The sequence below is a fragment of the Acanthochromis polyacanthus genome, chromosome 7 (assembly GCF_021347895.1).
Source record: "Acanthochromis polyacanthus isolate Apoly-LR-REF ecotype Palm Island chromosome 7, KAUST_Apoly_ChrSc, whole genome shotgun sequence".
NCBI lineage: Eukaryota > Metazoa > Chordata > Actinopteri > Pomacentridae > Acanthochromis > Acanthochromis polyacanthus.
This window is the reverse complement of record NC_067119.1, coordinates 14458423-14601430: the sequence shown is the minus strand read 5'-3', so window position 1 is coordinate 14601430 and position 143008 is coordinate 14458423. Positions and strand designations below refer to the sequence as shown.

At 39.6% G+C, this 143008-nt stretch overlaps 9 protein-coding genes across 17 annotated transcripts in view; 3 read left to right on the top strand and 6 right to left on the bottom strand.

Moving 5' to 3' along the window:
• loxhd1b (lipoxygenase homology PLAT domains 1b) overlaps window positions 1-15122 on the top strand; it is a 37233-nt gene extending 22111 nt beyond the window's left edge. The window contains exons 27-42 of the mRNA XM_051951208.1: window positions 1-166; window positions 251-367; window positions 562-724; window positions 2262-2416; window positions 2498-2707; window positions 2800-2926; window positions 9561-9769; window positions 10019-10204; window positions 10316-10443; window positions 11031-11148; window positions 11744-11921; window positions 12348-12533; window positions 13067-13237; window positions 13364-13496; window positions 13790-13945; window positions 14034-15122. The exon at window positions 1-166 is cut by the window's left edge and continues 16 nt beyond it. Of these exons, the coding sequence (XP_051807168.1) occupies window positions 1-166; window positions 251-367; window positions 562-724; window positions 2262-2416; window positions 2498-2707; window positions 2800-2926; window positions 9561-9769; window positions 10019-10204; window positions 10316-10443; window positions 11031-11148; window positions 11744-11921; window positions 12348-12533; window positions 13067-13237; window positions 13364-13496; window positions 13790-13945; window positions 14034-14514 (2884 nt within the window). The 3' untranslated portion in view covers window positions 14515-15122. The remainder of the gene's footprint in view (window positions 167-250; window positions 368-561; window positions 725-2261; window positions 2417-2497; window positions 2708-2799; window positions 2927-9560; window positions 9770-10018; window positions 10205-10315; window positions 10444-11030; window positions 11149-11743; window positions 11922-12347; window positions 12534-13066; window positions 13238-13363; window positions 13497-13789; window positions 13946-14033) is intronic.
• A 3356-nt stretch (window positions 15123-18478) lies between these two features.
• rnf165b (ring finger protein 165b) lies at window positions 18479-31850 on the bottom strand. Of its 4 annotated transcripts, none has more exons than XM_022209130.2 (8): window positions 31589-31850; window positions 27629-30683; window positions 27345-27473; window positions 26010-26139; window positions 25723-25827; window positions 25249-25344; window positions 24602-24705; window positions 18479-22155 (listed from the first exon to the last, which is right to left on the bottom strand). In XM_022209130.2, exons 2-8 carry the CDS (start codon window positions 28057-28059, stop codon window positions 22038-22040), a joined length of 1113 nt encoding a protein of 370 aa, XP_022064822.2. In that variant the 5' UTR covers window positions 28060-30683; window positions 31589-31850; the 3' UTR covers window positions 18479-22037. The 4 variants fall into 4 exon arrangements, with proteins under 4 accessions (XP_022064822.2, XP_022064823.2, XP_051806588.1 ...); XM_022209131.2 differs by having other exon boundaries at window positions 27345-27476; window positions 27629-27959; window positions 31589-31847; XM_051950628.1 differs by having other exon boundaries at window positions 27629-27959; window positions 31589-31847.
• A 2035-nt stretch (window positions 31851-33885) lies between these two features.
• On the top strand, window positions 33886-38585 carry LOC110961487 (ATP synthase subunit alpha, mitochondrial-like). The gene is made up of 11 exons (XM_022209128.2): window positions 33886-34041; window positions 34512-34587; window positions 35218-35387; window positions 35663-35836; window positions 36250-36416; window positions 36541-36841; window positions 36983-37207; window positions 37294-37401; window positions 37490-37634; window positions 37732-37882; window positions 37979-38585. The coding sequence occupies exons 1-11, from the start codon at window positions 33982-33984 to the stop codon at window positions 38055-38057; spliced, it is 1656 nt and encodes a 551-aa protein (XP_022064820.1). The 5' UTR covers window positions 33886-33981; the 3' UTR covers window positions 38058-38585.
• A 7159-nt stretch (window positions 38586-45744) lies between these two features.
• On the bottom strand, window positions 45745-52300 carry LOC110961486 (phospholipid phosphatase 1-like). Of its 2 annotated transcripts, none has more exons than XM_022209126.2 (7): window positions 52177-52300; window positions 51828-52008; window positions 49174-49325; window positions 48769-49049; window positions 48021-48078; window positions 47556-47732; window positions 45745-46652 (listed from the first exon to the last, which is right to left on the bottom strand). In XM_022209126.2, exons 2-7 carry the CDS (start codon window positions 51883-51885, stop codon window positions 46530-46532), a joined length of 849 nt encoding a protein of 282 aa, XP_022064818.2. In that variant the 5' UTR covers window positions 51886-52008; window positions 52177-52300; the 3' UTR covers window positions 45745-46529. The 2 variants fall into 2 exon arrangements, with proteins under 2 accessions (XP_022064818.2, XP_022064819.1); XM_022209127.2 differs by having other exon boundaries at window positions 51828-52072; window positions 52177-52296.
• A 3794-nt stretch (window positions 52301-56094) lies between these two features.
• On the bottom strand, window positions 56095-70827 carry LOC110961495 (chondroitin sulfate N-acetylgalactosaminyltransferase 1-like). 2 transcript variants are annotated; one of them, XM_022209138.2, is made up of 11 exons: window positions 70363-70827; window positions 69585-69687; window positions 68273-68894; window positions 68060-68160; window positions 67767-67945; window positions 65759-65975; window positions 65354-65455; window positions 63544-63725; window positions 57669-57763; window positions 57498-57579; window positions 56095-56590 (listed from the first exon to the last, which is right to left on the bottom strand). In XM_022209138.2, exons 3-11 carry the CDS (start codon window positions 68633-68635, stop codon window positions 56313-56315), a joined length of 1599 nt encoding a protein of 532 aa, XP_022064830.1. In that variant the 5' UTR covers window positions 68636-68894; window positions 69585-69687; window positions 70363-70827; the 3' UTR covers window positions 56095-56312. The 2 variants fall into 2 exon arrangements, with proteins under 2 accessions (XP_022064830.1, XP_051807174.1); XM_051951214.1 differs by lacking the exon at window positions 70363-70827 and having other exon boundaries at window positions 69585-69869.
• A 3200-nt stretch (window positions 70828-74027) lies between these two features.
• rnf122 (ring finger protein 122) lies at window positions 74028-95279 on the bottom strand. Of its 2 annotated transcripts, none has more exons than XM_022209124.2 (6): window positions 94783-95279; window positions 86596-86752; window positions 77037-77082; window positions 76906-76947; window positions 76723-76802; window positions 74028-75738 (listed from the first exon to the last, which is right to left on the bottom strand). In XM_022209124.2, exons 1-6 carry the CDS (start codon window positions 94805-94807, stop codon window positions 75624-75626), a joined length of 465 nt encoding a protein of 154 aa, XP_022064816.1. In that variant the 5' UTR covers window positions 94808-95279; the 3' UTR covers window positions 74028-75623. The 2 variants fall into 2 exon arrangements, with proteins under 2 accessions (XP_022064816.1, XP_022064815.1); XM_022209123.2 differs by having other exon boundaries at window positions 76723-76805; window positions 94783-95278.
• A 2846-nt stretch (window positions 95280-98125) lies between these two features.
• LOC110961484 (gamma-glutamyl hydrolase) lies at window positions 98126-111738 on the bottom strand. 3 transcript variants are annotated; one of them, XM_051951215.1, is made up of 15 exons: window positions 111555-111738; window positions 109731-109821; window positions 109574-109622; window positions 108646-108808; window positions 108013-108084; window positions 107740-107846; window positions 107469-107552; window positions 102830-102944; window positions 102454-102504; window positions 102272-102356; window positions 101564-101702; window positions 100771-100877; window positions 100146-100239; window positions 99902-100039; window positions 98126-98784 (listed from the first exon to the last, which is right to left on the bottom strand). In XM_051951215.1, the coding sequence occupies exons 1-15, from the start codon at window positions 111581-111583 to the stop codon at window positions 98666-98668; spliced, it is 1443 nt and encodes a 480-aa protein (XP_051807175.1). In that variant the 5' UTR covers window positions 111584-111738; the 3' UTR covers window positions 98126-98665. The 3 variants fall into 3 exon arrangements, with proteins under 3 accessions (XP_051807175.1, XP_051807176.1, XP_051807177.1); XM_051951216.1 differs by lacking the exon at window positions 107469-107552; XM_051951217.1 differs by lacking the exon at window positions 111555-111738 and having other exon boundaries at window positions 108646-108823; window positions 109731-109790.
• A 1762-nt stretch (window positions 111739-113500) lies between these two features.
• Window positions 113501-123818, top strand: ostf1 (osteoclast stimulating factor 1). Its single transcript, XM_022209121.2, has 10 exons — window positions 113501-113640; window positions 117453-117499; window positions 118835-118885; window positions 119201-119264; window positions 119680-119733; window positions 119980-120087; window positions 120417-120466; window positions 121361-121439; window positions 121668-121766; window positions 122647-123818. The coding sequence occupies exons 1-10, from the start codon at window positions 113607-113609 to the stop codon at window positions 122703-122705; spliced, it is 645 nt and encodes a 214-aa protein (XP_022064813.1). The 5' UTR covers window positions 113501-113606; the 3' UTR covers window positions 122706-123818.
• Window positions 123626-141254, bottom strand: mapkapk5 (MAPK activated protein kinase 5). The gene is made up of 14 exons (XM_022209120.2): window positions 140283-141254; window positions 138408-138481; window positions 134828-134903; window positions 133811-133908; window positions 133561-133669; window positions 133070-133159; window positions 132563-132658; window positions 131855-131935; window positions 131570-131757; window positions 131045-131165; window positions 130470-130600; window positions 130131-130246; window positions 129531-129635; window positions 123626-128021 (listed from the first exon to the last, which is right to left on the bottom strand). Exons 1-14 carry the CDS (start codon window positions 140316-140318, stop codon window positions 127927-127929), a joined length of 1416 nt encoding a protein of 471 aa, XP_022064812.1. The 5' UTR covers window positions 140319-141254; the 3' UTR covers window positions 123626-127926.
• Between the last annotated feature and the right edge of the window lie 1754 nt (window positions 141255-143008).

Genomic DNA, 143008 nt, shown 5'->3' with positions numbered 1-143008 from the left:
AAAGATATACACCAGTGATGTGTTTGGAGCGGGAACAGACGCTGATGTGTTTATAGTTCTGTACGGACAGAAGGGGGTTTGCACGCAGCAGAAACATCTTTGTGTCAACAAGAGAGAGCGACGTCTATACTTTGAGAGGGGAGCTGAGGACATGTTTATTGTGGAGGTGAGAGTGTGGATTTAGACTATAAAGCCTTTAAAACACTAACTGCTGCTCTGTAAATTGTAATTGTAAGTTCTGCTTTCACAGCTGGAGGATATCGGTGATGTTATAGAGAAAATCAGGATAGGACATGACAACAGGGGAACCAACCCAGGATGGCACCTCGACAGAGTGGAGATCAGGCGACAGCTCAGGAAAGGAAAGGTAGAAAAAATCCACTTGAAATGCTCGGATAAGTGCATCATTAAGAGTTTCCTTATAAGTGCCCGCAATTAAATTATTCACAAATCAATAAATTAGCAACGTCCGGCCTGCAAATCTCTTAGAGTCAGCTCCACTTTTCTTCCATGTTAGAGAGACACAGCTGAGCCTGGCTTGGGGATTTGTTTGTGTGGCAGGGTTCAGAGACGACTATTTTCCCATGTGAGTGCTGGCTCGCCAAGTCTGAGGATGACGGGGAGACGGTGAGGGAGCTGGTCTCCTCGGACATCATCACAGAGAAACTCCTCAGGGATGGGACGCTGAAGAGGACTGAAACAGAGGTGGAGGATGCTTTGGAAAGTAGGTTTGACCTGTTTTCAGCGTTGGAATGTAATGAAGTACATATTCTCAAGTACTGTACTTATGGACAAATCCGGAATAAGTATTTCCATTAAACCACTACCCTGCAGATTAAAATAGTTAAGAGTACTTCAAAGTAACCCAGGCGAGAGCCCCCATCCCAGTAAAATACCACTACACATAATATAGTACTCACAGGTGCTGATTTTCTGCATAATGACTACTTAAACTAGTGATATCTGTACTTTGAAGGATGCTTTGCAAATAATACAGCAGTCACATACTTGATTATAATCCAGATCTTTCTAATAATAATGTACAAAATGAGAAAACTGTGTGAAAGGGGTTATTCATAGTGATGAACCTGCCTTAATCTGCAGCCCCCTTCTGCTTTATGGAGCTTTATGCTGAGTTTTCATGCTTTATCTGTCCGGCCTGCAGCTTCACTGTTTGGTTCATTCTCACGGTGCTCATGGCACAGTTTCTGGCCACGGCAGGCAGCTGTTTTCTCTGAATAATCTCTGAAAGCCCACTACTGCTCTGCACTAAATGGCAGACAGACAGTTGGAGACTAGAGGGTGAACATAAAGGAGAATTTAGGAGATAAAGATGCACATGTTTCCCTCACAAGTTGAAACCAAGTGTGCAGGAACAAAGCTTCAAATGAATGATTCTGGATGTGTTAACAGTCAACTTCTTTAAACAATAAGATAAGATCAACTTTTTTGATTCATCACCAGGGAAACTTACATGCTAGTGTTGCCAGCTACTAATGAGGCATGGAAGAAACAGGACATGAAACACAGAAGTACAATATAGGCTAAAAGTAAAGATATAATGAAGATACTTTTACATGTACAGATGAGGCATGATGAATTTCAGTATTAGCTGATGGATATACGGGTATGTGTCAGTGTGGTTGGATGGATAATTCACCCACTTAAACGACACCTAAATTATTTTTATTGATCAACTGACTTCTTGCAAAATACAATAAACAGAAAAAAACTGAGTCAAATCAGTGTTTGGTGTGACCAACCCTTGCTTTTATAACAGCAACAGTTCTCCAAGGTACCTATACCTCTCATTTAAAGCCATACAAGGCATTTTTAAAATAGCACAAGCAGCAATAGTTCCCTATTTTATAAAAAAAATAGAGTATACACAGCAAAATGGTAGTTTTAAACCTCTTCTTTGTTGTCATCTATAGAGGCACATACTCAGTGAAGGGTTCAAATATGCTGCCCGCTATTTTCACAGTCTAAGAAACAATCTGTTTGCAAGCTTTTACTGACAAGCTTTAATTTAAAAAAGGGTCTGAGGTAAAGGATTTAATAGGGAGGACAATATAAGTCAAACTTTGAGATATTATACCAGATGAACACACATAATGCTGGACTGAAAGCCACACAATTCATTAAAGAGGGAAAATTCCAAATCTGAATATTCTTAATTTTGCGGCCCTATAGTTTTAAAAACCTGTGGACAAACAAGGTGTGCATCTGCTTAATTCACAGCATTTTTTCTTCCATCACAGCCCACACGTACACGGTGTCAGTGCGGACAGGTGACATGTACGGAGCAGGAACCGATGCCAACGCTTTTCTCACCATTTACGGAGACCTGGGAGACACAGGAGAACGCAAACTCGCCAAATCTGAAAACAACAAGAACAAGTTTGAGAGAGGAGAGGTATGTGGGGGAAAGTACGGTCACATTACTGTTGGTGTGTAAAACTCATCAAAATCTGTTCAATTCTGTTTGGTGTCTTAGGTGGACAAGTTCACTATCGAGGCTGTGGATCTGGGGCAAGTGTTCAAGATTCGCATTCGTCATGATAACTCCATGGTAGGGGCTGACTGGTACCTGGACCAGGTGGAGGTGCTGGATGTTGAAACAGAAGAGGTGTACATGTTCCTGTGTGAGCGCTGGCTGTCAAAGAAGAAGGAGGACAAACGAATAGAGAGGACCTTCTTTGTCAAGGTTTGTTGAACTTTGGTTAATATGAATGCCATATTGTTCCTTGTGTATGATTGCTGCTGCAGTCCAATCTGTCTGTTCTGTGTCTGGTTTAGGGGTATGAGGGTGAAAGAAGCACTGATCCATATTCTAAGAAGATGGCTCAGGCCAAACTAGGACTAGACAGAAATGCCAACAAGAAGAAAAAGAAGAAAAAGGTGGCAGCGGTGGAAGAGGGTCCAAGTAAGTAAGGATGGGATTTGAATATGATGAAATGTGCTTTCTTGAAGCAAAAGACAAACATAAGAGAACCTTTTGAAAATTCTGTCAAACACCAGCCATAACAGAACAAAATACAATTTTTTGGTACGATTTATCAGATCAGTTATTTTTACAGTTTGTACTTAATTATTTAAAGTTAAAGAAATGATTCAACATTGGTGGAAATATATTTATTTGTGTTTGTGCTAATAGTTATATGATAACTTGATTCTGAATTTTAGAGGGGCCGCAGCCCATGTGGCTCCCCTTCACCAGGTCAGGCACTACCGTCGGCACAAGGACTCTCCTCCCACTGAACAGCCCGCCTCGACAATACGGCGGATGGACAGACGACCAGCTACAGCTCCGGCTCCTCTCCCTGCCCGTCGCCCGAATATGCCATCGAAGCACTCCCCAGCTCCAGATGGAGGCGTTGCTGGTCACCTCGTCCTCTGTTCAATCCCACGACACTCATCGTCGGCAACAGTATTGTCAGAAACATCCGTTTCTTCAACACCATCACTCGGTCTTTTCGTGGCGCCACTGTTGCCGTAATCCTGGACAAACTTCCGGAGCTGTTACAGTCCATCCCATCCTCCATATGCCGTGTGATTATTCACGTCGACACAAACGGCAGGCCCCGGCGGCAGAGCTGACTAAAAGGGATTTTATGGACCTCTTCACCTCTCTGAAAAGCTGTGATAAGTCGGTGTTTATCAGCGGGTCCATACTGACTCTGTCTGGTAGTGCCCAGCGTTTTTCTAGACTCCTCAGTTTGAGCACCTGGCTCTGGCACACCTGAATTTTACTGACAATTTTAATCTCTTCTAGAACCGTCCTGGGTTTATCGTTGTGAGGGACTGCATCTGAGCACACTGGGCAGCTCAGTTTTAACAGCAAACATTCACCATGTGGTCTAATCTACACCTGCTGACTGACAGCGCATAGGCCACGCCCCCTCACCTCACACCTCACATGCTTCCCCTCTGTCCACAGAAACACTGGACTACATCCCAGCTGTTGTTTTTAACAGACCAAACAAAACCCGGACTGTTTTTAGACCAAGAACCCTGCTTCCAGTAAAATGCTGCAAAGTCTCATACTGAGACTTTGAAATATGTAGCATATTGCTGTACAGCACTTAAGAGGGACAGGTAATTCAAATAAATAAAAAAAAACATTCTTAAATAGAATAAATAAATAAAAGAAACAGAAGAAAATGCCATGTGATTTCAGCTGGATTATTTCTTTGTTGGAAAGAGGATCAACCACTGTGAGGTCTGCGGATTATCCTGAGTAACCACAACATTATTTACATTTCTGAATATTTTAACCCTTACGTCGTCCTGCGGGTCAAAACTGACCCGGTTTACAGTTTGAAGATGTGGAAAAAGTATATATTTTCATAGCGAAACTTCTGATATCCACATTTTAAACATTTTTGGGAAATCTTTGAACACTTTTTGGTGGAAAAAAATAAATACTTAAAATGTTTCTTTAAGAACATTCATATAAAAATCAACCAAACTCCAGCAGAATTCGCTGGATTTTGTTTGATTTTTATGTGAATGTTCTTAAAGAAAATATGACAAGTTTTACTGATATATATGTAATCACTCTAGATATTTTTACTAATTTTTTTAAGATTTTTGCCCATTTTTTGAAAGCATTTCAAGAATTTCTTGGCAAATTTGGGGATTTTTTTAAAATAAAAATTTTAAGGCACACTTGAAGGAATTATTGAAATTTTCTTCATGAATGTTTTGCAAATGTTCAAAAATTTGCGGAATTTTTTGCTGAATTTGTGGATATTTTTTTAGACAAGGAAACAATATTTTTTGGTGCCCGTAAATGAGGACAGCAGGAGGGTTAAACAGCATAAGCTATATTCCATTCACCTCCATTACTTCTATACTCAGTTTAGAGAAAGCAGGTGTCTTTGAAAGCTGCAACTAAGAGGTAATTCTTGAATTATCATTCGATAATGACTGATAAGTGCAAGAGACTTTTTATGCATTCTTTTAAAATGTATATCTCTACATCTTGCCTCTATTCTGTTTAAAGTTTGCACAGAACTTTAAATTTAGTCTCTCAGACATCAGAAACCACCACACAATCCATGTTTTATTAAGCAGCATTTTCAACATGTGATCAAGCAACAACATAACTTATTCTCTTACATTTAACAACAGTACATTCATCAAACAGCTCTTGCAGGACAAAAAAAAGTTCAGTTAGCATGTAGCCCTATAGGTTTGGTGTGATGCTGGTCCAGCAGCAGCTGAGGCCACATGACAGCTTTTCCTTTGACAGATAGAGCATTGGCTGAATGGTGCTGCTGAAGTCCATCAAGCCGAAGGCGACGTAGTGAATGTAGCAGCGAAACACGTCAGGAGAGAAGTATTCTTGGAAGGGGAACAGTGCAACAGGTGGGAAGTAGTTGAACACTATGATGGCCAGGATAACGAGCACCATCTTGAAGGCTCTCTTTTTCACGGGGTGCATCTCGGCACTGCCGGGCCCTGACTGCCTCAATGCCCAGAGAATCATGATGTTGCAGAACACCACGAAGGCAAACGCTGCCAGGATCATCGCCGTGAAGACCTTCTCAAAGTTGTAAATGTTGCCCACGCATTTATCGGTGGCATAGGCCATAACGAGGGAGGGCTGTGGTTCAGGTGGTAGAGCGGGTCGTCCAATGATCGAAGGGTCGACGGTTCGATTCCCGCTCTCGCCTAGTCATGTGCTGCATGCTGAAGTTTCCTTGGGCAAGATTCTGAACCCCGAATTGCCTACCAGTGACTGTTCCATGTATGAATGTATACTGACTGATGTTGCAGGTTGATTAGCAACATGCACATTAGTGTGTATGTCTCGGTGAATGGGAGCAATTGTTGTAAAAGCGCTATATAAGAGCAAGTCTATTTACCATTTACCAAACCACGATGGCCAGGACCGCCATATGCTGACGGTCCTTCAGCTCAGTGAAGGTGATGGGGTGGACCACAGCCGGATCGCTCCAAAACGTGGACCGGATCAGACCAAAAAATGGACCAGACTGCAGTTGAGGAAAACGTGGACCGGATCAGACCAAAAAGTGGACCGGACTGGAGTTGAGGAAAACGTGGACCGGATCGCTCCAAAAAGTGGACCGGACTGCAGTTGAGGAAAACGTGGACGGGATCAGACCAAAAAGTGGACCGGACTGGAGTTGAGGAAAATGTGGACCGGATCAGACCAAAAAGTGGACTGGACTGGAGTTGAGGAAAACGTGGACGGGATCGCTCCAAAAAGTGGACCGGATCGCTCCAAAAAGTGGACCGGACTGTAGTTGAGGAAAACGTGGACCGGATCGCTCCATAAAGTGGACCGGACTGGAGTTGAGGAAAATGTGGACCGGATCGCTCCAAAAAGTGGACCGGACTGCAGTTGAGGAAAACGTGGACCGGATCAGACCAAAAAGTGGACCGGACTGCAGTTGAGGAAAACGTGGACCGGATCGCTCCAAAAAGTGGACCGGACTGGATTTGAGGAAAATGTGGACCGGATCAGACCAAAAAGTGGACCGGACTGGAATTGAGGAACACGTGGACCGGATCAGACCAAAAAGTGGACCGGACTGCAGTTGAGGAAAACGTGGACCGGATCGCTCCAAAAAGTGGACCGGACTGGAGTTGAGGAAAACGTGGACCGGATCGCTCCAAAAAGTGGACCGGACTGGAGTTGAGGAAAACGTGGACCGGATCGCTCCAAAAAGTGGACCGGACCGGAGTTGAGGAAAACATGCACCGTATCAGACCAAAAAGTGGACCGGACTGGAGTTGAGGAAAACATGGACCGGATCAGACCAAAAAGTGGACCGGACTGGAGTTGAGGAAAACATGGACCGGATCGCTCCAAAAAGTGGACCGGACTGCAGTTGAGGAAAACGTGGACGGGATCAGACCAAAAAGTGGACCGGACTGGAGTTGAGGAAAATGTGGACCGGATCAGACCAAAAAGTGGACCGGACTGGAGTTGAGGAAAACGTGGACCGGATCGCTCCAAAAAGTGGACCGGATCGCTCCAAAAAGTGGACCGGACTGTAGTTGAGGAAAACGTGGACCGGATCGCTCCAAAAAGTGGACCGGACTGTAGTTGAGGAAAACGTGGACCGGATCGCTCCATAAAGTGGACCGGACTGGAGTTGAGGAAAAAGTGGACCGGATCGCTCCAAAAAGTGGACCGGACTGCAGTTGAGGAAAACGTGGACCGGATCAGACCAAAAAGTGGACCGGACTGCAGTTGAGGAAAACGTGGACCGGATTGCTCCAAAAAGTGGACCGGACTGGATTTGAGGAAAACGTGGACCGGATCAGACCAAAAAGTGGACCGGACTGGAATTGAGGAAAACGTGGACCGGATCAGACCAAAAAGTGGACCGGACTGCAGTTGAGGAAAACGTGGACCAGATCGCTCCAAAAAGTGGACCGGACTGGAGTTGGGGAAAACGTGGACCGGATCGCTCCAAAAAGTGGACCGGACTGGAGTTGAGGAAAACGTGGACCGGATCGCTCCAAAAAGTGGACCGGACCGGAGTTGAGGAAAACATGCACCGTATCAGACCAAAAAGTGGACCGGACTGGAGTTGAGGAAAACATGGACCGGATCAGACCAAAAAGTGGACCGGACAGGAATTGAGGAAAACGTGGACCGGATCGCTCCAAAAAGTGGACCGGACTGGAGTTGAGGAAAACGTGGACCGGATCAGACCAAAAAGTGGACCGGACTGGAATTGAGGAAAACGTGGACCGGATCGCTCCAAAAAAGTGGACCGGACTGCAGTTGAGGAAAACGTGGACCAGATCGCTCCAAAAAGTGGACCGGACTGGAGTTGAGGAAAACGTGGACCGGATCGCTCCAAAAAGTGGACCGGACTGGAGTTGAGGAAAACGTGGACCGGATCAGACCAAAAAGTGGACCGGACTGGAGTTGAGGAAAACGTGGACCGGATCGCTCCAAAAAGTGGACCGGACTGGAGTTGAGGAAAACGTGGACCGGATCAGACCAAAAAGTGGACCGGACTGCAGTTGAGGAAAACGTGGACCGGATCGCTCCAAAAAGTGGACTGGACTGGAGTTGAGGAAAACGGGCACTGGAGCAGTCAAGAGACCAGACAGAAGAGAGCAGAGAGCAGAGACGAGACAGAAAACAGAGCAGAAACGAGACAGAAAAGACAGCAGAGACAAGACGACAGATGACAAAAGACGACACCTTGAAGGACAGTTGGACAAGGACAAGGCTTCCCTCCATAAAAACAGTGCCTTGATCTCAGAAAAGGGCCAGCAGGTGGAAAACCTAAAGAGTCAGCCAACTGTGCTGGGTGGGGAAAGTACCTCAGTTAAGACACTGCAGGGTACAATTCAGTCCTTGGAGTAAGACAGAGCTAATCTTGCAAATACAACCAAATTCTCTTTTGAAGTTGGCAACACTTTGAAAGAAAAACCTAAACTTTCATTTAACAAGATAAAGACACTTGAATATTCCAAGACCTGAAACAGCTGAAAGGAAATTTATCTTGAATTAGCTTTCAACAGGAGGATGCAGCTCTGTGTGTGCTTGGATGTCTACAGTGATAAAATCAGTGTCAGCTCCACTCTTTCCAAAAAAAATCAAATATTACAGCTTAAAAATTTACCATCAATCAATCAAAACCTGTTGTTGCTGTGATGGAGAAAACTGAAAGAGTTGTTATGGACAAAATCTTAAATGTTTCATCAGTGCTTTCCTTGTTTCGTTTCCACGTTTGTTTACAATTGAATTTATTGTAGTTATTGTTATTTCCTGAAGGTTTTGATTTGTACTTCTTGTTTTATTTTTTGTTTTATGCTGTGGCTGTCTAATTTGAATTGCAGTTGTTGCTGTAGCCTGGCTTTGTTAGGAGGATTTATATTTTCTTTGATCCTCTAATAAATTGTTACTGCACTTTATGCTCTACATGTTGACTTGAGATTTGACAATTGTGAGAGTGTGACTTTTGTTCATATATATCAGCAGTTCATATACCTCAAGATATGATGAGACAGCCTTTATTGTGAGCTCCTATTGGTAGTTAATCTCTACAAGTTTGACCTCTTTACTAGCAGTTTTTATTTGTACCAGAAGTTTTTATTTGTAGATCTATAGTTATTTTGTTACAGTCGTATATATTATATGTTACTGAACAGTTGGCAAGCTGTGCCATATGCAGTTTTGGTGTCCGCCGCGAGTGTCCGCTACGTCCCACATTGTACCCCACAAGTATACTCCTTGTCCCACATCCTGTGAGTTTCGATCTGGTCACCCTAAGGTGCTGTTAGGGGATTAGCTTCCCTCAGACAAACCAGGCCACGTTTTCACTTATTTCCAGTGTTTCTGCTAAGTTAACTGGCTGGTGGCAAAATTTCAAATAATTTTTTAAAGATATATCCCTGATATCAGTTCCATCTAAGTTTGAGAAAGGTCAAGGAGATGTATTTAGCCTGGAGACAGATGATATTACTCATCTGAAGAAGTCAAAACAGTCCGAAGAAACTCAGAGTTGGTACTAAATTTTAAATGAAAAAACATTTTTAACCAATTCTTCTCTCTCACCCAGTCATCCCCTATCACTTCACTCTGTCCACGGGGATGGACCGAGATGCCAGCACTACAGCCAGAGTATATGTCATCATCATCGGTCCCGGCGAGATCGAAACAGACCGACTGTGGCTGGACCTGCCGGAGGGAAAGACGTCCTTCATGGCTGGCACCATGGAGCACTTTGTTAGCTATGGAACGGATGTAGGAGAGATCAAGCGAGTGGAAGTGAGAATCTGGGACCAACTCTGTGGCTCAATCTGTGAAACTGTCTCCTTTCTGCTGCCTCCTCAGATGTGCTGATGTTAAAAATTTAAATAAAGCCATTCTAGCTCAGCAATAATTAATCCTAACTGTGCCTTCTGGTACCTAGATCAAACAAAATCAAATGATACATCAATTCCCACTTCTACCTTACCCCTCCCCACCTCTCTCTCTATCCTTTCCCTTCTCTTTCCTCTCGTGTCTCTTCCTCAGCTTGGCCATAACGGTGTCACACCAGAGAGCTGCTGGTTGGTGGATGAGGTGTCGGTTGCCGTGCCAACCAAAGGTATCAAGTACATCTTTCCATGCAAGTGCTGGCTGGCTAAAGACAGGGGAGATGGTCTGACTGCCAGACTGTTCAATGTGTTGGACTCCAGCACGATCAACATTATCCGCAAAGTGAGTCACTGCACCTAAAATATGATGTCTTGGAAAACATTCAGTTACCGTGTTACATAAAAAAACTGAAATTGTCTCTTCTACATCGGTATTATCTACTGTATGTTTCAGGTTGTTTATTCAGCCACAGTTGTCACAGGGGACACTCAGTATGCAGGGACTGATACCAACATTTTCCTGACTGTGTACGGAGCCAACGGGAGCACGGAGGAAATGCTGCTGCCTAAAAATGAGGATAGGTCAGTCGCCTAGTAACCAGCCTTCAATAAAGGAAAACCAGTTGGAGTAGCTATGTTCAAATGTAACAAAATCTAGCAGCACCTCAAAAGCTCACTGATTTGCATGTCATTTGTTTGATCCACAGTAAAGCCAAAGTGTTCAGTCATCAAATCTCTGTTTATGTGCTGGACTTTGTTTTTGGCCCAAAGCAGTAATTTCATTGGCCTGCACTGGTTGCTTGATGACAAGTCTCCTGAAAATCACTGCTTGCAGCCAGCAAATAGTCTGCCACATAAACCCCCACAAAATGTTTTTACACTTTGGTTTTTGTACAGATTAAATAAACAAGATGTAATGTGTTAATCAGTGCTGTTACCTTTGGGCCGAGCTAGCATAGCTGCTTCATTGTTTTCACACTGTAAGCTGAGCTGAGCTAACCAGCTGCTGACTCGAGCTACATATTTAATGTGAAGGCATGAAAGCAGCACTGATGTAACTCTCAGTTGGACAGCCGTCAAGCGCATTTTTAAGATGCAACTATTTTATTGGAATAACCACCCCACGTTCCTTTAAAATGCAAATTGATACATACATGTTGTTCCATCAGGTTTGAAAGAGGCCAAGAAGACACGTTCAGCCTGGAGATAGATGACATCGCTCCTTTGAAGAAGATCAGAGTTCGGATTGATGGCAGCGGGAGCCGCCCTGACTGGTTTCTTGACAGGGTAACATTAAGACTGCAAGGGTTTCTGTCTATGGGGGTAACATTTCTGGTATCGGAATATAGTATGCAATAAAGAATGATGAATATTGCTTGTGGTGGCACGAAGCAGAAATCAGGTCACAGAATTTGGTGCAACTGACGCATCATGTCTTATAACAGCATCATCATGTGCATCATTACAGTATAGCAGTGAACTATAATTCTTCTTCATCTGACAGAATCTGCTACAGCATCAAACATTTTCATTGTAAAGTTCACCAGCATATTTTCAATTATAGGTTCAATTTACTTTTGCAACATCCAAAAAAGCTGCATTGCTTTATCTGACTCCTTTCAAGGTCAGACAATTTGTGATCTTGCTGTACATTTGTATCTTGTTTAAAATTATGTAGTACACAAGTATAAACTTGTTAAATTTACTTAAAATTGCTATTTGAAGAAATATGCAATTGCATATTTTTCTCAATTTGCTCATCCCTCATGACTCATGAGGGTTGGATTCTGTTAAGTCCTATGACTAAACAGCACGAAGGTTTGCAATTCAAGCCTTTGTCTCATCATGATGGTGGAGTAAAAGCCTCAGTAAATCTTCTTAGATCCTGATGCGGAACCTGACCACCGACGAAGTGTATCTGTTCACCTATGAGGACTGGCTGTCCAAGACCAAAGGGCCGAAAAGGACGAAGGTGTGTGAGCTGGCGGCGGTGGTGGACGAGGAGGAGATGGTGGAAAAAACAACCTACATCATCCAGGTCCAGACCAGCGACGTCGGAGGTGGGTATCATGAGTTTTCTACAGTATATTCAAGGGGTGAATTAGATTCATGCTTAGTTGTTTTAAGCCATTTTAAATCAAATATATTGGGGTAAAATTTAAGCTGTTAATTCCAAAGTCTTGACTAAGTTGAGAATAACGTTCCAGTCAACACTTACAGCTTGTAGCTCCTTAAAATGAATACGTAGTTCACAAAAAATCCTGCAACAATTAGACAAATTTCTTGCTAATCATTTGTTGACCCCTCAGACTTGTCTTGCAACCTCTTAAAGGAGGATACATTTTGTTTGTTGAGTCGCTTTGAGCATTTAACAAACACTAAATCAGATATAGGGCATTTAATTTGAGCAAGTAAAATGCTACTAATGGATTTATTTGTGTCAAACTGTGGTGGAGTCCATGCTGCTAATCTATGTGATTTTCCAGGTGCTGGTACTGATGCCAACGTGTTTCTGATGGTGTTTGGGGAGTATGGAGACACTGGGACGTTGCCTCTCAAGGAGAGCACTAACAGGAACAAGTTTGAGCGAAAAATGAAGGACGTGTTCAGATTTCCTGACATGCTCAGTCTGGGCGAACTGTCCAAAGTCAGAGTGTGGCATGACAACAAAGGTGAGGAGCAGAGGAGCGCTGGGTGTCGGATCAACGTAACAAACAGCACAAAAAACCCCCCAAAAAAACTATTTTTAGTTTTTCACTTATTGAAGATATTTGTGGTTTGTTTGGTTTAAACATGTCTGAGTTCAACTAGTCAAATTTTATGTTCTATATGATGCATTCTGTGTTGCATTCATTATTAATATTGATTCAGAATGAGACAAATTGTTTCTCATGATTTTGATGTTGGACAAAGTCAATTTTTATGATCTTCTTAACTTGACTTTTAAGAAAACCTGTTAACCACTTAAAATTTGTAAAGATTTTAGCTCATGTGTAACCTGAAATGGTGACACAACAGAAGATATGTATCTTTGCTGTAAAAATGTTCACTACTCTGACTTTTAAGGAAAATGTCCTTCAGACAGAGAGGAATACAGTGTATTTCCTTCATTCAGCTGTTTAATGGTGAAAATATGATCATTACTTTAGAAAGCTTTTATGCAGAAAAAGAATAAATCTATCATGGTCTTTGTCGCTGAAAACAGGCCCTGTTCCTGGCTGGCACCTGGAGTACATTGATGTCAAAGATGAGACCATGGATCAGACCTTCAGGTTCCCCTGCGACCGCTGGTTGGCTAAAAATGAAGACGATGGGCAAATTATGAGGGAGCTGGCTTGTGCCAACAATGACTCTCTAGACCTCAGTGACAAAACCAGTTAGTAAAAATGGAAGACATAATTACAAGCTCTGTAAATGTCAGAGATGAACAGCTAATTACAACCATTTGCCAGATGTGAAATGATTATTGTGCCACAATTTCTCTCTCTTTGCATTCCCACAGAATATGAAATTGCCACAACTACTGCGAACACAGACGATGCCTCTACCGTGGAAAACGCCTGGATCGTGTTGGAAGGAAGGAAAGCCCGATCCAAAGAGTTTGTTCTGGAGAATAAGAAAAAGAAGTTCTTATGGTAGGTCTTCAAAGAGAGTCCAGGGTCCTCAGCTCTTGGTAAAACCCTGTTATATGGCCTTACATAATCTCCCCTCTTTCACATGTTTTGTTTTTCTACCGTCTTTTATCTTGTAGCTTCACTTTCTGTTCTCAAAGTCTCTGTTCTCGGGAGAGATAATCCCATGAGACGCGCTAAAGTAAAAGTCTCAGGCAGACCACTGAATTTAACTGTTCAGAATCAAACCTCTGCACAAACTCTGCTAGCAGCTAAAACCTTTCTTTCTTTCTTTTTGGGTTTGCACCCTTTCACAGCGGTGCCACTGACACATTTGAGTTCTCGTCCAAGCATGTGGGGGAAATCGCTGGCATCTGTCTTGGCCATATCACCAAAGATGGCAAGAAGGTGAAGAATGAAGCATTCTGGCATGTTATGGAGGTGGTGGTGACAGAAAAGGAGCTGGGAAACAAGTAAGTGGGGTCTCACCCAACCTACATCGTGTTATATGAAACGTCACGTTGATGATAATGTTGACTCTAAACCTTTGCTTGTGTTCAGGTATTTCTTCCGCTGTGATGCACAAATCCCCCTGGCAGCCAAAAAGGACCAGTTCCTGACATTCGAATGCTACAAGTCCATCGAGAGCTTTGCCAGCAAAGTCCGCAGCCTGGTTCCCGTCAAGTACGAAATCATCATCATTACCGGGGACGTCAAAGGGGGAGGTACAGACGCAAATGTTTTCATCACCATCTACGGCGTCAACGGTGACTCGGGCAAACGTCACCTGCGGCAGAAGTTTCGCAACCTTTTTGAGAGAGCGCAGACGGATCGCTTTGTCGTGGAGATGCTGGACCTTGGGGAGCTGCTGAGGGTCAAAGTGGAGCACGACGGCAGCAGCACCAGCTGTGGGTGGTATTTGGAGTGTGTGGAGGTGACCAACACAGCCAACTCAGTCACAACCATCTTCCAGTGTGGAAAATGGCTGGACACACGGAAGGCTGACGGACAGATTCAGCGAGTGCTCTACCCCAAATACTAAGAGGAAAGTGTCAGAAACTAGTTGTTAAGTGTTTTTGTTTGTTTGTTTTTTACCACATTGGACAATCTTTGTGAGGAAAAAGTTAGATTTAACAAACTTGGATGTAACTTTTATTGGATAAAGCCAGTATTCTTTTTTAAAGTTTGTGCCAACTCATTCCAATTCCTCTCCTCAAGCCTCAGAAAAAGCCATTTGATACTATCTTTTCTTATGCGATTTGACAAATAAACAGATCTGATTATTACCCAAAGCTGATACTACAGCACGGTAAACATTCAGTTTTTGGTTCTTCATTTTGACTTATTAATCATGACTCAAAGTCAAGGTAATTTCTTTTACAACCAAGTGCCAATCGTTTGACACTTACAGTTGGAAAGAATGAGAAGTAGTCCCTCTAAAGCTGAATCACCTTGTTCGAATTACAGTAGATCCAACCTGGACTCTTACTCAAAAGAGGCTTTGGGCATTTAGAGTTGGAAAAACAACAAATAAACAAGACTCACAACAATCATACTAAAAACAGGATTTTTGAGTGGGCTGCTGATGAACTGTGTTCTCCCACAATGCACAGGAGAAATGACGGCAACAATAAAAGAAAACTAATTGTGGACGGTGTTGAACCGTGTTCCCTCTAATTTTTCATGAGTCTGAGCAAACACACAAACTCCCTGACCGGTCCCTTGGACCACTGTGAGCAACATCAGATGTGTGTACTGTGGTCACGCCAGCATCGCATCCATCCAAGTTACATGGTTTATTAAAAGAATCAAATTACAGCATTTACATTTCTGTTAAAACACTTTGTCAACAGGAGCTAGTTGAAGGCTGCAGTGATTTTGGTGTCACTACAATGTATAAGAGTGAAGTTATTGAATATTTGTGTCTCTCCTTGCTGTTGCCGCAGTGTTGCAATTTGCAGACGATCCCTGTGCACTCCATAGACACCAATGTTATTTCTGCCGCTTGAAAGACAGCTACTTTTGATAAAACTGGGCTTGTAGCACATTGTCTTTCTTACAACAATGGGAAAGAGGCAATGTTTATGTTTTGACAACCTATATCTAATGAGTTATTGATGCCGGAAATCTGAATCTGTGAATATCTTTCCAACTTTACCAAACTTGGGGCCACTACCACACAATGAGTGGTATATTTAATTATGAAAAAAACATTTAGATGTTAAATTTTCACTCAAAGCCGCCAGGAGCTGGGTCTTTAAAATAACCGTCGTCTCGTTACAGAGTGAAAGTAGCAGTTCCTTTTTAAGGTCAGAGATTGCAGCATCTGAGAGCCTCTTCAAAAGAAGACGTAGTTGATGAAGGCGTTCTGGAGCAGAAAGACCACAACCAAGCAGCCTTGAGATCTTAGACAGCACCTCCCTCAGGTGGGTGTCAACAGTGTTCACGGTCAGGTCTGTGGTAATCCCATCAAAAAACAAAACAGAAAAAAATCAAGATGAAGGCTGAATCCCAAACCGCCCCCTACACACTATCCCTACACACTACCCCTCCGTTTGCGCGTTCCCGCGGAGGGTCCTCCATTTTAAGGGCCGTCCCAAACCGCGTAGTGCGGAGGGGGAGTGGACTGTTCAGCCCTTAAATAGCGAGTCTCCATCGATGCTCACTCTCGACAACTTTTTCAGGAAGTGCAACGTCGAAATGGAGGAGGAAACAACATATCGATGTGAGTTCCACATGCGTCCATTATTTCTCCCACGCCTTTCTCACACTGAAAGAATATCACAAAAAGAGTGGTGAAAAAAGATAAAACAAAAGAAACAAATCCTCTTCTCTGCTGACGTTTGATTTAATTGTGCACCCCGTGACACCTTAAAATTTGAACACAACTGACAGAATTCATTTATTCATTCATTTGTTGGATTTGAAATGCCAGACAATAGGATTGGAAAACATGTGGGATGACTTCAAATTATTTGAAGCAGAATGTAGCCCCTACATCATTGCCTGCAACCTGTGCCACAGCGCTACAGCCATGCACAGTAGGCGTCTTTGTGTTACCATGGCGATGACGTCTTCCGTTTTCCGGTGAGGCGACAGGGTGTCCCATTCCTGACGATCGTATTTATACCCTCCCCCTTCAATTAAAGTGCCCTCCACAGCTGCGAGTGTGACTTCTTTTGGAGTGACACTCGGTAGTGGAGGGGGAGTGTGTAGGGGGTGGTTTGGGATTCAGCCGTAATGTTTGAATGCAGCTCAATAAAGGAGGAAGACACTGAGCTGCTCAGGTGTTCCTGATAACACCAAGCAGCCACATGGACAGCCAATAGGAACACATCTTACTGGAAGTCCAGAGGGCTGGGATAGTGAAGTAAATTTATTTTAAAGTTGAAGCAGAAAGTTAACAAAGAAAGTTGAAAATCACCTTCTGATACCTGAAATCAGAAATCTCTGAGTTTTCACACAAAGAACTCCTGAACATGTCAAACTGGTTTCATAGTAGAACCTTCACTGTAAAGACATCATAGTATGGTATGTTGCTCAAAAAACATTACAACCCGGCTCTCTAGGGTCGCCGAGGAGCAACACAGAAACAGAACAAACGCTGGTTTCCAGGGGGTTAGGCAGGTATTTATTTCAAAGAATAAGTTTACAACAACACAACATGTGAGCAGAAAAATCTCACAATCTATCTTTAGTTCAGCTGAAAATATTAGTTTTTGTCTTTTTACTGTCATTTAGTCTGGACTAAACAAATAACAGCAGCATAAATCTCAAATGTCATTATGAGGAGTCTGGATTGAGGTTTCTCACTTGATAATGATCAAAACATGAAATTTAGGTTGGTTTAAAGGAATATTCCACCTTAAATGTTTGACTGTTGACCTAAAAGGTTAGTTTCAGGAAGTATTCCACCTACAAGGTCCTCACACATCCACCTTAAAGGAACATTCCACCAAAAATCATTGGACATGCACCTAAAATGTTGGTTTAACTGAGTATTCTATCCAAAATCCTCAGAGACCTGAGGGGCTGGTTAAAAGGAATATTCCACCTAAAAAATCAACTAGGGCTGTATGTGTAGGTCCTCTCTGGGTGGAAGAACCGTGTCCGAGTGGCAGCTCCCTATATTATACATCCCATGTCGTACAGACTATGAAATAATTATGTAGTGTGGATGCAGCTTATCTCATTCAGGTCTTTTGCTTTATTTTTTATGCTATATTTGAGCGGTAAATTTGTCTATTTTAATTGTCTGAAAGAAATGTAAACTGGCTGAAAATGGGCTTTAATGAAACTCGAGCAGAAAGCAAAAGTATTGATGCAAACGTTACAATCTACACATTATCTGAACATTAAATTGTGACTCGTTTTAGTCTTAGTTTGAACACGTATACAGTTTTTAGTTAGTTGTGAGTAGCCTTTTAGTGATTCATTTTAATTCTAAAATATGGTATTAATAATTAAGTCTGTCTTGTATTTACAGGATCTTTTGTAGGCAAAACATTTTTGATTAAAGATCCCTGAAATTAAGTTTTTAAAGGATATTGACCAAAATATGTACTGCGTAGGGGCTGCACAGTGACTTAGTGGTTAGCACCGTTGCCTTACAACTAGAAGATCCTGGCCTGGGATCTTTCTGCATGGGGTTTGCAGTGTTAGGTTCTAAATTGTCCGTACGTGTGAATGTGATTGTCTCTATGTGCAGCACTACGATAGACTGGCAGCCTGTCCAGAATGTCCCCTGCTTTTGCCCTGAGTCAGACCCCATGGGGATTAAGCGGTGTATAGATAATGGATATACTGAGTAGGAAAACTATTTTAAAAATGAAAATGGCTTTTGTGCAATTTCTTATGGCTTACTAACGAGCCATGTAAGCAGATTTATATTTGATAACAGGCTAATGAAGGACAACACATGCAATTTAAATCATTTGTAATTTTAGAATTTGTTGCGTCAGGAGGGGTTTGAAGTAACAAGACAGCAAATAACACAACAAATCAGATTAGTTGTCAGCATTTTAGGCAGTTTATTTGAAAAACACATACAAAAAGATCATATACAAGACAATAAATAAAAAAGAGACAGAACAGTTTGGGTTAAGCTATGCAACTTTTTGCATCATCATTAGTAATAAATACAGTACAAAATCCACCCAGAGTGAATCTAAAGATTTTCCACAATATTCACTGATCATGTTATTCTTCATTATGATTTAGCTATTGCTTTCATATTATTGATACATACTTCTACTTTTCTATAAAATACTCAAGATCATAAAACATTGCGCGGTTACAGCAAAACAGCAGTGTGTTGTACAAAGATGGCCACTTCCCTTTTTCACTGGCAGGTTAATAATCAACATTTTTTCAGCAGCAAAGAAACATCTGAAATATTCAAGAAGGTACAGCATCATATTAAACACATCTACAGAGCTACTCCCACATACACATAGGAAAACCTGAGAAGGACATGCATTAAAAAGCTTGTGCTTTAAGTTCTACTGTTCATTCCGGTTCATCAGCTTGAGTTAATACTATGGCTACTGTCCAGTTCGCTCTGGAGTTATGGGGTACACTGTGGAGGGCATGGGGTAAGGCCAGTGAGAGCACGAAATGAAATAATAATAGTAAGACCAGCCAGCTTCATTCCAATCCAATACATGTTATAATAATTTGCAGGATTAGTAGAGTATTAATAAGAAATGCACACCGAAAACGTAGTTAGCTTATTATACCCAGGTGTAAAACATCTATATTGTATAACCACAGTACACCAGAAGTTTGCTCAATAAGATCAATGGCTCAAGTTAGCATGTTAGATACGTCCCAAAATCCCACACAAAGCAACTGCCAGCAATACATAGGAACGAATAATACAGCTTGTTATGTGGGTCCTAAAATAATAAGCATTAAATTGAGATCCAGATATGATGGATAATGGTCAAAATAAAACAAAAAAAATGTTAAAAATTAAATCAAATATTACTGATTATGACAAAAACGGCAGTATCGTATAACAAAAGCAAGCTAAGACAAAACGGGGGTCGTTCCCCGACATCTGCTTTACATCAAAGCAGGGATGATATTTGAAAAGTAAAACATTTCAAAGTGAAATCAAGAGATGACATGAATGGAATGTAATCCAGATCAACAGCACCATGCTGGCTAGAAAATATGTTGGGAAACACCCCCAGTCAATTTTTCGACAAGTTTCTTTTTTTCTCCTCTGAAAAAGAAAACACAGACGGCATGCAAAAGCATCCCCACCGACCAATGCATAATGAGGTATTCTTTTTTTTAATATTTTGTGTTATTTTAAATAAATATATTGATTAAATTGCAAAGTTATGAGATAGAGACATTAAATATTCCACCACAATAGCTAGCTAGCTACAGTTAGTAATAAATAATGATTGTTAAATACTTAAGGCATCTTTAATCACAGCATTCTATGTGAACTAGCAAACCTCCATTTTCATCCATCTGTAGTTTTTTGGATGGAGGTTTCATACAAAAAGAAAAATAAAAACGCAACACAAACAGTCAAGTTACCCTCCAATAATACACAAGGAAGCATGAAAATACTTGTAACTGAATAAGAACACAAAATCTAGGACAAGAAGAACCCACACCACCAAACCAAAAATCAGGCAACTCCATATTATAGTGCATTTACAAAACACAAGCTACATTATAACAACAATAAATATGTTTTTGCAGCATTGCAGCTTTTTCTTCACTATGGTTAAAATGGACAAGGACTCGGCATATTAGTACCATGTCCAGATTGGCATGTGAGCAAAAAAGACCAAAAAAAAAATACAGGTAATTAAAAAAAAAAAAGAGAAAGAAAACAAATGGCAGAAAAAGACAGTTGGAAAAAAAAAGTTAAGAACAATTGTTTGGTATTTTTCAAATGGATGGCTTTTTCTCCCTTTCACCCTCCTTCAAGTGAACTACGCCAACATGGTTCATGCATGATATAGAGAAAACAGCTTCTATCACTGAACATATCACAGTTGTTCTAGCAATACCATACACTACTACCATGGGGGAGAGGGGGTGGGGACAGTCATACACATTCTAGCACATATCACAGGCAAACTAGTTTGTATTTTCCCTGTAACACCAGACACAGTCTTTTTATCAAACAGTGGGAGCAACTTAGATTGAAATGAAAGGAGCCGACACACAACAGAGGCGATTCACTGTATATAGAAATCACATGTGCTTGTTCGATAGGCAATAAGGTTCTGGTAATAGGTAATACAAATGTCAGGTATTATTCACTCTGATGGCAAGACTCAGGCACTGCATCCTCAAGCCCATGCCGGCCTCTCATGATCATGCCATGAGCGAGGCCACAGAGAGGAGTTGCTGTTAGACACGGATCCGCTAGCAGCTCTTTGAATCCTAAACCGTTAGGAGAGAAATGCTACACTGGTCTGAGATCGGTGTCTAAGGGCAACTTTGGTCTGAGTGTGGAGGTGGGGGGTGTGGGGAGGCGGGTGAGGGGGTGGTAATTAGGTGCATTCTTGTCCTCCTCTATGAATGAGTGGGATCATCAGAGTCATAATATACGGTTCACATGCACAGACACAGTCCCTGTTTCTACTGCTCCACAATATTACGACACAGCCCAAGCCTGCCATACAGCATGCACATCTGAGGCCTCTGCTCTAGATTATAGAGGCCCGACTACGACACTACACAGATCACTGGAAGCCATGCCTGCAGTTAGCGGGTTTAGCATCAACTCTGATGGCATCTACTAACTGTAAATCCAAAACCATGTTAGACGACAAAGAGGGATTTTTGGCCTTTTTACACAACTAGCTCTGTCTCTCGTCGCCTATGATTTAACACACTGAATTTTCTCACTGTTAGAGCTGTATTCACCCTCTCTGTAGGTTTATTTTTCACACGACATATTTCTCAAAAGGCTTTTGCTTGCTACACAACACTGTTACTCTGTAAATACTTATTCAGTACTATACTCCATTACACCACAAGCGTTCAGCTACAAGAGTTTCACACCAAACAACCTCATGCTAATCATTTGATAATGTTCTGTACAGATGTGCTGAGGGCTTGGGCAGAGTGCAGCTTAAAGGATTTTTCACAGGCCTGGCGGGGGAGAAGGGGTCGGATATAGTGGCAGAGAAATGGCCTTAATACACCACACTGAGCTGGGGAGGTTGGTAGTCAGAGTGTCCTCTCTCTGGGTGGCTGTATGGAGAAAAGTACGCGAGGTACACAATCTGACAGAATCGTGTGAAGCCTCAGCACATCTGTCCATACTTGTCCGCGCCTACCTTTTACATCCAGCTAAGTCCGTTCAACCGACCTTCAGTCCAGCCACCTATCTGTGCATCAACCCCCGTCCCTCGTTGTGTTGTAGGTGAGTGTGCTTTGTTGATCCCTCTGTCACAGCTGTCTCAGAAGGCAGGCTTGTTGAGTGATGCAGAGGGGAAGAGGGGTGTTTGGCAGAGCTTCCCCCAGAGGGAGGCAATGGAGAATTAACAAGACCAGATCCAAAGCTGCAGGCGTCGACAGGAGCTATCAACTGTCGGGGGTCAGTTGGGTCTCAATGTCCACTCTGCAGATGGGGCATTTCCTGCTGGTGGCCAGCCACTGGTCCACGCACGCCTGGTGAAAGAGGTGCATGCAGGGTAATCTCCTAAACAGACAGAAGAGACACGGACAGGATTTAAAGCAAACGTTCATTCGCGTGTCAAAGCTACATTGAGGAAACCATTTATCTTCAAAATGTCAAGTGTCAGCTCTTTTTTTTTTTACAGCTCTATCTCATTGTAGTTTTCAGATAACCCAGGAGGCTTTAGATGGCTGATTTCAGATAACTGAAGCTAGAGATACATCATTTTCACCAGAGAGTCATGATTTAGCAAAAGATGGCAATCTGTTAGATTAAAGCAAGGTCAGATTTTGCTGGATAATATGCAGTGAGAGAAAGTACATTTCTTTTTCAATGTTAATTTTGATCTGTGTCTGTTGTTATGCTGTTATGAATGTTGCTTGTGTGTCTAAAATATTTTTTCTACTTTAATCAATGAACAAATGAACAAAAAAACAAACACAAAGTATTTTGCCAATTTCAGGCAAAAATACTAAACAATCTTAGGAAACAGCTTATTCAGTGTGAGAATGTATTGCTATTCTTTTTCATAAAATGAATGAACTAATCTGAATTTCTCATTGTCATTTTGACTCTGGAAAGTTGGCATTTTTCACAACTTTCTGAAATGTCATAGATGAAACTATTACTGGATGTTCTTTTAATTCAGCTTTCTATCATTTTATTACCACAAAATAATAATGTCATTAATTCAGACGCTTGTCTCAATTTTGATATCATTGTCCCTGGTGGACTGTAAACACTGGGAACAATGATGGAAATGAGTCTAGCATCATTCTGCCTTTGACAAAGTCTGACATGTATTTTATAAACACAATATTTTCCAAAAAATTTGGTTTTAAACAGCTGGAAAAAACAAGTGTCATTACGCAGTTCAGTTGCACCAAGTTACTGGAGACTTTAAATGTTCGATATGCATGTGATTCACTGCTCCTGTCATAGCCAGTATCCAGACTGAGTCTAGAATCGGTCCAGCTGTCAGACGGTGGTTTAACATTGACATCAGAATGCGTCTCAAATGATCTCTTGAGATCAAATTTCGCTTTGTAACTCACATTTGCTTTTAGCAGAGGGAAAACTGTAACTGCTGCTAAAAAATGCATGTTTGTGGTTCAGAAGAAGGTTTCTGTTAGTTTCTGTTCAGGTGTATTAACGCTATTTAGTGCTGCTACATCGAAGTACCGAAAAAGTGTTTAAATGCCAACTGTGAACAGAGCCAAAGGTTTGCTTTTCTCACAGTTGTCTTCCTAAACTTTAACCTTGTGAACAAAACAGAGCCAAACAGATGGATTCTCATCGCATAAGCAACACAATGAAGACTTTCTGTGTAGTCGGTTAAAAACCAGACTCCATCTCCGCATCCCTACTCCGTCTTCTTCTTTTAATCACAACCCCACACACCCTGACTCAAGAAAACCGCAAGTTTTCACCAACCGTCTATTCATACCTCCTTTTTCTTTCAGAGTAAAATAACTTGCTCTGTCACTTTGCCAGTTAGACAGATCACAGCACTGGACACACATCATAAGATTTAGTGAAATGCTAATGTTGCCTTCAGGCAGTATTTTCAAGATGAGGTGCTGGAAGAAATCCTGTGATAGGATTTTCAGACCTGAGGCTTTGAACTTAGGTGGCAGAACCAATTTAGGGTTAAAAACCGCTTAGACGCTGTGACTGTTTATCCACTTTAGGAGAAAGCATTGTGAATATATTGTGTATAAATTAGGAAATGCATCAACGTTTTCTCTGAAGCCTAATCAGCAGGGAGAGAGTTGTCTAAGAAAAAGACGTTGAACCAGCTTTACCAAGACAAATTTCAGAGTAAATCGTGGTCTCAGCTTTGTGTCCACAGCCTTCTAGAGGCTGGATGTAAAAAACAAAAAATATTGACAAATGAGAAAGTCAGTGTAAAACCTCGTTTAATGCTAACGTCAGCAGACATGCTGATGTTAAGCAGGAATAATATTTTTGGAGTGGTAACATTTAGTGCTGCTGAGGCTGGTGGGAGCATCATTACTTTCGCAGGTATTTAATCATAAACGAAAGTAATGAACAAATTAACATTTGGACTTGATGATGGTGCAAGATAAAAGTCAGGAGATGAGCAAAGCAATTACGTTTCACCCTGAGGGGACCATAAGTGTCTGTACCAAATATCATGGCAATGCATCCAAATGTTGTCATGACACCTCTCGAAAAACCACAAATGTCAGCCTCATTTGGGTGCTAAAGGACAAGTCAGGGGATCATCAAAGTCAAGATTCATCCTTTCAATAGATGCGGAGATGTGTCAGTCTCAGCTAAAGTGGTAGACTTGACTGACAAACTCATCAACAGACCTGCTGTACATGGCCACACAAGTAAAACAAATCACCCAGGAAACAAGATACAGTATACACAGCCTTTGCTCACATCTGCATACCAAGCACTTCCCTCTTTGAACAAGCACGAGATGAGCTAATAGCTGTACCTGACATCCTCTCCGTCCTCAAGCATCGACAGACAGATGGTGCACTTTTCATCGGTGTCCAGCTCCTCGTCATCCAGACACATCTTCAGGTCCTGGGGTATTCTCTGCAGAGACATTCCCACAACAGCAAACAGACTTTAATCATTAAAGCATGTTGTGTTTATGCCATGGGTGTCTGTGAATCAGTGGAATAAACACCCAAGTCACTTAATCCTACTTCACATGGGGAAAAAAATTAGACATTGGATGGAAAGGATGTAATTCCTTCTCATCATTCACAACGTACCAAATATTCTTTCCAGAGTGTCAAGTCATTTTCAGGGTAGACGTTTCTCTAAATTCATTCCACACACATATCTGCAGACAGCTGGATGAGTCATCCCACGCCTTGAACTGTGCTCACTGCAGCCCCGTCTCACTAATCTGCTAACGGAAATTAGTTTGACCTTTGAACTGTCAGGAGAGTCGTGACCTTCTTTCCACTCTCGTCCTGGCTCTTTGATCCCTTTGACCCACCGCTGCCTCTCTCTATTCCCTTCTTTCACATCTCGCTCAACTTATTTCTCGCCCAGTGCTTCATCCGTGGCAGACCACATCAGAAGGATCTTTAACACAGCGGGCAGCAGATACAGAGCCTCCAGTCTCACCTTTTTGTACTTATGGGGGAAGGTGAATCTCTCTATGGTGGTTTGGACCGCTCCACGGTTTACACTGCCCAGTCTGTCCTCCAGCTGCAGAAGCTCCTATTCAGGAAACAACATACATCTTACAATTATTATTACTCTAAAAAAAAATCCCAATTTGCCCAAAGATATAAACACAAAACAATGTCAACGCTCATTAAAGTGTGGAATATCTGGATGTAAAGTAATGAAATTGGCACTTAAAGGAACGGGAAAAAGGCTCTGAGAAAACAACGGCATCTTTCACAAATGAATACAAATGTCCTGAGATTAAAGGCAGCTGGACCATTTGAAGCATCTGGACCCAGGAGTAATTGTAAATAAGAAAATCAGCTCTACACTCGAGCCTGTCCAGAGCATTGGTCACAGGGGAAACGATGACAGATTAGTGTCGACTGGTGTGTCTGCTGAGGAGAGGGAGGAAGTAGCCGAACAAACCTCGTAGCTCTCTCTAACCGCAGATGCGTGGCGGGAGGGGTTGAGACTCTGCAGAGCCAGCAAGTGCAACTGGGGATATGGGTAGTTTCTGATCTCATGGACAACCTAGGAGATGACACATAAAAGAGGCTAGCGTCAGCTCTGCAGCAGAAGTCGGACAGAACAACAGGGACACGGGCCATCTCCAGTTGCTAGGTATCAAGATTAATCTCACAAACCCAGAGGAGGGATGCGAGGAGTTCGTCAGGATGAACATGATTGATTGTGAGGAGGCAGAGGGGACTCACCACTTGTGTTGAGGCATTGTTTCTAGGGAAGTGGTGCATCCTAGGAGAGGTCAAGTAGTGCTGATAGTGCTGCGGCAGCGGATGGATGTGATACTGGTGGGGGGGCAGCCCAGCATCTACGCTTAGATCCCTGGGCAGAGACCGAAAAAACACATCAGCCAGCGGCACACAAGTCGGTGTTTCACTTGTTTCTGGGACATTGTGTTTTGATATCAGTGGGTCTGTGGTGCTTCTGCAGATGCTCGGAGGCGCACGGCAAGATTGTATAAAAGCAAAACAATTTTGAAAAAGCTGACGCTGCAATTGCAAAATGTATCACATATTGAGTTGACTGCAACACCTGAATATCAAATGCTGAGCGTCTGAAACCTTGTTATCAAGCATCTAAACAGATTTTCATTGTATTTTTCATTGCATTTTTGTACAATGGCATAAATCTGCCTATCTATGGTAAGCAAAGATGTCTAAAATGTAAATGTAGATGGTTGATGCACTGAGGATAGAAACAGTCAGCTACAGATTAACAGGAAACTGTGAATTAGTTAGTAAAAAGTAAATTATTGCATATTTTCAAAAGCTACTCAAAAATAGCGATTAAATTTTTGTACTATAAATCGCAAAATATAATGGATTAGAACTTAAAACAGCTTAAAGTAATGTGGAAACCTTTCAGTTAGCTGAAGGTTCTGGACAAATGGTTAATACAAATAGCAAAGAGGGAAAAACTACTTAGAAAGTAAAGAATAAATGGTTAAAACATGCGATTAAAAGAATGGACAAACAGCTAAATTGTTAAAAGTAACTTATAATTGAAATTGCTGACGGTAATTGGTAACCTGGCAGAACAGATTGCCATAATTAATGGAGAACTGATTCAAAAACAGTGGGATTGTTGGTATAGTTGAGTTTCTGAGAGGACTGTGGGAGAAACCCTGTTTTTTAAGCTTTCTGTGAAATGGAGTTGCAGTTCTTGAGTCCAGTCTTGGTCTTTGTGCTCGTTTTGTCTACATAGCCTGTTCCCTAGCTGCTTTATGCTCTGATTTTCAACATCAGTTTATGTGCTTTGGGCTCGCTCTTGGTAGTTCTAACTTGGTCTTACACCTATTCACTCATGTCTTAAATTTGACTGTACCCGATGTCTATCTGGGATGGAATAAGAAGATATGGCGCAGAAAAGTAAAGCAAAACACAACACAACTTGTCCAAATTAAATTAGTGACTATTACATCATATCACATAACTGAACATGACTGCTGTTGGGATAAAACCTTTGAAGCTAATAGTTCGGACTGTTTTCGTCTTTGTGGCACTGCATGAAGTGTAATAGTAGCTCACCAGTCTGTGCCCTCGGCCAGATAGCGAGGCTGCTGCACCACAGGCTGAGGAGGGACATGGAGAGGGGGAGCAAAGTCGTAGCCGGGCCGCAGTCTGTGAGGCTGGTGAGGAACTCTCTCTGGGGTGCGTCTACTAAGACAAACAACCAAGCATTTGAAAATGTCGTGGATAAAACAGAGCTTGTAAGTGATATGGCCTTAAATTTGACTGCGAAAGCCCTGCAAATCGCCAGCAATGTGCTTGAACCGCTTGGCTTTTCTTGAGCCGTAAACCTGCGCTGGTACCTGGACGGTGGCAGGATGTGTCGGTGCTGGGCCTCGAGGATCTGCTGCTGGAGGAGGTATTGCTGGTGTAATGCCTGAGGTAGGAAGGGAGGGGCAGGGATGTCCTGGAACTGGGGGGCGGGCAGGGGGTTGAGGGGCGGGTGGAGTGGAGGGCCATGCTGGTGGCCGGGAGGGGCCAGGTGGGGGTTAATGCCTGACTGTGGCTGCCCTGGGTGGGGCATGGGGAAGTCCATGGGCAGCGGGGCCTGAGGACCTAACTGGAAGTGCCGGCAAGAGGTAGCATGGCTGTGCTGCTGCTGCTGCTGTTGCTGTTGCCGGTTGAAATGGGATCCTGTGGAGGATAAGGAGAAGTTGTCAGGCACCTGAGGGGAGAGATTAGCTGGAATTAATTGTGGGTGAAATGTGGTGTCACTGTATGTGTGATATAGCATGTTAATGAAGCCCTACCTCTTACCTAGGGTGAAAAATACTTCTGTGGGGGTGGGAAAATGATGGTTACCAAAAGTACCATGAAAATGAAAACAGTTTTTTTTGTTTGTTTGTTTTGTTCTGTTTTTTTTATGCTGCACTCAAAATGTGAGCTTTCATTTCTGTATTTCCGACCCGTGGATCGACTCCCGGTCTTCTGATTCACAGACTGGATCAGAACAGATGAACTCTATCAGTATACGGGTATCAGGTCTTCAACGCAGCTCAGTTCGTGTAAATTCTGCAGCTGACAGCAGGTCAGTGCACCTTTATTACCTGGCTGTCAGTAAGAAATACATGGAACTGTTTCAGCGCCAACTCTCTATCCACACAACCTTAAAGAACCATTCCTTCACATTATGTATCTGTGCTTCCCTGGGTTCTACCATCTCACTGTGTCTCACACTTCCAGTATAGCTGTACTATTCTTCTCCCATATGAACATTCAGGAGTTGAGAGGAAATAGCTCAAATGCTTTTTTTAACTCTCTCCAACCACAGGTATTTGGCATCTGCAGTGAACAGTCTGCTGTCGAGACCGAACAGAGAGGAAAAAGACGGGCGAGCTTGTGCTGTGGTGCAATATGGTTTTAATACTGTGCTTAAGCTTGAAAAGACCTTTAGGTTTATGGAAGAGCTGAGAAACTGCAATAACAAATTTAGCTTTGATTAAAAACTTTTCAGGAAACCTCAGCCAAAGGGCACCACAGTCGTCCTGGTACAATATACTATGCTCTGCAATGCCTGCATTTTAAAGAGACCTGCCAGTTTAAAAATTACAATTGTGCAGTTTTTAACGAGGATACAGAATTCCTGCTTTGACAGTGTAAATGACAAGACGGCTTCTGATGCAAACAGTGGATTTTTCCTTGTAAAAATCATGAGGAAATAGGCAAAGTCTACATTGCATTTACTAGGAGTACGCTTGAAAAACGCAGTACGGTTTTTAAACACAGCCAGGGAAGATGAGCATTATGGTTTTACTGAAATATTTCCAGCTTGACAGTTCGTCAGCGTAGCCGGGCAGACAAGAGATGACCTTGCTGCTGTGGGTCAAAGGCTCGAGTCTAGACTGTAAGTAGCACACTGCGTTTTCAAGCATCTCAGTGAGAACGATCACCATGAATGACAGCAGATAGACTCATTCAGGCCCTGTGATGGAGGAAGCGTGGAAATCGTCTATCTTTGTCACAGCGGGAGAGGAGGTGGGTGGGTGGGTGGGGAGGGGTGGAGGGCAGGGGGAGGGGGGGCAGGTAGGGACAAGGGAGAGGGAGGACAATAAATGGAAATCAGCAAGAAGCACACTGAAGGTTAGGAAAAACACTATATTCTTTATTGAAAAATATTAGTATATGTGGAATTTGTGTTTTCTTTCTCGTTTGTTTGTAATAATAGTATAAATCCATGCAACAAAAATAAACAACATAGACTGAAGGCAAGGCCCACCATGCTCCATATAGGGTTAAAAAGAACAAAAGCGGCATCCAATGAGCAGACGTGTTGGCTACAGCACATGATTTCAGTACAGCAGGGTACATCTTTTCTACAGAAAGATTACATTGGATTTTCACTAGTCAATGTAGAAAAACATAAACAAAAATTATGAATCATAAATGTGACCATGCATTGAAAGTACTATTACCAGAACAAAAGGTAAAGAGAGACCACAACCAAACAATAAAGACGTTATTACTAATAGAGGATCTCTTTAGCAGTGCAGGAAAATAGGCATCCCTGTGAAATGGATAGCATTTTGGTCTTATGTTAGTGGGGTAAATTGGGAAGTGATGAACCACCAGTGAGCATGTTTTCCTACTTTCAAAGTTTAGAATTTCAATTGCCCATAAAGGGCAAACAGTCCCGACAATTCAGTGTGATTCAAAGCCTTGAAATTTGCAAAGGGAACAAAAGGATTACACAAAAATGGAGACAGTTATGGCAGGTTGTTGTGTGCAGGTGCAGTGTACCTTCAGTCATTTCAAGTGATCACATGACAGCATTTGCTGAAATGTTGAATTTAACAACACAAATGGCATGCATGTGGGTCCAATTTGCATGCTTACTTTATCCTCAATCGTAGGTCACTCTAATCATGTACATTGCACCTCGTGTGAAGAGAAGGAAGATGAGCCAAATTCTGGTGTTCAACAATGCAGTGCAGTATTTGAGATCATGCAAAATGTATCCACTTTACAGGAATTTACAGCATGTTGTCTATCAAGACTGGATGGGAGGTACACAATGACATTCAACTGATATCTAGAAAGGAGCTAAAATGTTTACTCAGTGCTACAGCAATTTGACAGAAAAAAAGACAAAAAAATGTGCTCTGTTCTACGTGTTAGCTATTGTTTTAGTCTGCTTAACATGGAAAGTCTATGGCTGAATACATCTTGGGAGGGGGTGCTTTTTAATACCAATGTCGTCTTCTGATGGAAAGAGGAAATGAAGAAGGGATTCACAATACAGCTAAATGCAGAGAACAGGCAGAGGCCACGCCACACCACACAGCAGCAGATGATCATTAGCTACACAATGGGGGGACGACAAAGATCTGATAAATGCAGAATGTAGAGCCAGCCTCCATACTATGAAACAGGGAAATAAGAACAGAAATAAAAGCACAATGAAATCACTGATGCCACTGTTATGAAATTAATGTTACACTGTAGCTTTATCATTGTTTAACTGTGACCGCATACTCTGATCTTTTTTTTGCAATTCGGCAGCTTCAAACAACCAGCTGCTGAATTGCCAATTAGCAAATAAAAGAAAAGGCGACAGACACGCTGATGGCTCGGATATCCGCGCTCTCCGTGCGATTGGCCGTGTATCGATTAGTGCACCGGCCAACTGACACGGATTTTAATTAGTGAAATCACGGTGTAAAAACGGAGAGCGCTCGCAGAAGCAGATGATCTTCAAATGACATCATCCAGGCTCAGATAAGCTGACTGGCTGGAGAGGCTACGTCTATTTTGCGGTATTTTACAGTGCAAATACTCGGTAGCCTTGGTGGAAACAACAAAGCTTTGAAATGTCGCCGAATTTAAAAAAAACTCATACAAGCAAAAACAGATTATTATCGTCTGACACAATTTCCTATGCAGGAATGTGTGTTTGACATCAGGCATTTTTGACTGCACGCCCCGTGCATGTGGAAGCCTTTGTGAGAAATGTTTCCGTTCCAAGACATAGCCTGAGCCAACGAGCCAGTTAGCTTATCTGTAGCGGCAGCTTTTGCCTTTTTAGTTCGCCGTAATTACACCTGGCAAACTACACCACTCGGTCGGTTAAATTAATCTGCGACGAGTGCAAATTAAAACATTAAAACGTTGCGGCCAGTATCGCGAGTAATTTGCCCGTTAATTTTTAAGCTAGCTAACGGGAGCTAACCCAACGGCTAAGCTCAAGCTAGCTAGCCAACAGCTGCAGTGAATATTAAGATAAACAGGGCACATGTTTTGGATCGATATGAATATTAATACCGTACCTCTGTTTCTTACTGAGCCGAATACAGGAAGAACCAGATATCCGACATGCACTAACACCATCCTGGGATCCTTATTTTATGATTCCGCTGGGTTTTTTGGAGAGATAGAGTAGTAGTAGCCCATGCGGATCTACATTCAGGCGGCTGGTTGTTGCTGGCTGGCTTGGCTAACACTACAGGCAAACCAAACGACTGTCTGACTCGCCTGGTTGTCGTTGACAAAAGCAGACATGTCATTTGTTGTCCGGAGCAAAAGAGGGCGATATTGCAGCGCTGCATACCAAAGCTGGAAGTATCTCTACAGTTAACCTACCCGGCCTTGTAATACATTCATTTTTAGAGAAAGAAGTTTAACACATTAACAGGCTGTCGTTCTGAGTTTAAGGCGAAACCATAAGGCACGTTGAAAACACACCTAAAGTGCTACTGAAGTAATTAATTATTGCACATTTATAAGATCGGAGGACTCACAAGAGACTTAAAAAAGATTCATCAAATTTAGATAATCAGAGGCTTGTATTTCCTTACTTTTGTTTGAGTCAATGCCAAATATGCTGAATCCTACATTTCCCACAATTCATAGTTTTTCCCACTATGTGGCCAGTGAACATTTTGCAGTTGTTTTTTTTAAATGAATAGCATCAGACCATTCTGGAAATTATGATAGATGGATAGATAGATAGATAGATCATTCCCTTGGGGAAATTGAAGAATGTCAGAAATTATATGGAATATTTGTAAATCCCACTTAAATTGTCTATCGATCTTTTCTAGTTGAGCTTCAATATAAAATGCTTGTTTGCATCAAAAAGAGCATAGGGTGCAGTTTTCCAACACAGACTGTGCAAGGTGTATAATCTCGTTTTTTTCTATTACAATAATGCTACACCAATAGGAGAGTGTGCACACACATCTAAATCAGATTAAAATCCATTATTTTCTCAATACAATTCAATACATAATATAATTCGGTCAGCTAATTTTATAGAAGCCAAACATTGTTTTCTAGGTTGGATTTGGTTTCGCTCATATTGACCTTCTACAAATATGCAACAGAACAATAATAGTTAATTTAGGGGCTGCACAGTGAGGTAGTGGTTAGCACTTTTGCCTTGCAGCAAGAAGATCCCTGGTTCAAATCCCGGGGTTGGCCTGGATGACCTGGCACAGTCCAAAAATATGCTGAGGTTAATTGGTTACTCTAAATTGTCCATAGGTGTGAATGTGAGAGTGATTGTGTGTCTGTACATGTAGCCCTGCGACAGACTGGGGACCTGTCCAGGGTGTCCCCTGCCTTCGCCCAAGTCAGCTGGGATAGGCTCCAGCACCCCCCACCCCCACCCCCACCCCCACCCCCGACCCTAGTGAGGATAAAGCGGTGTATAGAGAATGGATGGATAGTTAATTTATGCTCTTTATCTGGCAACATGGTTAGCACCAGGCATGGTCACATTGGAATAATATGTGAACACTCATACAGAATATGGGATGTGTTTGCTATTCTGCTTTCAGCTTGTCAAGGGCCTTTTGTCACAAAATGACAAATATTCATCACATTTCAGAAAACCCACAATCATCCTCATCAAAAAAGTGTCTGCAAAATAATACATAGTATTATGTATTATAATAATACAAGAGAATAAAGTTACTTTCATGAAGTTACCTGAACTTTAGTTTAATTTTAAATCAAGTAACACAGGAATTTCAGTTTTAATTACACATTATACACAACATTAAGCTCATGCAGTAACCAACATTATTATAACAACCCTACCCATCAAGGTTTATCTGATTAAGTAAATTCTAATTTTTTCTTTAGTTTGCAACCATGCATTCATTTAAGTGGTGGGGATATGTATGGCTAATAAAATAAGACTAAGAATTCTAAATTTTCCTTTTTTTAAAAAATCAAAGAATATGTAAAGTCTTAGTATATGAAATATTTAAACATTCAGGCTGCATATGTAGATGAACCTGTAACTGCAATGGAGAAATTCCATAAAATATACAAATCAAGCTGATAACCATAAACATAACAAAGAAGAGATATACCATCAATATATGGATAATACATGTACATATATGAACACAATATATGAATGCAGCCAATACATGAATATAATATAATATATGAATAGAGTCATCATCTTAAGTCTCCAGAATCCGTGCATTTTGAAAGGCTTTTATTCTACAGATGTAAAATAATGAGGTCAGGTTTGTTTTTGGTGTAAATATCCTCTCCGTGACGGCAGGGGGCAAAGCTGAGTGTTAACGCAGGAAATGTAACACGAGAGTCCCATAAAAAGAAGAAGAGTTCATTCAGCCATTACATTCACTTACAGGCAGGTCGGAGCCGCTAGTGGTGGAGGACAGGTCATTAGCAACCCGAGAAAATGCTATCCGTAAGAGTTGCAGCAGCTTTGGCCAGAAGCCTGCCCAGGAGGGCTGGATTTGTAAGTATTTTACTTAAACTATCTCCATCTAATGAGGACATCGCAGTAGGATTCTTTAATAGGTCTATGAACCTTGCGGGCGTGAAGGGTAACGTTAACGCCACAGGCCGCTAGCTAACTAGTCATTACGAACGCGGATTTAAACGCAACTAATCTGTTCTGATTCATAATTCGTGTCAGTTGTATCGAAATAGTTAAAATGCACTTGCTTGGCGAAGTTGCCCTTGTGAAATGACAGCCGTCGTCCTGCAGCGCTAAAGTTAGCACGCAAGCTAATGCTAGCGCCGAGCTAAAGGCTCATTCAGCCACGCTTTGAAGGTCAGAAAGCCTGACAGCGCATGTCGTCCCAGCTGCACAGCGGTGCAACGGCTTAGATTATAAAGTGCGCACTTTTATTTGTCGCAGCAGTATCTACAGTGAAACATTTGATTTGGAGTCAATGTTTAATTCAGTCCTGTCATTGAATTCAGGTGTCCAAGACTTTACCGGCCGCCTGCGTTGGGGTCAACCACCTCCACACACACAGACCATGGCTGCAGAAGACGGGTAAGGAAGCTAAAAACAACATGACAGAAGCCTTATCCTTCACACTGTAGATCAGCTCATTAAGGCTATTGATCAAGGTCACTGATTATATTGTGTTTCCAGAGTTTGCCTTTTATTTAAAATGCAAAACTGACAATTGCACATCTTGATCCGAAGTCACTGCAAGTTGCAGCTCCTTAAGTGTCCATGCATATAATTGCAAAGTCTAAATAAAAGTTTTCTTTGAACAGACAAAAAATATGACCTTTTGCATATACCCAACATTGCAATATTACAATGTCTATCTTTAGTTTGGTAAGAGTGTCACATTTGTGTTAGCTTTAACAATGCTTATCCTAAGTAGGTGGTGAATAATTTGCTCTAATGTGACTCCTATGACCTTTAGTATTCTTAAAATGTTTAGCAGCAGCAGCTTAGCCCAGGTAGAATCACTGAGGATGCTTGCAGTGTCATGTGTTCTATTTAAATATCACAATGTTTACATGGGGATCTTTTTTTCCTTAGTTTGACACTTTTTAGTTCATGAATTGGAGAATTTTCCTGTATCATTTGTAAATGAACATGAATGAATGAGGTGCTTGCACTGTGGTTAAACCAGCTTTTGTAACGTGCATTCCTTTTCTTTCATAGGCACAGCCGAGGTGTCCTCTATCCTGGAGGAGAAGATCATGGGAGCTGACACCTCTGCAGACCTGGAGGAGACTGGACGTGTGCTGTCCATTGGTGACGGTATTGCCAGAGTATATGGCTTGAGGAATGTCCAGGCAGAAGAGATGGTGGAATTTTCCTCTGGTCTCAAAGTATGTCCAAACGGATGCTATTGAACATAGAAGTTTGCTGTCCAGTCTTAGTTATGAAGACACTGATGTAAAACTGCACTGAATACAAATGTATTCTAATTATGTAAATGTTTCACATGTATAGTGCATTCAGGATTAGGTTATGTCATCTTAAATCCACTCCAAACTGTTGAACTTCCAACACATTCAGCTTCATATTTTTTTATACCTGCTTGTGCCAAAACAACCAGAATATTACAATCATTCGGCTAACAAGGTGTCATTTTGTCCTCCAGGGCATGTCTCTGAACTTGGAGCCCGACAACGTTGGTGTTGTGGTGTTCGGTAACGACAAGCTGATCAAGGAGGGTGACATCGTGAAGAGGACCGGGGCTATTGTGGATGTCCCTGTGGGTGAGGAGCTGCTCGGCCGTGTGGTGGACGCTCTGGGAAATGCCATCGATGGAAAGGTTATTTGAAACATTGTGATTTTAGTTGTATTATTTCAATCTAGGCAAAACTTGACTGTTTTGAGAGTTTTTCATTTTTCAGCAAATTGGTCAGCTTTGGAATTTTTTGAGTAGTTGAGTGTCTGTTAATCAGCATACAAGTACTGGTTTAAATTTGATCTAGTACCATCACAAAGAACATATGCCCTGCATCCACTCAGTAAGCATCTACTTCTATTATAGAATAGAGAACCTAAAAATTTACCTAATCTTACACATGCTATCTGATGTCTAGTTATCTGAATAGTTATAAAATAAAGCTTCAGCTGTTGATTTCTAAACTTATTTTATTTTTTATCATTATTCATCAGAATAGCATATTATATGAACCCCTTTTAACACATTTGCATCTAAATATTGTACTTCTTTCTTAGGGCCCCCTGGGCTCCAAGATCCGTAGGCGTGTGGGTCTGAAGGCCCCTGGTATCATCCCCCGTATCTCTGTGAGGGAGCCCATGCAGACTGGAATCAAGGCTGTGGACAGTCTGGTGCCCATTGGCAGAGGCCAGCGTGAGCTGATCATTGGTGACAGGCAGACTGGGTAATTATTGTTCCACAATAGAGAAATAGGGGTGTTCTGGTGGTTTGTGCTTCATTAAATTGAGGGGAATGTTGGATTCAGGGCACATTGTCGCGGTCCTTAATGTTCTAACATTTCTCTGCAGCAAAACTGCCATTGCCATTGACACAATCATCAACCAGAAGCGCTTCAACGATGGAACTGATGAGAAGAAGAAGCTCTACTGCATCTATGTCGCCATCGGTCAGAAGAGATCCACCGTGGCTCAGCTGGTGAAGAGGCTGACTGACGCTGATGCCATGAAGTACACCATCGTGGTCTCTGCCACTGCCTCTGATGCTGCTCCCCTGCAGTACCTGGCCCCCTACTCTGGCTGCTCCATGGGAGAGTACTTCAGAGACAACGGCAAGCACGCCCTGATCATCTATGATGATCTGTCCAAGCAGGTGAGGGATTTAGATGACCATTAAAACCAAAAACTGCCTCAAAATGTTGAAAAATCAATGCCATGCACTGATCTTGGTAAACAAATTGTAACAGTATTTTTAAATGGCACCTGATAAGCTTTTTATTTTCTCTCCCGTCAGGCTGTTGCCTACCGTCAGATGTCTCTGCTGCTGCGTCGTCCTCCTGGTCGTGAGGCCTACCCTGGTGATGTGTTCTACCTGCACTCCCGTCTGCTGGAGAGAGCTGCCAAGATGAACGACAACTTCGGTGGCGGTTCTCTCACTGCCCTCCCCGTCATTGAGACTCAGGCCGGTGACGTGTCTGCCTACATCCCCACCAACGTCATCTCCATCACTGACGGACAGGTTTGACTTCAGCCATTTGAAGTAATCAGCATCATCTTTACACAGCATTCTGTGTTACATTGACGACCTCCATCTGTCTGCTGCAGATCTTCTTGGAGACCGAGCTGTTCTACAAGGGTATCCGCCCAGCCATCAACGTGGGTCTGTCTGTGTCCAGAGTAGGTTCTGCTGCCCAGACCAAGGCCATGAAGCAGGTAACATCTGGCTTGGAGACGTGTTTTTAATTCAATAGGAGGCTACGTTTTTAGATGCATCTAACCTTTTCTTTTATCTACCTCATAGGTGGCCGGTACCATGAAGCTGGAGCTGGCTCAGTACCGTGAGGTGGCTGCTTTCGCCCAGTTTGGTTCTGACCTGGACGCTGCCACTCAGCAGCTCCTGAACAGAGGTGTCAGGCTCACTGAACTGCTGAAGCAGGGACAGTACTGTGAGTGTCAATTTCATTTCCAGTTTTTCTGTAGAAGGACCATAGAAACGCAAAGATGGTATTCTATGTCCTAAACTACCTGTCACTCCTCGTGCAGCTCCTATGGCCATTGAGGAGCAGGTAGCAGTCATCTACGCAGGTGTCAGAGGTCACTTGGACAAGATGGAGCCCAGCAAGATCACAAAGTTCGAGAACGCTTTCCTGCAACACGTCCTCAGCCAGCAGCAGGACCTGCTTGCTGCAATCAAGTAAGGGGAAAAAAAAAAAACAATGTCTGAATAAGTAATCATGGGTATTTACAGTTTTAAAAGGCTCAGTTTAATTTGACCTGTTTTCTGTTTCAGGGCTGACGGCATGATCTCAGAGGCATCAGATGCTAAACTGAAGCAGATTGTACTGAACTTCCTGTCCAGTTTCGAGTAAATGGATAGCACTTCTCATGATCTTCAGTGAGCTACCTGTCTGTGTCCCCGATACGCTTATATATGTGAACACACTGAAGGCCAAAACCTCCATGTACAGATTTCTCCAAATAAAATTTTACAGCCCTACTGTGTTGTAAAACTCTTCTGATTGTGCACATCTGTAAGTTTATTGTTCAGGTTGGTTCACCAGTGGCAGAAGAGTTAAAACCGAAAGCAAGAACAAAAACAATACTTCTTTGAACACATCACGTGTGTTTTTGAGTTCCTGTCTAACGTATAAAGATGTGACATCGCGCATACCACATTCATGAATTCTACCGTTTACTGTAATTAGTTGTTCATAGGAGCATTATATTAAACAGGGCAGACGAAAAAGTTTAGGACGACTTGGCAGTTCTGTTTTGCTCTTCACCGGTTCAGTGTGCAAAAGTCAAGTGTGAGCCCAGTTTCTCAGCTGTGGTTGGAATGATGGATTTAATGTTTGATACTACAGTAATAAATTAAGTGACACTGTCACAAACCAAAACCATTTTGTCCTGTCTTATGTCTGAGACCACAAAATATTATTATCCTTAAAAGTATCTAAATTCTATAATTCAAAGCATGTCTATGCACTTTATACATTTGAATAGATGAGTTATTTTTGTAAAAGATAATGCAACATTTTTCAGGTTGCAATTATTTACTTATCAATGACATACTTTAGTTATTAATAATTTTGTATTTGAAATGGAGGTAAAACAAAAGAGTGAATAGAAGCTCATCAAAATTTCCTAAATGTAAAACGGCAATTGCTTTTTTATTTCTTAAACTTTGACTTAATTATGTATTTATATACACTACCAGCCAAAGTTTGGACACAACTTCTCATTAAATACCATTTATTTGTATTTTCTACATTAAAGATTAACACTTTTTTGTTCACAACAATGTGTGTTCTTTTATAGTTCTGATGTCTTCAGTATTAATCTATGTACAAAATAAAAGCATTGAATGAGAAGGTTCGTATATTTTATACAAACGAAGCAAACCTTCACATTTAACAAACTGGGAAAAATAATTTTATTTTTACTTAAACACTGAAACTGATCTGATTTTTAAAAAAATGACCAAAGAAAAGAATTATTTTTTCACAACTGTTTCAGTGCTATTTCTCAACATGTAACTTTTAAACTGTAACTGATTGCCTGTTCTGTGCCGTTAGTGTATCATTCATGTCCAGTAGGTGGCCACAGATGCCTTAAATTAGACCGAGATAATAAATCTAGCTGAAGGTTCAACAGTAGCTCTGAGGTACTGACCCATTAACCTACAAAAGCTTGTTTTGACCTTTGGGCCCAGTTACAAGAAGAGCCAACAGCAGTAAGGTGTGTGCTGCTTTGACAACGTTTTCAATTTTGTCGATTTAAATGCACAAATGTTTTTCCATCACAGCATAGGAGGAGACTTAACTAAGCCCTTCTCTCCTGTTTTACTAAAGGTTTCCCTACTTTTATTTTCTCTTATTTGCAAAGTCACTGTAATAATTGAAACTGCCGAAATTATAAGACTGTCAAAATTGACGATTATTTCCACATTTACAGAGACAAATACAGTATAAATAAATAAAATAGTTTACATTTTGTTACATTAAAGAGTGATCTGATAATAAAAATGTACCAAACAATGATTATTGTATAAGAAATTTGAAGTTGTGTTAAAATAATAAACAATGGCTGCTAATGTGAACAGGAACATTTTCATTGCCTCCAGGCACCACCACGTACCACCAGTTATTATTGTCTCATCCAGGAGGGACGACGTGCACCATCCTTATCTGCCATATCACTGCCAAGTCCACTCTGCTTCACCTCCCCCTCATTTCTTATCTCCGATAGCCTATATTTTCTCTCCCTTTCTCTCGTGGTCTGTTATTTTGTTCCCCTTCCCTCTTTGTTTGTCTCCTCTCAAACAGGAACAAGACGAGACGGGTAAAGTTGTTGCAGTGGAGCACATTGTTCTCCCTGGATTTCTTCATCTGAGGTTTTAGTGTCTCATAGGTGGAGTTCCAAACCACTAAGGGTCTAATTTGCATAGAGTATTTCCCCATTTTCTGTTTGTTTGGTTAATAATGGGTTTTGTTCCTTTTGTATTTAGGTTCTCTTCACAGAAACCACACAGATCCCAGCATGAGGTTATTTGAGAAGCTGCAATATTATTAAAAATAAATGTATCAAACAAGATAATTATTTCTGTGACTATTTGTTGCAAGTTGTCATTACACACTGCGTTCTGAGTCTCTTGTTTCTCCAGCAGCATCAGCGCCTGGCAAGATAAAGTGAGGCATGTGACTGAGAGTGAATGGAGCTGCTTTCAATAAGGACTATTGTAGAGGTCAGCGTGACAACAAGAGAGAGCTCTGTGGAGCTACGGACAACATGATCGGTGAGAAGTGATGCCTTGACAAGACGAGCATTTTTTTAATGGCCAAATACACTTGAAATCGCCAATAATTTAGTGATTATTCTTTGTATTATATAGCAAAAAATAGTCTTTCTCTTGGGTTGTTGTTTTCATATGTGCTGCAATCTATCCAGAACATTTCAGCATTTAAAAACAACTACACCCTACACAGTATCACATGCATACTTCTGGTTTATTTACAGGGAAGCACCTATTCATGTGACTCTGAGATAAAAACTGTGACCTACATGTGAACAAAAAAGTGCTTCGGGATCAAATTTGTTCAGCCGGGTAGTCAATTCAATTCAATTCAATTCAATTTTATTTATATAGCATCAATTACAGTCAAATCGTCTCAAGACGCTTTACAGAACCCATATGCCTGATCCCCAGAGCAAGCCCAAAGGCGACAGTGGCAAGGAAAACACCCTTTTAACAGGGAAAAAACCTCGAGCAGAACCCGGCTCTATATAGTCAATAGAGAAACAATGGTAAGTTTCTCCAAAGGAATTTTAAAAAAGTATCAAATCAACACATTCCTAAAAATTCCCAGCTGAGGCATGAGGGACATAATTGTGAATACTGAGCGTGACAAATGAGAAGGAACTGAAAGTGGGAGTTTTACTGAGGACAGCAGACTGAAACTAAAGGATGTACGTAAAACAAAGCTCACAGATACTCAGGCAGCAGTCTGGAGCCTTTCTGTGATTCATAGACCCGATATAAAGTATGGCACAAGTGAGCACACCACTATGAAATCCATCCATGCATTATCTATACACCGCTCAATCCTCTTTAGGGTCATGGGTCGGCTGGAGTCTATCCCAGCTGACTTAGTTTGAAGGCAGGAGACACCCTGGACAGGTCGCCACTTTATCACAGGGTTCCATATACAGACAAATAAGCACACTCACATTCATTCCTACAGACAACTTAGTCATCAGTTAACCTCAGCATGTTTTTGACTGTGGGAGGAAGCTGAAGAACCCAGAGAAAACCTACAAATACACAGAGAGAACATGCAGAACCGGGGATCTTTTAGCTACAAAGTGAAAATGCTAACCACCAAGCCACTGGGGAACCTTCCCTGTGAAATCAGATTACTTAAATGTGAGCTTGTCTTTACAGAAAATGCATTATTTGTAAGCGCAACAGTGGATATTTGCTCATATATAAAAATTAAACCTATCAGTTTGCGATCATTGTATTGAAATTAAAAAGTCCCACAGTAGGAATGCAACAACAACAAAAAATTTAATACAGTTTTCATTGCTTTTTTATGACAGGCTCAATCCTCATTTGCATGGAGCAGTTAAGTGTTGAAATTTATGGAGGGATGTTCTGCCATTCATCAAGGAATATTTTTTTCAACTGCTCTTTGCTTTAAGGGTTGTGGTGCTCTACTTTACTCTTTAAGATACTCCTAAGATGTTCTACTGGACTCAAGCCAAGCAACGTACTTGGTCAGAACATACACACGTGGACAAAATTGTTGGTACCCCTCAGTTAAAGAAGGAAAAACCCACAATTCTCACTGAAATCACTTGAAACTCACAAAAGTAACAATAAATAAAAATTTATTGAAAATTAAATAATCAAAATCAGCCATCACTTTTGAATTGTTGATTAACATCATTATTTAAAAAACAAACTAATGAAATAGGGCTGGACAAAAATGATGGTACCCATAACTTAATATTTTGTTGCACAACCTTTTGAGGCAATCACTGCAATTAAACGATTTCTGTATTTGTCAATGAGCGTTCTGCAGCTGTCAACAGGTATTTTGGCCCACTCCTCATGAGCAAACAGCTCCAGTTGTCTCAGGTTTGATGGGTGTCTTCTCCAAATGGCATGTTTCAGCTCCTTCCACATATGTTCAATGGGATTCAGATCTGGGCTCATAGAAGGCCACTTTAGAATAGTCCAACGCTTTTCTCTCAGCCATTCTTGGGTGTTTTTGGCTGTGTGTTTTGGATCGTTGTCCTGTTGGAAGACCCATGACCTGCGACTGAGACCAAGCTTTCTGACACTAGGCAGCACATTTCTCTCCAGAATGCCTTGATAGTCTTCAGATTTCATCGTACCTTGCACACTTTCAAGACACCCTGTGCCAGATGCAGCAAAGCAGCCCCAAAACATTACTGAGCCTCCTCCATGTTTCACCGTAGGGACAGTGTTCTTTTCTTCGTATGCTTGGTTTTTGAGTCTATGAACATAGAGTTGATGTGCCTTACCAAAAAGCTCCAGTTTGGTCTCATCTGTCCAAAGGACATTCTCCCAGAAGCTTTGTGGCTTGTCAACATGCATTTTTGCAAATTCCAGTCTCGCTTTTTTATGAGTTTTTTCAGCAGTGGTGTCCTCCTTGGTCGTCTCGCATGAAGTCCACTTTGGCTCAAACAACGACGAATGGTGCGATCTGACACTGATGTACCTTGGCCTTGGAGTTCACCTTTAATTTCTTTGGAGGTTGCTCTGGGCTCTTTGGATACAATTCCAACGATCCGTCTCTTCAATTTGTCATCAATTTTCCTCTTGCGGCCACGTCCAGGGAGGTTGGCTACTGTCCCGTGGGTCTTGAACTTCTGAATAATATGAGCCACTGTTGTCACAGGAACTTCAAGCTGTTTAGAGATGGTCTTATAGCCTTTACCTTTAAGATGTTTGTCTATAATTTTTTTTTCCGAATGTCCTGGGACAATTCTCTCCTTCGCTTTCTGTTGTCCATGTTCAGTGTGGTACACACCTTTTCACCAAACAGCAGGGTGACTACTTGTCTCCCTTTAAATAGGCAGACTGACTGATTATGAGTTTGGAAACACCTGTGATGTCAATTAAATGACACACCTGAGTTAATCATGTCACTCTGGTCAAATAGTTTTCAATCTTTTATAGAGGTACCATCATTTTTGTCCAGGCCTGTTTCATTAGTTTGTTTTTTTAAATAATTATGTTAATCAACAATTCTAAAGTAATGGCTGTTTTTGATTATTTAATTTTCAATAAATTTTTATTTATTGTTACTTTTGTGAGTTTCAAGTGATTTCAGTGAGAATTGTGGGTTTTTCCTTCTTTAACTGAGGGGTACCAACAATTTTGTCCACGTGTGTAGTTTTGACTTTTTTCTGCTTCAGAAACTCTTGTGGGATTTTGTCAGTTTGGATTGTTATTATCCTGGAATGCTGTTCTTCTACTGAGCTGCTGCAGACTGGGAGTCACCTCACCAGCCAGTGTTTGGTATGTCTACTGGCAATCTATGAATGTGATCTCCCAAACACTTTGCACAGTCATGCAGTCCCAAATCATCGCACTCTCCCTGCTGTGTGTCACTGTCAGGACGATGCGTTCACCGTAGCCCTAATTTTCTTGACCTAATCTGACCAAAGAATGTGCTCTCAATATGTCAGGTGCCTTTTCATTTTCTTCAGGAAAGTTTTATCTTGGAATTTTGTACCTAACAGTAACAAAGCATGTATTTTTCTTGGACTGTGTTCATAGAGTTTGACATTATGCACTCTCCTTTATATCTGAGCTGTCACAGACACTGTCACTGATCACCCCTGTGCTAAGTCCTAAGTACTTGCCATCTCTCTGTTTTTCAGAGTTAGATAGTCCAAACAAGATGATCTATGCTGCCATTTTAGGATGACGGCTAATGCAGCTCTGATTACAGCTGCAACTGTGTTTTGACTGATTTTTGGTTGTTTTTCTTCCTCTATCCTTTTCCCTCGTTGTACAAAGTTTCACAATCAGATCTTTCAGTTCCTCTTGCAACTCTTCATCGTGTGGAGCCATGATGCAGACATACAGTTAAACAAAGCCCATCAGTCTAAAGCTGAAAACGTTCTAGTGTTCACACGTCATTTTAGAACTGTGTCTGTGCAGTTCAGCTGAATGAAAATTACAGATGTACTCACATTAGTTTAATTTTTATTGCCCTGAGTTTCTACTTTGGGACCTTTATTTTCAATATACCTTTCCTAAAGTGTTATGTTTTTGAACACTATATCTGTCAACTCAGAAATAATACAGCTGTTGAGAGAATATCAAATTCTGAATCATGTGACATTAGTTATATTATACCAGGCTCTGCTTACGTCTGTTGCACATGCTAAGTGCCAAGATTTAATAAGATGTCAAAATAATCTGGGTTTCCCTCTTGTAACTATTTTTTTAAAAATCGGAACAATATGACATGAACACAGCTTTATTGTTGACCTTTCATTTATCTAATTTTACTACAAACTCGTCTGAACTGTTCCAGGAATCCACTGTCTTTTTTTTGGATTCTATTATTGAATTTGTTGTCCAACATGTTTTTACAGTTACACAGTAAACAGGAGCAGCACAGCAGGAAGACGATTCTGGGTTCAAACCTGCCCCTGAGAATTTTCACTGCAAAGATAAGCTGGGTAGGTTCATTTGTGATTGTAAATTGACTGTAATTGTAAGCGTGCATGGTTGTTTGTCTCTTTCTGTTGGGATGTGTGACGGGCTGAAGAGCTGTCCAGGGCGTGGATCCAAACCCCACAGCCTTCAACAGGATTAAGTAGTTATAACTAATGGATGTAAAGTATACTTTTCCTGTCATTAGCCTTTGTTGGGATGCATTTAATTTATTGCAGAACTCTGCGTAATGAGTGAAGCAGGATCATAATTGCCCTGAAAGCACAACTAACGGCTTAATGTTCATATTCATGCCATAATTCAACTCCAAACATTCAGGGCCACAAACCAAACAACTACAGTTATACATTTAAGATGATATTAGCGTGGTCTTTTGCTGCTACTGAGTACTAAACCACTCCTCAGCGTACAGATAATTCTCTTAGTGTAACAGGATTTCAACTCTAATGCACATCCTCTATCTTCAACAATCTGCAGCCAAGAGTGAAGAACATGTGACTGTCTGAATGTAAGCATACTCAGTGCTGTCTTTATCCATGATACCACTTTGAAAGCAAACATGGTCAGTGATAAAAGAAGTGGTTTCTGTGGTCGGCCCACACAGAGAGCGAATCTCTGCCCAAAGCCACGTTTTATTTGCAAGAACCTTTGTTTCAGTGCCGCGTTTCTGAGACTTTCTGAGTTACAGTCTGTCAGATTTCTCTTATTTGATGCCTAAGATTACTCTGCAGTCTATTTACTGAAAAAAGAGTTATGTCTTTCTATAAAATCGGCAACATTCAGTTTCATTATATCGGCCTTGTGTATTTTCCACATAAAAAAACACACATGAATCATTTCCTTCTTCGTATCAAAGTAGCAAAATGGCATTCTCTTTATTTGTCTCTTTTCACTGTTCAAAGCGTCTGTATGGACAAAAACATGAGGAACTTTATACAAACTATTTAAAAAAAAACAAAAGAAAAACCAATTATTTCTCTTTCCAAAATTATATCAGGGAGGTGAAACAACAGCAGGTAGCAGCACAAATCTAAGGCAAAAATGAACATAAAATATATTATTTCTGAGTCCAGTCTCCATTTTAAGGACAGCCCCGGTTTTCTTATTCACAGGTACCCGGCCTCTATAAGCCTGCTTGCAGTACGCACACAGACGCTCATTATATTCTGGGCAAAAAGAATTTCATTCATTCATGATGGCAGCAACAGACCAATATACACTAGTAACCACATTTCCAACAAGCCAACACTGTAAAAAAAAAGAAAAAAAAAAAAAGGCGCAACTTTTCCAAACCCAACATGCTGTATTTTGTTTTTTCCCTCCAGAATAAACTGTATTATATTGGACTTGACCAAAACTCGGCAGAAACCTCTTCTTCTGCTTCTCTATATCTCAGTGAAGTGCAAGTAATGTCTTGTGTAGTGCACTTTTCTTCTTGTAATCGAGTTCACTGACCACACCAGGTAGCAGCTAAAACGTGCAGGCTGCAGTGACGACCGTGTTGCATACAAACAGCCAGCAGTTAATGTAAGAGTCGCACTTCACTGATGTGTTTTAGGCCCTCTGTGACTATTTTTAAGGGATAGAGGCGATGCTCAGCATAGTCTGTGAAGCCTCAGGTTCATTCAGTGCTGCCATAGTGATTCCCATTGGAAGGGTTTTCCTGTAAACTGGTGTGTGACTCTTCTTCCTGTGACACCACCGGCTCCACCGGTTGTGCAAAGAAGTTGGAGACACAGAACGCCTGCAGAAAACAGAAACAAAATGTAAAAGACATGCTGCTGCAATGAAGATGGATAAAAACATTATGAGAACGTGCAGTTCTGTGCAAAATTCCTTGTTTATATCTACATTTAGAATAGAATAGAATAGAATAGAATAGAATAGAATAGAATAGAATAGAATAGAATAGAATAGATTATTTGTCATTGTAGTAAAGAACAGTGAAGTGCACCAAGTCAGAGGTATAAGGGTAAATAAATAAACCTCCTTACCTAACTATAAAAAGATTATTGACAAAGAGAAGGAAGGATTGTAAAAATGAAAATAAAAACACAACACACCACGCCTACATGACATTTGATACTTCACATTTCAGGTGTTGGCAATATTAAGCACAGTTATGGCTTAACATTTATCTGATTTGACTTTACTGATTTTCTGGTGTCTGTCATTAGAAACTGTTTTGAAATTCTTGCAGTGACCCAAAGTTTTCCACAGATACCAATGCGTCTGATTTAGGGGACACCAACAAGCAGGATATCTGATGTATTTGCATTTGATTTAAGGTGAAGCCACTAAAATATGAAATTTTGGTTTGAATATTTCACTGTATAAATACACAGATGAGCTACAACATCATGATTAATGACAGGTGAACTTAATAATATTGATCATTTTGTTATCATGCAATGTTCTGCTGGGAAACCTTGAGTCCTGACATTCATGTGGATATTTGACATGTACCATCCACCTAAACATTGCAGGTCGAACTGTTTCATCCATCAGAAATGCTACAACTACTGAGCAGCCTTTGTGGAGTACTGCGTTCTCTGAGGGCTTTTCTTGTTTGCATATTGTGACAATAGCGCTTTTAAAAATGCATGATGTCTTGCATAGTCATGACACTCCTTTAGATGAAACTTACTGTGAGAACAGCCACTAAGCCCCCCTGCAGGAGGCCAGCCAGCACATCACTCCAGTGGTGTTTGTAGTCAGACACTCTGGACAGACCAACATACACTGCAGTCGCAATCAGGAAGAACTGGATGGTGGGGCGCAGAAGCCTCGACCACTCAGACTTTAGTCTCGCTTGAATGTACAGCTGCAGAAGTCAGACGGAGAAAATGAATAAATACTAGGAACAAAAAATGCTGTAGGATCACACCAAAGCATACAGATTACATTATCAGGGCCAATATTTACAGTACAGATGTTGCTGAAAGGATTTATGTCGTTTATATTATGTAAACTTTTTGACAATAATGTGAAAAAGTTACACGTAAAGTTGGACGCACTAAAATATAACACTAGCTACATGAGGTAAAGCAGAAAAAGCAAAGATATGAACTCAAATGAAAGCATAAACAGTTTTTGAAGCATTTGTACTTACGGCAAGGAACAGCATGCAGTACATAGAGAAAGATGAATGACCAGACAAAAAGGAGAGTCTACGAAAGACAAACAAGATACTGAGTTACATTCAGCCTAATCAAGTTACTTTTATCATAAACAACAGCACATTTTTGATATATAAAGAAGGAAGCATGGTGTATAGTTAGAGGTAAATTAAAGAGGGATTACACTAATTTAAAAAAAATAAAACTTGTCCTCAGATTCATCTTTGTTTGAGCTTTTTGACAGAAACCCTAAACTGGGGGCCTCTACTACATATTCTATTAACATTTTATAGTTAATTTAGGTTTATATAGTATTTGGTAAGCTTTTTTTTTATTTATTTTTCTTGACTCATTTATAAAACAGATGTGGAGTACATGGTTACTCATTTACAGGGCTGAGTAATGATCAATAAAGGGTATGCTGTCATGTGCAGGATTTCCCAGCTTGAGCAATGCTACAGAATATAGAAACCTGGATATGTCAGCATACAGCACTGACTTTAGTCTGTTTCACCCAAATGCCTAAATTTAACGAAGCTTCACTACTAAGACTCATTATAATATCACTTTAAAGATTGCCAGCTTGAAAGTAAAAGATTGTTTTGCTGCATTAGATTCTGATTTCTTATAATCAAACACGTTGCCACTGCAGCTGTTACACAACACTTCTAACATCATGATTTAGTCAAAGGAAGTGAAATAAGTTGGGAATCTTAGGAGCAACTCATGTATTGCATTTACCTTGACTCATCTATGTCAAACTTGTCTCCAGTGCAGGTGAAATTCGTGATGTATCCACCAGCTTTGCAGTTGATTCGATCCCACACTGGTTTGCATACAGCCAGGAAGTTTGGCCGCAGGCGACCGATGGAGTACTTGGCTATGTCGGTCAGAGACTGATTAGCAGCCATTCCAAATAAGTAACTCCCCAGTGCTTTGTAGATGCATGAAACATACTTGGTCCCCAAAGACTGGTTCTTGATGCGGGACATGTAAACAGAAAGGCACTCGCCACAGACGATCTGAGACAGAAAAGGTCAAACAAGATGTGAGAAAACAATGACAAATCCAGGTTGGCAGACAAAGCAGTTATACTTCTTCCTGTGGTGACATTTAAATGCCAGGAGGAGAGGACTGTTGACTTACTACGATCACTGTGAAGGGGATCATGACTCCTCCCAGCAGCTCGTGGGATATGGTGTCCTCTTTGGAGGGGTATCTGATGGAGTCATCATTACAGAAGAAACCCCGTTTGAAAGGGTTATGTAGAGAGGTGAGGGTGACAAATGGAAGTCCGACTGTGAAAATGCAGCAAAAAAAACAGATGAAGACAATTATAGATTCCACCTTTTTCCCAGATTGCAGCTTCTGATGTCCTAAAATAATTGTACAAGCAGCTAAATACTCAGACTGATGAGCCACTGCTACTGTTGTAAAATGCCTGAAATGTCAGTCACAGGAAACATCAGATGTATTGGCATGACGCAGGTTTTTTCCCTCCTAAAGAAGAAGTTTTCTAAATTTTCAAGTGTGGGTTTCCCCCTCTGTGCTGCCACAAGGGCGTTGCGTAGCACAATGATGAAGTTAAATGCTTGAGGCCTTCAATTACGGCGTAACAATAACTGCAAAAACAAGTATGATGACCTAGAGAGATGTGGAGTCGTTGTACAATCATGCATCTGGTATTTAGATCCAGCTCTAGATAATAGGACAGTGAAGGTAGGACTGGGCGAGGAGATTCATCATGAGGTTAATATGTAACAGAGACATAACCAGAACACATAAAACATGCTCCGGCTTGCTTTTTTTTCCATGTTTTTTCTTCCTCTCGCCTCTCACTCTGTTTTATTTGCATCTGAATGAAAAAAGGCTGTTGGCTAAACTGGAGACGGTAATGCAACACCAGGCAGTCTTCCAAATCCCATCACTGATATCGATGCCTTTAGGATAAATGAGTTATCATACAGTCACTGCAGGGCGGATTACAATAATGGGTACGGTTTGAAACTGATTAAAATGAAACTAGGTATTCATGACATCAGTGGATTATTCTGGACTATTCATGTAGCAAAGCTTTAAAGTCACTTCCAGATTTAACGGAGTCTGTCTCGCACCTTAAGAGGAGACATCAAGAAAAAGAGAAGCACAACAAGAGCAGCTTTATTTACTCTTTCTTTCCTCTTTGAAGTCATCAGGCTGATAAGCTGCCACAATTTCCATATGTTACTGATCTATAATATTTACTTTCTGATGACGTTAAGTGCAGATGTTTAGTTGCTGAGTTTGCATTGTCTGTATTGGTGTCGTCAGATCCTCTTTATATTTCAGTTGTGTCGCTCGCTATAAGTGTTGTGCAATATATGGTCGTAATACAAACCACTGTTTGACCAAAAGCTGAAGAAATTCAACCGAAACGTGACAATGTCGGTTTACGCAACCAGGCAGAGACAAATTTAGGCAGATAACACAATGGAATGATTATATGTAAAAGCCTGTCTCCAAAAAATATCACCCAAAAAGTTGAAAGCTGATTTGAAAAGGCGAGTAACGTGACACCTTAGTGCAGAACAGAAGAAAACTTTCATATAACTTCATTCAAGCAGCATTTTTTGGCTTGAATCGGTCAGTTCCTAAAACATATCAGACTTTGTCAGTGACATCATGCTTCAAACAACCTTTACCAAAACTGAGACGAGTAAACAAACGGCTGATAATATTCCCAGAGAGCAAACTAGATGCAAACGTCATTGAACAAATATGTAAACAAGCGGGAAAAACCAGTCATAAGCAAATGTGATATGCATATAATGAGGTGCAACAAGGAAAAGGCCTCACTGAGATTATTAAGCACATTTACTCCCCTACTATCCTCCTACTGTAACACTTTTTCTTTTTACTTGTACCTCACTTGAGTATTACTTTTGATATTTCAGGATACTTCACACTCCTGCATGCAATTTTATTCCCAACAGTTATTTGAAGGGTGTAATTATATACTTTGCACATTAATATAAATGTAAACACACAGGTAAATCCACTTCAACAAAACACAGCAGTAAAATGTTCCTTAAGCACTCATCTCTCAGCAATAAAGACCCAATAGTAGGACATAGAATAAGATAAGTTTGTAAAAAATACTTTTCTTTTGTGATTTTTTAAAGAAAGCAGCACTTTAACTTGCATTAGAGTGTTTTTGCACAGTGATATTTCTTCTGAAATAGGAAATCAGGAAGTTGATGCCAGCTTCAGAAAAACATGTCTGGTGTGTCAACAGCACAGACAGCCACAAAACTCTGATTAAGCAACAAGGTCAGATTAACCACAGGACTTCAGAGATTTCTGGACTTGTCCTTATCTAACAACAGGACAAAAATCCAACTGCACAGTTTACTTCAAAGTTTACTTCTTTAAAGATGGGGTTTTTTTAATGTCAAAAAAGCTCTTTTCCAGCAGGATCACTGCAGTATTGTCAGATAGACTGGGCAGAGCTGCTGCGTGCCTCTGTGCTGTGATTACATTCCAAACAGTGAGCTAAAAATACAGCTTTGCTTGGGGAAAAAAAACGCACAGGGTGTGACTGTGTTGCTCCCTTTTCCATTTTCCTGCCAGGTTCCCCTAAAATCCTTCAACCTTCCTATGAGTATTTACATGCAGATCATTTGAATGGATTTGCTTTAAGTTTGCACAACACGGTGTTTTTTCTTTTTACTGCCTTTAAATCCTGTTTCATGCCAAAGAAACCTACAGAGCTGTGATACACAAACGGATTAGAAAGTCCGGTGAGGTGAGGATTTACATACCGAGGATAACGCAGGTAGCGTCCAGCAGGATGAGTGGGATCCCGGAGACTTCAAACATGTTGCGTCTCCTTTTCTTCTCTGTCTGGCGTCTGTTTTTGTTAAAAATCCCCCGTTCTGATTGTTCCAGCTGCTCTGACTTTTAGAAGAGACGAGACGCAGCTTTTCTGCCGCACATATCTCTCTATTCCAGTAAACAACCAAAACACACCAGTGTCATTCTCCTGGGACTGTCATAGCACCTAAACCTAAGAAAAAGGTAAAAACAACAAAGCTATTCTAGGTGAAAAACACTCCACTAAAGGCTAAATCTAATCTAAAAACACCACCACACACGTAGACAGCGTCTCACCCGGTCGACTGCTCACAAACCATCATAACTCAGCGGGATTTCTTCAGCTCATAATACCGTCCTGTCCTCACATGAGACATGACCGGTGACACCAGCTCCTCTCCCGTTGTGATTAATGCTGCCTTCAGGGCGGCCCGGAAAAAAGAGATGCACGAACATACGTGACGCTCAGAGGGTCAATATGAAACTGGATCTTTTAACTGCGTCACTTCAAAAGTCTATTATTAATTATATTGTAGGGTCATAACCTTAATATTACATTTAGTCAGATAAATTTGTATCATGTAATACTGCAAGACTTTAACCTTACCATTTCATTTTGCATTGCAAATTTGTACTCTATTGTAGGCTTTTAATCATATGTCATTTCAGTCAGGTAAATTTGCAATATTCGAGAGGCTAAACTTCTATTTTTTTTAAAATTCAGTAAGGTAAAGTTGTGTTTTGTTTTACACTATCACAGGTTTTCATTTTATTATTTATATTAGTAATTAATATTTTTATGTCAAAGTCCACTGTAAAAAGCTTTTTTAGAAGTGAATACACAAGTAATAATAATTACAGTATTTTATTTACTCTCAGGAGAAAATGTATGGATGCATTCATGGTTTGAACAAAACAAACAGTCAAACAAACAAACAAGCAAAAATATTTAAAATGACCAAAACCCAGTGAAAATTGTCTCATAATTTATATAATTAAATTGCCTGACTTTTTCAGGGTTCTGGGGTCAGTTTAAGAGCTTCTTAGGATGTAAAACTTCCATCCAAGGCTTTCATTCGACTACATTATGAATAATATAATAGGATTTGTTTAGGTTGATTTGTTTGTTCATTTTTTTTTGCCAACTTGCACCAAAGTAAAAATATTTTTGAAAATTAACCACAGGTCTCTTCATTTGTTGTTGCAATCGTGTTAAAAGCTCTTGAAAGTAGACATTCTTTTACTGTTTGTAAAAGTAAAAACATTGCTCTTCTATGTAAGGTCTTTTATTCCAGAACATTAGATATATTAGATAGGCCTAGTAGATATTAAAAACGCTTTTTCTTTTTCCACAGCCTCATAGTGGGATGTCTATGAACTCTTTTCTGATCAGTAAAGTAGCTTACCAAGTAACAAGCAAAGCATATTTTATTCATTTATTGTAAGCTGCTGTAGTTAGATAAGCTATCATTAGGAAATTGATGACGTTCTCAGTGCTTTTTGCCAACAGATTTGGTGTGATCATTATTAGTTATTTATTCTGGTTGTTATGAGTGTCTGAAATTCTCTTTGTCTCGGCTATAAGTTGAATTTCCGAGGGGCATTGGAAGGCATCACGGGACAGGGAAGTGGTAGTGGGAGCTTCGGGCCTATCGCGAGGCTGCAGTGACGCTACGACAGCCGTCTGCCGATGCGGAGCTGCTCCTCCCTCCTCTGAGTGCTACCGCAGAGGTAATGAGGTTTCAGCATCTCTATTAATAGAAAGAGTCTCCTGATCAGAGCAAACATTGATTAGATGTGCAGGATTCACCAGAAGGTTTCTTTAAGGTGTTCAACTGGTTAAATCAGGCAAAACTTTGAAATGTCACACTGCTACTCATCCAAGGGACTGATGCTACATTTGATCTAATAATTCTAGATTTAATAGTATGTTATTATTCTGATTATTATTTGATGATATAATATTATGTTATTGTTAGGCATTATAGTTTAAGAACTATTCCATAATGGAAGTTAATGCTAAAATCTTCAATTGAAAATGCTCCATTACAAGTCCTGCATTCAAACTTCAACCTCAAAAAAGTGCAGAAGTTGGGTAGCTTAAGTATTGTGTTATTGTGATGCGTATAAGCAGTACTTTAAAGATCCCACATGGTAAAAATAGCTTTCTGTGCCATAAGAATGTGGAAGTATAAAATAAAAGCTGTAAAAATATCCCTGAGTCACACAACAGGGCTACATGGAGACTCTTAACACTGAGGGATTTTCAGAGACAGTGGAAACTTTAAGACCTAATTACAAGCAATGATAAGGTCTGGGCAGGTTACTGTGTTTTAACTTAGTCAGTGTTAAATCTGCTTCTCTCCTGCTCTCTGAGCTTACATATACCAGATTTTAATACAGCCAAATTCCCAATGAAGTTGTTCTCATTCACATATTTTCTGTCTCTGTTGTCAGACCACAGAATGAATATGAAATAGAGGCTGATACGCAGCCCATCGAGATCACATGTTAACTAGCAGTCCCCTATAACCATCTCCAAGCTCCTGCTCTGAACGGCTTAAATACTGATTTCATAGCCATAATATTGTCTGACAATCTCACCATACACAACTTAAAAACAACTGCTGTGCCATATAAGAGAACTGCTGAGGAAGAAAGTTAAAAAGCAATAAAAAAGTCGTGGTCCGACACATTTATTGACATCTGCCAATCCATCACAGAGAGAGTCTTCTTCCTGAAGGAGGCAGTAACAAAACTTAAACAGACACTGAAAACAGCCCTTTAGAGCAGCACTAAAAAATGGTAAAATTTGCTATTTTTGCAGTGTTTCGACATGTTATTTGTAGCTATATGTAAGTTTTTCATGAATTTATTTTAAAGGGGCACAACATGAGATCATTAATTATGTGACGGTTGTCGAGCTCACAGTTTTTTGCATCTTGCCAGATTGTCTTTCCTTGTGAAAGTACTACATATTTCATATTTTATAATAACATTTTAAGTATCTTAATAAGAACTGCAACTTCCAGAACGTTCAGTGACGTGCTGAAGTGAAAAGCAGCAAAAAACAAAAGTACAGTGAGGGATTTTAATCAGTACAATTAAAATAAAATCATAAATAAGTAAATCTATGCACATATTTTGCTCTTGAGTACAACTTTGAGGTGCTTGTTTTTTTACGTAACAGTTACCATGCTACTGCAACACATTGTAATATTGTGCTTAACGGATTAAAATTTCACAAACGAAACCTAAATAATCTAGTGCAATATGATGTGTTGCTATAGATGAAACCACATATTTACCCCCACCCTGACTAACTACAGCAGTAAAATTCTGTTTATACACTGATGCATCGGGAATATTACTCTTATAATTTAATGTATAATAAGCTAGCACACATTAGCTTGACTCACAAAGTCTATTATACTAATAATGTTCACATCACTGAGCTGAAGTTAAGTTGTTCTAATGACATATTTTCATACTGTGCAGTACCCAATGTTATGAAAGGATAAGAATATTTTACTTCTGATTGTCTCAAAACTGTGCAGCACAGTACTTGACCACCTCTTGTAAATTCAAAAGAATATATAAATGAGTTTACAGGAACATCAAAATTATAGAGTTATTTCCTCTGCACTCCCTAATTTCATTTTCCTTAAAATGATAACAAAACAAAACAAATGGACTTTTTAAAATCTTTTTTTTTTTTTTTTTTTTGCAAATTCTTGTTGCTCTTTGTGACATGAGGGAGCCTGTAATACACTAACTGACTGGTGAAATCCAAACTCCATCTATTTTGACTTTTCAAACAACTCAAAACATCTTTAACTGGTGCACAGTGCCATAGTAAATTGCCAAAATTTGTCAATAATGTCAGTAATTCTGCACTGCAAAACATCGGTGATCCCAGTTTATTTGGTAAAAATAAATAAAAAAGGAACTTAGAGTTACTCATCATATCACAATAAGCTCATGTTGCCATCCTTGACTGACTTTAGAGGTGAAATTTTTGTCTATTTTGCCCTATAACTGTCATTTTGGAAGAAATTCAACTTGCAGTTTTTATTTACAGTAAGGAGACACACAAAAGGAACATGCACTTCATGTTCTTGATGCCATTTCAGGAAATCCTCCTTCTCCTTTTATTACACTATGAAAACCTACAGAAACTATTAAATAAAATGCACACAACAGAGAAACGGATCATCTCTTTCACAGCTTTATTAACACAAAAGATCAAACACAATTTGTTACTGATGACTGTTCCTGCAAGTTTTTGTGCCCATGGAGGAAAATAATTAAACAGAATCATCTTTTTGTCTTCGATGTCGACATAACCTGAATGCCACAAAATAACTAACCATAAATTATTATTTAAAAAAAAAAACATAGCAGTGAATAACAATATCACAGTCAGCTCTTTATTAGGTTTCTCTTAGTTTGTGGGAGTTTAAGTGCAGCTCGATCTCCCGTCTGAAGAAGAGCTCCCCCAGCTGGCCGTGCGAGGCTTCGCTCATGGCCTTGGTCTGCATGCACATCTTGTATTTGTCTGGAGGAAGCTCGTCTGCACAGCTCTTCTCGTGCCACAAGTGGAAAAGGCCTCGAGATGGAGAGCGAATCACCATCAGCTTACTGTGAAGGTATTTCCTGTACAGGTGCACATCCTCCAACCCCCAGCCTTTAATGCTCCGGTCAAAACCACCTGACGGGAAACAAGAAATCACGGCTACATTAAATAAGGAGTTTGGTTCTTGGCATTCACTATACATCCCCGAAAACCACCCAACCAGCAGGCCACTTTAGAGGTGAAACAATTAGTTGAATAATTGATTAGTTCAGGGACAGAAAATTAACTGACTCCAGTTTTGATCTTTTTTTTTTTGTATTAATTCAAGCAATTAACTGTCAGCAGTTTTTCAAATATAGTAACTATACAGATTATTTTTGACCAGTTCTGCCAAGTTTCTGTGATCATCATTTAAAACTACAGCACATGTGGCCTTCAAGTAATAACAATCACCATTTTCTTACATTTTAATCACAAAAAAATCAATCAGTTATTTAAAAATGTATCGATAACGTGAATAATTGTGAGTTGCAACCTTATTATTGCCTGTTGATTTCTGTGTTATTGTGTTCATTCTTTTGACACTGAAAAAGTAAAGACTAGTTGATATATATACATTAAAAAAATACAATTAATGAGCTATAAAACATGAAGGTTTTAATTCAGTTTTTACATGGAAAACTTCTTCATGATAATTCTGTAGCATGGAAGACCTGTGGTAGTTGAATTTACACACAATTTAATGTCAGTCATAGCTCTGGTTAAAAGTGTCTTCCTTGTTTTCCAAATTTGATTGTGTTCATGTTTAAAACAGGAGAAACACACACAGAGAGGGATCATTCAAATATGCAAAATATCACTCAGTAAAAGGGTAAAAATGGTAGAAAAATATACTTTAACACTGTATTCACAGCTACTTAAAAGATCTAGGAAGAGAAAATACACATTTGCATTAAGAAATGAACAGTTAGCAGTTACCATTTTATTGATTTTGTGATCAGCTGTTGCAGCACAGCAAATCACAAAGAAGCTCTGGCATTACCTATGTTGATGAAATCAGACCTGTACTGGCACGTCATGCCAAACCCAAAGTCTCGCCAGAATCCGCTCTCCTTCCTGATCACCTGAGACGACAGTAGCACCTGCAAATCAGTCTCTTACATCAAGATGACTTGTGATAATCGATCAGTTTGCATGCGATTTGTTTACCCACCAGTTGTTGTTGCAGGGAGGGCAGGAGAGTCTGATTGCCGTAGATGATGGTCGGGTTGTACTGGCTGAAGAGCACTGGGTAGAACACCTTCTTACCTAAAAGAAAAGACATTCTCAGAGGCACTTTTACATGAATACACAAATGTGACATGTGTCCTTGTAGCACAGCCTGTAAAAAAAAAAAAAAAAGATAGAGACTTAGACAGAGGCTGTGTAAAACAAAACAAAATAACTTATTTTAAAATGTTAAAGCAGAAGTGATTCCAGCTGTACAATACACAGTTTCTGTTTTAAGCTCCTGCTGTTGGGTGATGCATTTTTCACTGCTGGCAGCTGCAGCACATTTAATTGGAGTGAAAAGAATAAGAGTCGGATAGTTTGTATGGGCAGCAGTACCCACCTGAACAAAGAAGTAACAGACCACCTCCTCCAGAGACTCAGTAACGAGTGACAGGCAGCCAGCTTCTGATGACTTACTGATGAAGTCAGGGACAGAATCAAAACAGTCTGCCAGGTCATTATTTCTGTTCTGCGATTAGTGCAAGTTCTCATACTAGCAGAACTACAGGTGTCCCTAATGCTGCCCCGGTAATGACAGCATCTTCTGTGAAGTAGACTGTGATCTCCAAAGTCAGCGTTCTTGATCTATGCGTCGCCTACACCTTTAAAATTCTTATACCTTGTGTGGGCAATTAGTAGTTCGTTACACTGACCCTGTGTCTGTAAGAATTGACAATATACTGCAGATGCTTTCTCTTCTCATCAGGATTTCTTGAAAAAACGAATTGGAAAGAAACCCTTTCATACCCACACAGAGTCTATAGTCACACATTAAAAGGATAAAATGTAATCTTCTTTCTACTACAAAGGTATCTGAGGATGATCTGAAGTGGCCTGAAATAACACGCAGCAGCATAATTAGCTCCTTTGTGGATTTCTTTGCTACAGACTAAACAATCTGCAAAGCTCTGAGTCTTAACTGTACTTGCAGAGGTGCAGCAGTAGATTATTTGACAACAATAAAAGACTTTGTATCTGTTTTGTCCTCTACAGACATCTCTAGCTACAGAGCATCTGATCCGCAGTTTCTGATTTTACCAGCTGCCCAAATGCTAAATGTTGTCCTATGCATTGTTTGCGTTTTTCTCTTCGTTATTATTTTGTCTCACCCTAACTGGTTGAGGCAGACAGCCACCCTCCCTGAGCCTGGTTCTGATGAGGGTTTCTTCCTGTTAAAAGGGAGCTTTTTCATCCCAATTTCAACAAACAGATCCTCAAAGATAAGTATAAACTCTGTATTACATATCTAGAAGGTCTTCACCTCATTGTGTAAAATGTGCTGAGATGGCTTATGGTGGTAATTCTGTCTATTCATTATCTCTGACTGCTTTATCCTGTGGAAGTTTGCAGGCAGCTGGAGCTCATGCCACCTGATGCTGGGTGAAAGGCTGAGAACACTCTGGACAGGTCTCCAGTTCTTCAAAGGGACTTGTTGTGAATTAGCAATCCATAAATATAAATATAACTGAACTGATATTGAAGTGATAAGACTGAATTAGCCTAATGGTTAAATAAAGTAGCAGAATGTTTAACAGTTTTAAGGCCTGAAATGTTTAATTGATAAAGGTCAGAACCTTGTCCAGCTCAAAGCACACAAACATCTTAATGTCCATCATTTTCACATTTCTCAGATAATCAAACCAACCCAGTTAATTACTACGATCTAGGGACACTTTGTCAGGTTTTGCGCTTAGGTTCCTGCAAAGGTTCCACTGTAGGAACTCAGAGCAGCAAACATTTGCAGAAATGGCCCTGTAATGAACCATTTCAGCCTCTGTTTCCATTGTGGTGTAGGATCCTACAGCTTATACCATGACAATAAACCCAAGTACTGTATACTAAAACAACAATAAGTAGTAGTTAGTGGATGTAACTCCAGTCTTATGAGCACAAAGGAACTAGAACAATGGAGGAGTTGTTGTTTGTTCATGTTAGCCTATATAGTCAACGAAGAGGAGACGATGGCTACTTGATTGTTGTCCTCTCTGACTTTAAACAATCAGTGTCAAGACACTCAGAAGTAGCTACCCTGAAATAGTTCTTCATTCTTCCTCCTAAAGGAGGTTCTACAGGGGCAGTTTTTGCAGACAGAACACATACAAAGACCCTAAAACAGCCTGCAGTGGAAAATTGCTTACTGTCTCCATAAAGGTGAGAGAAAACGTGTTCTTCCTATATTTGTCCCCCTCAGTATTCACACTTGATGCCAGAAATAAGGTGGATTGTTTTTGCTCCTTTTGGCCATGCTGGCATGCTGTTTGTTGCGTAGCAGCAAGGGCAGGTGTGACACTGAATGCCTATCCGTTGATAATAAAACAACAGGAGGTGTTGGAGACGCTGAGGTGTTAGTCATCTTCAGGTTTGTTCATATCTCGTTGGCACAGAAGTATGTGCTTACCTGTCTGCATTGTTTATTAACTTGTCGGAACATGCAGGTTGTTTTTTGATCTGCTGTACAGAGTCAATTAAAGACAGCAAAAATCACACACTGTGCCAAACTGAATTGGCTCAAATCTCAGCATATCCAGGGGTTTGTTTTCGTTATCTAGGTGCATTACGCCTTGTTAAGGAAAAAATGTAGGTCATTTCGAACCAACATACAGAAGGTCATCCCTTGACTCCAATTGGAGACACACAGAAGCACACCAACTGCTCAGACAGACAACTATTTGCTGATATAGCAACAACAACAAGGTTAGATCCTTTTCCCTTTCAGACAGTATAAACCCTGCAAGGACAGAGAGACTCCTCAGAGTTGATACTGACAATGCACTTGTTATGTCAATTCTCCTGAATTCAGTAAAGCATTCTTCTCTACTTCAGTCATCTAAGTGTTGCTGAGTTCGCCTCTTGTGTTTCCTCACCCTGACATCGCAGAAATTCCCTAACACGCCTCAAAACCACAGTCATGTCAAGGGATTAAACAAAGCTTGTAATCCACTCATTAAGTCAAAGCATAGTTTCTGAACCTGGCTATAAGCATGTTCACAGAAATCAATGGCGTTGGCACCAGATGAATAAGTATGGATAGATCTAGAGCTGGATATTTCTCACAATAAGTAAAAGTTTTAATTCCAAACAAATATGAAACATTTAAAAATACAATACAGGCTAAAAGCAACACAGTGAGAAGGAAAGCTGGCAAAAAAAAAAAAAAATCAACAACTAGTGACTGTCTAAATGCATAAGTATATGACTTATTATTGTCTCTGCATCACCAGATATTACTATATTTGCAAACGTGCATTCTTTTACATGCAGACTATTTTTATGGCGTGTAAGACATTTTTCACCTTTCAGCTGCATCCCTGGTGGTGTTAAACAGTCTTAGAAGCAAGTAAAGAGCAAATATTAAAACATAATTTAAATCAGTCAGTAGGCAAATCTTTTACATCAACATGCAGGCTGCAAGGCTTTAAGATTATATCACTATGAAAAGGCATATAGAGTGATGAAATGGCTTTGAAAATCTAAAAACCCTTCTTAATTCTCTATTTACACACTGAGCTCCAAGGGATCCTCTACAAATGGTGATGGCATTATTCAAAAGAACTGACTCATTAATGGGTTTTGCTTCTACAGGCACTGATCTCTTATCTTGAAGACAAACTGCTCCAAAGCAGGTCAAGTGTGCAGCATAAGTTATCTTGTTAAAGTGAACCCCCGTCATAGACCTGATAACTGAGGGTTAAACATCATATTACCTCACTAACCCTAAACCTTCCTTCGTACTACAGGCCTTGGGTCAGCATTGGAGCAACAGACAGTACAGATGATTAAGCTCCATTAAGTGTCCTAGAAACAAATATTTAGACCCTGAAACCAGCTCAGTATCATGAAATGCAATTAGTAACCCTCGCACTGGGGATGTGGTTTCATTCTGTAGCTCCCAGCAGAGGGCTAATTGAAACCCCTGGGTGGGTATCAGGGTTTTGATTTAATGAAAAAATATCCAATTTTCACCAAAGAGATGGTCAAAGATAAAGATATTCTCAAGAAAATGATATTTTAAGGTCTTCAGTTCATTATGTAAAATACCCTGAGATAGCTTATGTTGAGAATTTTGTCCATTCATTATCTCTGATTGCTTTTTCCTGTGGAAGGTTGCAAGGCCGAGAACATTCTGGGCAGGTCTCCAGTCTGTTACATGGACTTGTTGTGAATTAGCACTAAATAAACAGAAATATAACTGAACCGAACTGATCTTCCTCTTTTCCTTTCGGCTTTTCCATTCAGGGGTCGCCACAGCGAATCAATTGCCTCCGTCTAACCCTGTCTGCTGCATCCTCTTCTCTCACACCAACTACCTTCATGTCCTCTTTAACCACATCCATAAACCTCCTCTTTGGTCTTCCTCTAGGCCTCCTGCCTGGCAGTGGGAAACTCAGCATCCTTCTACCAATATATTCACTCTCTCTCCTCTGGACATCTCCGAACCATCTCAGTCTGGCCTCTCTGACTTTATCTCCAAAGCCTCTAACATGTGCTGTCCCTCTGATGTACTCATTCCTGATCCTATCCATCCTGGTCACTCCCAAAGAGAACCTCACCATCTTCAGTTCTGCTACCTCCAGCTCTGCCTCCTGTCTTTTCCTCAGAGACACTGTCTCCAGACCAAACAACATGGCTGGTCTCACCACAGTTTTGTAAACCTTTCCTTTCATTTTAGCTGAAACTCTTCTATCACACATCACACCTGACACTTTTCTCCAGCCGTTCCAGCCTGCCTGTACACGCTTCTTCACCTCTTTTCCACACTCTCCATTGCTCTGTACTGTTGACCCTAAGTACTTAAAATCCTCCACCTTCTTGAGCTCTTCTCCCTGTAACCTCACTCTTCCACTTGGGTCCCTCTCATTCACACACAGATACTCTCTCTTACTGTGGCTAACCTTCATTCCTCTCCTTTCCAGGGCAAACCTCCACGCCTCTAGCTTCTCCTCCACCTGTTCTCTGCTCTCACTACAGATCACAATGTCATCTGCAAACATCATAGTCCATGGAGACTCCTGTCTAACCTCGTCTGTCATCCTGTCCATCACCATAGCAAACAAGAAGAGGCTCAGAGCTGATCCCTGATGTAGTCCCACCTCCACCTTGAACTCCTCTGTTACTCCTACAGCACACCTCACCACTGTCTTACAGTCCTCATACATGTCCTGCACCACTCTAACATACTTCTCTGCCACTCCAAATTTCCTCATACAAAACCACAGTTCCTCTCTGGGCACCCTGTCATAAGCTTTCTCCAGATCTACAAAGACACAATGCAGCTCCTTCTGACCTTCTCTGTACTTCTCTATCAACATCCTCAAAGCAAATATTGCATCTGTTGTACTCTTTCTTGGCATGAAACCATACTGCAGCTCACAGATGTTCACCTCTGCCCTTAGTCTAGCTTCAACTACTCGTTCCCATAGCTTCATTGTGTGGCTCATCAGCTTTATTCCTCTGTAGTTGCCACAACTCTGCACATCTCCCGAACTGATATTGAAGTCATAAGACTTAATAGTTTGTCTAACGGTTAAAGTCTGAAATGTTTTATTAAAAGAGGTCAGAACCTTGTCCAGCTCAAAGCACACAAACATCTTAATGTTCATCATTTTCACATTTCTTAGAAAATCAAACCAACCTAGTTAATTACTACGATCTTGGACAGCTGTATTTTTATAACAAATGGTAGAGACATTGTCACCACCTTCAACTAGCTTCAACCTAAGTTGTTTTATTCTAGCAGAAACAGGTTGCAGTAGGATTTGATTAACATCTTTGGAACAGTTGGTAAAAATTATGCTGAAAAATCTCCTGTCTCTCACCAGGTTCTGCGTTGAGTCGACAGGAAGTTAAGAAGTCGGCGGTAAAGTGGATGTCGACATCACAGAAGAAGAGGAGGACGTTTTGGCTTCGCCTCCAAGCCCTGGCGCCCACGTCTAAGCCACGGCCACGAGAAAAGTCCTCATTCAGCTGGATCAGTGTGAAACTCCTGAACCGAGTCTCTCTGAGGGAAAGGCATGAGGGTTGTCATCCGTGTTTAATTATAACAGGTACTCTGATGCTCTTGGTTCAGTTTGAAATTAAAGCAGCTCCAACCAGCCTGCAGACAAAAAGGCTCATCAGGCTGTTGCAGTATTACATAGTTAACAAGTCACTGAGGATCTGCTGTATTTTGATCACTGAAGCCTGAGGAGAAAAAGATTCTGCATTATGATTTTTTCATCCGAGCCTGCTCACTACAGAGGGGTATATGTATGTGGGTGTGAGTGTTGGTCTCTGGAGGTGCAGAGGCTTCACAGGACTTACTTTTTAATAGCCTGCAGCTGTAAAACACTGATACTCTCCAACTTATACATTGTTTTTATCTTTTGGCCAAAATATCTGCAGTGCAGCACAGGCACATCTAAGAGTTGAGGAGAAGAAGTAAATGTCATCTTTCTCTTACATTTACTTGCTGGTTTTATGTGGAGCAGAATTAAGTCGCATAGTTTCAGCTGCTGTCATGACAACAATTTAAAGACTTTGCAACTCAGCTTTGACTCTAGCACCAATTTTATTTTGGCTTCAGCTGATTTTACTCAGAGATTATTTGAAACGTGGAATATGTTTACGGTGAATCATTCCAACAATCAGTTAACCATCTCGCATCAACTGTAAGGAAACGTGTATTTAATTGTGCAGATCACACTCTAAAGAAATTAATGTCTTAAGAGATTTTAACTGTAACTTTCTGTCATTTTAAATAATTTCTTTGTTAAATTATAGATAATAACCAGTAAGATTCCATAAAAAGTATAGATTTATATTAAAACTGTAAAAGCAAAAGAATTAAAAAAAAACAACAATAAGCCAATGCAGACATCCACAACAAAACAAATCTGTAGTCTCACAGATGCTAATATCTTCTTTTGCTGCATTTGACTGTAAAATTATTATATTTTTACTGCATTTACTCAGCAAAAATATAAATCATTTTTGCAAATATTTGTAGTTATTTGAGAGAAAAAGTATGTTAAATATTCATAAGTAGTAAATATTGTTTAACTGTTATTTTACAGTCAGATTTCTCAGTTTTGTTAAATTACAGATAATGTCTAGTAAAATCTCAGAAATAAATTATTAATTTAAATGTTGACCAAAAAAAATTAAATAATGTAAGCATTAAAAATCTGTGTTTTTACATAATTTATAATATCAGAGTTGCAGATTTATGAGATAATATTAAACATAAATTGACCCTAAAACTAATAATAACCTGGAAATCTACGTTCACTTTATTAGAAACACCAACCGCAATCTAATGCAATCCAGTACCTCAGCACTGCCATAAATTCTGTTTTAAAAAAGCTTAGATGTTTTCAGTTTGTATTAGCAACATCAAAAAGGGTCTGACAGTTCTTCATTATGTTTATTACTGAGGTGACATTAGTGATGGTGCTACTCTGAACTGCATCATATTGAAAAGTGGATGGGAGAGGTGCTCTTAAAGCGCTGAGTGGCCTCTAATCTGCCGTAGCTGAACAAGACAAAATCAGTGATTAAACTGACCTGTACCTGCACATCTGGACAGATCAGAGGGAGACACAGTCGACCATTGTGACATTAGATGATGAGTGAAGTCGATTGCAGTACCTGGTGGTTTGATCCAGCACAGCTTTCACCCGGTCGATCTGATCTCGACCAAAATAGACGACGGTGAGATGAACCCTGCCGTCCTGCTGGATGCACACCTCTCTGAGCCAAAAACACACACATATAAGCAAACAAACCAACATATCTCTGTACTACTTTATCCACAGATAGCCCCAGGTTAACCTTTTTTCGATAAGGGTGAATACACTGGTGGAGCCTTTAAAATCTACATCTACTCATTTGTGAGAGACGAGGAGTCTTTAGTTTTCTGTCAAGCTCCTTTCTTAAGATTCACTGAGCTCCTCCACACTTATTACTCCAGTCTGAGATCAATAATTTCACGATACAATCACAGTAGTTGTGTGTGAGCAGGGGCCAGTGTGTTCATGTCCTTCCAAGTGATACCTGAAGTTGCTCATGAACTGTCTGAATGCATCTGCCCTCTTGGAGAGAGGCACGATGATGTTGATGATCATCCCCCGAGTGTTCACCGTCTCACTCTTCACCTTCAGCACCGGACCGAACGGCCTGAAGAGGACGAGCTGCGTGAAGTCCTGCTGGCTGCTGCCTCTGAACATCAGCTCGTAAATGCTTCCTCTGTCCCGCTCTGTGCGAGTTAAACCTGTGACAAGGAGGAGAACATTATTGGGCCCATGTTTCCAAATAATTTAGAAAAAAATAACTGATTTGTAAAAGATTTTTTTTATAATTTATTATTTTTTTGTTACAGAGAAACTCCTTCTACCCTTCATGGACTGTTTGTTTCCCTCCCAAATTTATGAGAGAAACGTCATTTCGTTTAGCTGTGTACATTACTAAATGACAGTAAAGTTGAAGTTGAAACTGTGATAAATTAGTGCCTTTCCAGATATTTCCAAAGAATTGATAGTGCCAGGGAAGTAAATGTGACATGTGAAAAGCTACAATAATCAATAAATACACTGTAAAAATAAAACTTTACCAGAAGATACTGTTAAATAACAAGAAAAAACCATCAATGGGGCCCTCATTTTACTTTACACCATGTGTATTTTTATGGCTTTTAAAAGGTTTAAGGACTGATATTTAACTGTGTAATAACAATGAAGTTCTCAATAAAATGTGATAATAAAAATATATTTTAAATGAGATAGAGACTATGTAAGAAGGATTTTAAACAGCTTTTTTCAGCTTTAAAAATGCATATATGTTTGACGCACCAACCTATAAAGTCACCCTAATCTTTGAGAATAATTAATTCTTTCCAAATTAAATAAATAAATATATTAGAAAAATTATTAAAAATACTACAAATAATCAATAATATCTGTATTTGTATATAAAAATTAATTACATTTACACATAAAAATTAAGCACATAAAAATGATTAAAAATAAATATATTTGTTCATCTCATGAAAATTAAATTGCTGGGTTTTTTTTTTCAGGTTTGCGAGATATATTGTAGAAAAACTAAATATCACAATGTTAGTTTCTTCCAGCGTCGTGCAGCTGTTTCTAGGATGCCAACTTCTACATTAAAAGGCAGGTGGTGAAACTGAACTAAGAGAAGAAGAATATGATGGGAAATCATGATCAAACAGACTAAAATTTCTCTGCTTTGTCATCTTTCAAACACCTTCTCTTCTTAAGATGGACACAGTTCATTAATCCTCATTTACATTTCTAGTTGAAAGAATCAGCTGTCTGGCTATTAGAGTACAAAATGACAAGAGTGAGAGGAGTTGACAGGTGACATTGTTTGGGTGAAAGATCAAATAGTGTAATAAATAGACACGGGCTGATGACTGAACCTTGTCTCAAAGACATTTGTGAAAGTTAAACAGAGATGGAAAAAGCTGACACATATGCAGTAAAGTAGGTTTGGCTCATTTATATCGACCACTTGTAGGGTCCATATTGAGTTTAATCTTACCCAGTTTGACTTTAGTCTTATATATATGGCTTGTAAAGAAGTTTTTTTTTAGACTGTGAACATAGATTAAGAAGGAATAAATTCTGCTTGAAACTTCATCCAGCTCTTTATTTTCTAAGTCTAAAGCATTTTATTGAAGTTGTAACATTTCTATTCCCTCTCATCAGCTTTATTTGTCTTTTATTGATTTTGCTTAATTTTATTCTGTTGGACATGGAACTATTATTTGTTTTATTATTATTTTCTACTATTCTTGTGTGCATTGGTCAAACTGCTTTACTGTTAAAGGTCAAACTGGTCCATGAGCTGATCCTTTTGCTACCTGACAGTGATCGTAAAATCCACTCTTAAACCCAAAAAGACAATAACATATGAACTGAATAATCAGATACAGGTATCAACGTGTCCAGTTGTGTTTGTCCAGCAAATGACAACTGTCCAGCAAAGGAACATATAAAGAAGATGAATGTGTGAGTGAATGAACGGAGCTCTTTCTCACCCTGTATGAAGTCTGAAGGGGAGTATGTGTGCTTCCTCCTGACGTTGTCAGCGTGTTGCTGAGGTCCGTTCAGGACATGTAGAGCCGTCTCCACTGTGCCAATCAGCTCGTCTCGGCGATCTTTCCTTACAGGCCTCTCGGCTGGGTGCCTTGTCAGCCCCGTCTCCAGCTGATAGACCCTGAGTGACAAAAATCCCACTCGTGTGGAGCAGCAGCATTGCATGGGCTCAGAGTGAACAGCAGAAGATTACACGGCCCTCCTGGAGGCATCAACAGCTCTGCCCCCCACTTACCTCTGCAGGGTGAAAGTGTCAAAAGGAATCAGTGCATATTCGCTGGGAAGCTTCACACCTGAGTTCACCTCTGCCTGGTTCAGCTGGGAGCGGAAGAACTCCTGCAGGACACGATGTAGCATTTACTACTACATATATCATGTCACTCTTCATTTATTTCATCAGCTCTGTATCTTTTCTGCATCTGCATTGTCGTGTATCGTGTTTTCCTACCTTCAGGTCAGACTGTACTGGGGTTTTGCGTAGACTCTCCAGACCCTGAGGCAGAATCCCTTTAGTTTTAGCTTTATCCAGCGACTCCTGCAGCTGCTGCGTCCTCTCCTGGAGAGCATCCTTCAGCTGGGCAATCTGCTTCATCAGGCTGTTAATGTAATGTTTGTGAGAGTCCTCCCTCTCCTGCAACAAGGCCATGTATCCCTCCTTACTGGTGGCTCCTCCAGACCACATTACAGGCTGCTGGCTACTGATGGATGCAGGTTTACAGGCCAGGAGGTAGAAGATCGACAGGCAGCAGCAGAGGCCCAGAACAATGAGGCCGACACGGGCCACCAGGGCCAGCAGCCACCGCTTGAACATGGTGGATTGTCTTTTAAGCAGTCCTAAACATCTGAGGTATGTAAAATAGCTGTCATGTGGAGATGTGCAGCCAAAAAGTTGAGCAGCCCATCATTGTTAAATTATAGATTAAAAGATCTAGCTTTAAAAGACCTCCTGATTTCTCCTGCTGTCCTTGTCCGTCACATCCACAGGCAGCATCTTCAAACAGTGTCTGAACATTCATTGGCTTTGGACAAACGTATTTATGTTGAGATCGCTTCCAGAGTGCAGAAATTCTCTACAAGGACAAAAATATACATTTTAAAGCAGTGATTCACAATCTTTGGGCTACTTAAGACTATAGGTGAGGATTTATTTTTCATGCTCTGGTCAAAGTGTCAAGCATTTCACAAGTGAACAGCTGTACCAGCATCGCTTTGAACTAAATGCTAATATCAGAGTACTGCATGCTGGTTTACAGGCAAAATGCACTAAACACAAAGTTACACCTACAGCTAGAAAAATGTCATCAGTTTTAAGACAACACTGACTATTCAAACCTTATTTTTTCTTGAATTACATTCTCCAACAACCAGATAATAAAATACATAGGAGTATCTTGCACAGCCTTGTGCAACGACTCACATACACCATTTATGTGAGACAGTAACATCAGCCCCTGCACCAAAATATAACAAGTAGCAGATCTACTGACTTTCGTGGAGCTGATCTGCCAGAAAGCACAGGAAAAAAATTCTATTTTGTGTGTCCGGCTTACATGGATCCCTCCTGGGGCATCTCAGATTTGTTGATACTACTTTAAACGATTGTTCAATAATCAAATCAAAAACAGATCTAATGAGATTGAGACTGTGCATCTGCTTTGAACATACATGTAACAGCAAAACCCCAAACCATCTCAGAAGACTTCACAGAGAAGGAACCTGACTATAACAAACCAAATGACAGCAGGAAAAAGCAAACCGACCTGATGTTGCCTCAGTGTCTTGTGAGCAACTTATTTCGTTGCCACGGCACACGCCCTCGTCGTCCCGTTGTTGCTGGACTGCTGGTCAGGTTTAGTTTGGCTGCTGTAAAATGCAGAGAAAGAGAAATAACCTGACCTCACATTCAATGTGAGTGCCACGACGCTGCTGAAGGTGGGAAGTGACAGAAACAAGCATTTCTCTGTGCGTCTCTCTCCACCCCGTGTGTGTGTGTGTGTGTGTGTGTGTGTGTGTGTGTGTGTGTGTGTGTTGCGTTGCCATAATCAGTTTATTCACAGCACAGTTGGCTCTTTATAGCTCAGGTAGAGGCTGATTTCATGAAAGACTTGCTTATGTTTCCATGTCCACCCAAGCAGTGTGTGTGTGTGTGTGTGTGTGTGTGTGTGTGAGACGATGCACGTATGCATGAGTTCATACCATGCTGACCCATAAAACAGTGTACAATTAATATCAGGGACTCTAATTTTTAAATTCTGCATGTTTTTGACCTTGCACACTAATAAAATCCTTCCAGAGCATTAAAATTTTATACTCCCGGACCGGTTGTAACTTTCTCATCTCTTGTGGCTCATATTAATGTGTCATCTGTTTAAAATGACTACAGGCAGTAAACTACAGAGGGTGATCAGCTTTATGAGCTCTCTAACATACTGGCGTGACTTAAATATGCAAACATGGCCACAAAATATGCAGTTTACACTCTCTAAAGCTGTAAATAAAGACATTCAGATTAAAAAAAATAAAATAAATCACACTCACCGGCAGATGTACATCTTAAACGAGAAACAACAATTGGATGTCCATGTTCCTAAACTGCTCATTTCCCAGTCTGTCACTAGAAAAGTGAGAGGAGGACTTGTGAAGAAATGATGAAACAGCTCTCCGGCTTGTCAAAATTGCAGTGGCCTCAGAGAACAGGAGTAAACTGAACCACTGAGGACCTCCTTTTCTCCCATCGTCAGTCCCCACCTTTTCCCAGCACCTCCCCCTGTCCGCTCTTCTCCCTTTTTCCATCCCTCACTCCCACCATCCCTCTAAGATCTCACATCATTTGCTTTCATTCTTAATTTCCCCTTCAGGTCCTCAGAGGCTCCACTTTGCCCTTAAGTCTAATTAGAAGGCAACCGGAGTAAGGAATGCCCTTCAGACTTCGACGCTCTGCCACCTGCAATCTGTTGTGGGGAAATGGCTAGGTACCCATTGGATCCCACCAATAGGACGGGGTCTTGCACATTTAATGAGGCACAGTACAGATGGTCCTTGTTTTCTTTCGGATGTCGACTCCTGAGCTCCAACTCCTTTAAGGCTTGAAGTTTGCTGCTCCGTTTCTCCCGTTACTCCCTTATATACGAGCTTTTCTTAAAAACTGAGATCTTGTTTCAATTTAGCTGCATTTACTGTAGAATTTAATTATTCATTGCCAATATTAATTTTTTAATCAGTGCTTCTGAAAGTTTTGCTGTTATAGAAAAACTAAAAATCTAAAAAGGGCGCTGAGAAAATAGTGTCATGTTCATTACAGCATTTTTGTATAATTCATTGCTAAATGTAGGTGTCTCAAGAAAGGATAAAGGACAATTTCAATCCACTGAATTCGGGCTACTGGAACTATCTTTCCACCTGCTTAAGTAGAACATCTTCAGACTTTGGATTCCTTAAAAACAAAACTCTTTTGTCTGTTATTGTGAAGCAGTCCTGCTGCTGTGTATTCAATTAATAGCAAGCAAATAATTGGATATACACTACCAGCCAGAAGTTTGGACACACCTTCTCAGTCAAGCCTTTTTATTTAAATTATTTTCTACACTGCGGATTAATAATGATGATTAACACATTTTTATTTGCAGCATAATTCCATATGTATTATTTCATAGTTTTGGTGTCTTCAATATCCTATGATGCATAAAATAATTAAATAAAAACCATTGAATGAGAGGGTGTGTCCAAATTTTTTGAGTGGTAGTGTAGCTGCACAGATTTCTTACCTTAGTCCAGACTTTTTGGAATAAACTAAACATCTGAGTCGCATTTATTGCAGCAGTAGTGGTTATAGTTGATCATTCTCAGGGACAAATAGTGGTATGCAAAAATTTGGGACCCCTGATAATTTTCAAGAGTTTCCTTTATAAATCACTGGATGTTCGGATCAGCAATTTCAGTTAAATATGTCATATAGCAGATGAACACAGTGATATTTGAGAAGTGAAATGAAGTTTATAGGATTTACAGAAAGTGTGCAATAATTATTTCAACAAAAGTAGGCAGGTGCGGAAATTTGAGCACCCCAACAGAAAAATTACATCAATATTTAGTAGATCCTCCTTTTGCAGAAATAACAGCCTCTAAATGCTTCCTATAGCTTCCAGTGAGGGTTTGGATTCTGGTTGAAGGTATTTTTGACCATTCTTCTTTACAAAACATCTCCAGTTCAGTCAGGTTTGATGGTTTCCGAGCATGGACAGCCCGCTTTAAATCGCACCACAGATTTTCAATAATATTCAGGTCTGGGGACTGAGATGGCCGTTCTACAATGTTGTACTTGTTCCTCTGCATGAATGCCTTAGTAGGATTTGAGCAGTGTTCAGGGTCGTTGTCTTGTTAAAGTATCCAGCCCCGGCGCAACTTCATCTTTGTCACTGATTCTTGAACATTGTTGGCAATAATCTGCTGATACTGACTGGAATCCATGCAACCTTCAACTTTAACAAGATTACCAGTACCTGCACTGGGCACACAGCCCCACAGCAGGATGGAACCACCAGCAAATGTTACTGTGAGTAGAAAGTGTTTGTCTTGGAATCCTGTGTTCTTCCTCCTCCATGCATACCGCCCCTTGTTATCTTCAAATAACTCAATTTTAGGTTCATCAGTCCACAGCACCTTATTCCAAAATGAAGCTGGCTTGTCCAGATGTGCTTTAGCATACCTCAAGTGACTCTGTTTGTGGCGTGTGCGCAGAAAAGGCTTCTTCCGCATTACTCTCCCACACAGCATCCCCTTGTGCAAAGTGCACTGAATAGATGAACAATGCACAGTGGCACCAGCAGCAAGATCATGTTGTAAGTCTTTGGAGCTGGTCTGTGGGTTGAGTTTGACTGTTCTCACCATCCTTTGCCTCTGCTTATCTGAGATTTTTCTTGGCCTGCCACTCCGGGCCTTAACTAGAACTGTACCTGTGGTCTTCCATTTCCTCACCATGTTCCTCACGGTGGAAACCGACAGCTGAAATCTCTGAGCTACCTTTTGGTGTCCTTCCTCTAAACCATGATGTTGAACAATCTTTGCTTTCAGGTCATTTGACAGTTGTTTTGAGGCTCCCATGTTGCCACTCTTCAGAGAAGATGCAAAGAGGAGAACAACTTGCAATTGGTCACCTTAAATACCCCTTCTCATGATTGGCTCCACCTGTGTATGTAGGTCATGGGTCAATGAGCTTACCAAACAAATTTTGTGTTCCAATAATTATGCTAAAGATATTCAAATCAATAAAACAACAAGGGTGCCCAAATTTATGCACCTGCCTATTTTTGTTTAAATAATTATTGCACACTTTCTGTAAATCCTATAAACTCCATTTCACTTCTCATATATCACTGTGTTCGTCTGCTATATGACATATTTAACTGAAATTGCTGATCCGAACAACCAGTGATTTATAAAGGAAACTCTTGAAAATCATCAGGGGTGCATACCACTGTATATGTTAAACCCTGGACAAATAAAAGGAAAATCATTTGCATGGGTAGATACCACTGAGAGCAAATCAGAAATATGTTTGTTGTTCTTGTTGCTAAGGCTACCTGACCTTTTGAAGACAAAAACTCCTCCTGAATTACCAGTCACTGGGCAATCAGTGCTTACAATGTTTTTTCATGACATGTAAGGCTAGACAAACAGATTCATCAACGAGGAAAATAATCAGTAGTGGCAGTTTTTCTTGCAAGACAGGAAAGGAGACAAAACTACTGCTTAAGATGTGCTTTTTTTCTCTGAAAGTGGTTATTTTTCTATTGAAATACAGGAGTTTTATCTTGCCAGGACTCCTAAAGATACTCATATTAAACAATCAGAGATGGAAATGTCACTTCTTGGTTTGATAATCAATCACAGGTCTGTGAAATCGGTTGCAAATAGGAACTGTTTGGTTTTCAAGTTTAATGGGCCAAAAAATAGGTCGGGAGCCTGTAAATAGACGAATGCAAAATAATCTAATCTAATAATCTATTAAAGTGGAAGTTTTATTACTTTGCTTTTACATTAATTACCTTTAATTTAATTCTTTCCCAAAAGTTTCATTCACTCCACTAAGCTGTCTTGCAGGTTGACACATTTTTGTAGCACCTATATAGCACATCTTAATGCATTATTTCACCTGATGGTGGCGCCACATACATGACTGTCAAGAAATGATCAAGAGGCTGAGCAAACAGACAACTGTTTTTATTATTGTTCCAAGGTATTTACATCTGTTGAATTACAAAATGTGGAATGTGGCCAGAATCAGAGTGAATGTTTCCCTTTCATGTGTACTGAAAACGCAACAGGATCAGCTTTCTTTTTTCTTTTTTTTCTTTTCTTGGCACATAGACATTTAAATTACAGTGCAGGTGTCTGCTGGATCTGGACAATGTGCTTTGTGAGTTTTGTGCTCAATTTAGGCAGTGCTTTGCTTTCGGAATCACTGTAACTGGAAAAAAAGACTACGAGCGAAGAATGTAAAACAGGATCACCAGCAATGATGTCACAAAAATGTTGAGTATAAAAAAAAGGGAGATTTAGTTCCTTTCCTGATTCATTCACTGCTGTTGCTTCGTTCAGCTTCAAAACTTCACAGACATAGATTCTTTACAAGCAACCTGCCGCGCTGCATCCACACCTTAGTCTACTATTTTAGGAGGATGGATGCCTGAATACTGCCTTTTTGTCTGTGGGGGTGTGTGTGTGAATTCAAAGTGCAATATCTAAAAAAACAAAAAACAAAACAAACAACATATTTCTTAAAACAGTTACAGTGAGAGGCAGAATGTGTCAGTTCCTTCCATCTATATTAACACACACAAAAAGTCATCCCAGTGGAAAAACTGGAGCATGTACAGTCTGTAGAACGTCCCGGTATCAGTGCACCGGTGGGCAGCAGGATGGATTATAGGCATCATATCAAGAAAAACTGTGCTGACTTGATGAAGACATTTCTGCATGTGGATGAGAGCCTGAGCTGCACCCCGTCAGTAATGTGAATAATTTAAATCCTACTGATGAGGCATGAACTTATGTGACTTCAATTAAATCTTTAAAATTCAGTTTACAGTAGTGTACCCCGTGTACGATATGTCTTTGCTATTTATTCTCTTCAGCTTCAGATATTTTTTCTCATTCCTCTTCTGCCTGTTCTTTTTTCTAAAGACAAAAGCCCCATGTGCTACTACCAGCAGGAAATATAAATGCGTGTATCTGAGGATTTGACTCAAATCTTCATGTCTGTAAGAGCTTAGGAGGTCATTATTTTAACACAGGAGCTTCACTAATCTCCTCCAGAGTGGATATTATTTCTTGCCTGTGCCCACCGTCACACTCGTACACACTCAGAGGGGATCTGTGCTGCCCACAGAGCTCTGTCATCACTCGACACTCATTTGTCCACGTCGCTGTGAAAAAATCGTCTCCTCCACTTCAGTGCTGCCATTAACCTCACTCTAGGCAGCAAGAGAAGATGTGAAGGAACGGGTGGAGAGGGGGGATCTTGAAAGAAGAGTGGCGGAGTGATGTGTGGGTGGCTGAAGATAATCTCTCAGACACTACAAGGTGTCATGTTGCCATCACGGAGATTGTTGCTAAGCAACAGCATCCTTCAGAGTCTTCCTCCGGGTGGTAACTAGGTTACCCCAACTTATCATCATCGTGTTGTTGATTTGCTGATGGGTTTCAACTGCAAAAACAGTGTCCTTCCTCCTGTTGGTCACTAACTTGCTAGTTTTTGCCGGGCACCGGCATCCCCACCAGGGCTGGCGGGGGTCCGGAGGTTACACCAGTTCATCTAACAGAGTCCCTATGCTGTGTTGCTGCTCCGGGGGGCCGGCTATGGGTTTGTTACACATGGGGCAGACGCAGCGCACCTCCAGCCACTTCACCAGACACCTGAGTAGAAGAATACAGGAAGGAAAGACATGAGATGAAAAGCCACCAAAACTGGGGTCACAGGATCGCGACACATCCCGCTCATTTTCTCGCAGTGACGCACTTGTGACCCATGCATGAGTATGTTAGAGCCCTGCAGGAGTCGCAAATTCATCTGCAAAATTACAAGCAGCAATCACTGCTGAAATGTGACGCTGCCACCATTTGCTATTTTTGTGTCAGCAGCGTTTTTACAGGAACTATTTCTTGGCTGGGTGCAGCTGTTTCCTGGAGTCTGTGCTGGTTGCCTCACAGTTATGACAAGACCAAGAAAAGTTGATGCATTCTGGTCGAGAATTAGTCTCCTCCACACAATCCTCCATAAAACCCCAATGTGCCAGTTCACTGTTTGACATTAAACTAAGCAGATGTGTTCATTTTTGGGCAACGGAGCTGCTGGTAATGAGATTCGGTTTGCTTTGGATGGAATCAGGCTACTTACTTTCTACAGTTTCTCCAGTCCTTATCCTAAAAAGCAGGTTTCGGTGTTTAGCAGACACTCCTTCAGTTCTGGAAGAGATTCTTCAAGGATATCTGCTTTTAACTGAGCCTCTCCAGATACAAGACGACCTGGCTGCTGGCACATGCATTTCCCAAAATGTCAAACTGTTCTTTTAAATAGGCCTCCTACTTTTCAAATTCCTCTCACACATGTTCAGAGACACAATACACCGATTTTAGACACCTTAAAAAAATCACAAAACTGCTGTGCAAGTTCTGTCTGCTGTGCATGCTGGGATGAAGTGCAGCCCTGACCCCTCCTCTCTGATCCCAAACACAAATACACCACAAGGAGACATGAATGAATGACGAACACGCGGCTGTCTGGAGCCTCGACGCCTCGTCTAACTTTTGATCACCGAACTTCAGATCGAACATTTCCATTTTCATTTTAACGAGCCCAGGCAGGTGCAAAATGGCAAACAAGCGTGAAGCCCTACTCACTTCCTGTGGAAAGCGTGTTGGCATGGCAACACTCCCAGCTCGTCTTTCACTTTGAAGTCCTCCAGACACACAGCGCACGTCTGCTGCGTGAGTGATAGACAGTTGGTCATTAGGTGAATTTAGCATGACTTAGCAGTCTGAAGCAGAAAACTGTGCAAATGTGCACGTATATCTCATTCTTACCCCATGAAGACTCAGCTTCTTTGGATCCCCTTTTAAGACTACCTGTAGGAGTAAAAAAAATATGAGACATAAGAGAAATTTCTTAATATTGAAATCTTAAAAATGCTCCTAAATATGAACCCTAATCTTACCTCTCTGTATCCAAACCGCTCGCTCTGGGCTTGGTGTCGCAGTTTGCTGTGGACGAGTAAAGACACAAATTAATAAATAGCTTGTATAATTTCTATCACACTCAACAAATCACACTGTGCGAGTACTTTTTGTCTAAAGAGACAAAAGAAGCATTCAGATCCTTCACGTCACGAGTAGCAGCACAAGTGCACTTATGTAAAAATGCTCTGTTTAAAGTAAAAGTTCTGCATTCAAGGTTTTACTTCAGTGAAGGTCAGTGATGGAAAATGCATTTAGTCAAGTGCCGAACTTAAATACAGTTTTGAGGTACTTTTCTCAATCATTTTCTTTTTCTTTCTGTCTGATAGTTTTATATTTGTGCCATTTACTTCACTACATTTAACTGACAGCTATAGTAATTAATTAATTAATGTGCAAATTCTGAATTTACACACAAAATAGGATTTTCTTTGTTATGAAGTACACAACATAGGTAAGAATTAGCCCCCCCTCAACCAAATGCAACATTAAAATCATATTTATACATGATAGCATCATTATTAATAAACCAAACATATAATGTGTGATAATATAGTATTTATAAGAGTCTTTTTCTCGCAGAGAGAGAACTTTACCTGTGAGCTTAAGTACCATTTCCTACTAATGCTTCTGACCTTGCATGAAATTATAAATAAAGCAAAGGCAGTACTATTTGCAACTGAGCATTTTTATATTCTAGTTTTGCTCCTTTGATATTTGGTTAAAAAATGTAAATGCCAAAATGCACTTAAATCTGCAGTGAGTGATTTGCGGTCACATGGAGGCGGCAGAAACAAGAAGTAAAAATACAATACCAACACATTTCCGAACTTTTTAGCAAAAAGTGGCTTATCTACACAACAAGGAATCACACAGCAGCATTAGCAATCATTGAGGTTATGGCCACCTGACAAATTTCATTAGAAAACTATCTTACAAGGAATCATCTGCCTGTTTATCTGTTAGATGCTGAGTTTTGTTCACGAACCGCTTGGTAAATGTATCTTTTGTTTTGAGCTGGGCAAGTAAAGAGCAGATTTTTCAACTACTCATTGTAACTAAAGCTATTTTTCATTCAATAAACCAAGCAACATGAACTGAGAGATGCTAAAAGCTCCAAGCACAACTGAAAAAAGCTGAAGCATTGGGTGATAATTCTCTGTAAGTTTGTCACTACAACTTCCACAAAACAACCACAAGCGATGCCACAGAAGCATTCAGCAAAGTATTCTTAGAACATGACAAGCAAAACCACTCACTCTGCAGAACGTGGCCAGTTTGAGGGTGTAATAGTCTATATTATCATTATTATTAGTGATGCACCAACATCCAATCAGCATTTTAATGTTTGAAATGGACCTAAGCTCACTATTTAATATACTTCTGTGTAGTTTAACTGCACTAATTACATTGTATTAGATTTGGACAGTGACACAGTTATTTTTGAGCCTGTGAAAATGGAGCAACTATTGAGACAACATTTTGTCAAAATCCTTGAATTAAAGCTTGAAGTTTGCATTTTAATTGCACCTTGATGCTTCATTTTAAATCCATTGCGGCGCAAAGTCAAGAAAATTGTCCCACTGTTGAAATACTTTTTGCATTTACATCGATCATACGACAACTGATTGATAAATTTTGTGAATAAAAAGCTACAATAATTACCTCTAATTCGCAGAAAAGGTAGATAATATTGAATCGCTGTAGGTTCCACTATTTTCCACTTGATTATTAAGAAGAATCTGACTCCAGCAGCCGGTTGTTGGACACACACCACAGTTTCAATTAGTGTGGCTTAATTATGGGACAGCGTGTAACTGAAGGTTGTACTTTGATAATTTACTGTCACAAATCCATGGAGAAATACATGTTCCCCTGCAAGCGCACACAGGCTTTGTTCACAAGCTTAAGCAATCATGTAACTACACATAAAATGCTAACACACGCTGATGCACACACACACACACACACACACACACACACACACACACACACACACACACACACACACACACACACAGCTAATGAGTACGCTGCCTCTTTGAATCCCTGCACCGCCTCCAAAACCAACAATGGAGAGGAGATCTTTATCACTTGGCGAGCCTCGTCTGTGCGGGCGGTTATTTTTGGCCTCTTGTTTTTACATAACTAAACTTAGAACGTCTATCGCTGTCTATAATTCGGAGCCTGAAACTAAATGCAGCGTCTGAGATGAAAGGTGAATGTTTGTTTGTGATCAGATCCTCCTCAAAAATAATAGTAAAATGTGTCTCCGTGAGTGAGTGCTTAAAAGTGAGGAAACCACAGTTATTCGCTGTTTTCGTCGTTTGGTTTATTGTTTACGCTGATTGCTGCTAACAGTCTTCCATGTGAACAATGTGAGGATACAGGTCGTACATGTGTCGAGGCTTCCTATGCCTGGAGAATGATGTGAAGTAGGTGAAAGGGGGGAGCATGACGGAGATTTTTGGTGCTTAACTTCAGCTATTGTGCAAGAAGTGGTCGGCAAGAACAGAAAATCCCCCCGGCAAACCTCGAGTAACTTCCTAAATACTGTAGATTCCACTTTATTCTATGTTTGAGCATGAGACCTGTGGTTAATGGCGTTATCAAAGCCGGTATTTTCCTGCAAATTAGCATTCTACATCTTGGAAAACATCTGTGCTCTTCATTAGTGCCTTTGAAATCTGGCACTAAACAGCCTTTGTGTCTGTCTCTGTGAAGTCTCTTCTAAAAACTGGAGCACTAACAAGTGCTTGATTAATTAAATGATGAGTGTAAATGTATTCAGAGCACTGTTTGGATAAGAAACACATGTTTGAATGATTTTATAAGCACAAATTGACAAAAATTGTAAGTTCTTGCTTCTCAGCTGTGAGGATTTGCTGCTTTACTTTGTCTTATATGCTGACTGATACAAGCGAGCTGCTACAAGGAGCATTACAGGAGGTCATTCCTCTCCACAGCGATACGACTTTTCAATACGTCTGCATCTGGCCGATCACAAAAGGATGTTATCACTTTGCCTACTGATGAAACCACTTTACATAATGGACACTTTACATTCCTAACGTCATTCATTACATTATATTATCCACTACTTATCTCGTTTGCACATTTCTGTGTCACTCTTGTACATTTGGTTGATTATTTCTATATTATAATTTCAATATTTCCAAAAATATGCTGGAGTTAATTGATTATTCTAAATTTGCCCGTAAATGTGAGTGCGAGTGTGATGGTTTGTCCTGTTTTCAGTTACTGTATTGTTTTTAAGTTATTTTCTTGTGTTTTTTTTTTAGTTTTTTTTTTTTTTACTGCGAAACACTTTGGTCACCCTTTGGGCTGTTGTAAAGGGATATACAAATAAACTTTGAGTGACTGATATTTTTATCCTATTTTATTGTATTTTATTTTACCTTCAAACTTTATACCCCATCCTAATATTCTTTGTTGTTTTATTGTTTGTACCAATACTCATGCTGCTGTAACAACTGAATTTCCTTACGGGGATTAATAAAATCAGTCTCAGTCGAAATTTTAGGATTTGGAGTATATGTGCAACTATAGTATGAATTCTTTACAATTAACAGACATGTTTTAAACAAAATAATGGATTAAATGACCAAGAAAAAAAAGTAACTGGCAGAATAACCACTGCAAAAGTAGTTACAAATAAATATTTATCGCTCTTTTCCACTACAGGAACTTAATGACCCGAAGCTTCCTCAACCCTTTTGAGAGCTTCTGCTTTGCCTCCTACTACAGGAGGGATAGGATTTATCGTAAGTCATAGAAAAGGAGACAGCGGAGATGATCTCTTAATGTGGAAATTCCTAATTTCTGTATAAACAGAAGTAAAATACTGTAGTTATGTTGTCATGCTTTTTTGCTTCGCGGGGCTGCCTCCTGCAGGGTAACAAGCCCACAATTTGCCTCCAAAGCAAGTGGCGAGCAGCGGAAGAAAAAGCAGAACCCAGGACAAGAAAAATGATTTAAAAAAAAACCTATTAGTCTGGTGATGGTTCTAGTTTCCAGAGGTTGAAACTCTGTCAGTGAAAGTCTCAGTGCCGGCCGACTTGTGCTCTTTACTTTACAATGAACAGTCTGATGTTCCTGCATTTCTCCAGCTGTGCTTTTCTCACAAAATGAAACATTTTTTTTAATCATTTGTAGGTCTAGATTGTCAGCCAAACACATCCATGATCCACACATTTTTGCTCTTTGAGTAATTTGTCTATATGATTGTTTTTTTGTGTTTTCTTGAGTTATATGATATGAATTCAATTTACAGAAAAGTTATTTAGTACCTCTCTTTTAGAGCTCTGCTTGTTGGGCAATTTTCTTAATTTTTAACACACTGTTCTTACATTTTTAATTCGAATTACAAAACCAAACCCTTCATTCATCCCTTGATTGTCGAATCAATCACCTTGTACTGTTTTTAATACAACACCAACCATTTATATGGAGCCTGAGTGGCCACTTGAATAATCAGAGGCCCCTTGTCCTTATTCTGTCTGTTATTATAATTAAGGGTTAAATTGATTAATGAAAAAAGAATCAACTTTAATAAATGAAACTTGCAGTAGACAGATAATCAAATATGCCAATCAAGTATTCCATTTCCTTATTCTGCATTCAAATAGCAAGTAATAAAAATGATAAAGTAATTAACCCCTTGACGCCTGAATTTATGTACAATTAAATTTTAAAAAAGTGTGTTTTTGCTTTCCATCTGATGCTAAAATAAGTGGAGATTGTTAATTTTATAGAACACATAGTCATGTAGAACAGATAAATAATAATAATAACAGATATATAATAATTAGGTCCCACTCTGACCGGTTCTACGAGAAACCAGCGCTTTCAGAAGGTTCTGAGGTACGTATTGAATATACACAAACTGGCATTTGGGGAACGGATGCGCTATCTCAGCTGCAGTCTGAATGAAAGTGACATGAAGTGAATGCGGCATCAAGAGGTTAAAAATGAAACTGCTAAATTAGGTTTAAAGGGTTTTTACTTTAGCTTTTTGTTATTCCATCTGCAAATTTGCTATCATGCTGCCTCTTGCACATGGTTTGTGCATTTATGGTTTATGTGCCACCTAAAAATAAAAAATAAGACTTAGAAATGTCCTTCTTTTTGGAGGAAAAGCAGTTTTTTTCAATGAAGATGATGTTTAATTAATCAGAAATACAGTTTAGACATTGCTAATGTGTTAAATGACTGTTCTAGCTGGAAACATCTGATTTTTAATGGAATATCTCCATAGGGGTAGAGAGGAACATTTCCAGCAACCATCACTCCTGTGTTCTGATGCTACATTGTGTTAGCTAATGGTGTTGAAAGGATAACTGATGATTAGAAAATCTTTGTGCAATTCTGTTAGCACATGAATAAAAGTGCAAGTTTTCATAGAAAGCATGACATTGCCTGACTGACCCCAAACTTTTGAATGGTATAAAAAAATGGTTTCAGCAGTCCCATTGTTGCTTTTGAATAAACAGTCTTTTCATTCAGCCTTCCAGGGTTTGCAGAGGCAGTTTTTAAAAGTTCTGTGGCTTTATTGAGAAAGACAACATTTTTATTTCGCAGATTTAACCGACTTAAAAGGGTGTCTCTCTCCTGATAAACTGCTGACTGTGTTTCTCTGTTCACATGCGTCTGACCTCCAGCCTGCCCTTTCTGCTGCTGTTCTGAATGAACTGTCACTTTTTCTAAACTCTGCCAGCCCTCCAGTTTTCTGCAGTTCAGATAACGTGTTTCCAGCCTCCCAGTGCTCCAGGAGATTTAGAAAAGAACAATTTGTCATCTTATAAACTGCTGTTAAATTCACGGTTCAGATGTAAAGCTTTGCTGTGTCCAAAAACCCACTCGGCTGTACTATAATGAACAACAGTGTTAGGCTTTTGAAGGTTGCCTGCAGCAGTTTCCTCCTTTGAATTTTGGACCGTTTTGGGATTTCTTAGTGAATTGAATAAGTCAGTAATTTAATACAGGGGAAGTCACTTTGATTGCTTCATATCCCTGCTTGCCCCTACACTTTCTGGACTCTCAAAATATCCCTCAGACAAGCTGCTACAGAACATAAAGCCCTTCACTGTTGGAGCAGATCGGGGCGTAATTAATGATGGGATATTTTTAGCGTGTCCTGGTGGCACCTTCTATGTATTTTCACTCTTTGCAGGTGCTGCTGCGTACATCCCGGCTTCGTGCCAAGAGCAGCATCTGTTAGAATGTGGAATAGCTGTAAGACATTAGTGTGTTTTAGCAGGAATAATTAAAGGAGGAATCCAAACATAGGCAAACAGAGTCAGACACCAACACTGAGAGACTGAGCCTCCCTGAGAGACATAACATGAAGCCTGTCCCCAACACAGAATGGCATTCATCACTCAGTATTCATCTGGTGAATCACCCGGTCTATAAATGAATTCACAATCACACTCCTACCCAAGACTACCTTCGGCATGTTAATGGAGCCAAAGGAAGTGACTCACTGGTTATGATTCACAGGCGAGCACTTTAAGGGAAACAGGAACGACCTGAGCTTTTTCTGACAAAACTGATGGTCGATTTTGTGGCAACCGCCGTCCGAAGCACACACTTAAGATTACATGTGTGTGATTTCAACACTAGAAAATGCTGTCTGACAATCAAAGATACATGCTGATAGTTGCTTTTGTCAGTAGTTCATACTAACAGCTCTAATTTTCCTCATGGCAATGTTAAAAATATCACTCAAAATTGTCAACGGATGCTTGAACATTCAGGTTTCTTGGAGAGCTGAAACACAGCAGTCTATGCTTTCTTAAAATAAGCATTATCACCAAATATTGTCCACTTTTAATTCATTAAAAACAGTTGTCATCTGACGTCCATCACCAGATGGAGTTTGCATAGTTGTCACATCATCGTACATGTTCAAGAATTCATGTTTTTGTCCATTAAGTTCACCACAAGTCCATTTAGAGACTGTTTTTAAACTTTTTCTTTTCCATCAGTCAGTTTGACTTTGTGTTTTTTTCTTAAGCCAACATGACCATCATCCAAAATAAGTTCTTTATTTACTCATTCATTACTCTGTGTATCTTGGACATTCAGTTGTTTACTGTATATTAAGCAGAAAATTGAGATTTCTGGCAGCAATCAGCATCACTTTGCATCATAAGTGACTCCTTTGCAAAACAAATTACAGATGCGGGCACTGCTATCTTGCACTTTGGACGTCATTTACAACCAAAGCCTACACAGTTGCGACTATAAATCTCTATTTTTATGTTTTAATTGAAGTAAGAAGTTTATTAAGTCAATGACACTGCCATGTTTTTTGCTAGAATTCTGTTTTATCCAAATTATAGAAACAAAAGGAGCTACACAGGAGAAATTTGCACAAACGTGAGCCAAAAAGTGTTTCATACCATGACATCCACATGCATACGTAGTCTGACATTTCCCTTTGTGCTTTCTATTTTCCAGACAGCACGCTGACCCAGTGCGGTTCCAACAGACAGACGCTCGTTTCTAAAACTGTTTGGCATTTTGATTACATGTTGGACAGTGATTCAAAATCATATGAGTCCAAAAATGGCACGACACATTATGAGATGTCGGGTAATTTCCCAAATTCAGATGCTGAGTCAAAGAAAGCTCAAGATCAAAAACAAAGCCTCCCACAGGTGTTGTCGTTTCCTGATGAGGTTTTGTATGCCGCAGACCTTCATGTGCCATGATTGTGTTCACTCCCACTGTGTGCTATTCAGGCCGTGGTTATTCTGAGCAGAGGTTCTCTGCAGTTTTCCTCACTGCTGTCCTCACACATTGTGGTGGGTAGTTTCCTGTTGCCTCATATTCCTTCCTTCGGACACAAACGTCCCCTCGGCTCATCAGGGAGTTCACAGTCAACAGCAGGAGAGGTCACCCTGTTCCTCTTTTTTTCCTACCTCCGTCCCTCCCTCACTGTGTTTATGTCCTGCACACAAACACAGAGTCCCTCTGTGGAGAGTGTTTTGAAATGTCAATGTCAAAGTCAGTGCACTAGCAAAATTTGTTGCAGACGTTCGTGGACCACAGAGGATGAACTGCAGGCTTTGTCGATCCCCTGACTTTTCCTGCAGCTTAATAATGCAGTCCACATACGTGTGCACAAAATATCTTAGCAGCCACTGAATGGATCAGCATGAAATATCTAAAAGATGATTATGGTCCCCAGAGGATGAATACAACTGACTGCAATTATTCATTATCTCTTCCTCTACTGTCATGTCTAAAATTTTCACTTTATAGCGAACAGCTGAACATTACAGCTGTTAATCGGCTTGTTAAGATTGTCAGTGGAAGGGGTTTAATCATATGCAGATTACATAGTTGCAGGACTACTGAACAGCCAGAATAGAAAGTAGGTAACACCTGCCCACTGACTCCAAAAACAGGTTGAAACATAATTCAAATTTGATGGACCATTGTCAGGTCATAATATTGTTGAAGTGCCATCTTTTCCCTTCTACTGTTTGAGATGTACGTTTTTAGAATAAGTGTGTTGAATAATTGTTGTTTAATCTGAGATTTTTTACCACCAAAGGCAGGTTCAGTAATTACCCCCATCTGCCAGCCTACTATATTAAATTTTGTATCGTGGCTTTGTGTGTTTGTGTAATTCTCTTGAGATTGTCTTTATGAGTCTGTTAGCATGCTGGAGTAAATATAAAAGTCTGTCTCCAGTTGATTGAACCCATAAAAACTCATCTCTGTGTACTTATTTAATTTCTTTTTTCCAGGCAAATAACCTCTTCCTGCCGTAAAATAGCTAGATGAAACTCTACACCGTTGCTTTCTTTAGAATGTGCAGATCTATGAAGTCCCTGCCTCTCTACACCCAACCCTCCACTACTTACTGCAGCTCAAGCACACCAGCTCACCTACTGCTCTGCTGAACACTGTAAAACTGCTCAGCACTACACAATGGCAAGTTCTAAGATTGGAATAATGCAGCCATAAATGCTCATAGCAGAAGAACAATGATAAAGAAAGTCCCAACCTGCAAGTTCACAGGATTGGTTCCTTTAATTTGCTACATAACAAACTGTGAAAGTCTGTGTCTGTGTTTTTTGTCATGGTAAATTACAGTTTCAAAAGGGAAATGCCCAGCCGTGACTGCTTATTTCCCTCATGATATGTCTTTTAGGATACAAAAAAAACTGAATGGAGTCTTTTAACTTTCTAGAACGAAAACAACCACACTGAAACCTTTTAGAGGAATCCAGCCACAGACAAACTTCAGTTACAGACGTGATGCAACCTCAGTCTAACCCAACTGCAAGTCATTTTCCGCAAGCTTATGCTTATCTGCTTCTGTAGCCGAGCGCACTTTGCAGACTGCAATAAGGTGGAGGAAACCCGGCAGATGCTAACTGCTAGCCTGGAAAATGAACTGAAACCTGTTTAGCAGCAAAGTGCATGATCTATATGTGATGTTCTCACATTGCCTTTTCACACCTTCCTTGTGTTATCTACATGTTTCCTGTTGCCTCTCACCTGATGAAGTAACAGCAGAAGATGAGGCTCAGGATGAAGACGAAGATGCCTGTCCCGAAGATGACCATGTAGATGTTGAGGGGCAGGTCCTGGAAGGTGATGGGCGGCATGGTGCACGACTTGTTGGAGTAAACCAGTCCCAGACCACAGAAGCACCCTGAACACAGACAGATAAAAGGTTCAAAGGTACACTTACAGGATAAGTACAGCAGGAGATTCAAGGTTCAAGAGTAGCCAGAAAAGCCAAAAAATAATGAAGGCTTGACAGTGCCACACACACAAATATGCCTCAAAACACAACTGAATGTACACACATTTCTTTTTAAAAGTACTCGACTATTCATGGGCAGCTGAGAGTCAGACCTGCAGCTGTGTCTGCCTCTAATGGAAGCCAGAAACTGAGGCTTTAAGTACAATATGCACAGACACAAAAGGCTAAGGGGAAGGGTTAGAGCAAGACAGCCACTGCATTTCACTGTGATGGAAAATGAGTCCTTTTTAGTGTACTTAAAAATGTAAAACAGTCTTAATGCGGTATCCAAGCAACATGGCTGATTCTCTTAACGCACTTCTTTGTCTGATATTAATGTGAGTGACTGAAGTCGACAGCTTAGAACGTAACAGTCACACATGAAAGGATTATATTTTGTCAAGCCGTCTTATGTGGAATGGAAATTAAATATTTTTAACAACACTGTTGAAATCTGGTTGGTGAGTTTTAAGTCTTAAAGTACTCACACTCTGAGAACCAGTGAGTATAGTTTAATGAAAATGGCAACATAAAATCTCAAACTGATGCTTTTTTTAAAATTATGATATCTGTATTCTTGTACTGGGAGGGGAATCGCCCACAAGCAATTCCTCTGGTTATAGAATTAGAGCAAAGATGCTCCCCTCACATGTTCCATTGTCTTGAACTGAATACTTTTGAAAGAACACTGCAGCACGGTCCAATCAAAACAGATGATATTCCCATTAGAGGTGCCCTCCTTTGTCCAGCCGTCTAGTTTTTATGCTACACTCCTGTGCGAGTTTGCTTTCCCATGAAATAGATCATCGCTGCTTTCTGCAGGCCAGAGGTGGAGGAACAAATATGGCATGACATTGGACAGGTTTTTGAAAGCGTGTGGTTTACAGTATATAATGGGGTGTGTCTATTATCATTTATTTCATGGCTGGCGATTCTTGTTTGTGATTAGTTGGAAGGAGTGGATAATTTATTTATTTGTCAACCCTGAAACCCGTCAGCAGATTTGAAAGTCATGTTATCTTTAAAAAATTCCCTAAATGGCAACATTTATCAGATCTGTCATCTGTGATGTGCAGCCGTTTTGGAAGACGTGACCAAAATGAAGCTTAAAATGGCAGAATTTTTTTTCAAATATTTATCCCCTATTATCCTTCATTCTACATGTCTCATTTAACAATTTGCCTAAAGCAAATCGCTGGTATTTACCATATGCTGTACAAAACAAAAAATTACACACTTCACAAACAAGAAGTCATGAGTGGCTCAGCTGTGACCAACAATCCTGGGAAAAAGTCAGGGACTTCCCAGCTGAACTGCGTAAAAAAAAATTCCTTTACAAGTTTTGCTGCCCTGTACCTGTTTAGCTAGAGGCAGCAGAGAACTGTATTTTACATGTAAACCACACAACACAATCAAAAATACTGGAGTTCAACTGATAATTTCAGTACTTTAGACAGATGGTAAATAACGTCGTCATCCAATCCTGCAGAAGTAACCTGAAATTCCCAGACTGTGAAGCAAACCAAAGTAGACAAAGAGAGTCGAATCAGACAGAAAGAGACAAAGAGAGCACACTTGTGTTTTGCGTCTGTGTGAGTAATGACAAGTCAGTATCTGCATGTGAGAGAGGACTTTGTGAGACTGGGGTCACGCTAACCCTGTGAGTGATAGTGAATCAGAGCTAGCACAGCTGACACAAGCTTCTATATATCAGAATGGCAACAAGACAGAAGGCAGGTTTTTATTTTTGAAAAACTACATACACACTGTGACAGTTAATGAAATCAGCTTGTGTATTGTTTTGCAGAGTTCCAGACTCTTGGCCTTCTAGAGACACAGCAGCAAACGTATCGTAGAAACAAACTGTACCAAACTGCACAGATAAGAGCTTCACCTGAAATGAATTCACCACCCACTCGTTTCTTCTCTAGGCTGCCTGGACTAGTAGGAGTGAATGTGCTGGCTGTCTATGTTTACTAGTTCTGAGATGGACCTGCAAAGTGAGCAACATGCGGAGGACGAATGGCAAATGAGATGGATAGTAAATGGACATAATAAAGAATGGAGGGCTAAAGAAACAAAACCATTGGATGGATGGTAGGGCAAACAGATTGGTAGCTGGACAGAGAGATGGATGCATAGATGATAGATAGATGGATGGATGTGGATTAATAGATGACGGCTGGATGGATTAATGAATGCAAAAATGACGGGATGAATAGATGGACAGATGTATGGATGTCAGGATGACGGAGAGATGGATGGATGGACATAAACTGACATAAATGATGGACTGAAGATGGATGAATGGCTGATTAAATGGTTGGTCAGATGGACGGAGTGAAGGATGAATGATTGCCTAGATAAGTGGAAAGACATAAATGGACTGTTGGATGGACAAGCAGACAGATGTATGGATTGAACAGACAGCTGGGTGAAGACCTTTACCAGTCTCATTCCACTGCGATGGGTATTGTTTTCTTGAGGGTTCTTTGTTGTTTTTTTCTTATAAATCGATGCTGGTATTTCTAGTCCCTGCTGTAGCCAAGGTGACACGTTGACATTTCTATCTGCCACTTCTCCCGCCTCGGAGTGGAAACTGCAATATGAGAAGATCGATAATTCCCGCCTTTTGATTCCATGAGTGCAGATTCTCCATTAGTCAAGGCTCGTCGATGGCTGAACGTTCAAGTTCCACCACTTTAGAGAGGGGCGATCATTACCAGAGGCGACAAAGTCTAAGCCTCAATCAACAACGTCCACATGATGATGTAAATAAGACACCAATAGGCAGAGCTGCAGCCGGGACTTCATTAACAATGAATCAAATTTGAACCACCAGTTAAAATTTGTAAAATTGCACACAATATTTAGAGAAGAACAACAATTATTCAATTACGTCTTCTGTGAAAACCTGTAAAAATAGCCCTACAATGTGGTCTAAATATCATGTCAAAGCCCTTTCCGCACAGTCTGAACAGCCTAAAGAGGTCAAAACTCCAACAACACTAAGCATAGCATAAATTCAGTGGTGGAAAGGAACCAAGTATTTAAAATTAGTTGCTCTACTCCGGTATTTAAACTTACAAGGTTATAAAACACACTGGTTTGGGTTTGATCTTTTGCAATAAACCAATTTCTAGTTGAGGCCCTTTGTCACATTTCCAATATCTGAACAGATGAGAAACAGTGATTTTGTAGTTTAAATGTGTTGAATCTCTTAAGTCAAATAACAAACAGGTAACATTACCCAACATTTTGAAAAAATGCACAAGTGGACAAAATTAATAGAAATGTTAGTAACAGAGCTTTCTTTTCCTTCTCTTCCTTTTCATGTATCATCTAATGACCAGTCTGTTTGGGTTTGTGACCCTTTGGAGGGGCCCGACCTCTAGGTTGAAAGCTACAGCCCAACTGATAATGGATTTTTTTTTAAGCTAATAGCAGCAATTATAGTTGATTGTGTAAAAACATCTACACAACCCTTACCCGTACAAAGGCATCTTTTTTGCCTTCAAATTGTTCAATTCCTGTCTTTTTAAAATAGTTTTGGCCAAGAAATGTGGTCAGAAGCACATTTTACAGTGGACAAGACACTTGTAATTTGATTCCCTGATACAAAAAAAACTGTAATGAACCAGTATCTATTGGACTCAACCAACTGTAAGGATTCTTCTCACCTCCTCCACTACTTCCTCCTACTGAGCAGCCACCATAAGGTGCCACCTCTATTGTGTCCTTCATCACTTTTGCCATTATTGCCTGAAATAAATAACACAGGGCCCACACAGATCCTTGCATCTATAAATTAGTCCTTGACAAGTACTGACTCTATCTAGAATATATGTAAAATACAATAATGTTTATATCATCTTGCAATTGAGTAATTAAAACTCACTTCACCGCCAACACCTAAATGTCAGTTACACGCAGAAGGAAAAGCACTAAAAAATCTAATGATGTCATATCATAATGTGAGTCTCAGCGACCAATTTTCTGCAGAATGACTTTGATGCTGTAAGTGCAGCTTTTTGATTATACTCCTGCACTTCTGTTCAAGCAGATTTTAAAATGAAAGGCTTTTACTCTCACATGTTTTTAATAATCTAAGTGCTGCTGGAGTTTAGGCTTCTTCAGACTATTTCTCTTCCTCATAAGGAATATGGAAGTAGGTGATACCGTGCCAGATAATCCATCGCCTTACCTGAAACAGTCAAATGATTAGATATTTTGTCAAAATCAGCCAAATACATGTGGCATGTGCATTTTCACATCGTATAAATTCCTTTTTGTGTCATTAGATCCTCTGTATTCCCAGAATATCACTGAGGATGTGATCTAAGTGTCCGCACTCGCAGTTGAATATGCGTGAGGATGTTAACATGCAAACAAACAGTCAAGATGACCTAATTTTCTCCATCATCTCTTGCATGTGTCAAACAATCTGCTTCTCAAAGATCATCCGCAGACAAAGAGGCGCATACAGCGACAAAAGGAGGGAGTTTATGTCTGTTCCTGTATTCATGTCACTGCACAGCTGATGGCACAAATCACCTGTGAAGCCGCTGCAGACTCCAGATCTGGGTCATTTGTATTCAAGTCATTGTGTACGTTTGTCATGTCTGTATGGATGAGCACTCGCATTTTCCTCCTTCTCATTCATATGCACAGAAACCAGATGGCTATATGTGATATTTTGCTTTGGGTGGAGCCTCGCATGACCACTGACCTATATATTGGCGCTCTCGTGAGGCGCCCCGTTGCCATGGCGCCAAGAGTAGCAGAAGCAGGGAAAAAGGATGAAAGCTCGCTAGAGAAAGTTCTCATTTTGAGGACAGAGGAAATCTGAGTCAGACAGATTCTAGTGTTGTTGTTTCAAAAAAAAAAAAAAAAAGGCAGGAAAGTCCCGCCATGATGCGACGGAGCTGTACAATACCTCGATTATGGCAGCTTCTCTGACAGCTCCTATGAGATGCCTGGTGGGGTTTTGTCCTATATACGCCACCTTCACACAAAGCGGCTTCGGCTGCTGCTGCTTGCACTAAAGACAGAGCTTCCCATCAAATATTCAGCAGTTCACATTGGGGGGAAACACTCAGGCTTGCTTGCCATGGCTGCTGCTGTTTTCAATGAGAAAGTAGGTTGGGTCCAAAACTCAACATCACATGCATGAAAGCGCTACATGTGTCATGCAGAGAGCCGAGCAGACGCTGAGCCGTGGCAGCCTGATACTGCTTCAGTTTTCCAGCAGAATGTCACTCTTTGATACTGTGCATGTGTGTGTGTGTCTGTGTGTGTTTCCCCCGTGAATAGCAGGGGAGTTTGAGCAGCACAAAGGGAGTAATTGTTCATGTCTGAACACCACCAACAGTCGGCCGAGGAGGCTGCCGGAGCTGTTGCGTTCACACAGGCAAAGTCAGAGGGAAAAACACCACCAATCCATCATCTGCACCAGGTCTCACCGTGACAATGAGGCACTGACACACCATTTCACTGCAATGAAGGGGCTCATTTTGTTCAAGGATGACTGATGCTCCTCCGGACGCAAACATCGGCCTTGGACAAGACAGAGAAGTTGTTCAGACTTTTCATCTTTTCGAAGATAATTGCTTGAGGCCGAGATGAGTGTAAGTGAGAGACCGCAGATAGAGTAAATCAGAGTAAACAAGATTACCCAGAGAGGCAAAATGTTACACACACTGCACAATGGCTGGCCCAGTGTGGCTCAATGGGGATCATTTTAGATGAAAATAAAAGATCCTATTGATCAAGGAGTCTCTTATTCTTTTGTTGAGTAAAGAAAAAAAACCCATTGACATTCAGATTTTAAAATAAAACACAACTAACAAGTGGGTAAGATTTTAATTTAAATCTCTATTTAGCATTTATAAGCAATATATAAACCTTTAAAGAATGATTTATAATGCACTTTAACCTACAGGGCTGCAAATCATCATTATTGATGTTGTTCTTGATTGATTGTTGTGCCTACGAAACGTCAAAGAATCATGAAAAATACCCCACAGCCATAGGCGCTATATCCAATTAGCTTGTCTTATTATGCAGCAGTTCAAAGATAATCAGGTTACTCTCATATTTGACAAATGCAAGATTCAAACGCTCACATCCACCTATATTTTCTGCAAAACATATCTCTCCAATATGATCTAACTATAGTGTCAAAATCTTTTCTACACAACTGCTTCTTTGGTTTTCATCTGAAAATAGTCTGAAGAGGTTAAAACTCCAACTGCATTCAAAGCACAGTATGAAAACCAGCAAAGTACATTTAGTCAGCTGCTTGGACTAAGTTTTTAAAATTCTAAGTGAATATTACTGGCCTCGGTTACTCAAGTGAAATCACATTAGATGAAAATAAAAGATTCTACCAATTATTGAGTCTCTTTTTCTTTCAATCAATAAAAGGAAACTGGCTGACATTTAGATAATTGCGGTTTTAAACTAAAACACAACTAACAAGTGGCCAATAGTTTACCTTCTTTAGTCTTTATAAGCACGATACAGAACATTTACGACATGATTAATTACACACTTTAACCTACAGAGCTGCAAACAATCATTCTTCATCACATTCTTGATCAATTGTTGTGCCGATAAGATGTCAGAGAAAGGTGAAAAATACCCCACAGCCATAGGAACAATATTCAAATACCTTGCCTCATTATGCCACAGTCCAATGCTAATCCATTTACTATAATTTATAACAAATACAAGAGTCAAATCTCCACACTCGCTCAGAATTGCTGCAAAACCTACATCCCTACAACATCATGTCAAGGCCTGTTTTACACATCTGCTTCTTTTTGGCATTGAAACAGTCTGAAGAGGTGAGAAGTTCATCAGCATCAAGCACGGGCCAAAGACCAGCATTGGCAAGTTACTGAAAATTATTATTCAGGTGCTCGACTATGATATTTAAACTATAGGCTAAAAAATGCATCGCCCAGAGAAGCAAACACATCACAATGACCGGCCTTGTGTCACTCAGCTGCAATCATTTGAAATGAAAATAGGGGAATGTATTGATGGAGGAGTTTGATATTCTTCTATCCAATAAAAACAACTGACTGACATTCAGATAACTGATGCTTTACATGAAAATACAACTAACAAGTGGGCAACACGTTAACTTAAGTTGCTCTCTTTAGCATTTATAAGCAGTATGCACAACATTTAATACATGATTTATAACACACTGTAATCTACAGAGCAGCAAATAACCATTATTTATTATATTCTTGATTAATTGAAAGAGAACTGTGAAAAATCCCTCTCAATTTACGATCACAAATGACACATACAAGACTGAAATCCATGCATTTGAGAAGTTAGAATCAGGAAATATACAACATGTTTGCCTTGAAAAGCTTATTAAAACTGTTCCTGATCAATTTCCTATTGACTGAGCAGCTAATCAATTAAAAAGCAGCTCTAATAATGTATTTATAAGCAGCTATAAGAGCATTCTAACTATTTCTAGCTGTGCAGTGTTTGTCAGACATATTTTACACTACTATAACTGTTTTTCTATACTGGCACTCATTTCTGTGGACTTCCACTTGTGGGTTCTCGCATGAGGAAGTACAGTTGCTGACAAATTTATTTGGAAAAAAACACGTATCTATCTACACTTATTTATATGATTATGGTGTGTTACAAACCACTTAAATGCTGCTTTTAAATCATAAACGTGGCGGGTTTAAATGAATAATAAGCCAAAGCACAAATGAAGAAACATACATCTTAACGGGAGCAATTCTCTTCAGTAAGGAGCACAACTTTTCTCTCAATGGAAATGCTTAAATGTAGAAAACACTGGTGTGATTCCCATCCAGGACTTGCATTTTGGATGTATTGCACATTATCTCGCAGAGGCCTAACAAACACAGCTCCCACAGTAGAAAATGACTGCTCACCGTTACACCACTGAAACGGGTGCATCAATGCACCAGAGGGAGTCCTTGCCGGCGGGATCCGATTCGTGTTTACCAACAAGCCGCAGCCGCCTGAGCCGATGGATGACCGCAGCGGAGCGCACGACTGGAGCCGGAGACTGAGTGCCAGCTGTGTGAAAGGTGAGCCACACAAAGGCACCTGTGAAGAGGTCGTAAAAAGACGAATAAAAATGAAGATGAAGGGGCGTTTTTCTTTTCTTTTTTTTCTGTCTTGGATGTCGTTTTCTAGCTGAAACTGCACCGGGTTTCTGTCACACAATGTGCGTCCTGGTTCATCCTCGCTGAGCCAAACAGCAGAAACGGTGCCGTGGATCTCCCCTCGCTGCTCCTCGCTGAGGCTGCTCTGGCTGTGTTATTATTAATAGACGGCATGACACTGACCCAGCAGCAGCATCTATGTGAGAGGGGAAAAACTAGAACACTGGCTCGATTTTCTGCTGCTCCCGCCCCCGACGGACGCTACTGACAGCCGGACGGACCAATCCGCTGCGCCCAGTAGTCGGTGAGCACAGTGACAGTCTGGCTGCGTGTGTTTCCTGCTGCTGATCATCACGTCCAGCTTATCAATGCATGAATGTTTTACAGGCTAATTATAAAAGGAGGGCCTCAGAAAGAAAAACATAAATACAGAATCCTCGTGTTGTCCTCTAAAATGCTAAATATAATAACTTATTTTATATAGCACCTTTTGAAACAGAGTTTACTAACAGCTTTGACAGACAAGCCATTGCAACAGAACAACAGTGAGGTCAACAGGAGCATGTATCAATCAATAAAGACAAATAAAATAAAATAAATGGAGAAACAGAGTTTAAAAAAGCATATATAAAATGCAAAATGGAGAATTTCAACAAATATTCCTATAAAATTACATTCAAATACTGGCAGCCAGTGCTTTACTGCTGTGTGACTGATTAAAGTCCACTACAGCAGAATATGAGGTTTATTGTTTAACACTATGACCTCACTTTCTAGTAATATACAGTATTTATATAGTGTTGTAATCAACTTGGATTCTACCTGCAAATTACAACATTTTGTTTTCTGAAAATGTACAAACTATGAATTGCAAATGTATGTCATTAATAATAAGTGTCTATAGGATCTAAGCTAGGGGTCGGTACCTAACAAATTTAAATTTGATCAATACAATCCAAAAATCAATTCTAAAATGAACAGATAACCAGTGGATGAAAGCCAGGATTGAGGTGACATGATGTTGTCTGTTACTAAGACGATGAGCTGCTGTATTCCGAGAGAGTGACTTTTAATTGATAACAGAAAGGATGGAGTTAGAAGTCTATTAGAGAGAAAATTAGTTCATTTTTCAAGTACAGTGTACGAGGAAAATGGTTTGAGTTATGAGTTATTAGAATGAACAACTGTTTTGATCTGTGCTTCAAAACTTCGTGTCAGTGAGGTTCATTTTTGCTTTTGTATGACTGAACTATATGATTTCTAACTCTGAGCTATTTAAAATATTTTGCCATCCAACAGTTGGGCTCATCTCGTCACCAGATCTCAGTGAAAGTATATTGTTGTTTTGTTGGCATAGCTTTGCCAGTACACATTGTAAAGTCAGATGTCATGACCTAATAGAAGGAAGTAGGAAGAAAATGAAATAGGACCTAAAACTGAACCTTGTGGCACACCACTGGTGATTTCAGTTGTAGAGGATGAGCATCTACCTATGGTGGCTGCATAACTTCTTTTTAAAAGGTAAAAATAAAACCTACTCAGTTCAGTTCTCTTGATGCCAGTAAAGTCAATTAAAATGAAATAGTCAACTCTGTCAAAAGCTCCACTCAAGTCTAAAAAACAGTAAAATAGTGCTCTCTCTCACAAGTTACGTTCAGAGTTTAGCTTAATCGCAACTCGTTGTCTGCTTCGTTAACAGTTGCCTTTTGTGTCTATTTTTCAGACCAAAAAATGAAATATAATAATAATTTAAAAGTGAATCCATTATGTAAACGATCTCTAGTAACAATTAGGTTTTAGGTTGATTTAATTAAGTACTGATTTATTTTAGTTTATGCACCTAAACTAAATTGATGACAGCTGATAAAGCTGGAGTCCTGGAATTTTAGATAAATGTCCATTACATTGCAAATAAAACCTATAAGCACCAGAAAAACCCTTGTGGATGTCACAGATACATCAGCCAGTAATGATGTTTTGAAGGACTGAAGAAGGGGAAGAACTGTATTGACAGAGATTCTGGGAGTACGATGGAAAACCTGGGAAATGTCCAAGAACAGCTCATAATACTTCACATTACAGTTAAAGAATCAACAGTGTTTGTGTGATTACTGTCAGTGCCAGAAGAGGGAGACAGAAGTCGCCTGTACACAGCATTTATATTTTGATGAAGACTATGAGATGCATTTGATTGTCCTGAACTTAAAACTGAAATTTTAACATTTAAACTTGTAATATTTAACTGTTACACACCCAGTGTCTTTAAAAAAAAACATTTTATTTGGTCAGTTAAGTCTTCAGTTACATTCTCTATCATTTTTTAAAACTTCATTTGCTTGATTCATTCATCAATTTTCATCCATTCTACTGCACTGTACATGAAGGCTCCAGTAGGAAAATGTATTATCATTTTTTTAAATTTAGCATTTATTTAACCAGGTTAGTCCCATTGAGATCAGACATCTACTTTACAAGGGAGTCCTGGGAAAGAGGGCAGCAGCATGTCACATTAAAAACAATAATGTTAATTTTTAGAACAAAAATTAAAACATTAAAACTTGCTCCCATATAACACTTGCACACAGACAAGGTAGAGTGCAATGATTTCACCAGAACTTCAAACTTATTCAGTGTAACAAGGGTTTGAAGCTGAAGTTAAGATTGCAATTTAATCCAAGCATTAAGTACAGAAAACCTAAATGCTCTCTCGCCCAGTTCAGATTGTATTTTGGGAACGACAAATTGCAGAATATCCATAGACTGGAGATTGTGACTTCCATGTTTCCTTGTTAAAAGACAAGACAAACAGGAAGGAACAATACCCAGAATGGTTCTGTAAATAAACTCATGCCATTGACTGAGACAATGAAATGCAAAATAACAAATCAAACAATTCTTTGAGTAAGTTCTTCCTCAACTGTGGAAATACTGAACGATCACTAGAGTGAGATTGTTGACTCAAGTGCTGTCTCCACAGTCAGATGCACTTTCATTCTCGGACATTAAGCCAGCGTGGATAAAAAATGTCCTAAAATTGTTGAGAAAAGGCAAAATTTACCATCTACATTGCCCCGACAATTTGACAAGCTCAGTCACTCACTTGATGTGAAATGGTTTTGTCAAATTCTTTATTTTTTCACTGAATTAAAAATGCACAATTTACATACATTAAGTGAAAAATACAGGAATCAGAATATGAAATATTCACCAAGTGCAAAGGTCATGAGCTTAGTTTTCTTAAAAGTCAGTCTAGATGTTCTATTGAAAACGCATTCACATTCAAAATGACAAAAATCTGCCTTCTTGGTAATGTGCAGCTTAATACCAGAAACTCGACATTAAAGGCAAGGTGATTCTGTTAAATTGTTTAAAAGAAATCTTATTTGTATTGTATAGTTCGTATATCTCACCTTTTTAATTCATAGTTGTGTTTTCTTGCTTTCCTTACTGTCACTTTGCTGCTGTGATGTCGCAAATTTCCCCTTGTGGGACACCAAAGGACATTCTACTCCATTCTAAAACCTTAAATGCATTTGTCATTGTAATAAAAATGCACTCTGAATCAGCACACATACACAGCTGTGGTGTGTATATGAAGTGTTGCGTTCTACATTCACAGAGACACACATTCAGCTACTGGAGGATCTCAGAAGAAATAAATCTGCTCATATGCTGTGAAGTTTCCAGCGTAGACCGGCGTGTAGTTGTAAATCAAGGACGAGGCCTCTTCCTCCGGATTGTCAAACCGATGTAAACTTCTCCTCCCTAAACAAAGCAGAAGTGAGATGGATGTGATTAAAGCAGAAAACAATACAACATAGTACAATAGCTGAATCCCCTAGATGAGGAAATAGGACAGAACAGGGAGTATTAAATGTAATATTTTATTATTTTAAGCATAATTGAATTGAGTTATAATCGAAGTTTCTTTTAATTTTTGGTCTGTTTTTTTCTTCTCTTTGATTAATTCAGAATTTCCATGTACAGCACAGCTTTCTATCATGGCTGAATACAAATTTCTTTAGGACTCTAGGTGCTTATATGATATTGCAATATGTCGTTATATTCTAAATATACTGCATCATATTATTACATAAATGTAACATTTTCATTTAAACTGCGCTGATCATTGACTAAATGCAACTTCTGCTGTCTAAGAGGCCCAACAAAATCTGTTACAGCAAAAAAAAAAATATCCCGACATCAATGTACAGTCATTAATGTGAAATGGTACAGTTTTTACAGCTCCATTTGCCAAACACTGACATAAACAGCTAGAAATATGCCTAAAGTGAGGAATAAAATGCAACAAAAATGACATTTTTCTTACTTTTTTACCATTCTTTTCTAGTTAATAGACCAGTACCAGGACTAGGAAGCCCATGCTGTCAGACTGACAACATCAATACCTTCTATTAATGTGGTATAATCAAATTTTATTGTTATTTGCCTCCTAAAGGGTGCATTTGCATAATGGATCCCAAGATGTGTTCACACGTATCAGTCTTTATGTCACCTATCAGAGATCATTGACAATAAAATGTTGACAGTCCTGTCATAAATAGCTCTCTTTGCAGCAATGCTAGTGTCAGTCAAAATGGAAAAAAAACTTTAGCCGTGCAACTTTAACAGAATATTAATTATCAATATAGACTATGACACAGGAATATGTCTCAGAAATCAAGTAAGCTCGTGTGAATGTACATTTATGCCTAATTTGGTGAATAAATATTTTAAAAAAACACTCATATTTCTGCAAAAGTCCAATAAAACCTAAATCCGGTGTCTTAACAGTATCATCATGTATTACACGCACAAATAATAACACTGAAAGACACAATCAGTAGTTCATAGTACTGATAATGAGTGTTTGTCATGTTACCTTCATCAACAAAAAACTCAGCGAGCAGCGACGATAACTGAACAGCGTGAGCAGAGTGAGGATAATTCTCCTTTCTGTCCCACTGAAAACGGTTCACCTCTGGATGCCACTGCACTCCGTAGAATGGATATCTTTTCCCTGACACGACAGAAGAAACAGCACAACGTATACACTGCTGTTATTGCAACTCCGTTACAGAGCAATGATTCAGTTTGTCAAATTAATATAAAAATAATCTTGTCACCTTCTATGGTCGAGATAAAGTGGGCTCCATTCTCAGCAACGTTCGTAGACAGGAGGGAGAAGAAACTGTTCAACTTCTTGTTTTCCTGAAAGCTCTGCAAGAAAATTTCACAACCGTAAGTGAATAGTTTAGTCTGTGTATGACAGTCTAATATTTCAGTGTTACTTTAAAGGGATGTGCTCTTGACATGGCTTTGTTTTCTCTGTGTGGGATCAGTGAAGTTTCTCTGAACTATCTTCTCTTTTATATGTGAACAGATTGATGTGTTACAGCTTCTGGTCAAAAATACAGTGTTCAGTCTTCTGTATATGATAAAAAAGCTGGAACTTAAGGAACTTGGTTAATCTAATTAAAACAAATAAATTGTCACTGTCTAGACCAGTTTTTTTTCTTCTTTGGCCTGGGGAAGTAACCCAGCTTTGATTTAACACACAGCGTACAAAGATAAAAAATCTTCATCTCTCAAAATCCTGTCGAGTCAAAGTTTCCTAACAGAAGTATTGCGGATCACATTTCTTGATGTTGAAATGACAGAATGACTGTGATTTTATCTCAACCAAAAACTCCAGCAGAGGAAGTGAAACATGTGCAGCGACACTGATCACCAGAGGCGTTTGTTCTGTACCTGCACTGTGACTCCATAGTGGTGAAAATTCCCAGTCAGAGGCTCTTGGGTCAAAGCCGTCATGAGCTTGTCGGGGAAACCTTCAAACATCCTACTGGAGTGAGCTTCTGCAGGGGAAAAGAGGGGTAAGTCCATATAAAACCTAAAAGATATGAGGTGTATTCAAAAATGGCATTATAGTGAGATAAATATACAGAATGGTTTGGGAAATGGTTTGGTTAGAAGAGCAAAGAGTTTGACGTTGGGGCCAAAAAAAACATGTGATTTGTAACTTGCAAATACTGACACCAAGTGTTGTGATTCAGTTCATGCAGTTTTCTAGGCAATGCAGCCAAATATTAAAATAGTTTGCCCTACATTTGTTAAAAAGATGTTTTCAAATTCAAATAGGAAATCAAGGCTGCACTTTAAATGTCCACTGTGTATTATAACATAATATAATATAATATAATGTATTGTATTATATTGTATTATGCTATATTATCCTGTATCTGAAAACAAGAATGAGCATGTTTTTGGTATTGCAGAATGAGCCCTTTATATCTACAAAGGGAGCAAATCTTCTTCGAGAAAATCTAGCATCTTCCATCTTTCTACCAGACAAACCAAACACTGGCTCTAAACAGAACCTTTTGCATTTATAGCGGCCACACTAGGTTTTTCTACAGTGAAGGGTATTGATTTGGGTGCAAACTGCGGCCTCACTGCCAGACACCACCAACTCCTACACACTGGACCTTAAAGTTCACATGAAAATCCACATAAAGACATCGATAATACAAAAAGCTTTAACCTGTGGTCAAGTTGAGGGGCAAAGCTATGTTCTCAGCTAAAGTGTTAGTCAGCAGATTTTCATCGGCCACCAGAACAGTGAGGAGCTGCAGGCCCATACATGTGCCCCAGATGGGGAAGTAATCCCCAGCATCATTAGCCTGGAACACACAAAGTCAGAAATATAACTTGTAACTGTGTCTGAAGCAACAAAGCAACACAGAACACCTCGTGACAATGTAAATTTTACATTAGCTGTGAATGTTCAGTATTATGTAGGCAAAGGTAGCACAATATGAACAATAAACTACATTTTAACATCAAATAAATCCCTCAGTGCAAAGATCAAAGTTGTAAAAAACTCATTTTAAACTTAGAGCTGATTAATGATGAACTATTTCACATGCTGTGAACTTTAGTATGTTTTACAAGCTTCTTGTATAAAAACTGAAGAATCCAACGTACAGTCATTTAAATGTTACTGAATGAATATTATTCTTAAATTCTTTGTGGTTAAAAAGATAAAAAATACTCAAGACAGGTACAAAAACAGTCCAAAACAGCACAATATGAGTACATTTACTCTCTATATAAAAGCTTCAAGACTCATAACAAACAGGAAAAAAACATATTTTAAGATTTCACAAGAAAGAGATTCAGTCGCTGACTTAACAGACAGTTGGAGGTCGTGATGTGGAATCAGTGAAAATAATATTAAAGTTGCACAAACCATCAGAGCGAGTCGGTAGAAAATCTTCGCCACCCTGGCAAAGTCTGAAGTCTCCAGATTCACAGCTCCACCGATGAAAAGCAGGCTAAACAGACGGCACACAGGAAATGCAATTACTGGATTTTTATTCCAGATAGAAATGTAATTTTCCAGCACATTTACTGTCACATTCTGCAGCTCACCCATTTATCTTCTTGAAGATGTTTTCATATTCTGCAGTAGTGAGAGTCAGTCTGTGAGAGGAAACAAAACAATCCATTTGCCGTATTCATTTGCATTATCAGCACAAGAGCAGCTTGCAGAGAGACAACTTCCTCTTTATCTGCAGAACACCAACAGCAATTTAACTGTAAATTAAATAGATTTAACATCCAGCTGATTAGACAGAAGATTAAAGAAAACCTACAAAAGTGTTTTTTTAAATAGTCAAATACATCCAGAAATGACATTTTTTGCACTCTGCTTATTGAAATCACAAATCATACATCACAAAGTTCCAGTCTAATGTATCATAGTTTGTCTTTGCTGTTATAAACAACACCTGAGGACTGAACTCACCTGATTGGCATCACCCTGCTGCCCCCAGACTCCAGGTATTTGACGTAGGCGGCAGGTATGTAAGTCCTGCCGAATGGCTTCATGACATCATCTGAAACTATCTGAGTTAAAACACCTGAGGGACAAAAACACAGCAGTTGTAGAAAAACTTAACAGCAGCACAGCCACAGAAAAACCTGCCATTTGCTTTGCTTTCTAAACATCCCTCCATTCCCTCCTAAACTTCACAGCTACCTTAAGTGCATTTTACTCACCGATCACGGGTCTGTCATTCACTGCCTCCTGACTGAGTTTACTGGGAAAAGCTTCACTGCAACCAACGCAGCAGGCAATAAACAAGCACAGATACGCTAAAAATCCCGTTTGAGGCATATTTTCAGTCAGAGACTAAGACTCAGCTTGTCAAATCAGTCCTGCAAGTCCGCTGGAGGTTTATGAAAGCAGCTGCATCAGATTCATTATATACGTCGCAGTAGAGGAGGATGTAGTCAGGACGAGGAAGTGAGGAATGCCCAGATTTACATGTCATAACTGCACTTGCCGGTCAGGCAAGTTGACTGCTGAGGTAAACACAAATGTTCTGCTGACAGTGCGGACTTTTTGCTAAAACTTTGGGTCATTTAGTGTGTGGGAAATGATGCAGCTTCATGTGTCTGAGTTGGGTTTTTCAATAGGTCGTATAGATCACATGGAAGCATGAAAGAAGGCAGATTAAGATTCACTAGGATTTAAAATACTGTCAGAGAGGTTTCTGTCTAGGAGGGAAGGCTGGGTTTCTATTTATAGCATTTTAGAGGAGGTGGAGGTTTATTGCAGAGGCGTGCACAGACTATTGTTCTGTCTGGTTCCATGATTTCTGTAACACTGAGGTCATCACTCCAACTCATTTCCAATAATGCTGTGCATCAATTTTTGAAAATGTGTTTATTTATGGATAAATCATGTGCATATCTTTATAGATGACCTAAATTACATCTCACTGATGCAATATTTTATTTTAAAAAGTGATGAAACCAACATATTCTGTAACAGACAAAGTTTCCACACTGATTGCATAACAGACGGAAACAAATGTCTTAAACAACAGAGCAAACTTTATCCATTGATATAGACACAAGTCCTAGAGGTAGGATTATTTTGTCAAAAGCACCTTGTGGTTGTAAAAGTAGTCTTTCATTGGCTGAACAAGCATTTGAATAGTGTGAGGTAGAATTCTTGAGGTTCTTGAGTAAAGAAATACAGGAAGGTTTACGTGGATAAATAGAAGAAGTCAAGATTAGGTTTACTCTAAAGGAGTCAAAAACAAGTCATTCAAGTACAAATGAGGCTTTTACTACATCAGCTGGTGACAGGAATAGGAGAAGTGAAAAATACTGCTTCTAATTCCAAGCAAAGCTCAAAGGGACCAACTTAATTAGCAGAAAGGATTGCAGTCACTGCGTTGGGTGGACAACTAGAAGACTGATGGGAATTTGCAGCCTCAAAGTTCAGTATTAGCAGAAGAGATGCATTATTCGCCATTTTGTGACCACATTTTGTGTCCACATGCTGCACCGTTTTAGTTTTATCAAAATGCTACAACTTACAGTGGGGCAAAAAAGTATCTAGTCAGCCACCAATTGTGCAAGTTCTCCCACTTAAAATGATGACAGAGGTCAGTAATTTTCATCATAGGTACACTTCAACTGTGAGAGACAGAATATGGAAAAAAAAATCAGGAAATCATATTGTAGGATTTTTAAAGAATTTATTTGTAAATTATGGTGGAAAATAAGTATTTGGTCACCTACAAACAACCAAGATCTCCGGCCCTCACAGACCTGTAACTTCTTTAAGAAGCTCTTCCGTCCTCCACTCGTTACCTGTATTGATGGCACCTGTTTGAGCTCGTTATCTGTATGACAGACACCTGTCCACAGACTCCAAACTCCACCGTGACCAAGATCAAAGAGCAGTAGGACACTAGGAACCAAAATGGAAACCTGCACCAGGCTGGGAAGAGGGAATCTACAATAGACAAGCAGCTTGGTGTGAATAAATCTACTGTGGGTGCAATTATTAGAAAATGGAAAATATACAAGACCACTGATAATCTCCCTCGATCTGGGGCTCCACACAGCATCTCATCCCGTGGGGTCAAAATGATCATGAGAACGGTGAGCAAAAATCCCAGAACTACACAGGGGGACCTGGTGAACAACCTGTAGAGAGCTGGGACCAAAGTAACAAAGACTACCATCAGTAACGCACTACGCCTACAGGGAATCAAATCCTGCAGTGCCAGACGTGTCCCCCTGCTTAAGCCAGTACATGTCCAGGCCGGTCTGAAGTTTGCCAGACAGCATATGGATTATCCAGAAGAGGACTGGGAGAATGTCATGTGGTCAGATGAAACCAAAATAGAACCTTTTGGTATAAACTCAACTTGTCCAGTTTGGAGGAAGAAGAATGCTGAGTTGCATCCCAAGAACACTGTACCTACTGTGAAGCATGGGGGTGGAAACATCATGCTTTGGGGCTGTTTTTCTGCAAAGGGGACAGGACGACTGATCCGTGTTAAGGAAAGAATGAATGGGACCATGTATCAGGAGATTTTGAGCCAAAACCTCATTCCATCAGTGAGAGCATTGAACATGAAACGTAGCTGGATCTTCCAGCATGATAATGATCCCAAACACACAGCCCGGGCAACAAAGGAGTGGCTCCGTAAGAAGCATTTCAAAGTCCTGGAGTGGCCTAGCCAGTCTCCAGACCTCAACCCCATAGAAAATCTGTGGAGGGAGTTGAAAGTCTGTGTTGCCTGGCAACAGCCCCAAAACATCGCTGCTCTAGAGGAGATCTGCATGGAGGAATGGGCCAAAATACCAGCTACAGTGTGTGCAAACCTGGTGAAGAACTACCGTAAACATTTGACCTCTGTCATTGACAACAAAGGCTATATTACAAAGTATTGAGTTGTACTTTTGCTATTGACCAAATACTTATTTTCCTTATTCTTTAAAAATCCTACAATGTGATTTCCTGGATTTTTTTTTTTCCATATTCTGTCTCTCACAGTTGAAATGTCCCTATGATGAAAATTACAGACCTCTGTCATCATTTTAAGTGCACAATTGGTAGCTGACTAAATACTTTTTTTGCCCCACTACACCCGAGTGTAAGTTTGGCCTCATGACATTTTTAACAATGTAGTGACGTTGGTGAGTGTTCTTCAGTTCCACTTTTCATCTGCATTGTACACACATCAGATGCTTACCACAAGTGTTAAAACATAGTTACATAAAAAAAGAACTAAGTGTTGACTGACAACAGACAATAAAAAAAACAGAGCAGACTCAAATCTTCTGACTTAAAGCACACATCTCTGTTTTTGTATCACCTCCTGGTTTTCTAAAACTTTAACAAGAATTTTAAGTGTATTTCCTTTCTGGTAAGACCTCACTCACACATATAGGCATCAGCATTTCAGGTGGTTTTCCTGCTTCCATCAATGTGGGTGCAGACACATGCTAAGAAAAAGCCACTAATACACCATAAAATCATCACATCATAAAAACACAAAAAGCTCATCTAATGACAGCAAGCAATAACCATAGTGTAATATTTGTAACATCAAGATATGAGTAAGGAAATCTATTAATGCGATCCTCCGTAAATATGCATGCAATCTTTGGTTAACCAAAGCTTCTTCACAAGTTAAGGTCATATGGTATATATATGTAAGATTATATCATAGAAGCCAGCCAGACTATTGCACAAGTTAACTATAAAGTCCTAAAATCAGCATCAACCTCACATGGTGACAAACCTTAATTCATTTCATTTTCCCGGAGACTTTTCTATCTTTAAAATACTGCTCATAAAAGACAAACACACCGGGTTCAGGTCCAGTCTCCAGCTGGACAACCCCTGATGCTACAGCAACAACTGTCATTCAAACTCTAAATGAAAAATATCCACATAACACTGAAGAAAAGCCTAATTTGGTCCTTTCAATCGCCTATTAGTCCATAAGAAAAGTTTTCTAAACATCCATGGGAGCAGCTGCCTCCATCTTCAGTCAGAAAACAAATCAGACTCCGATTTCAGTCTTTCTCTGCAAACAAAATCCACAAAATAAGAGTTGTTGTTTACTTTATTTTGCAAAAATAATGCTGAAAAAGCAGTATTTAGATCAACTAACTAAAATATGGTTAAATGGTCACATTTAACAGTCATATATCTGACTTTGAATATAAGGAATAGAAAATATAAGTGCCACTTTCTCATGTAATTTGTTCTTGACTTATTGCTTGAATCTATTGCACCTGATTGGCCCCAAATTTGACCTTTGCTCCACTGAGATATACAAATTTTACCCCATAATTAGGACTTTTTGTCTTTGTTAGCTTATAAGTTGTACACCAAAATTCTTTCTAAATTTTAAAAATTGGATTTTTTAACTTAAACTACTGTTTAATTGCATAGATCTTCTAAAGTTTAAAAAAAGATGTGACCAGTCATATTTATCATTTCTGTCATTATTTGTACTTTCTAAAACAGAGCAAGAATCTCATAATATACTGTTTAATTACAAATTTACAAATTATATATTACATTAAAAGGTACTGAACCAAATGTTTGCATAAAGCAGCCTTACCCCTGAGTCTTTCTATTTCATAAACTACATCTTTATACACGGCAGCCAGCAGCTCTTCTCTTGGCTTCAAACCATCAAGAAATACTGGAAAAACAAAAAAAACCTTTAAATGTCATTTATTGTATTACTGAACAATAGTTCTTAATGATTTCAATATTTATTAGAGTTTACTGAATCATCTCAACTGCCAAAAAATATAAATCACACACTTCATCAAACAAAACCATCACAGACAGTTCAGTACATGCAGCATCTTTGACTTGACTCTCACCAATGTCCGACGTGATGTTCTCCATCTCTCTGCGATATTGTAGATACATCGGCCACACGTGTCCATCAAAGTAACCTGGAGGATCAGGAGGCTCGTATGTCCTCGAACTGTCAGTCAGAGACACCAGCAGAGGCAAAAATGTGACAACATAATTATTCTCTTGTTTTTAGTGTACTGCAATTCAACATAAAGGAAGCATAGTGCATTAAGAGATTAAACAAAAAAAAATCTACTACACAAGCAATACCAAAAAAAAAAAAGAGAAATTAGTACCTTCGTCTCTTCTTGCAGACATCATAAGGTATTTCCATGAAATATCTTTTGTCAAAAAGCTCATTCAGAGGTCTGTAAAGGTAAAACATGAATTACTGAGTTTTTATACTGTTAAGTCATTCCTGGGGCATAGTTAAAGCTGATAATAAAGAATAGACCACAGATGGATGGTTATTTTATAAAAACATTAACAATTTAAGTGGAAATTTCTTAAAAAACAAAATTCAGCATTTATTAAACATAAATGATTGTCTGTTTATGTATACTCCTGTTTTCCAACTAATGACTAGTTTGTATTTTTTATCGTATCTTCTGTGATGCTTTATTCTAGGGATCCACATTTCCCAATTGAGCTTCATAGAAAGAACTACAGACAATTTGTTAGCCTTCGTTTGCTGTATTGATTTCCAGAGAGTCCTCACTATCCATTTATCTATTGTGTCTTGTATTGTGTGTTTGCCAGTAGACATTTCTGCATGTTCATCTGGTTAGCAGTGACCTGGAATTGTTTATTAACTCTGTCTGAGACAAAAAAATACAGTGCTGTAAACTTTAGAATCAAAATTTTAAGGTTGTTTTTGCTGAACTTATATCTGAAATAGACACAGTAAGATTTTGTTATCACTCGTGTACCTGTAGTTGAAAATGAGGAAGCCTTCCACTATCAGCACACACACATCCTTATCGAGCGTTTTATGCTCAGAGTTCAGGTCTCGCTGCCTCAGGAATGACTCAGGGTCTTGTCTCCACGAGTTGACCTCGGTCATCATTGTGTCCATGTGGAGAGCATCGAGCGCTTAAAGAGGAAACACTGGCAATGATTTACCAGCACTTTAGATTACATTACTGGATTTTATCTGTAAAATGCTTTCTGCTCTCTATTTTCTGTCTTTAAAACATTTTATTTTGAATACGTATTAGAACATTGGCTGAACAAAACAATGACCTGAAGACGTCCCTTATGCTCTGGGAAACATTTTTTGCTGATATTTTGCTGACATTTTATAAAGATGAATGAAAAAATAACCAATAGATACAACACTACATTAAAAATAATAATAAAAAAAAAGATTTCAACTTGTGTCTTATAAAATATATGACTTTAAAATGTTGCAATAATGATTTTTCCAAATTCATAGGAATAAATGGGGAAGAAAAATCTGATCTGATATGAAAATCTTTCTCGTCTTTGTTCGAAAAGTAGTATATACGAAAAGCATAGAAATGAACCAGTTTTATCGTTTTACTTCTCCTCATTGCTAAAAGTCCTGAATTCCCAGACAAAATACCAGATATGAACCTCACTGCCCTTAACTGTAGCTGCCTTCATCCATTTTCAGATAGATGGCCTACAGCTACACCAAACTGTGACAGGAAGTGGCTCAACTACCTGCATCAAGCTGCTTAGAAAACCAAAAAATATAACTATAACACAATAGAGAGGGTCCAAATAAACAGTAATATAGTTTAGAAAAGCTTTGTCTTCTTATTAAGTCTAAATCCTGTCTAAACCTTTAAGACTTCAAGTTAAATAAGAAACTATTAAATAAAGTATCCTTACTGTCATACTGCTTGAAACCGTTGCTGTCCACTGGTACAACTGAATCATCCTGAGGAAAGAAGCACCAGAGATCATTAAGCTCCCAAATCTCCTCTGTCACAGCAGAAAAAAAATGTAAAAGTAGCTATGTGATTAAAATAAAGGCCTCACAGTTTACCTTAAAATATGAATCCTGTGCGATGATGCAGCTGTTTGGTATCTGCTGCTGTAGACTCTTGGAAAGAGTCGATTTTCCTCCATTGGTCATCCTGAAAAACAAAAAAAGAGTTCACATTGTTAAGACCATCCATTGTACTGTTAAATTTCCTCTCCAGGCAGTGATTAAACCCCTATAATCTCATATCTGATTATCATATTAAATATTTGAAAGTTTTTTCAATGAAAACAATCCAATTATGACTTAAAATGATGAACCTGGCATCCCACACACCCCTGTGCTGCTCACCAAGACTTAGCCACACAATGACAGGTTGTAAGACTGGAGTAATTCAGCTACAAATGCTTAAACCAGAAACTGATTCTGAACAAAAGAGTTACAGAGAGTCTCACCCTGCACTGTTCCTCAGCTTTGTTACATGTGAAACCCTGACAGTCTGAGTCTGTGTTTCTGAGACTGTCATCAGTACACTGACCGCTAAATTTGCTTATGATCTGTCTTCTAGCATATAAAAAAGCACCCTATGGACATGTAAACAAGATTTTAAAAAAAAACAACAACACGATTTTCATCAGAAGGGGTCTTTAAAGCAGCAATAATATAATTTAAATGATCATTTCTTTCACTCAACTGCTTCATAATACTAAACTAACTGCAATCAAACGCCCCCTTTAAGAAAAGACAGTTAGGAAATGTTTATTTTTTTACTATAAAGTGTCTCAGTCAGTATGTATCTTGATGGTAATTCGCAAAAAATAAATAATTCCCTGGATTCTCTGAGAAAATGTTTGTAGGTTTTAAAACTCTAAAAACCCGGTATCACTGCAGGGTCCAACTGACAAGGCTGTTTTTCAGCTACAAAATATAATGTCCCACACATACATTGTTTGTGTTAATATTCTATAAAAGCAAGTACTAATATATACACACTTTCAAATATAAATATCGAATCAGCCTCAAAAACTCAGTATCAGTCATCAGTGCTGGGTGTAGTTAGAGATATAACCAAACACAACCGCACCCTCTAACACGCAGCTCACTGAAAACCAGAAAGGTTCAAATTCAGCTACATTTTGGACCACACCCATCATTGATAGAGTTTGTGGTTTCACTAGAAATCCTGCACAGTGTTAGCACAACATTTACAACCTCTACAGGATGCTAAAGCTTGTACCCTGTGTGCACTTAGTTACTCTCCTGCATCATCCATCTTTATACTAACAACTATTAATACACAATAAATGCACTCAAATGTCTTGCAAGTCAGAAAAAAAGACAAAAACTGAAAAATATAACCATAAATAGCAGCAGATATTCAAAATACGTTGCCAATAGCCCTTTATAAACTGCCATTCTAATCTTGAAAATAAAACATTTTGGCTACACTTTCACTGGTGTATTTTCAGAACATTTAGCAGTGTGTCTGTACAATGAATACCCTCAGAAACAACAAAAAGCTGCACAATTTAATTCTGGTTATCTGAAACATGAATCTTTATCTCTGAAGAGCAAGTAACTCTTATCAGTCTTTGCTGCCACATGGTTGTCACATGCTGTAGTGACCTGGTGTCCCTTGGTCACAGGTTAATACTAAAATTAGCCAGTATTAGCATGTTGGATAAAATTAAAATGAAGACTAATTACAAAAACCGTAAGATCACCTGTGTTTGCACTTCATATAACTTGCGTTGGGAGAAACTTGAGCATGCATAACGCTATCTGAGGTTCGACAGGCTAACTGGAGCCAAAATAACCCAAGAAGAACAAAAAAGGCTTGTTTTGCACAGAGGTCAACACATGAATGAGTACAATCCTCCCACTTACCCTCCAACTCCTACAATGAGTGTCTTCATCTCAGCTGCTCACTGCAAACTTACTGATTCATACAATTGCTAACAGCAAATTAATTAGCAGCTTCTGTGCAGACTTTACTGTTACACAGGCATGTTGTATTAACTAACGCTGCAACAGTCCTGCATGCCATCATGCTTTTCCGCCAGCAGACGCTCGTGATTCGCTGCTGGAGCTGCTACGTCGGAGCTGCTACGTCACTGAAGACCTGCCCACTGAGAAAAAAAAATCACAAACACGATAAACAACAAATTCAATACAGTGTTACAGCAGGGTTTTATTTAATTGAAGACAAAATAACAGTTGTAACGTAAGTAAGATCTGAGGGCTGCACCTAATGTTAATGCTTTTAAAAACAAACTTAAAACCTTCCTTTTTAGTCTGGCTTTTACTTGAATTACCTTTTAGTGTTTTTATTCTTTTTACAACTCCCAATTTATAATTATCACTATTATTATTATTTTATTTTATTTGATCTTATCTATCTTTTATTCTGTTTTTTATATGACATATTTAATTGAATTTATTTACTTATTTATCTATTTATTTTACTGATCTACTTATGGATTTATTCTATTTTATTCATTTATTTTTATTTATTTATTTATTTACTTTACACTTTAAACTAACTTCCAGTGTTTACCTATTTTAAACCTTCAGATGGTGTTTCCTCAGTACGTACTGGGTATAACAATATCCCTGACTTATTTTTGTCTTTTATTAATGTTGCTGTTAACATTACAGTGTATGAATTGCGGGGTGGGTGGGTTTGGGTCTTAATTTCTTTTATTTTATTTTAATTATTTGTCTGTTTGTAAAGCACTTTGTGCTACAAATGATGTATGAAGAGTGCTATATAAATAAAGATTATTATTATTATTATTATTATAAGTACAGGAAATATACAAAAATATATAAAATGCATCTGAAAGTTCAGGAGTTGCATATAATATATAATATACAATATATAATTGACTTGAGCATAGCTCAGTGGGTAGAGTGGCTGTCTCGCAACTGGAGGGTTGCAGTTCAATCCCCCACCTCATGTTGAGGTGTCCCTGAGCAAGACACCTAACCCCTAATTACTCCTGATGGGTCGTGGTTAGTTGCATGGCAGCTCCCACCATCAGTATGGGTGTATGTGATGTATCATGTAAAGCGCTTTGGATAAAAGTGCTATATAAATACAACCATTTAAGAAAAAACTTTTAATAAAAAACAAAGTAATGGATAAAAAAAGCAAAATCATGAAAGGTAAAATGTTTTATTATAAAAGAAACCCATAAAAGTAATACAGTTTACAGAATTTTAGAGAGCTATGTAAGGTAAAATATTTTACACATATAAATATATATAAACAAACAAATGAATAAATCATACTATACCATTCACAGACAAAGCAGAACTACAGAGGACAAGGCTGGATCAATGGACACGACTTCCAACTAAAAAAAACGTCATGTAATACTAAATAGGTTAAAAAATAAATGCAATTAAATAAATGAAAAAGCAATGAAACCAAGCAAATAATATATTAAACACACACACACACACAAACAGGACATATATGCTATAATGTAACATCTTGTTTTGCTTTGCTTTGCTTTGAATAAATCTCCAAAACTGTATTTCAGATATTAGGTTTATAAAGATACTACTTCTACGACGACTACTACGACTACTACTGCTAATAATATTAACAAAGTTAAATTGCAACTTTAAGGGCTTTTTTCCTCATGGTGAAAGAAAATCTCAGTCAGTTTGAATTTATGCAGTAGAATATTGTTGTATTCTTTATGATATGCTGTTTGTTTACAATAAATAAAGACAGGTAATAATTAGATTTACCCTACCCATCTAACGTTGCAGAGTCGGTATGTTATACACGCATGCGCAGAGCAACTTTTCCGCGTAACTCAACTTCCTCATTGGCAGCGCTAGTAGCAAAGTGCTTCACAGCCCAGCGACATTTGTGGCTGAAACGACTCACGGCGTCTCTTTTCACTGTATTTTTGAACCTCACAAATGTCAAAGCCTCCTCCTAAACCGGCCAAACCAGGTAAGACGGACAGTATGAGGATTTTGTTGTTTGAATTTTAGCCAAAACTTGCGTTTTTAGGAGGGCAGCGCACCTTGTTGGCGATGTGCGTTTAATGGGCGGTGAGCACTTCAGAGCTTCGGCTGGACTCGTTTGTCTGTGAAACTTTTATCAGCCGAAGGAACTAAAAGCTTCAAACTGATTAATAGGAGTCTATATTATGGCTGAGTGTGGCAGGACTGGAGTGGAGCTTGTTTAAAGTGTCTTCGTGGCTTCACTGCTGCTTGTCAGGGACATCCAGCTCTCAGCAGCAGGCCTCTGTCACTTCCCTATTTCCATCATTCATGTCAGGACAGTGCTGCATTCACTGGATTCAGGTTAAAAGGTGGTGATGAGTCCATATGGTCAATGACATCAGCCTGACTTCCTCCAGAGTCTATTCTGGTAACCTCTTCCCAATTGTTGCAACATGTGTCTATTACTCAGACAAATATTGATGAAATCTGAGCATTTGTCATGTTTGAGTTTCTCATAAATGTAATAATAAGAGATGTTTGTCTTGCAAAAGGGTTTGTTTTCTGGACTGCGTTTGTGCAACAAGTGTGACAGATACTTTATTCACCCCACTGGGAAAATGCAAGCTATCCAGTAGTTCACATGTTGCATTCAGATCGATAAGGAAGCCATGTAGGAATCAACATGCAATTAGCATGCAAATTGCACTGGTTGCAGAAATAGAAATAAGGTGCCAAAAAAGTTGGTAGATGCAAAAATTGTTGCCGTATAGAGTGTTACAAAAATACAAAGAGGTACAATGTGAGCGTACAGCCAGTAATAAGCATTGGGTCAGTATTATTAGTTTTATTGCACAGTTGAGTTGAAAATATGCAAAAAATGGCATCATATTCATATTAGTAGTAAAACAAGGATTCAGTTTGTAGTTTATTAGGTGCAAAAGTAACACAAACATCCTCCTTGTCCAGGTACATGAGATAAAAACTGTCTGTCTGGCTCACTTCCTGCAAACGTCTCTTTTATCACATCAATGCAGTTTTCATCAATGTTGACTTGCTTTACTTTAGAGGAGTGTCCTTCACTGATGAGAGGCAAAACGTTGGACTTAAATGCCATTAAAGTAAGGTTTTAAAGAGGTTTTGATTCAACAATGTGGTACTTTTAGTAGATGTAACGAGTGGTGCTACTGCTAAGATTTGTATCAAATATTGACTCTAACCTCACAGATATACTCCAAATGCGATGGTCACAATATTAAAAAGACCTTATTATATAGCTTAAATGACAACAAAGTTGAATTTTCTAAACAAAAGCTTTTTAAATTTCATGAAGCAAGGGGGCGTATGCAGAGCACATCGGTTTCAGCTAGTAGACATCTTACTCATCAAATATCAGATGACATTTGTGTAAAAAAAAAAGGGAAAAAAGTCACATATGGAAAGTAGAAAACCATCTTTGTATTTGTCGGTAAAGCTGATGTATGTTTATGATGCACACATGCTTTGAAATCACGCCAATGACTAATGCAGGAGCATCACAGCAGACGTGTGTAGGTTTGCCTGCCTGCTGTGTGAAAACTGACACACACAAAAATCACGTTATCGTTCATATGCTTCGTGGTTGTTAATGAGTCAACTGCATGACTCCTCACCTGGCTGTGACAGCAGGTGAAGTCGTCTGTCATGGTGGATGGCCGGTCGGAGCTATTGATGTTCTTTGGCAAAGTTGGTGCTTTATGTAGTCACGGCTGATTCACGTGGAGATGCAGAGCTGTGAGAATGAAAGGCATCTCTGTCGAGGGCACAGAACGAGGTGTCCTGCATAGCTGAGGGTTCATTACATCTGTTTATTTCTTGCTGTATGTGGTGGTGCAGAAATTTTCAGGGCAAATCTGAAGGCTTGAATGGTTTTTCTGTTTCTAAAGGAATTTAAAGTTAACATGTCCCAGATTTGGGATTGTGGTTCTGTAGCTATCTCTTTAATGGAACTTTTGAGAGGCCAAAGGGAAAAATCGAATCACACATGACATCTTTCTGACGTTGTAAAGGCTCAAACCCTGTGAGCAGTGTATTCAGATGTATGATTCTTGTCATGCTTCTACTTTTTCCTCTCAAAGTCTAAATGTTACATAAAATACGATTCTGTTTTTGTGTTAAAAAGGATTCTCAGCTCAACTATAAGAGCCATGTGGAATGTCTCGTACACCAGATTAGAAGCTTGCATGGTTTCGTTGCTGGGTTGGGCTTTGAACAGGACTGGGGAATCGAATAACCACCAAGATCAGACACGTTTTTCTGGGAGGGGGCTGCAAGACTAGAGCTATGTAATTGCGTTTGCAATAAAATAACACAGCTGGAAATCATTAAAAATACAGCCACAAGCAAATATATTATACTGTGACAGTGTTTTGCTCAGACTGGGGCTCAAATTTTCTTATCTATTTTTTTTATCTCAAATTTATCTCTATATGTGCCTGAGGGTTTAAAATGCAGCGAGAGACGGCCTCGTCAGCACAGGCTTTTGTGTGTTTTAAGCTGCATGACCGGGCCTGCAGAGCTGACATGCTTGCTGTGTTGAACAGAGCAGGACTTGTGCAGCGACTCGGCCTCTCTCCTTCTGAGACACTGAAGCTGTGTGTTAGCTAAATAGAAACCCTGAGCAACGGCAGAGGGGAGTCTCAACCGTGCAACCTGTTAGGTAGTGAAACGGAAGATGCTCGACCACTTTTATGCGTCACACATATTAAACATATTACAGTAAATAATTCAACATCGGCTCTGCATGATTTATCAGCATCTTTATTACACTGTGAATGAATTGTGGCTTGTGAGGATTGTAGATTCTGTATCATTTTGTGTTTTTTTTTTTGTTAGTTTATCAATTGCAGCACAGATAAACATTGTTACACAAGAAGTAATGCATTAAATGAACCAATAATATTTTTTTAACTTAAAGAACTGGTAAAACACACAATAGGAACATACAATGATTTGTGTGTGTTTAAAGCCTGTTGTTATCTGATCATCTTTGAAAGGGAAGTTCATATCATGACATAGTGACTGATCTTTATCTACCATTCAGAAGAATTAGATTACCTTTAGTTCTCGGTTAGATAGATTTGATCTTGACCAAAAAAAAAAGTTTTTTGTGTTTATCCTGTTCATCAGTCTGTTTATTAAACTGAGTGTGTATGTGTGGATGTAACTTCAGGTTTTCTTTTGTCCCCAAAATAAACAGATAGTGGGAATAGTTAATGAAACATAAATCTAGAAGCTTGTCACTGTCTCTTTAAGCTCTTTTGTAAACTAGTTCAGCTGTCAGCTAAGGCCACAACCACTCTGATTGCATTCCCGCAGAGCGAACGCCAGGCTGGACAGCGAGCTGCTTCAGGCCACGAAGCAGCTGCACAAAAGGACCACTCTGTGTGTTTGTCCCTGCACCGCATGTAAAGAAAACATGTTCTCATTGGCTGAAGAGGGTTCGATGCTTGCTTCATGCAAAACGCCTCTTTATTTTTCTGCACCTCTTTATTGAGGTTATGGGTGATGTCGCACCTCTGAATTATTGCACTTGTACAAGAGTAATTTACCACATTAAAGCTGCATTTTGCATTCACCTGCAAGCTCAGCTGGAGTGAAACTAAAGTGGTTGTAGCTGGTTGTTGTGCCGGGCAGTGAAGTGGCATCATGTGTGGTTTCACCTCATGGTTTAACAACATTCTGTTCACTGCGCTTCTGCAAACAGGGATGAGGTTCTTACCACAAATTGTTTACAAATGTTTCATCTAACATGCAATTTATGTGTTTTCTCTTTGATAGGCCAAGTCAAGGTGTTCAGAGCGCTGTTCACCTTCGACCCCAGAACAGTAAGAGCTTCTTGTTATTGAAAAGTTGCATTGATTTTCTACCATTTGATGCTTTCTAATGACCATTTGTGCTATTTTATTTATCAATTAGTTTTCCTATTATTACATGGTCTTGTGTGGAGATTTTATTATGACACAGTAGAGTAATTAACATCACATTCATACCAGAATAGTTTCCAAGAATATTTGGATAATTGTCCATCACAGTTTCTCAGAGCTCAAATTAATGTCTGCAGATTGCTTGTTTTTTCCGCCAAACAGTCCAAAAATGAGATATTTAGATAATAATCACATCCAACTCTGATTTTAGAAGCTGGAAGCCGAACGATTGACAAAGATTAATTTTCTGTGAATTGATATTTTCCGAGTAGGACAAAAAAACCGCTAAAATTAAAAACAAAATAAAAAGTTTTCACCAAGGAAACTTTGACATGGATCCCTCTTTCATACCCTTTAAAACATTCACGTTACACCTAGGGCTGGCCCGAATAGTGGTTTCTGGCCTCCGAATATTCGGGCCCTATTAAAGACGAATATCCAAATATTCGTTCCGCCCCGTAACGTCCGATGGGGGGCGGGGGGCGCCGCAATGCGGCACGGCGTTGGCTTGTGACACAGACGGCCCGAAAATTCGGATCCTTTTTCATTTTTATAAAGTTCTGGCCAACATTTCCTGATGACAGATTGAACCCAGTGTAAACCGACCTTCGTTGCCTTCATTTTGTCTTCAGCAGAGGTCTTCGGCATCTTGACTTGTGTTTATGCAACAAAGTGAAGCGCGACGTCAGAGTCGGCAGCCACCCGGCCATTCGGGTGGTGTTTACAAACACGAATGGAGGAGCCGAAATGAGCCGAAGAACACGGCGGGACGAGCCGAAGTGGGCCGAAGGCGCAGGGAAGAGACGAGCTCCGAATATTTTCGTCTGGGGGGAGGAGGGAGTGATCACATGGACATATGTGTATACGTTTATGTGATCACATGATGAGACGAGCCGATAAGTGCCGATGTGGGCCGAAGGCGGAGGGAAGACAGTAACGCGGCATATTCTTTCTGCCCGGTAACGGGGGGGGGGGGCGAATATTCGGATACCAAATTAATATCCGGATAGTGCCGTAGCGAACGAATATCCGGATATTTGGGATATTCGGGTCCAGCCCTAGTTACACCGCATTAAAATGCATGTGTACACAGTGACTAAATTAGGGTAGACTCTCAAAAAAAGAGGAAGAAAGTGGGTTAAATGTGACACAAGTGCCAAGTCTTGAGGTCAGACTAGTGTGAATACAACTTCCTGAGTCACTGTGAAATTGTCTTTTTTTTTTTTTTTTTCCCAGCCAGATGAGCTGTACTTTGAAGAAGGAGACATCTTATACATCTCTGACACGGTAAGTAAAACGCCAGATTGTACGCTGCCACCTTCCTCTTTAATTCTCAACATGTCTTGTTGAGTTTGAATCTTTACAGTTCTTCTTCCTTTTTCTTTGGGATCGCATTCTTGCAGTATTTGCATTTTGTGTCCCCCATTTGTGGTAGTATTTTTGATGCCAGGCTTTTTTTCCCTTCTTATTTTCACTCCTACATCTCCTCTCACTTAATTCTATTAATTTTTTTGTTTGCCCTGTTTATTTGTACTGGCTTGCTTCTGTAAGTTATATTTTATTTAAAAAAAACAAGAAAGTCTGCTTTAATTTCGTCCCCAGAGTGACACTAATTGGTGGAAAGGGACATGCAGGGGAAGGACAGGACTAATTCCAAGTAACTATGGTGAGTAGAAAATGTAAAATATCATTACATGTATGTGATGATTAAAAAAAACAGTAACGTAGGCATCATGAAGAGGAAAGAGTCGTATTAGTGAATGTTACTAAATGTGCTGGTTAGGCCTTACTTAATTGTCGTCCAAATAATTGTGATTAATAATTTAATTATCTTTTTTGATCATTTTATGCGTCTGTTAGTTCTAGATGAGCGATTTTTAGCTCCTTTCATGCCACCTTTTTGGTGCAGAACTGACTAATCTTTTAAATTTTCGGACTCTTTCATTTGGCTTCATTAAATTTAAATACATAACATTAAAGACATGATGCTCACTGAAGTGCAGTAGGATAAATTTTAGAAGTTAAGTTGATTATGTATTGAATGTGACAGGTTTCACATTGAAGATCTTTTGTTTTTTCAGTGGCTGAGCAGGCAGAGTCTATTGACAATCCAATGCATGAAGCAGCCAAACGAGGTATGATCATGTAGATGTTTAAACATTTCTTTTTTTTAATCATCTTTTGTTACATGTCTGTATTTGGATGAAGAAACTCCTTTCATCCAAGACCGTTCTCTCTTTCTGAAGACAATGAAAGTAATCTTGACCTTTATAATGCCTTTCTGTACCTGCTGAAAACCTCTGTAAACGTATCCTTTCAAACGTGTGTGTGTGTGTGTGTGTCTTGTGTGTTTATATGCACGTATTTGTGTGTTCAAACAGGGAATCTGAGCTGGCTGAGGGAATGTGTGGAGAACAAGGTTGGCATCAACGGACTGGATAAAGCTGGAAACACTGCCCTCTACTGGGGATGCCATGGAGGACATAAAGGTAACAGAAAAAAAATCACTTTTTAATGATGACGATGGGATGTTTGCAGGGGCTACAGCATCCAAAAGTGGAAATTTCCTTTTGACAAACACTAAAATTTTGAATTGGCAGGCTGTGATGTTTGAATTTATTAAAGATTTTAGTTGGACAGATTGTGAAACTGCTGAATCAGTGACTGAATAAATCTGAAATTGTGACACTTGAGCAGATTTGTTTTGAATCAGAAAGGGAGAACACAAAAACAGGAACTTGGTGTCAGCTCTCCATTGTTCTTGGTCGATTGTTGCGTGATAAATAACAATAAATCTGTTTTGTTTTTTCCCTGTCAGATGTGGTGGAGCTGTTGCTAAGCCAGCCAAGCGTGGAACTCAACCAGCAGGTGAGATGGGTTTAAAACCTCATTCAGAGATGAAAGTAGCTTCGCTTGTCGGCAAAAAACATCAGGGTTATAGTCCCACACTTGCAATCATGTGGATTTTCCAGCCGATTTCACATTGCAAAAAGAGAAGCATGAGGATGTGGTGAGAATGGAAAACCCTGTACAACCACGGGATCGTTTCTTGATCGATGGCAGAATCAGCTGAATTTTCATCGAGTCAGACCTGAACAGCAGCGTTAACACCGTCTTTCAACCCATCTGCACAGAGGGAGGTCATTATCGCATCATTTATTTAAATTGAGTAATGACTTTAAGGCACTGAAGCGTTAAACAGTCACACTGCCAAAATGAACAAACCAACAGGTAAAGGGCTGACAAAAAAATAAAAGAAAAATGTGAAAAAAAGGGCGAGTCATAACAAATGCTTCTAGTCAGGATACAAGGGCTCATTCAATGGTTTGATTAGTATACAATGTGTGGAATTTGAAATAAATCATAGGCTGTGCCCAATGGAATCATCAACAAAATGCCAAATTATGTTTTAGAAAGTTGTTTTTACAGTTTTAGGAAATTTAAGCGGCTTGTTTTAGCATGCACTGAAGCTGCTCTGGAGGCTGTGTGCTAAGAAATTCCATGTTGGTTTTTAATTTATTTTGCCTGCCATCTGTACATGTGGAATCTTGAGCTATTTCAGGAAGCTGAAGTTACAGAGACTGCAGTCACATTGGCTCTTCCAACTATGGAAAAATGACAAGCTACTAAAACTCTGTCCAGCAAACTTTTTTTTGTGATAACTCACCTTTCAGCTAGTTTGAAAAAAATTAATTTCCATAGCATGATGGATTGGTGTCGTGTCAGGGTGTTTGTGAGTAATGATGGTGCTTTGTGTTTTAGAATAAACTTGGAGACACTCCGCTGCACGCTGCTGCCTGGAAGGGTTACTCTGACATTGTGGAAATGCTGCTTAACAAAAGTGAGTACAGAACCATGTGTCCTATTTGTTTCTGTAAAAAAAAAAAGAAACTGACCAGAACATCATCTACTTGATTTGGATGGAAATCATAACTGAGCAAGCAAAAGATTTTCATCAAAGGAGAACCAGCTGACTGCAAACATTTTGTGTCCTTGCATTTGTCTTTGTATCTTTTTGTGTTTTTCTTGCTCTCTGTATTTTATTTTAGCCTGATCATGTTTGTTTCAGATGCGAGGACAGACGTCCGGAACAATGAGAATAAGTTGGCTCTGGAAATGGCCACCAACGCTCAGTGTGCTTCACTTCTCAAAAGGAAGCAGGGAAGCAGTAAGTGCAGCTGCCACTAGGGGGCAGCCTCACAGCACTCACATATACAGCGTCATACGACCAGGAACAGAATAAACATGCTTTTTATTATTAAGCTTCCAACTGAATTTACTGTCAATGGAAAGGAACTGACAAGCAACAAGCTTAGATAATCTCCCTTCACATCAGCACCAAGGGTCCGTTAGTAGTAAGTAAATAGTTTGCCGTGTGTATGATGTCTATTTAATTCTAGAAATTTAAATAAACCAGGTAAGCAGAGGCCTTAACTGACAATTATATCAACAGGTGGTAGGGTTCAGAAAGCTTAAAATTTAGCTGAGCTTCTGCACAGAGCTGCTAAACTTTGCCAAACACAAGAGAAATGGCACTTAGGTTTGTTGTTTGCCAGTCTAATGTTCTATTTTTGTCCTGTGAATGCCATGCGGGGAAAAATGCTTCATTAGTCATTAGCTGTTAAATGGACAAGTACTGGTGGCAGGCTTCTTAGTTTATTGTAGAGCAGTTGCCAGTTGTTATGAGACATACTGTTTTATCCGTCTCCTATTGCTGTGTCTTGTGTAAACAGCATGCAATATGGGTATTGTGTGTAATTAGATGAGATTTTTTTTTGGTCTCGCAAGTCCTTGTTGAAAAAGGGGCAAGAGATGAGAATGATATTAAACAACAGGATCCTTTACAGTAGATGTAAAGCTTCAGTTATATCATCAATAACTCTTGTACAGGGTTTTTCGTGCAGCTAAGCTACAGATGCTTAGAAACCTGATGTGCAATAAATGCGACAAACAACTATTATTTTAAGGTAAAGAGATTTTGCCGAATAATGTAAGCCATAAAAAACTGCAACATTCATGTCGTTAACTGTCTATTTGTCTTGTTTCAGACATCACCCGCACACACAGCAACGCTGAAGAATATTTGGACGACGAGGACTCAGACTGAGCCAGCCCGTTAAAACATCATCACTGTCTTCCACTGGGTTTGGAGTTTTATTACGGAGCTAAAATGGATTTGCTGCAACTGTAACTCCATTTTAGCTCAATTATTTTGTTTAAACACCTCAGATCTCGGCCCTCTGCGTCACGCCAGGGTGAATTTCAGAAGCACTGAATTAATGCGTTTTAGAGTTCGCCTGCTTTGCCAAGTGCATTTCCACATGCAGGGAATTTGTCTTGGAGCATCGGCTTGCGTTCAGTGAGCCGAAGGGCAGAATATATGTGGTAGTGGAAAAAGGACCAAAGCTCTAGAAAAACACATTCCAAACGTACAGATTATGTTTAACCTATTAAAGTGCCAGTGCAGATTAAAAGATTGATCTGCTCTGTGTCTAGTTGTTTTCAAGCTACTCTTTAGTTACTGGACTACAAATCTGACCAGAAATAATTGGAAACACATTGCAGCTTGGAGCTTTATCACAACTAGACACTGTTTAGATCCATTAATATGCATTGAGAACGCAATGAAACCTATTTAACCATAATATTTCCCCTTTTAAATGGATGTTTTCCTGTGTTCCCTTCTTAACACCTTAATTAAAGGCATCATTAATGTGCATAAATGGACTCTAATGGGGGAAAGTATATGTAAACTGTCTTTTATGGCAGTAATCTCATGACACTCACCTGTTACTGTCTGTACTGCATGTACTTTGGTCTGTGTCATAATATCACCGCTGCCGTTGAAGACCTGCTTTCAGTTCAACTAAAAGAAATATTCTGCCCCGTGTAAAACAGACTTTACTCTATAATCTTTCAAGCTTTTGATGGTGTGATTTCCATCCTGGGAGCAAATTTCTGGTTTTGTTGTTGCTTTCTGACATTTAAAAAGTGCCTTAAATGTGTTACAGAGCATGTCTGTCTGTGTTGGTTGTTTTTTTTTTTTTTTTCAATGTGTATATGTGTTTCTGAGGTTATAAATTTCCTAAGATGGTTTTGTTCTAGATTTCTATCTGCTCTGTCTTCAATCTGCAATAAAGATTTTTAACTTAAAATGTCACATTGAACAGATACTGTTTGAAATCAGCAAAATAAATAAAACATAAAACAAAGAATATCATAGATTGTCTGTTAAAAGTATCTTTAATTACAGAAGCAACACTAGAGACTTACCATTAATTACTGAAATCCTCTCACAACAAGCCAAATTCCCCTCATTACAAAGTCTTTAGTGTTCAAACAAAATATAAATGTGCACTGAGACACTCATAAATCACTACAAAAATATGTTCAAAAGTCAAAAGAATTCCTTTATTACAAAGTCAGCATGTTGATGACATTCCAAGAAGGCAGAAAGGGCAAAAATACATGAAGAAACCGAAAGTACAGCAAGTCCTTGATGAGAGATTCATGCTACATTAACTGCCAGACCAGAAAAAAAAAAAAGGAGAGAAAAGGCTCTGAAAACAAATGATTTCCTGTCCTCAACAGAAACGGCTACTTCAGGAGGAATAAATCCATCCTCTTTACATACATCTGATGTCAGAAAACCCAAAGAACTATGCATCTTCTGAAACTCAAACTCCTCCCTGTACTACACGAGTACATATACTGCGGAGGAGATGGAAGCAACTGGTATTTATCAAGAGTAGAAGTGCTGACGAAACAATTTCTACCCGTCAGGTAATAAAAAAAAAAAGGGGGGGGGGGGGCACAATGATTCATCCGTGTTGGGAGAGCTCGGATAAACAAGAAATCTGGCCTCTTCCCTTGTAGAAAATGTGAAATTTTGCAGCCAAGTAAGAGAAAGTGACTAATGGAAGCCATTTAGTATTTGTCAAACGTGTCTAAAGTTGGGTTTGCCTGAATGTCAATCTGAGAGAAACCTGCAGCAGCAACTACTCAGTTAAAGGATGCAGAGGAGGGAGGCTGCTTCTTCAAGAAAAGGAAAAAAAACATCCTTCCTCTGGTAGTTTCAGTAACACTGAGCCAGGCTGAGCAGCAAACAGCAGGCAAACGGTGTCTGCTATTAGGATGTTCACTGTTCGGACTATCCGTATAAAGATGCATGCTTTGACTTTACAGTACAAAAATGCTAATAAATACACTGCCCTTCAACAATAATCAGCAGAAGATATAAATTATGTCATTTGTGGGTGAGAGGGGAAGAGATTAAAGAAGCTCTGATTCTCTGATAAACCTCCAGAAATACAAAGAAGGTGCTGCATACTGAACCACACAAGCATATATATATATTTCTATGTATATAAATTAATTACAAACTGTCACACATCCACACAAACATGGTCAAAGTTAAACAAACCAGCAACATTTGGTTCCATTTTCTAGCAAGAAGTTCAGTTAATTCTGCAAAAATGAGTACCATGGAGTACACTGAAATTCAGATTTTTGTCCGATACGTACAAGGTATAAGGCAGCAGCAGTTGTTAGCTTACCTAATAACTTTTATTTCAATTTAAATGTTTGTTTTGTGATTTTGTGCCAATTAATGGCACAATTTGTAACATTAATCCATTTGCACAAAGGCAAAATTAGAATTTAACATTCTGATTTTACAAAGTTTAGAAACATGAGATATATCATGGTAAATAATTAGTTTAATATTTTATTGGACAAACTGGAGGCGGGAAAACAATAACTTACCAAAATGCTGAACTATTCCTTCAATTTCCCAGTTGTGAAATTAAACACTTTAAAAGTAACATATACTTTAAGGAAAACATTAGTTTTTTTCCCTTCCAGATATGATACTAAATTAATTTCAGCAAACATTTCCAAGTCAATACGCAGCAATATGGAATGAAAAAAACTTTGTATCTTCATAGGAAAACAAGCAAATCACAGGCAAAAGGACAAATATCAGTCTACTTTTAAAGAGTTTCTCCTTTGTTTTATTTCATCTGATGAGAGCAGTAACGGATGAAGATGCCGCCCTTTCAACAAGGCACATTAGAGCGTAAAACTTAGCCATGTAGTAATAAGGCCTTTTCAAACACATCATTGAGCTTTTAAGGGAGACTAATTAACAGAATCCCAGAATCATGTCAGCTTTTTTTGTTTTTGTTTTTAAGCCAAACCTAAATTAGAAATAGACATACAAAGGAAGACTTGCACTTTTTCTTCAAATGGTGTAAAAAAAAAAAAAGCTTACATTTTGTTACCGTCTCCGAAATGTCTTTTCACGAGCCACGAAAACAGCCCTGCGTTTAGCCAGGAGACAAATGTTCAGATAATACAAAATGCTTTTAAATTGTTTGTGTAGCCAAGAAATAAAAGGTGAACGTTTAATCCTTCGGTTTATCTGAGGATAGCAAAACGAGACACATTTGACTTGGACAGCGATGACATATTGCACCGATGTTTGCGATTTTCTTGAAACTCATAGTTAATGCAGTCATCTTTACATGAATGCGTGTTTACAGAAATAATTCTGTACAAAGACTTCATCAAAGGAGAATTCACAACAGACTTGAGAATTTCTGAAGCAAACAGAATATGAGAAATAACCCGAACTAAACAAGACAACATGCGTTTTTAGCCATCAAAGTGCTGCGACGGTCCAAGTGTAGCTCCAACATGGCCTCATTCGAACACGAATCCCTTCTTTCAACCCCTCTTTGAACAAATAACATCAGATATGACTGAAGCAGTAGAGTAAAATTGTGTAGTGAAGATTTCACTCTGATATGACAGCAATTACAACTAAAGGGTGAGTGTAGGGAGGGAGCACAAGCTGGTATTCAGACCAGTGAAATGAAGCAGGAAAGGTCCGTGTCAGACAGTAATACTGACAGATTGGATGATCTCACTACTATGTACATGCATTCATTATGAAAACAGGATTACATCATAGTCCTATTGCACTTTCAGTAGAACATCAAGTTATGAGTTTGAAATCCAAACAGACCTTCCTACTGATCTTTTCTGTCAGAAGGGCGTTGCACCAAAAATGCCACTTTGTGTGTGTTTCTGCTTGAACATTCTTGTTCTGAGAAAATATAAAATATTAACTATGCAGGTCTGAATTCCAGCAGTTTAACACTTTACATCGAAGCAACTCAGAATGTGTCAGTTTCACAGATCAACAACTTAAAAAAAAAAAAGACTGGACTTAAGACCTCTCAAACTCACAGCAGAAACGGGAAGAAAAAAAACAAAAACAACAACAGCCGATGAAATGATCTGAAATGGTTCATTTTACTTGCCTGACTGAAACTTGGGAAGCTGACAGACCAAATCGTCACTTTATGAGTTGAAGCCGGAGTTTGTGATATGCACGTGGATTAGGTCGCGTGTCAAAGTTCATTCTTGACTCTGGAGCATCTGACCAAAAAAAAAAAAAAAAAAACCCAAAAAGTCTAAAACAGAGCTTTTCACTGCAACTACAACTTCTTTTAAAGAAGACTGTACGGCAAAAGCTCAAAAAAATAAGACGTTTTCCGAAACATCCAAGTAAGTCAGAAAGAAAAGCCTGTTCAGTCTACTTAGATATTTTTAGAGTGTCATTTACCAGCTTTAAGAAATGGGTTGCATCAAAATGAGAAATTTCGGTCTGCATTTTATTTTATGAGACTTTCTTTGCCTTCTTGTTCATTCCTCCTTGACTTCCATGCAACAAAGGAAAAGTTGCACAAAAAAAACTACAAAGATCCATCTGTAGATTCAGAGAATGTGTGGAAGAACAAAGTCACATTGCAGACAGGTTCTCTCGACTTTAGAGCCCACTATCAAGCTACGAGTAAGGTATAAAATAATGGAACTCTCTCTTTCAGTAAATAAAAATTCTTAGGATGGTTAAAATAAAATAGAATAAAATGAAATTACTGGGATAAAACACATGACATCTTGGATAAGCTGGACAAGCAGCTAATAAAAATTCCCTCCCAGAAAATAATTTCTTTCACAGATTTTTCTCTTCTTTTATCTTTTTTTTTTGTTGCAAAAATGAAAATATAGTTTTTTTTTTTTCCGTGTCCTTTGCAAGTGTCCATTTAAAAAAAATTATAGTACCAATGAGTCCTCTTTGAAATATATCTACAGCTGTACAATAGCTCTTGCAATAGGTCAACAATAGGTCTTGCAAGTGAATTTATGAAATAACAAAAGAAATTTAGCGCTTCATTTTACATAAAAAAGCCTCTTTACAGATATGGGTTAAAAAGGGTCATAATAAACAATATAAAAAGAAGATAGAAAGACAGCGTTTGCTAATGAGATTCTTGGAGATTCGTCTTCTCTTCAATGGCCTGTTTCACTATTTCAGCCAACTTCAAGCGGTCGACTTTATCGGAGAAGGCTCGTCCTGCAACAGGAAAAGGTGGTGGTTAAGAACCGGACAACTACACAAACAATGAAAACTGACTCATAAAAGAGCAAATGCTTTTAAGTGTAAAACAGAAGCTGCTGTATTGTTCTGTAGTGTTCAGCTGAACCAACAGCCAATCATCGTTTTTTTTCCCCCACTTAATCCATCATCGACTAAACTTCACCAGAGACAATTAGAAAGCAGAACATATTCAGTGATTTCTGTTGATGTTTGTGGTTTAAATAATTAGGGCTGCTCAGTTTTACTTGGTAATCATTTTGACTTGGAAATGTCAGGAAACGCTGGAGAAACTTCCTCCTTAGTTCAAACAACACAATGCAGTGGTCCCTCGTCTATTGGAGTGGTTACGTTCCTGACCTCCCACAAAAATCTGTGAAGTAGTGGCCCTATTTTATTTTACGATGTATATATATTCTAGGGCTCTATAAACCCTCCCCACACACCGCAGAGCAACACTATGTGCAGTGATCAGATGTCTATGTGAAATGGACAAGGTGAGATGCTGAATGCTGCTACACACAGCAGACAGAGGAGACGGATGCTACGGGCCACATTTTATTTCGATTAAATATTCTTTTAAAATATTTTCATTATTACTTTTTGATATATATTTATATTGATGTCATTTGTTTTAGGATAGAAAATGCTTATTTCATTGCAAAATAAGTAAAATCGTGTAGAGATTGCAGAACCGGTTGCTATAACTAAACCGTTATGCTGCAATGCACCATGGGAGTTCAGGGTGTTGGGGGGTTTAAATGTCACTGTTGTGGCTTCTGCTAGTGTTACAGTGTTATTAGTGTTTGTGTTTTTGTGGTTAAGTCAGTCTAGATAGTTTGGTTAACTGTTACGTTGTCAGGACCTCGAGTGTGAAGTTTGTTTGATGACTTCCTGCCACATTTTGTACAGTGTGGCTCTGTGGGTGTGTCAAAATAATAGCATCCGCCAGTTGCAGAGTACATTAAAGGCAGATATCCTTTCTCCAGCGGCATTCTTTAACGCAGCTTGTCACAATGATGAATGTGATATCCTGCAAAATCCCACGATATAGCGAAAAATCCGTGCGACTTAATGTTAAAAAAAACTTAAGATATTTAGTAAAACAAAGACAAGCAATCGATCTTCATATTTAATTGTTTAATTAGGATCCCCATTAGCTGCCCTTTGAATGGCCGCTAGTCTTCCTGGGGTCCTTTTAAAAGACATAAAAATAAATAAATAAAAATATTTGAGGAGCTGGATTTAAGCTACGTTTGGCATTTTTGTTTTCAGTCATTCATTTAACGAGAGAAAGACAGTAACCATGAAATCATTACTCAACCAAACATTTGAACTCAACTTACCATCTTGCCTAATTATATGTTGATCTAAATAACTGAGACAAATGAGAATTATTCAGTAGTTATGTTGATGATTTCAGAAGATTCACCAATGAACGAGAGAGAACCTAAAATGCCATTTCGGACCAGATGAAATGGTACCAACCGTCCCAGCTGAGCCCCTGCAGTCCGTCTCTCAGCAGCTTACAGTCTCTGTTGAACCTCCAGGCTTCATACATCACCTCATTCAGCTTCTCGTCCTCGTTCTCTCCTGCACAAAGAAAGCATTCCCATCAGAAGCCACTCTCTCTCTCTTTTGTCTCAGTGATATTTTCCACTGGGAATAGAATGACTTCACAGTTATGCCTTACATAAGTTATAATACATCAGTACCATTCCAGCAGTGTTTACTCATTACACCCCTTCAAACATGGAGGGCTTCCTCAGCATTTCAGAGAGCCAAACTCAATTTGTAGCCAAAGAAATGGGAGGAAATAGAATTTTATTAATAGCTGATCATTTGTTTCTTGACAGTGTGTCTTTGTTTTGCTTCCATCATCATCAACTGGCAAAAGGCTTCTTAGCTGAATAGAAATGGCTGAAAAGCAAATCTACTGAAGACACGTTTTATTTCACTCAGCAAGCCGACATCAAGAACAATGGAAATAAATCATTTCTGGTGCGCTGTAATGCAGCAAGTTCTAGCGTTCAGTGTACAAAGTATGCATTTCATAGGTACTAATACAGTAAAATGCCGTTTACTGACCAGCTTGTGGGAGTATACACTGTGCAATGACGTCTCGTAATTTTTCCAGCGCTACGTTGGAGTCCTCCCCTCCGTTCTCCGGGTCATGAATGAAGAAACTGTCGCTGGGCTTGGGGCTGTATCATGGACATCACAACATATTTCGTCAAAAAACATTTTATGAAATACAAAGACCACTTAAAATATATAATAACAAACATGACAGACTACATCAGAAATCCAGAGTGCTCATCGGTGCACAGTGGAAAACGGAAACATCAGAAACATACCGTAACTTATGAGTTCAGTGATTACATTTAAAATTAAAAAAAAAAAAAAACTCAACAAAAGCAATCATACCCCAGTAGCTTCCGCTTCCTGAGGATTGGGTTGTTGACAGAGTTTAGTGGCTTCAGGCTCACATTCAGATCCTGAATTCTCATGTTGGCCAGCTGCTCTGCGTGGGCCTGCTGGATGCCTGCGACCACCGCCTAGAAGCCACAGAACAAACAGTAAAGCTGGGCTGATACATGTGCATTAAGGGGCTGCACCGTGTCTATGGTGGCTGCGTGCATAGGCTCCAAGGTTAATCCCTAAGCAACACCACAGCTGACACCTTAAAAATGTATCTACATGTCGGGCCAACAGAGAAATCACATGGGAAATACTAGAACTGTGATTGACTGCCTGTGCTCTGTATCACAAGTCAGTGAAAGAAGCACAACAAGAGCATATAGGGTTAATACGAAGTACAAATCAAAGCCAGCAGCATAAGTACTTAAGGCTGGATTCCCATTAACCCTTAGCGTAGACTATAAATCCATATTAACAACAGGAAGATGAGGCAAAGATAACTTTCAACAGCTGTCTCTGCTGGTCAGTTCATTCAGGAGCAGCAGCAAGACCGTAGTAAACCGATGCAATCCAAGACTCACCTTGTCCATCATCATCTGCGCAGACGGCAGCACATTGTCGAGGGCTTCAGTGCAGTTGAGCCACGGATGAGCCAAGACTCCCTCAATAGTCAGCCGCTCCTCTGGCTTCACCTTCAGCAGCCTGCAGTGAGCAGATGTAGAAAGGAGGAAGCATAAATTAAGGGACAGAAAGGAGGATGAATGAGTGAGAGTAACAGAGGGATGGGATGAATAAAGATAAAGAAGATGGAAGGTGACAGGAAGAGAAGCGAGACAAGTGGAGATATTTAGTCTAAGGAGTCTGCTGGAATGACACAAAACAATGTAAGAACAGTTTCAGATATCTAGCTGTTTGTGTCATTAAAGAGTCTGAGAAATAAAATCAACCTAATGGTTAACGCACAGCATGCACCCCCATCTCTCGTCTTATATTTTACCATCTTTATCCCTACTGCAGCTATCACATAAAGTAAACAGAAAAAACAACAATAATTGTCTTACATGATTCAGCTGTTTGAGCAGAGAGAAAAAAAGATAAAGACTTACTTGCGTACAATGTCCTTGGCCATCTCAGAGATCTGGCTCCACTCATCTTCAGGAAAGTCAAAACTTCCCGTCATAATTTTCTTCCTCATGTCCTTTGGGATGGTGCGACTGTGGTGCTTGGAGTAGAACGGAGGATAGCCACACAGCATTACATAGATAATCACACCGAGAGACCACAAGTCACAGCTCTGCAGACAGGAAAGAAATGGTTACCTAAAAAAATACTTCAGCATTAAATCAAGCTTGTAGCGCCTAAAAAAAGGCCAGGAAGGCCACGAGTCTTGCCTTGTTATAGGTGTAAGGAGTGGGTGAGGTAGGTATAATTCCAGACTTTTCCTTCTGGTGTCTTCTTTGAGCCTCAAGTACCTGAAAAAGAAAGACAACAAGATAATACGCATTCAGTTATTTTTCATGTGCTTAAGATGCTCCTCATGCTGGGCCACAATACAGGAGTCAGCGCCAGTATACAGTATGTTGTTGAAAAAATGCCATAGTATAGCATATCTTTGAAAAAACACCATAGCACAGTATGTATACAAAACACACCATAGTATTGTATGTGGTTTAAAAAGAAAAAAACACCAACATTTTCACAGAAATGTTGGCCTAATGTTCTGAAAGAAACACTGGCATGACGTTTCAGGGAAACATTTCTGTAATGTATTTTAAAAATCATTACTGTAACAATCTCAGGGAAACATTGTCCTAATGTTGTCAGGGAAACGTTGCCAGAACATAGGTATCTAGCATAGTTCGAATCGTCATCATGAAGATTTCACCTCTTAAATATCAAACATGTTCATGTTAATCAGGACAGACCTGATGATTCTACAAACAGCTCGTATCTGGAAAACCTTCACACTGACAACTAAACTGGGCAGAACATTGTGAGGTGTGAAACGTTGATAAATTGGCGACATGGTAAAGTCCGTGTAGCCTGAGCTGAACGTTAGCAGTGAGGAAGCAACACATCTCTAGTGAACTTTTTTTCACCTGAGGTGCTACGTAGTAAGGAGTGAACTGAGGGGTCATCAAGTCTCCTTGATCAATTTTGGCAAAGCCAAAGTCACACAACTTCACAGGTGCATCCTGCAGAAAAGACAGAATCACAGAGTGAGGCGCATGACTGTGGAGTGAGCACAGAAACATATTTTAAAACATGTCCGGTTGTTCATATCTCAGAGGCTTTCCTTGATGAGACCCATTTGGGATATCGCTGAAGTCATTGCCAGAGCAAGGGCTGATTTCAAAGTCTATCACAGCAACTATGGATCGGATATTTCTACAAGATCTTGGCCAAATGCGGCCAGACATGGCCAAAGAAAACTTCCGTCTTTCCTGTCTGTCATACAGTCCAGCAAAGTTCCCATTCCTTTATGGTACATACTGTATTTTGTGTGCAGACTTAATTAGCTGAAAAGCATCACCCAGAACAGCAGCGGTGGTAAACGGCTGTAATTATGTTTGCACATGAAATGAAATGTAACTCCAACAGCTTACCAGAGAGTTGTCCTTAAAGAGCAGGTTCTCTGGCTTCAGGTCACGATGTGCAATATTTAGGGAGTGACAATGTTCCAACGCTTGACTGATCTACAGGGGAAAAGACATCAGACTGAGACACCAGCTACATGGCTCTGTGTGTGTGTGTGTGTGTGTGTGTGTGTGTGTGTGTGTGTGTGTGTGTGTGTGTGTGTGTCGAAGCCCTTTTAATCAGCCTCGAGTTGAGCTGCTGTGTGTTGCTTCCTTTGACCACATGTCTCACTGCCCGAATGCAGCGTGAGCAGCTTGATCCAAGCAGGGGGCTGCTAATGACATGGAGAGGCCGCCGGACGTGTAGTTCCCCACAGAAATAAAATGTTTCACAGGAAAAGGCAGACGAAGACCGACAAAGCCTGGCCAGGATTAACTATTTACAAAGTCACATTCAGGAAAGTAATAGAAAAACAGTCTGTAGCACACTGAAGTAGGTGCTTGTGTGCGTTTTCACCTACCTGTTTGGTGACCTGGCTGGCCATCTTTTCGGTAAAGTGCCTGTGCTGACTGATTCTGTGGAACAGCTCACCGCCCTCCATCATCTCCATAACGATCAGGAGCCTCGCTCTGTGAAAAAAAAATAAATTACAAAACAGATGAGGATGGTCTAACGGAACAGTGAAAGAGAGGGGACAGAATTAACATACAGAGCATATAAATAAGTGCTCAGGGTTTTACAGAAACAAATTCACGCTCGGAGCTCCTTACCTCGGGCTGGACTCATGCGGGAATTGGACACTATTTGCGTAAACCTCCAGAATTTGCACTATGTTTGGGTGGTTGGCACACATCATATGGAGCCGTACCTGTAATGAGAGAATCAAACACGGTGTACGAAATGATTCACTTGAATATTTTACTGGAAAACCATGTGAAATAACTGCAGCACAGAACAGCATCACGTCCTCAACACAATCAGTCTGTTTGTCCTCATAATACTCTGGTGTGGGGTTTGCACATTTCCCTGCTTAAAGGAAATGATAAAATGGCAACTTAACACGAAATCAACACGTGTTTAGACAACAGAGCATTCACAGTTTGTTAAAATGTTTCACCTCTTTGCTTTCTGTCATTATAGATGCTTGGATCATTTAATTTTAATAAGTGGGCAACTCAGCGAATACATATTCATACCAGTCAAATAAAACCAACAGATTTAACAAATGTAACTGCAAATTATGCAGCAACGAATAAAGCGGAGCTGCCAAGTAATCACAATGATCCAAATTATGCAGCGTCAGACAAAGCAAAAGGCTGTTTGCTAGATACACCAAATAAACCTTTCGAAACCCAACACATAAACCGAGCCATCATTATCATTTAAGAAGATGATAGAAGAGCCTAGAGAATATGTTGTTCAGTGGTAATAATCTGTGTATTTGCTTGTCAGTTTTCGCAGTTCAGCAGCTGGAGCTTGTGTGAAGCAAGTCTGTGGAGCTTGTTTTGACTGCATGTCTTGCTGCCTAACTGCTGTATAAGCTGCTTGATCAAAACAGGGGGCTGCTAATGACATGGAGAGGCTGCAAGACAAACCGTTCACTGCAGCAAGACAATGCCACGGACAAAGAAGCCCATACAAACAGACGGGAGACAGATTGACAAGGAAGGAAAACAAGAATTAATAAAGAGTGAAAACAAGCTGGCAGACAGAACAAAGCATATCGACACAGGCAAAGACAGCAAACAGCAAGCATTCATCACAAGCAGGACAGAGTTTCCTCTAACCTCATTTCTGGCCTTGGGCCGATCAATGAGGATCTTCAGGGCCAGGCGTTCCTGAGTTGACTTCTTTACACAAACTCTGGACAGAAGAAAACAAGAGTCAATAAATATCTCACACAACACAAAGTTTGCCAATGATGCGATCATGTCAAGATTAAGTAAGGCAGTTTCTGTAGTCAGGCAGGGGTTTTCTCACTTTCTATTATCAGCCAGTTGTGCTGGTTGTCAGTGATGATGCACTTATCTGAGTCACCTGTTCTAAATGCCTGTCATTATGACGTACTGCCTGTGCCACCCAAATATTTGCCAGCATCCTTGTCCAAATAATAAAAAGCATGATCAATATCAAGTGAAGTCTGATTTATTCATGTAGGCCTAAATCCACAAATGTATCTCTGAGGACACTGCATGTGTAATGAAATGCCAGACACAATCTCCAGTCTTTACAAGTACAAAACACAACTGATTTCGATGTTGAATTGCGGCTGTAATCTGTATCTTTCAACTTAACATGCCGTTCGTCGTCTTTAAATGTCGCTTTGAGGCTGATAAAATCATATTATTTGTCAGTTTCAAATATATATTCTTTGTCAGCCTGTTGTGAATTGGTTTTATGCTTCAAATATCTGTTTTCTTTTGTGGGGCAGTGCAGCATAACAGAACACAGTTATCCTTTAACTGAAAAAGGAAGTCTTGGAGATGGAAAAACAAAAGGAAAACAAAGGTCAGTCATTAACTCATTTACATTCCAGCTTCAGCTTAAATTAACATGCAACCCAAGCTGATCCCTTTCCTCTCGTTTTTCCTCCCGCACTGTTAATTCTTCCCAGCATGTGTTTATATGACGAGATCGTAATCATTTCATCGGTCCGTTCTTTTACAGTGGGGGGTTTTGGGCTCTCACACAGCTGCAGTGCATGTTTTGCAGCTGTGATAAGAACAACTTTTAAAATACATTTGTTACAGCTGGCAGCACTATCTGATCACCAAGAGGACAAAAATGTGGATGTGAAAGGCAGCGAGCAACCCAACCAGTTTCCCAGTATTGAAGAGATTTTACACTAGAATGTGTAAACCACAGAACACCCCCCAGATTAGGTGCAAATATGTGCCCACCTCTGTTTTACACACACAGTATAAGAGAACCAGAAGATATTCCCTTTTGAGTGACTGCAAACAGGGAATTGTCTGCCATTTACTGCAAGAATTACTTCAGAAATATGATATTATTACTGTAGAAGTACATTCAATTTCTTCTGATCAAGGACTAACCACATCAGCCATAGTATTTATACTGTGTGTGAACACTGCTTAGGTGCAGAAAATGAGTTTGTAATACTTGTGTAGGAGTTCATTTCTAATTTTCTATGAATGAGTTTAAGCTTCACTGACAGTTTCTGTGTGCTTAAATATTGTGTTGCAACTAAAAAAAAACAAACATTTGCATCCTTCTTTTACAGTCTCAGTAACATGTGCTGTAAATTTGACCTAATACAAGCACAGAGACAAGACAGCAGCCGACTAGCTAGAGTTAAGAACTGTATTTTGTCAGCATCACAGTTTGTTACAGAAATATAAACCTTGTCCGCATCTTTGTAACTAGAGTAAAATCAAAGAGAAAGCCATCTGTGTATGTCATATTTCTCATGCGTCATGGAGTTGAAGTAAACTGAGCAACTCCTACATTGTAGGATTGCACCAGAAAACAGATTAAATATGGAGCATGCTGATATAAATGATATTTTCGAAGAAACATAATAACTCTTTTCCTCACTCTTCTCGTGTGCAAGGACTCAAATATTCACTTTTAGAAGCCACCTCTGGTCCTTGAACTCAGATTACACTATTAAACCATTACTGCAAGAAACATTCTGCTTCGGCCAAAGTTCACTTCACTGGGAAGCAATACCGACCTAATGAATCACAGAGTTAGACAGAGGGGGGCTGGGATAGTAAAAGACCCAAATGTTCTTCTCTGTGAGACAGAAGGAGGCGAGCAGGGAGTGAATAACAGCAACAGCAAGTCTCCATAAAATCAGAGCGAAAAACAGAGTCAGAAAAATAAGAGGCAGGGTGAGCAAGAGCTGCTCGAAAAAGAAACTGTACAGCATGAATCATAGAGCGCGTCTACATGGAGGCCTGATGAGTCAGTTTCTCAGTATTCTTGTCACTTGAGGCCAAAACTACACACATGAGGAAATAACAGGTTGCTGTCTCCGGATCCAGACTTGTGATGTCTTTTAGAGTACAGAATGAACAGAAGGAATCAGTCACAGCCATTGATCTATTACAGCCTGTGTCTAGCTGGAATCAGCAGGTCAGACAAGCCTGCACAAAAGAAACTACAAATAAAACAGACTTTGAAACTGCTGGAGCAGCCACTACCTCTCTGTGACGTTTTGTAGTCGACAAACAAAAAATATTCCTATGAAGGGATTATGCCAGTGATGTAGAGCAATGCAGAGGCTTCTTGGCTTCAAGGTCTACCAAACTTCAAAAGGTTTTTCATGTCTTAAAGTCACAGTTAGTTATTGGTAGTATTTTAGAACCGTGCACCTTCCTGTGACAGAATACTCCCCAATTGTCAGCGGAAACCATTAGAAGAATGCAGGGGGAAGTGCACAGATGAAGAAACTGCTGAGTGAAATGACTGATCCCTCGCGAATCCAGTAGCATCAACTATTCAATCTGAGTCCAGACTTTCAAAGGAAGGTTAGCTTCATCTGTACACTTTTCGACTAAAACATCTCCAACATAGTTACACATATGTATAAACAAGATTTTCAACTACCGGCCAAATACTTGCACAGAAGGTTTAGCTTGGATTGGTGACTCTGCAGCCGCAAGGTGTGACACGGTTACACACTAGTAGTTGGTTCAGTCCCTTACAGCAGGTGACAAGTCATTTCAAATTCTCAAATATGTGCTACGGATAAGATCAAGCTGTGCTCATGAACTGGTGCCACTGTGAACATGATGCAATAAAGCCACAGGAGAAGCAATAGGCTGCAAACCTGTGGGAAAGTTTTCCTTGGCAGCAAACACAAAGTCTGACCATTCAACAGTTAACAAATGATCTGAATCTGACATCATCATCTCTGCAGTAGCGTCCACAACAGTGATTGAATCACGCACTGCAGGGGTCAGGGAATATAGCAATATTCATCTCTTAATCACATCAGGAGATTTTAGAATATTCTGAGTCACAATGCACTATTTTCAGATGAAAACTACACTACACTACAAAACGATCTCAATGGACCATGACGCTGCTCTCATAGCTGGACTTAAGCCAGCATGTCAGAATCAGATTTCTCTCGGTGTAATACTGCGGTCCAAAGCTATGGTTGTCAAAAATGATGGCCGATTTATGACAGTGACGTACCTGCGCAGATACTAGCAACACAAATTAACAGGCGATTTCTCAACCATGATGCTGTGTCCTGCTAGAACAACTTGTTCTGGTCATAGTTCAATAAAATAACCCTGTTCCAAGCTCTGGCAGCACCAGCAGAAATACACACAGTTCATTCGGCAGAACAGACAACATTTTAGGACAGGAGGAAAGTCTAAATGCACTCACCTGACAGGTCCACTGATGCCAGCTCCCAACTTCTGTGTCCAGTTTATGTTGTACTCGTCCAGAATGGATGACTCCTGATTGTAAGACAAATCGCACCAGAAAATGTATCAGATATTTGAAAAGAAACAAAGAGGCAGATTTTTGGGATATACTGCAAGCAACTGCAAACCGTGGGATAAGTTTCTGGAATGCTTTTACTTTTCATGGATGCCAGCATGGTTTATGTCATGCAGTACAAGCAGCAGCTCATGAGAAGGGAAAGAAAATCTACTGCACCATTCAGACCGTTTCTAATCATTGCTAAAACTCAGGAAATGATTTCCCAACACCCAGAATGTAATTCCTATCTCTCGCAATATGGATTTCTCCTATAAGTTAGAAAAGATTTTGGCAAATGTTACTGACATTCTGCTGCAAGGGTGCACTGCATATTCCTCCCAATGTCTTAGCACTGGGTTATATAACAGCCATATATCCATTATCACCTCTCTCGGTTCACAATAGTGCTAATCCTTAACACAGAGTATTCTTGGAAAAAGACAGCTTGGCGGACATAAAACACATGCATCTGGGAAAGCTCGGCCACTGCTGCCAATAAAAAGATTTGGGGCACAATCCTGGAAGAAGGGAGACAACGTCAGCAACCCCCCGAGCTGCAAACTCATCATCTGTTTGTACTGTAAGCTACAAAACCCCTGAGTGAAGAACACAAAATAAATAATTTAGCCTTTTGATTTCTCTCCTACAAATATATTGGTCTTGGCCACTGCAGTACAATTTTGTGCCCCTGCCAGCAGCCACCATAATGTCCTTCCACTGCCCTGGCCAGTCCAATCTGCTCTGTGTAAACACAAAGACGCTGATGATAACTGGGATTCATTCACGCGGCATAGCACGAGGGGCTGGTATTTAGTACACAACTACTCAGCTGTCTGTACCATAAACTTCTTATCTTTGAATGACCTGACATCACTATGCCCGGAACAATAAATCTAACAACCAATTGTCTCTGTGTACTCTGAGCAAATTCTGATCGAAGACACAGTAAATACACGCAAACCACATGCACTATCAATAAATTAGTAGCAACACATTAAATACTAGGCATAGTGTGACTGGTGATTCTTGTAAAGCAATCAAGGAGATAAGAACTAAGATGCTTTGATCCAATGCGCTGAACTGAACCTGTTCTGGAGCAAGTTCCTTTTGCATCATAGGTTACCCTGATGATTTCTTGGTTCACCATGTCAAAGTCCTGATAACAGAGAACCTGTGTTAAATCAAAAGTTAGCCAGTTCACCAGCTACTCTTTCCTTACAGTAGAAGCCACAGTGGACAACCAGTGTGTGCTTCATTTCTCAACTTCTTCTCTCCCAACTGTGAAAGCAGAGGGCAGGGCCACTCAAGATCACATTTTATTGCTGTCATAGATGCCAGTGCAGTGAGACACTGAAGGGAGCAAGCCAAGAACAAATCCCAGTACCAGGTCGTATGGAAATGTTGCTGATTAAGGACCATTAACTAGTAACCAAGATCTAAACTCCACAGTAATCTTCATCATGGGAAAACTTTCTATAAAACATTTTACATTTTTCACGTGTCCACATGTCACAAATAAATACTTGAGCCGTCATGTTGTATCAATCTATGGCTGTCTCATAAAACAAGATCCAAGTGTACTTATAATGTCTCATCATTGAGCAATATACAATTAACATCATGTTGACAAGAAAATTTAAATGAAATACGTTCTCAGCTGAGAGATTGATTTAATCTCCAAAAGCAGACATGCAGAGATAGAATATTTCCATCATCAATGTAGATCACTACAGGTGTCAAAACTACCACAAGATTCACATTTGACTGTAAGATTACCTTGATGAACTTGTCTGCGTTGTTATCCTCCGACATGGTGTTCTGCTCTGGACAGATCAAGTCTACCTCGGAAGTCTCAGACACCAGAAACACAGAAGATTTCTTCTTATAAAGTTTCGGTCTTCAAACCTTGGACCACACCAAGGCTTGTTATATTACGACTGATGAAAGAACAAGCCCATTAGGGTGAAATGATATTCGGCCACCGATCAGCCAAGTATCGTTCCTCTTGAGACCTGAAGCCCAGCAGCCGGTACGACTTAACGTGAGATCAGCCCAGCTCGGCTCACAACCGCGGGGTCCGACTCGCTCTTCCAGTCGCCTCAAACTCACTGTAGTGACCATGTAGAGTGCCAAACTGCGAGCAATGTAACCAGAAAAAGCCGGACTAGCCCACCACTTTTGGAGGTGCACCTAGCATGGGAGCTGAAGTGGTATTTTTAGCCAGCGCAATGAGAGCAGTGCTCTGCTAACGCAGTGAAGACACTGGGGACTGGCTGAGTACTTAGCTCGCTAGCTAGCAAGTCAGCTGGTGCCACTTCATCTCACGGCCAAGGCAGATGATTACACCGAAAGACAATCGTGAAAGAAAAAGCAGACTGATGATACTACCTGAAAACCACATCACAGATATTACCCTGGGGAAGAGCTCGGTTGATCTGACACAGCAAGCACACCGCGTTCCCAAAAGCACAGCAGCCTATTATGTCGTCGAGCTTTCTAACGCGCTAGCGAGCTAGCTGAGGCAAGTTAGTTTCCCAGCTCTGCTCAAAAGCCACGAATATTAACATTCTTCAATAAGACAGCGTGAGAACTATCAGAGGTCGTACGGAACAATACCACTATGAAAGTAGTGGAGGGGATCACCGAAGAATGTTTTCAGAGGTGACCAAGGAGATACCCGCATCTCTGGACTATTTTGCTAATCCCATAGCTTCTTGTCAGAGGAATACACAACCTCAGTCGGCACTACGCAGTAGAAGTCCGAGCAGAATGCCTGGATAAAATCATCGAAACGTTTTCGTAAATTTTAACAATTTGTGCATGTATATTCTTTGCCAATATATAAACAAGTATCATTCGGGCTTTTAAGTATAGCTCTACTATCTATATTTTTAACCTCAAATGTTTAACATTTTTATTCGACACGGTTACAATAGGCAGACAGTAATGGGTCCTTACAAGGACCCAGATTTCAATGCGGATTCAAGGGTTAAATATGTGTAAGGGTTTAATATGTAGTTTATTGAGCAGCTGTTCATGTCTTTCTGTAGGTTTTTCTCATTTTTAGCAATCAATCACAATAGCCCTGCAATACACAGGAGAAGAAAATAATACATTGTAAATAATATTATTCCTGAGTAAATATACTCAGGAATTAGACTCAAGTGAAATTCTGAGGTGTTTGTATTTATTTTTTCCATTTTCTTCTTCTTTGTACCCCAGAATAATCCTGGTGATCATTTTTATCTGCTTAATGTGTTTGACAACTGTACAGACGAGTGACATAGACATTATAAATATGCGCATATATAACTCAACTAAGAGTTAACCTTTAGGGATCATTCCCTGAAGGTACTTTTTTGGGAAACCTATAAAAATAAATCGTTACCAGAAAACAACTGAACACTTGGGGAACATTTCACCAATGTTCACTGAAGGTACAGGAAATGTTCACTACATCTCTTTAACGAATGCTCCCTGGCTGTCATTTTGGAAGGTTATATTGACATCTGTGGAACATTTATTTTTGGGCAAAGACGCAACTGTACAGTCTGTGTGGAACATTTTCCTAACACGTGTTCCCTGAAGGTAATTTTGCAAAAAATTCAGAAGACCTTAAGAGAACAGTTAAAGAACATTAGTCAGGAACAGTATCCCCAAGTCTATCGGTTCAGGGGTCAGCAAATGCTGAAATCATATTTTTTTCCCCCCAAAAGCAAACGTTCCAGGTACATCAAAAAGTTTTTCCAGGGAACATTTGCTAGAGTTGCAACGAATGTTCAATGAATGTTCCATTTTTTACTAGGTATGTCACATTTTATAGGTTAAGATGATAATAATAATAATAATAAACTTTATTTCTATAGCACCTTTCAAAACAGGGGTTTCAAAGTGCTTCACAAAGCATTGTAACACAAAATATTAGATAAAACAGTAAAAGAAATAAAACAGACTGAGATAAGACTGAGGGAAATTTCCAACCTACTCAGTAGTATGTGAAGTAACAAAAATTAACCTTACCCTCATCAGCTGCAACAAATAAATGAATGAACACATTACTGCACTAATAATACTTAAATTATCATTATTTTTGTTGTCAATTATTGTGTATTTATTGGACGTCTTTTTTGAATGTTTCCATCCTATTATTTTCCTATCTAGATTGTTTTCTTTTTTAATCATTGCCATTACATTATTGATTTAATCTAATATAGCCACAGCTTTTGGGATAATTGTCTTATCTTCTATGCCATTAAGAAAAAAAAGAAAATAAATACACATATCATGCAATTTGCATCTTTCAATTCTCATCTTTGCCTTAAAATATAAAACTATTAATATTTTAAATGTTTCTAATGTGGTAATGCGCCTTCACATTTTAAATATGTTGCATATTAAATGTTGAAATAAAGCCTGACTTTAAATTGTATTATAAATCGCAGTATGTGCTAGAGAAATTGCAGTTAGATGTTTTTCCCACCTTGAATTCAGATAAAATGGAA

Coding starts and splice junctions, on each gene's coding strand:
- mapkapk5 (XM_022209120.2), bottom strand. CDS start 140,318: ATGTCGGAGGATAACAACGCAGACAAGTTCATCAAG. Junction 138,482..140,282: donor ACGCAGACAAGTTCATCAAG/GTAATCTTACAG, acceptor TCTTACAATCAG/GAGTCATCCATTCTGGACGA. Junction 133,160..133,560: donor CCAGCCAGGTCACCAAACAG/GTAGGTGAAAAC, acceptor TTTCCCCTGTAG/ATCAGTCAAGCGTTGGAACA.
- LOC110961495 (XM_022209138.2), bottom strand. CDS start 68,635: ATGTTCAAGCGGTGGCTGCTGGCCCTGGTGGCCCGTGTCGGCCTCATT. Junction 67,946..68,059: donor GACACTTTCACCCTGCAGAG/GTAAGTGGGGGG, acceptor TTTGTCACTCAG/GGTCTATCAGCTGGAGACGG. Junction 63,726..65,353: donor GTGCTGGATCAAACCACCAG/GTACTGCAATCG, acceptor CCTTTCCCTCAG/AGAGACTCGGTTCAGGAGTT.
- LOC110961484 (XM_051951215.1), bottom strand. CDS start 111,583: ATGAAGACACTCATTGTAGGAGTTGGAGG. Junction 109,623..109,730: donor CACAGGATTCATATTTTAAG/GTAAACTGTGAG, acceptor TTCTTTCCTCAG/GATGATTCAGTTGTACCAGT. Junction 107,553..107,739: donor GAACATCACGTCGGACATTG/GTGAGAGTCAAG, acceptor TTGTTTTTCCAG/TATTTCTTGATGGTTTGAAG.
- rnf122 (XM_022209123.2), bottom strand. CDS start 94,807: ATGCACCCGTTTCAGTGGTGTAACG. Junction 77,083..86,595: donor TTCTGCTGTTACTTCATCAG/GTGAGAGGCAAC, acceptor ACTCGTCCACAG/CAAACTGCGACACCAAGCCC. Junction 76,806..76,905: donor AGAAGCTGAGTCTTCATGGG/GTAAGAATGAGA, acceptor TCACTCACGCAG/CAGACGTGCGCTGTGTGTCT.
- LOC110961487 (XM_022209128.2), top strand. CDS start 33,982: ATGCTATCCGTAAGAGTTGCAGCAGCTTTGGCCAGAAGCCTGCCCAGG. Junction 36,417..36,540: donor ATTGGTGACAGGCAGACTGG/GTAATTATTGTT, acceptor ATTTCTCTGCAG/CAAAACTGCCATTGCCATTG. Junction 36,842..36,982: donor ATGATGATCTGTCCAAGCAG/GTGAGGGATTTA, acceptor CTCTCCCGTCAG/GCTGTTGCCTACCGTCAGAT.
- LOC110961486 (XM_022209126.2), bottom strand. CDS start 51,885: ATGTTTGAAGTCTCCGGGATCCCACTCATCCTGCTGGACGCTACCTGC. Junction 49,326..51,827: donor CGCTACCTGCGTTATCCTCG/GTATGTAAATCC, acceptor GCATTTTCACAG/TCGGACTTCCATTTGTCACC. Junction 47,733..48,020: donor ACTGCATGCTGTTCCTTGCC/GTAAGTACAAAT, acceptor TGACTTCTGCAG/CTGTACATTCAAGCGAGACT.
- rnf165b (XM_022209129.2), bottom strand. CDS start 28,059: ATGCTATATCACACATACAGTGACACCACATTTCACCCACAATTAATT. Junction 25,828..26,009: donor ACAATGCCTCAACACAAGTG/GTGAGTCCCCTC, acceptor GTCATCTCCTAG/GTTGTCCATGAGATCAGAAA. Junction 22,156..24,601: donor GAGGACGGAGAGGATGTCAG/GTACAGCTATTA, acceptor CTGTCTGTTTAG/GAGATTACCCTGCATGCACC.
- ostf1 (XM_022209121.2), top strand. CDS start 113,607: ATGTCAAAGCCTCCTCCTAAACCGGCCAAACCAG. Junction 117,500..118,834: donor TCACCTTCGACCCCAGAACA/GTAAGAGCTTCT, acceptor TTTTTTTCCCAG/CCAGATGAGCTGTACTTTGA. Junction 121,767..122,646: donor CAAAAGGAAGCAGGGAAGCA/GTAAGTGCAGCT, acceptor GTCTTGTTTCAG/ACATCACCCGCACACACAGC.